Consider the following 144179-nt stretch of genomic DNA (forward strand, 5'->3'; position numbering starts at 1 on the left):
GAGAGAGGGGTAAGCAGGCTCCCTGCTGAGTAAAGAGCCCAATGTGGGTCTCAATCCCAGGACCCTGAGATCATGACCTGAGCAGAAAATAGAGGCTTAACCCACTGAATCCCCCAGGTGCCCCTGACTTTTTTTTTCCCCCTAAGAAGAGGAAGACACTCTAGGGATGCTCACATATAGGAAAAGCTATGTGAAGACACAGCAGGAAGATGGCCATCTACAAGTCAGAGAAAGAGAGAAAGACCTTAGGAGAAATCAAATTTGTGGATACCCTATTCTGAAATGTCTAGCCTCTAGGCTGCAAGACAATACATTTTTGTTGTTCAAGTCACCCTGTCTGTGCTATTTTGTTATGGCAGTTCTGGAACACTAATCCAGTAGGTTTGGGATGGGCTCAAGAATTTTCCTAACAAGTCCTCAGATGCTGCTGATGTTGCTGGTCTACACTTCGTGAACCACGGGGCTTGCAAATCTTTGAGAAATTAAAATAAACTAATATTAATATAGTACTTCCTGTCCTGAGTCAAACTGAGTGAACTAAGCTGCTTCTTAGTTTTTCCCTGCTCCCCTGTCCCCTTCTTTCTAAGGTTCTTGGTTTCTCTCCAAAAACCCCAAATCTAAATTGAGAGAAATACTTAGTAGTTAAAAAAAAAAAAAAAGCAAAAGTAAAACAGAATGAGTTGTTCACTTAGTGCAGGTGTCAAGTAGGGAGTGGGAAGAACATGAGACTGGGAGCCTAGAGAGTTAGAAGTCTGAAAGCTGAGGCTGTGTCTGGATTCTGCCCAAAGCTACCTACAGGACTGGGATAAACGTAAGAACAAAGGTTTCTATTTGTACAAAAATGGCATTCAGTTAAGTGGGCTTTAACGTTCCATACAGTTCCATTATTTTGTAATTTATCCAGTAGATGTTAATGAACTCCTGAGGAATGCTGGAATTCTAAATTCTGAATTCTCCAGAGTATGGAGGGGCACCTGGGAAGGGCACTCCTCTTCCCCATCAGACTTCTAAACTTGCTGAGAAATAAGAAAAATGAGAGAAGCAGAGTGTAAATATCACCTTGATTATAAGTAAGAGCCGCATTGGAAGATCTTCCCCCACCCAAACGTGACAATGCTGAACTAGGACAGGGTTCCCACACAAGATTTAAGGCACAGAAAAGCAGAACATATCTTTGCTCTCTGTGATTTTGGTGGTGATGCTTAGAGTTGAGTGTTGAATATGTATTCGTTCCAAATCTACTAATCAGAGTTTTCCTCAGAGGCAGAGCAAATAGAACATGGAGAGAGGTCAGGGCAGGTCTCTAGACCTGGAAGGAAACCCTCTGTGATGGATCAGCTCTATCTCCTAGGTCCCTACCATCCCATGAAACTGATTAGGTTTGTGATGGTGAACCACTTACCCAAGGTCAAACAGCTGAGGAGGGGCAGAGCCAAGCCTGGGGCCCAGTTCTGATTGCCTCCAGAATCAGCATTTCTAATGCCTCTGCCAGTTTTCTCTGCAGAGATGGAACTTGGCCGTGCAGGGTCAAATTCTCATACTGATAAATGAGGAAAGCTAGACCCAGGTTAAAAGCCTGGGCTTAACTGGGATAATCAACCATCATAACAGCTGTTTTCCTTGGATATCTGCTCATCCAATTTTAAAGGAAGAAATATATTCCCTGCTTTTCTGATTCCTGACCTCATTCCATTGTGCTAGGACTGGGGACGTTTCCGATTTCCTTGGTATATTCCTGTTACCAGAGAGCTGTAGTGGTTTTTGTTTTTTTCACAAATATAAGGCTATTATAACACTTTTTAAAAAAAACTCTGCGTAACTGGGCTAAACAGGCATATTGTTTCCCAGCATTCTTCTTTCTAGTTAAAATATATCCTATGCTCTTTAGAGTCTGGTGAAGACTACTGCCCTTTAAATCCCTCCAGAACTTTTGCATTTAAAAATTAGATGGACAAAGAAGCTTATGAAAGTAAAACTCATGTTCAATTCATATTCATATATACACAAAAATACTAGTAACAACAGATGCCTTTGCTTGCACGAACAGATTTATCCTAAATCTGGATACAATGAACTCCTTTTATTTCCTTAGAAAAGCAGATCTTTGGCCACATTTGGTAGAATATCTCTCTCTTGTGAGTTGACAAAATTATTTTCAGCCTATATTTTGATTATGTGAAATGATGGAGATCGAATTCTTCATCATTTTTTCTTTAGGTATTATTTGTACATAATATTCACTAGTGTCTAGCACAAGGCTGACATACAGTCCTATTCATGTGGTTACTCTTTCATTGATCCTGACTTGGTTCTTTAAAAATGTAATGTTCTAATACTTATATCACCAAATATCATAGAATTTCAGGTTTCAAGACAATCAGAGATTGATATAGTAAGCATTACTTTTAGGTTAATTAGCTTACTGATCATATAGTAGATAATAGGAGATTTTCATCTTCTCTCTGGTCATATCCCTGTCAATATACCATGCTAGATAATTTTTACAGGTATGAAAGTTTGTAAGAATGGGTAAAAATGGGGAAAAGTTGTGTTACTATATAGAGAACCCTTGATCTCTGACATATTCGTACATCTTATATACTTCCATTAAGGGAAGTTCGGGTATAATTTTCCAGAGAAATATTGGAAATAACTATATGCTATGCTAATTTGCTTCTACAGTCTACATACAATTTTTAAAAGGGCAATATTTTATTAAAAGTTGTAGCAAGTACTGAGTTGTTAGATTATCAGCTGTGCTATTTTTTCTAGCCATTGCTAATCCTTCCTATTATTGGGAAGGTCAGTCTAGGCTTTTCTCTCATCTTTTTTGTTTTGCCTTCCCAAAACTTTACTCAGTTCTTTAATTTTTAGATGTTTTCATATTCTGTTTTCAGTGATATACCATTTTTCATATACCATTTCAGTTCTGAACTTTAACAATCATACACCAACTAAATAAAGCCAAGTTTTCAGCTTTATTTATTTATTCTGACATGTACGTATCTGGTTATTAGAAGTTAACTTATAGAAGTTGATTCGTTTTGATGAAATTAATACATGAAATGGAGTCACTGATTCACTCATTTCACATACAGTTATTGAGTACCTATTCTGTGCAAAGGCACCATTGTAACTGCCACAGGAAGTACAGCAATGTAGTTCTTGATTATAAATCTCTAGGAGGTCAAAGACTATGTCTAGGACCATATCCCAGTTGTGTCCTCAGTACTTGCCATGATGGTTGGTACTGGTAGGTACTTAAGAACTAATAACTTGAATGAATGAATATCTGATATACCTTAATCTCATTTATCACTTAGTCTTCCACAAATTTTATTTTATTTTTTTTAAAGATTTTATTAATTTATTTGAGAGAGATACAGTGAGAGAGAGCATGAGTGAGGAGAAGGGCAGAGAGAGAAACAGACTCCCCGTGGAGCTGGGAGCCCAATGCGGGACTCGATCCCAGGACTCCGGGCAGTTGTCCAACCAACTGAGCCACCCAGGCGTCCCCATAAATTTATTTTTTTTAATTTTCTTTTCTTGTCATTTGTACTGTCTTCGCCATAAATTTTTAAACAGAAAATGTTTTCCATAATTATCAGTTTACTTAAATAAATTTTGGTTGATATGTTGATATGTAGAAGATCATGAAGATAATGAGACTATGCAGTATAAAATTTATAGTGTCTAAAGTCATTAATAACTGCATAGCAATATTATATGTGACAAAAGACCATTTCTATACAGTTCAAATTAATGAGAAATTTCTCATTAAGAACCTTTTTTTTGGAGTTTTTATGTGTTTATTTTTCAGTGTTCCAAAATTCATTGTTTATGCACCACATCCAGTTCAATAGCTTACTTCTAAAAAAAGCTCACCATTTTAAAAAATAATGCAAGCTGGCACTATCCCACCATTTAAAAAAATAATGCAAGCTGGTAAACACTGGAAAACAGCATGGAGGTTTCTCAGTAAGTTAAGAATAGAGCTACCCTATGATTCAGCAATTGTACTACAAGAGATTTACCCCAAATATACAAATGTAGTGATCCGAAGGGACATGTGCACCCCAATGTTTATAGCAACAATGTCCACAATAGCCAAACTGTGGAGGGAGCCAAGAAGTCCATCCACACATGAACGGATGAAGAAGATGTAGTGTACACACACATACACCCACACACACAAAAACACCCAAGGGAATATTACTCAGCCATTAAAAAGATGAAATCTTACCATTTACATTGATGGGCATGGAACTGGAGGGTATTACACTGAGTAGAAAATGAATCAGAGGACAATTATATGGTTTCACTCATACATGGAATACAAGAAACAGCAAAAAGGATCATAGGGGAAGGGAAGGAAAACTGAATGGGAAAAAAATCAGAGAAAGAGACAAACCATGAAAGACTTTGAGCTCTAGGAAACAAACAACGTTGCTGGAGGGGAACCAGATCAGGGGATGGGGTAACTGGGTGACAGGCATTAAGGAGGGCACATGATGTGTTGAGCGCTGGGTATTATATGCAACTGATGAATTACTGAACTCCACATGTGAAACTAATAATGTACTATATGTTGGTTAATCAAATTAATATAAAAATAAATAAATAAAAATAAAGAACAATAAAGTAATGGAGCCATGCCACAGAGATTTCCTAATTATGGTGCTTAGAAAGCATCAGTAGAAAATGAGGATGCCAGAGCTTATATTAGCAGTTAAGTTAGCAGCTTGTGGTTTACTGGAACTTTCTCTACATTCTCATGGGAGGCAGAGTGTGGTGGTGGTGAGGCATGCGTTCTCTTTGGGTGTATGCTTACAAATCTCCAATTAGTTTGAATATATGTGCATTGTTGAGATGGGGGAGATATAGGCAAGGAACATAGCTGGAGAATTTTGCCCCAGCTCTCTTCACTGTCCTTACAAGATGAGAGTAGAGTCATTTCCCCCTAAGAGTGGCCGCCAAGTTTTAAGTAGTAGTATGCTCATTTTCCGCAGTGCCTGATCTCCAATTGTCTGATTACATCTCCCATCATTTACCCCCTCACATGTCATCATGTCTTTGCTCAGGCTTGACAAGGTCTTTTCCTCCTTTAGTTTGCTGTTACTCTGCCTGGAATACTCTCCTCTGATCTCCCCATGGCGTCTTCCCTCTCATCTCCAGGTCCCTGCTCAAATATCACATCCTACCTGGTCTGACCATCCCCCCTATTATTTAAAACAGCTCCTCTGCTCCCTGCTCACCCTCCATTCTTGTGAAAGCCTGAGCTCTTTGACCTCAGATACCATCCTTGCGCATCTCCCACGGATGGTCGGACTTTGGCGCTGACTGCTGCAGGCTGTAATTGCCAGGCTGCCGTGTCAGCTGGCTTCCTGGAACATTTGATCAATGGTGGCACTGATGCAGACATGGAAGGAATTTGCCTCCCCCTCTGTCTGGAGCGGTGTCTCCAGCAACCTCTATTTTTTTCTCTGTCGTTCCAGCTTACTCCTTCAGGTGCCCTGTGGTTCCGGCTTCCTCCTGCTGACTGTAGCCTTTAGATTCTGGTTAACACAACCTCCTCTCTTTGGCCCTCCATTCTAGGAGTGATCGTGATGTCCTGCTGTTGCTAATCTCTGGAAAGTCTCATCCTCCTATTTCATTCTTCAGCTCTCCCACTAATTCATTACCTTTGTTTTAAAAAGAGCATTTCCTTGATTACAGACTAACAGAATCTTATTGCTCTGCCCAATTTTCTTTAAAATTTTTATTAGTAACTATGATTTTTTTTTTGCTACCTGTACTGCCTGAACTGCACTGCTGTTATTGTTTCACCTTAGCAGGATATAAAAGCCAAGAGGACAGATACTCTGTCTTATTTATCACTGTATTCTCAGTATCTAGCACAGTGCCTGGCATTGGTAGTTGCTCAATAAACATTTTTTAAGTAAGATGAAAGGCTAGACAAATTTCTGCAAGTTTCAAGGTCAGGACCAGTAGCAGCACACGGTGTTTTCGTACTAATTCCTTTGGGTTTTTGTTTTTGTTTTACAGACAAAGAGTAAGAGCAAGAGAGAGAGCTTCAGGGCATGTGTAAAGGGTGGGAGGGGCCAAGGGAGGGGGAGAGAGAGAATCTTTAGCAGACTCCACACCCAGCACACAGCCCCACAAGGGGCTTGATCTCATGACCCTCAGATCCTGACCTGAGCCGAAATCAAGAGTTGGACGCTTAACTGACTGAACTACTCAGGCACCCCACTAATTACTTCTTTAAACACCAAACTTAATGAAAAGATTATTTATTTTCTAATCCACATGAAAATAGGAGTGTTTTGATTTGCTTTAGACGAGGGTGAGAAAAAGCATCTAAGATGTTTGCTTGTATGAGATTTGGAGTTCTAAGCTGGATCAAGATTTTTATAAATCCAAATGGATTATTCCTATAAGGCTGTGGTGCCCCCATTCCTAACAAAATGGTCTTTTATATATGGGTGTGTATGTACTTTTAAATCATAATCCTAATAAGGGCTAATTGTTTGATTGACTTGACAATACCGTGATTCCTTTCAGTTTGGTTGGCATCAACAAAAATGCAGGGAACTTACTTTGCAGATAAAACTGACACACTGCTTTTTGTCCTAAACCATATCCTAATGAATATCAGACAAATTTTTTATTCTATTGGTGGCATCATTCTTAATGACTCTACTATTGAAGACTTTTCCAGTTTGCTAAAGACAATACTACTTTTGGATATTTGTATCAGCTTTTATGGAATAATCAAGATCCCAAGATATTAAAACTTAAATTACTGTTTGGTCAGGAGCTGTAGAAAAGCAAGTCTTAGCATACTATATTTATTTGTTTATTTATGAATCTACCTATGCACCTCTCTACTATTCATTCAGCAGTATGCATTTCTGCCCCATTCTCCACTTCAAAAAGCAGTTTCAAAGGTTACACTTATAGCAATACAGATTATATACAGGATAAAGAGAACAAATTAATAGCTGTAACGATTGGAACAAAAGTAAATAATAATTAGCAAGGGAAACTAGAGAGAAATTTAGTATACAGAAAGCATGCCATAAGATTTTTAATAGTTCCTAGAGGTAGGTTAATAGTTGGTTTTGAGTTTTCTAGCAATCAAAACAAGGAAAGAGTCTGGTGATTTAAAAGTTCATAGTATCGGGGCACCTGGGTGGCTCAGTGGGTTAAGCCTCTGCCTTCGGCTCAGGTCATGATCTCAGAGTCCTGGGATCGAGCAGCGCATCGAGCTCTCTGCTCAGCAGGGAGCCTGCTTCCTCCTCTCTCTCTGCCTGCCTCTCTGCCTACTTGTGATCTCTGTCAGTCAAATAAATAAATAAATAAAATCTTTAAAAAAAAAAAGTTCATAGTATTTATAGAGCTAACATATGAAAAGTTACTCAAAAGAAGCTAAGCCCTTCCAGGTACTAAAATCTGAAAGGATTTTCCACTGAATTCTCATAAAGGGGACACTGTGTATTCTTTAAAAAAAAAAAAAAAAAAAAAGAGTGAGAGACATTGCCTGCTCAAGACAGCACAAGAGAAATGTGAGAAATGATTTCATATGTGGTAGGGTGTCAGAAGTGGACAGATAGAGCCCGTCACTGTCCCAACACAGATGGGCTGAGTGCATGCCCCAGAGAGAAAGCCCGAGAGTTTTGTTATATATCATCTAGTGAAGTCCTCTAATTTCATAAGCGAGGCATCCGTGTTCAGGATGGATAAACAGCTTTCCAAAAGTCATGCAGTGTAGATGAAATGAAAGAGTTTGGATTCTAATGAATGTCTCTGACTCCACAGTCCGTGTTTTTCCAACACACTGGGTAAAAATAATGCAACCTGAATTTATTTCCCCAGTTTCATAAATCAGTTATAGATGGAAAAAGGCAGTTTATAGGTGTTGCCAAGGCTCTGAGTCAGCAAACTGGTAGGAAACGAAGAGCCTAGATGTGCAGGAGTTAAAAAGCAGTAGTCTGAGTGTTACTGCAAGGGAAGCAAATAGATGTTGAATCAGACAGAGCTGCTATGCATTCTGTCTCTGCCATCTACCAGCTGTATGACTTAGACAAGTTATTCATCATTTTAGAGATTCGATCTCCTTATCTACAAAATGGGAATAGTGGTACAAACACTGAAGGATGATTTCAAGAATGCACTAATGTGCATATAACAATCAGGAGACAGCAAGTACCCTGGGATGTTGGCCTTTACTATAATTACAAAGTCAAAGAAGTAATTAAGAAAGCAAGTAGTTCAAGGCATCTATAGAATTGGAAGGTCAGAACAGTAAAAGTAAACAGTAAAGTAAAATACCAAACTAGAAACAACAGTCACAATTATAAAGGCCAAATCCAAACTTAAGATCAAGAGGCCAAGGGTACAGAAGGCGGCAGAGGGAGGAGGACAGAGTAACAATCTGATTGTCTGGAATGGGAAAGGCTCAATTTGATGCATCATTATGTTTAATTCAGGAATTTTTCATTGGCTTCTCCTGGCACAGGAGCCTGTCCCAGCACTGGATCCATGGGGAGGGTAATGCTCCTTAAAAGGAAAATGGGAGCAGACCCTGACCCAACAAGGCAAAGAATGCTACTGTAAATCTCACCAAAGGAAACACACGTTCCCCACATGCTAATTTGAGTGCACATACGTCTGAACTCAGCCGTGGAAGCCGGTGGCAGACTGTCCAACCTCGGGTGTGCTGTTTCATCGAAGTCTAATTATTCATAAAATATCACAGGAAGAAAACAGTGACTGAGAAGAAACAGCACAAATGCAGCCCTATGTTCTATCACTCATCATTTTAAATTTAAATATTATATATTTTTTTTAGTCAACATGGATGATATCAAGATTTCTCATTGCATCTTCACTAGAAAAAAATTAGTGTATTGTATTCCCCGAATCAATTCAGTTAAGTTGGTACGGCACTGTTGTATTTATTTCTGAGATGAAGAAACAGAGCTACCTATAGGATCAAAAAACTTTATGATTAAGTTTCGTAAAAGAACATGCCAAAATTCTTAGTATGTCAGCCAGAACCTCCACAAGCAGTCCCTCATTTCCCTTCAGATTTATTTTTTTACTTCCATCTTCATAAATGGTGTATTCTGATCTAACCTAGTCCTCCAGAACTACTCCTTACACTTCCCTCCTTTTCTATATCTGTTCACATTTTCCTCAGCCAGCAGGGATGCGTCCCTTCCCTTCCCCCTTTGAATGTTGAAATCCTAGTAATCTCAATTTTTCTTGTGCTATGGAATCTTCCCAAGTCTCCCCAGATCAATTAATTCCACTTTATTTATACTTTCTTTTTGGCTGTTGAATCAAGTTTTTCATCCACTTCTCTACATACCTTCACAGTGCTAAGCACTGGCACTAAATTCCGAGTAATAGAAAAAGAAAAAAAAAAAATCCCCAAACAAACAGAAAAAAACATTCTTGCCTTCTTCTAACTTACAGTTAAGTGGGGGAGACAAATACGAAACAAATTAATATGAAGTAAATACATAATTGTACAATATAGCCAGTGTTATAAAGACAAGCAAAAGTATACTAGGAGACGGGCTAAGGGTTAACAAGGGACCTAGTTAGAGGTAGGGAGAGAGGGGTAGGAGAGCATTTCTGAGGTAATGTCTAAGCTAAGAGCTGAAGGTTGAGTATGTTTATTGCACGTATTTGCAATATTGGGGTATTTTCTTGCTACAGCTAAGTTTCCACATGGATACTGGTTTTTATTTCCTCTACAGGACCTCTAGGATATTGCTTCTTGGCTGGTTAAAAAAAAATAGTGCATGCATTAAAAGGGAGCTGCCCACTTAGTAAACACCTACCCTGGTAAATTCATCTTGATTCTGAAAAAATGTTTTAAGTTCTCTCTTGTCTTGAACAGGACACTTTGGACAGAGTTCTTGACAGATCAGGAGGTACCACAATGGGTGTAAGGGGAGAAAGCATGTTTGTTGCTGGGCAGATCTTCACCACAAGATGAAGCTCAGGAGATGTGAACTCCAACTCTTCTCATACGAGTTTTCAGTCTCTCAGGGAAGTGTTAGGAGGGCATTTCATGTGTAATCTTTGTCCTAGTAAAGGATGAAGGGATTTTCTCATCAAATTAGGAAAGATCAGTTTAAAATGTCAAAACAGAGACTGTTGTTACTAGAGCACATTTAATACTTCTTTCTTTTCTTTTAGTGGGAATGTCTGTATTCCAGTTTACCTATTTGGATTTTTAGTATTACTGTCGCCATGATAAATATATAAACTATGTGCTATTTAGCCATCCTCACCAAAACTGAATTTCTAATTAGATTCCTCTACTTGTCAAGCCTCCTTTGGCAAGAGAATAAGGTTGATTTCAGATTAGAGTTGCTAAATCCTATTGCACTGCATTTGGAGAAGACTAACAGGAGATACGAAGTCATTTGGCTACAACACGAAATGTGCACTGATTTCCAGGGTGGATCCCATTAGTCTGGCTGGGGAAGTGTGGATTTTCATCCTCTCCATTTGTCTTTGCTTCAGCTTAAATGTGACTTTCAGTATAAAGCATCCAGTGCTCCTCTTCTGGGACTGATGAAAACCCAAATGAGTAATCTGGGGAAGAACATGAATCTGGATCTTCACAGCAAGGCATAGCCTAGTGTATTGGCGAGTAAAACCCAGCCCTCTTCTTCCCAAAGAAAGTCCAACCCTCATTCTCCTTCCAGGCAGGGCAGACCTCAAGGCCTTTTGGGAAGAGTGGTAATTATTATCTTCAAGTAATTCAGTACAAGAATATGATAGTGTTAGGCTGGAAGTAAAAGAACTTTACAAAAGAAGACTCTTACCAAAATGGAGAAGGTTTCAGCATGACAGGATTTCTGCTTCAGCTAAAATATATTTCCCCACATTAAAAACACACTTAATAGTTTGTATAGACTGATGAGAAAATTAGCATTATTTTCTTTTATTCCTTTATGCCCAGAAAGCACAACTGAGTACTCTGTTGTTGCGACATATTGTGATCTTTCTTGAGACATTTTCCAATTAGTGGTATTGCCTCCTTAGGTGTGAGCTCCACAGTTTAAATGAGAGCCTCTGTTCAAAGACACATTTCATGCTGTGTCACTTTATCAGAAGAGCAATCTGCCATTTTCTGACAGCCAGGGACTTGTGGCTGGAATCAGTGATACCTTTAAAAAGAACTCATTATCAGTGCAGTGAACAAAATATGCATTTTAAAATAGTGTGGATTTTAATTTTCAAGGTCAGTGATTTTTGCCTGAGTGGGTGTGATGTGTGAGGGATCAGCTGAAGCATTTTCAAATATTTGATATTTCAGGAGATTAGCAAAGTTAGATGGTCAAGGATCACCTTCATTCTTCTTGGGATAAACCAGCTGTTCTTTTCTTATGAGTAGTGCTACTTTGAAGAAAGATTGAGAAAAAAGATGAAGACACGTTTCTATGACCGAGAAGTCATCTTTTGAGGGACAAGGGGGCGGTCATTAGTGGCCATGAAGTTATCTTCTATAAATATCATCAACAGACTTCGGTTAAGCATTAAAGATGAATGAAATATGGACTATGTTATATGGTCTTGACTAATTCTAAAAAGTTCTCTACAGTTCTGTGACATTGGAGTCAAATTCACATCCTGTGAGAAGTCAGCACATGGAAAAAAAACAAAGCAAAACAGAACCAGAATGGGAAGAGGTCAGAAGAGCAGCATCCTGCCAGCTGACCTAACGACATTTTTAGACAAACAGTTCTAATCACTGATGGCCTGCGGCAGATTACTTACACATCCCTAGTGTTGGTTATTGTATGGTTGCTTCGAATTATTTCAGCTATGGAAGGTGAAACTCTAAGGGTTCCACATTGAAACCTCATTTGAGAGAATCCCACATTCCACAATGACTAATGACTGAAAATTCAGGCTTGATGGGGGGGAAAGGGGGAGAGAAATGGAAGCACAAGGAAATAACACTGGACTCAGAATACTTGTTATTTTTTAGAAGGACACGTTGAAACTGATCACTTATATTTAAGCCCATACAGGCCTATCTAAGGCACTGTTATGGGATTTCAGGCCATCCATCTGGCCAAATACTATTTATAAACCTCTAATATATCCATCAGAAAGTGTTCTCACTCACAGTGAATTGAAAAGATTTTGGAAATACCAGGAGAAATTTTATGTTAAGACTCTGTCTTCTGACAGAATATGCAAAATTAAAAAAAAAATGAGCAAAATGAATCTATTTTCTCTGTCATTTCCCACCAAAATGCTTTTTCCTAACGTGGGTCTATGTCAATGTTGGCTCTTTTGGTGGTGGGAGGCAGTGCTGATTTATCTAAAAGGTTTTGGAGTCAAAGTGGCTTGTGTCGGAAATTCAACTTCTCCACTTGATTGGAATCCATTTAAAAGTTTACTATGGATAGTTATAAGTATCACTGCTCAAGTGGGGAACCTAGGCAGCAGTCTCAACCTCTCTACTTATACACTTTTTGAAACCACTTGGTTATCAAACCCCAAACATCTGATCTCTTAAGTAGTTCCCAATCATCACCTTCCCACCAAACATACCATCACGGTCCCTGCTACTGCCATAGACCTTTATCTTGGGCATCAGAGAGAACTTCTTCGGACTCCTTATCTCTTATCTTATTTCCTTGTAATTCTTTCTACACATTACCGAAAAATATAGTATTTTAAAAATGCCAATCTGATCTTGTTATACCACGTGTTAGGGTACTTCAGTGGCTTTCTTTAACTTCCAGCATAAAACTGTATGTAAGACTCCCTAGAAGGCTCCCCGACTGATCCTGTCCCTCCATCCTGTGCATGCATGAATGGACGCATGGGCTCGCACTCGCGCGCGCGCGCACACACACACCACACACACACACACACACACACACACCCAGCACTCTAACTCTCACTGGTCCTGACTATGCAACTGAAATGGAATTTCCTCTAGGAAATTTTTCCTTATTCACCATAATGAATTGCGTTTACATTCTTCATGTCTCCATAACACAAATCCACACCTCTTTCTTAAGCACCTAGACACTATTTTCCCTGTTAGCTTTCAGGAATGATTTTGTCATTAGAATGTAACCTCTTTGAGGTAGTATTTGTGTCTTCTATAGACACTCTTTGATGCCTGCCAAAGTGTCAGGCAACATCACTAACAAGCTATAAAAGTTTGTCATAAGGATGAATGTGTAAGACTGAAGTGTTATTAACTCTAGGGACATCTGTATCTTGAAAAAGACTAAATACTTACATTAAGGAAATGAGTCTCAAATTGTGGAATTACAGGCTTAGGCCAACTGCTGACTGAGGTGTGTATTTGTGTACAAGTACCGTGCTGTGCCAGTTTGTGTGTTGAGGTTAAGGATGGAGGTGATAAGGATGGCTCAAAGTGCTTTGAATAATATCAGGTGGTTGGCTATTCCATCAACTAGGCATATGGCTAATGTAACTAATTTGATTATTAGTCCTAGTGACTTAAATGCATTACAGATTATTCTTCACTTGTGGTGAGTAAGTGTGGAGGTAGATATTTGCTAGTTGAGTGGCTCAAAAATGTTAGGACAGACGTCTGTGATTCTCTTATTCTTTTTCATATGGTCCCCAAAGGGCTGTCAGAATTCTAGTCATATTCTGGATGGGAAGCAGGAGAAAATGTGGAAGGGCAGAAATGAGAGTGCCAAGGGAAAATGTAGATGAGGACTTCCCATGTCACTTTAGGGAGCTGTGTGGAACCACCCGATTAAATAACTGTTTCCTTATGTTTCTCCTTACTAAGTTTAAGGATGAACTTCTTGACCCTTTTGGAAAAATCAGTAAATATAGGCATATGAATTGTGTTCCAGATAAAAACTTATTGTTTAACTTATTGATCCATTTAATTGTGCATAATTTTATTCTATCCACACAATTCCATCAATAAAACCCTCAACTTGTCAGGATTATTTACCCAAAGTTATTGATTAAGTACTTACTCTGTGTCAGACACTCTGTTTATCTCTGAGGATGAAGAATATCTACTATCTGAATGCCACAAAGAATAGGTTAGAAGTGTGATGAGTTTAGGGTAAAATATGTGCTTGAGACTTCTGGGGATCAGCTTAATAGAAAGAGAAAATAGGCAGTGTGATAAACAATCTTGGAGCTTAAAAGTAAGATCTGGGATAAAAATATAGATGTAAACTTCTTCATCTATCCCACAAATATTGATCACATAATGACAGATGTTGGAAATATAATTACAAATCAGAAAAAAAATGCCTTACCTTTAAGAAGTTTCTATTGTAATCATGGAGACAGAGAAATAAAGGTTTTAAAGTGACTATAGGTGGCATTTACAACCAGGAAGCTAGATTGCTTCCAAACTGCAGAGAAAGTATGTCAGGCAAGAAGGGATGACTCATCCTGAGATCTGAAGCATCCCAACTTTTGAAGGAGAACGGTGGTAGGAAAAGAGGGATTCAAAACAGAAATCGAAACACTGCATCTGAAAAGGCATGAAGAAAATCAGAAAAGAGTGGTACCACAGCCCTTGAGAGAAGTGCGAGTTTGGCAATGGGAGTCAAAGGTCTCCCTGGTTAAAGTAAGGGCCAGGCCGCTCCAGAGTGAAGGTGCCCAACAGGCTGAGGAAGTTATGAGTGGTCTGGGCACGAGCAGTTCAACGAGTTGACAAGAAGCAGAAATATTTCAGTTTGAGGAGTAAATGGGAGGTGAGGAAGAGACAACAGGTGTCTCCTGCTCCTTTTAAGAAGTGTGGCTACGGTGGGAAGGAGAGAAATAGGGGAACGTAGACTTGAGAAAGGCCTTTTAATAACATTGGATTAAGAAAGAGTCCATACATTGGGGAGGGTATGTGCTATGGTGAGCGCTGTGAAGTGTGTAAACCTGGTGATTCACAGACTGTACCTCTGGGGCTTACGTTTATAAAAAAAATTTTTAAATTTAAAAAAAAAGAGTCCATAGACAGGATGAGTTTACATGTATGAAGAGATAATTTAAGGAACAACATCTTCAAGGAATTCAGAGAAAATGGGATCTGGAGAGAGGGTGAGAAGAATTAGCCAGTAGTTGGGTATTTCTTCTACTGAAACCAGAGAGAACATGAAGTTCCAGAATTTGGGTACAAATGTGTCAAGGCGAGGTGAGACAGTACCTAGCCAATGGCCTGTATCTTTCTTTGAAGGGGACCCAAGAAGCTTTAACTAAGACTTGAGATCTTCAAGAGAATGGTGAAGGTCTAAAATGCTGTTAGAGAGAGTTGGAGAGAGTTGCTTAAAGTCCCTCGAAGGAATGCCAGATGGTCTTGAGATCCTGTCTGAAGTTAAGAGACCATGATATTTTTCTTGGTTCCAGCTCCCATTATTGTCTAAGTCTTCTCCAGAGGAGCTAAGAATTTAAGTTTAGGAGCTGAGGGAGGCCAGAGTTTAATACATTGCTCTGGGACTGAGCGCAGTTTGGCTGGGAAAGTAAGGGAGTAGGAATTTGAGGGTATTAGCAGGAAAAAAAAAAAAAAAAAGGAAGAAGAATCCAAGTCAGGGCCTCTCAGATTTTTCCTCCTTAAAAATTGGCACTGTCTTCTACTGCTACCACACACTGATGTAGTGAGGCAAAGCTCTTAGTACTTCACAAGCTGGGCATGGCTGGGATAGGCAGAGATCTCAGGCTTGTTATCTCTAGCAGCCTCAAGCATTCATTGTATTAAGGCAAAAGCCAAATTTAATTAATAAAACTGTTATCTTTTTGTATTGTGTTATGCAAATCGTTGGGAAGTACTGGTTTAGGCAGTTTATGAGATTTTTGCAGGTTAGGCATGGCAGTGATGCCCCCAGAAATCTCTGACTTAGAGGAAATAGATGTTTCCAAGGGTCAAAACCCAAGAGTAAGGGCCATGACGGTCATTGGGAAAGGATGCTGCGACCAAAGAGAAGAGAGATGAAAATTTCAAAGACTTGGCTCAAGTGTAATTAGCTGGACTGGAATGGAAGAGAGGGGCAAAGATCAGGTTTGGGTAAGATTTTCCCCAGAGACATATCATATCACCTGGGATAATGCCAGTCAACACTGCCAAATCTCTTTTTATTCTCCTCATCCTGAGTTTTCTCCTTTTGTTCTGGTGAGATTTCATCAGAGATTTCATTTTAAGGATTCAGGGGGGATTGAAACTGAAAGATTATCAGACACCAGGGCAGCTCTCGGGATCAGAGCTAATTGTTCTCTTTTTGTCATTTGAACAAGTAGTTCCACAGCTAAAAGCAAGTTTGGGGGCCATGTATCAAAAGCAGTAGATCTCCTAAATATCCTTCAGGGAACCCCACATATATATATAACATCTATTCTAGTTATTTCAGTTGAGACTAAAGCTGTTGTAAATTCTGTTATCAAAAACATTTTTTTTTTCTAATTTAAATTCCCCTTTCCCCACCTCATAAACCACAAGAGTATAAATCTTATTTTAAGATCTGACTTTTCAGAGCATCTTTGTTGTGGGTGATATCATTGACTTTTAATGTCTACAGCTTTTCTATATTGATTTTCCTGTGCAAAATGACTCACATCAGCTAACTGGAATTTGTTTATTGGAAACTATCCAGAAATCATACTTTGTTGCATAGAGATCTCTTCAGACCATTCCAAGTCCATACTGTGCTCAATAAACACTTTTAATCCAGGTGAGGCTGCCTGTGATTCTGTGATTGGTCACAGAAATAGGTTCTATTCCTGTGGCCTCCACATTTTACTTCAAAGACATAGCTTAGAAGTATATTTGTATATAAGAGATTTTTGGTTTTTTGTTCTAAGTTAACTTCCGGGGACGCCTCCTTTGGAAATCCAGTGCTGTTCTTACACCATGAAGCCAGAAGAGAATTCCCTTATTTCTCCTCCTGCTCTTTTATTTTCTTATCATCCTTCCTTTCTTTCCCCTTTTTCCTTTCCTTTTTCTCTTTGTGCTGCAACTTGAGCTAATTCCTTAAAGGCTCTTTTAGAGGAATTGTGTCCTTAGTCAGATAACAACTAGGTTCTAGACTATGGCTAGTGTTACCCAAAATTCAAAAGCTATTACCTAAAGACATTATTTCAGAAAAATTAGCATTTTATGAAAAGCTACATTTTGTAGTTCCAGCAGGAGCAATGTGGTATCATATGTTACTAAATTGCTAGTAAAAGAGAATTTTCAGATTATGTAATTCTTTGGTGTATATACAAATATGTGTAGTCTTATTGCTTGCTGTTCCAACAAATTGCAGTCATTCAAAATGAAATGTAATAGGCTTCCTTAAAGGATTTCCGGGAATGATTTTCAAATTTGTATTTATGAAGGATGAACTGTTCAAACCTAAATATGGGAGCAATAACTTGGAAATCTGTTTATAGACATTTTGACTGAGCTTCTACAACAGGAGAGAAGTCAAATTAATTCATTCAAAATGTGCTCATGTTAAAGATAAGGTGGGGGGGGGAACATGCTTTCTGCTATTAGATCCAGTGTTAAAATGCAACCACAAGAGGAGAGATAGTTTCAGAATGCTCTGAAAGTAGCAAAAATGAAATGAAAATCTAAATGTGTGATAAAAAGTGAACTCTCAAGGGAAGAATGTTCAAAGGGACTTAACCTAAAATCTCTTTAGATGTTCAATCTGTAGTACGAACATTTAATCTCTTTTGCTCAGCTTTGAAATTGTACCCATCTAAATCTGCCTTGTGCCATTTTAGAATGGTCTATTCATTCGAGAAGGTGTCTCAGCCATTTTTCAAATTAATGCCAAAGGCAAGAGTTGAGGTCGTTGAATTTCTCTTACTGGGACAAAAATCGGAAGGTTTGGAGGTTGTAATTTGAGACACAAGGCAATGCATAAACACCAACCAGTTCCTGTGTCTTGCTTATGGATTGTTTGAATGAGATAATTTAGCTTGTGTTATTATTCTAGAGAACCTGAAATGACTGCTATGTATGTAATTTTAAATGACTTAATTCAGATTCTTATATATTGAGATGGTGAAAGATTCTCTCCCTGTCTTGTTCAGAAGTGTGAATTTTCAGAACTCTTCCTAATAATCTTGTGATATGCTTGGATTTTTCCCAAAGCATAAAAAAGGATGGAACAGGAATGTCCAAAGAGGAGGAAAGGTGAGAATTAACATAGCACATTCCCTAGCAATTGACACCTGTGTGGAAACTATTTCTTAGTATGCTTTTAAAATAGCTTAGAATTGTCTTTGTTTTACAATTTAGTGGTCCTTACCTCTACTTCTCTTGGAAGGATTATTTCTGGTGTAGAAAATTAAATATACACAAATGCCTTTAACATGGAGGGATATTTAAAAGTTATTATTTTTAAAGGTGGATTTTTTCCTTGCTAAAGTGAATAAAGTTTATAAGCTTATAAGCTATTTTTGTAAAGGTTTTATTTATTTATTTGAGAGAGAGCACGAGAAGGGAGAAGGTCAGAGGGAGAAGCAGACTCCCCATGGAGCAGGGAGCCTGATGCGGGACTCGATCCCAGGACTCTGGGATCATGACCTGAGCTGAAGACAGTCGCTTAACCAACTGAGCCACCCAGGCACCAGCCTATAAGCTATTAAACTAGATGTCTGTGTGATTTCTTTTTAAGATTTTATTCATTTGACACAGAGAGATAGAGAGAGAGAGAGAGAACACAAGTAGGCAAAATGTCAGGCAGAGGGAGAAGGAGAAGTAAGCTTCCCACCAAGCAGGGAGTCTGATGCAGGGCTTGATCCCAGGACTCTGGTATTATGACCTGAGTCAAAGGCAGGCACTTAACTGACTGAGCCACCCAGGAACCCCACATCTGTGTAATTATTTTCTGAACTAATAATGGAGCCTGATGAGGGTATTGTTTTGAGACCTGTTTTAACAAGCTGCCAATTACCTTACTTTTCTGGGTTTTATCCACCATATTCAGGGCAAATATATATGACATTTACTCTTGAAGTAAAATAATTTTATTCATTAATTTAATTAAGTCATTCAGGTATTTGCTGATTGTGTAAATACTCAGGAAATTACTCACTTATCTATTCATTAAAACAAATCAAAATGATATTGAACAACTATTCAGAATAATGTAAAGTTCTGGGTAATGGTGGGGGGTATTCATTAATGACTAGCACATGACTCTCCTTTGAATCGCTTGCAGTACACCAGAAAGTATATTTGTTCAGAAATAACTATAATAAAAAAAATAGTGCTTCGGAAAAAGAGGGCACTATTACTTAAGGTAGTTCAAAAAAGATGAAATTAGCTCCACACTAGTTTGGCATTTCATTTCCTTTAGCTTCTCTTATCTTGCAACTAGGAATCATGTGTAAAAGATAAAAGATGCGCATTTGGAAACTGATTAAAAGAGCTTTTGTTTATCCAGCATCTTTTGAATAATGACCTCCGGTACCTTTATCTGTTTCTAGGTATTGAAACTCAGATATTTGCCTATTTTCTTCTTTCAGTAGCCAGCTTCCTCTGCTGGGTGGTGGAGTAGGGGAAGAGAAGTCATTCAGTCTAGTGGGCTCTCTTAAGTCCTCTGTAGGATCGTATGTATCTTCCCAGCTGCTTCTTCTCAGTTACCACTCACACTGGGAAAATCCACACCTTTTATTTCACTGCACATATAAAACCATTCCAAAACACAATTATAAGGTAGGATAGGAAATATTTAAAAACTTGATCAATAGGATTTTCTCCCAGAGTACCAGAGACAAGGCACTTAAGTAATTTAGGCTCCTCCCAAGATGGTCTCATGAGTTTCCCAAGTCCTAGTTGATCCTACTTCCTTGAGATTCCTGCCTTCTCTCTAGAATCTTCTTCAGTTCTCTCTGATAATCCCCAACCACCTCTCTCATTAATTGCCATCCCATTTGCAGAAATGCTCTCATTCTCCAACTCCAGTTCCTTCTCTTGACATTTGTTCAGTCTGGGGTTTTCATCTGCACAATAACATCTAGAGTCCTTGGAGTGATCTAAGACGTGGTTGAAACCAACCCTGGTTTTCCTACCCTTTGGGCAGTTGAACCAATGTGAATGGCAGACCCATTTATTAAACTATAACATGCAAAGGGCGAACAAATGCTCTTCTCCCAAAGACAAACATTAATTTTCAGGAACAGCGAAGTCCAAACAAATACTGAGAAATGAAGTGTTTCATTAATAAACAAGTTTCATTTCCTTCCCCATGGAGTCAGTGTATCTATCCAGCGAGTTACCAACCATACCACACTTTAAGGCTTATCAAAGCAATTGCTCATTTAGCTTATGATTCTCTGTGTTGGTGATTTGGGCTGGGGTTATATGATTGCTTTGCTCCTGATTGTAGCTGATTTTGTCTTACTCCTGGGTCTGCTTTCAGCTGGTAACTCAACTGGGGCTCAGTTCATGATTCACGCATCAGGTGGTTGCCTGATTGTCAGCTAGGGTGACAGGACTGCTGGGGCTACACATCTCTCATCATCTAGAACGTCCACTCACATCACTTTGCACCTGCTCATATCATACAGCACACCTGCTCGTGTCATATACACACCTGCTCACATCATCCACCCATCTCATGTTATTCACACATCTGCTCACACCCACACCTGCTCACATCATGCGCACCCGTGCTCATGTTATTCAACAGACTTAGTGGGGCTTATTCACATGTAAGCAGAAGGGTTCCCACAGCAGCAAGAAGGCAAGTCCCAAAGTGAGGCGCACTTTCCATCCTCTGCTTGCATCACATTTGCTAAAGTGCCATTGAGCCACGCAAGTCACAGGACCAATCTAGATTTAAGGGGTAGAGAACTGTATTTGATTGATGAGAGGATCTACAAAGTTATGTGGCAAAGCTGTGGATAAGAACGGAAAGCATTTATGGCCATTTAAAAAATCCTTAAGAGCTATTTTTAGGCAGAGTAGAAGTTGGTTTTTCCTGCTTAGAGCCTAACAAACTAAGAGAGGAATTACATTACACTGCAATGACTTTTGGGTGTTCCTTACTTTTCAGCAAATCTTCTCATCGTGAGGAGGGGCAGAGGTTGGGGAAAAGTGAAGAGTTACTGAATTTTTCCTGCTGCCACTGGTATTGACAGAGACAGCTCCAGAGATGGTAAAAATGCAAAACCAAATAAAAGACACTGGTTTTGTGACGCTTTAAACAGTGGAGGTAGTGTACAGGAGAGTTCAAGTTATTAGTGAGCCATGGAAAACAACCACTTGAGGGTAGTTGGTGCTGCTCATCCAATTTTTAACTTGTTTTAAAATACCTAGACACATCATAGACCTTTAGCCAAACAGATACATCAGAAATACAGAAAACTGACACATCTGAAGGATTTCAAAAACCCCTTGGGTTAAGAAGGTATCCTCTAAAGTATCTATTAAAAGGCAATGTATTTCTGGAGAGTGGGGACTGAAGAAATAAAATATCTAGGCAGAAAACACACCTTTGATAAATGGAGCCCAGTGCAGACACATTTCATGAAGGAGGTAGGAGGAAAATACGATGACATATGACACTGAGGTGTCCTAAGAAGTGAGGAAGTAGTATGGAGGTGCGGGGTACAAAACAGTTTTCAGGAAGGGAGTGATGCTGAAAATACATATCATTAACTTCAAATTGTGCCCAGTAACTGTGCGCTCTCCTGTGATCAAACTCTACATGCACATTTTCTCCTAATTTCTTACCCAAGTTTTACCTTTTGAAATAATTTGTGACAATAATAGAGTAAAAAAATGTTGCCCACGAAATCCACATATAGAAGCCTCACTAATGAAAGAACACACTTTTTATCATGGTTTTCTCTTTTAAATAATAGAACTCACTGTGTTTGTCTCTCACATATTTATAAAAGGAAAATTTTGTAGAAAAATTGACGTGATATACTCTTATTGACTGACTGTCTCATAACACTTCTTGGGAAGAGCCATGGGGGATGGCTAGAATCTGCACTGTACATTTGTCCTTCCCTCCACTCGTGTCATTATACTAAAAATAAGAGAACATTTATTACATGATGACAGAAAATATACACGTTGAGCAAATGAGGTTTGTGGCAGATATTCTTGCAGTGTCTAATGTACCGGAGTTCACACAGCATAGCCCACAGACGTCTGACCAAGTAGATAACCAGAAACGTGAACACATGAAATCGGGAAGCTGTAAAGGAGTAATGCACTTAGTGCATGTTATGGGAGTCTCAGCGAGAACGTCGAATCCTATGTGCCTATTTAGACCGACTGGGATGGTCTTTCTAAAAGAGTGAAGGGTTATAGAAGAGAACATATTTCACGAAGTCTTTTTGTGAAAGAAGAGCAAGAGTTAGGTCATCTGACAGAGCACTCGAGGTTCCTTACTCTTCTGATTTTGTTGGTTGGAAAGTTTGAAAGTTGGTTTGAAAAGGCTTTCATCTTATGTTTTTTTAGCATAAATTTTTTTTTTCCAGTTTTACCGAGATACAATTGACACATACCTGAGTGTAAGTTTCAGGTAATAATGCTTTGGTTTAAGTATATACTATGAAATTATCACGAGGACAAGTGTAGGTCTTTTGTCTTAGTTTTGAATTAAATTAGTATTAAATTGAAAATAAGTGGATAATTAAATTGAAAATAAGTGTATAATTACCTAGTTGGAAAACACATAAATATTTATGATTGCAACTAATTTGGTGTGCATTTTCTTCCTTCTTCTGTCTTCTACAATACAAGTATACACAGATCTTTGACTCCTTCCTTGCCATTCGGGACTTTCTCAGTCTGAGAAGTCTCATTTTATAGAAAATGTCCAGACCACCGACCCGCTGAGGTGTTTTATGTTCTAGGATCTAGTTTCCTTGTACATCTGTAGGCAGCTCTTGCTTTTATCTTCTCAGCTAAATTAGTTCCTGCATGTTAAAAAGGGGAAGTGGTGAACCGCCCCCACGGAAGGCTTTATTTGGTTTTTAAAAGTGGGTTTGTTACGATCCTGCTGTGGTTATTATAGGAGACAATTTTAGCACTTTGAGCTGTGTGTTTTCCAGAGGAAGTGTTTAAAGAAGAATTTTGCAAAATGTTGAAGGTTAACATTTCAGCCTGCTAGTTGTTAAAGGTCAGGATATGTTTTGTGATTAAGTTTGAGAGAATTCTTGGGTAATATGAGTGACAGGAATTAATAAGGAAATATAACACAGGGCATGCATTTCCACACTTTCTTGTTTCTACAACTTACTACTCAGTGTACACTGAAAATTCCTTGCATTTCATTTTTCCTTCAATTGAATATTTTGTTGGAAACAACACAAAGGGTTTTTCCAATGTTAGTAGTGATACTTTCACATACAAATAATAGCACAGTGTTAAAATGGTGCCAGAGGACACTGATCAATGTCTGTGATCATTCTTAAATTATAGATCTTTCTTAAATTATGGGTGGAAAGAAAAAAAAATTATGGGTGGAAAGAACCTAAAAATGTCAATGATTCAGTTGTTTCTCCAAGGTCATCCAAAAAGAAACAAAGGGCACATTATCACACATATCATCTCTGTTTCAGAAATATTATTAAATGGGAAATAGGGTATTTGCCAAATGTCTTTTTTTAAGCAGGTAGGAAGAAATTCTCCTAATAGTAAATATATTACAATTAATAAGCTCTTGCTATTGGCCGGTGTGCTCTGTGACTTACAATTAGTATCTTAATCCTCACAGCAACTGGATGAGGTAGAAAATATTACCTCCTTTTCACAGATGAGGCAATTAGAACATAGGGCAATTAAATAACTTTCTTGTCTTTGAAGTCATACATGGAGAAGGCACGATTTGAACTCAGCCACTTTCTAACCTAAATGTTGTCATACACCCTAATGGATTGATTTTTGTGTTCTGGTAGAAAGCGCATGCTTAGTAGCTGCTGTCAACTTCATCGTGGATAAAGCATGTGCTCAGTCCTTTTCCTTTTTAACAAAATCCTATTTCTGTGCTAATTTGTACAACAGCTTGATTTTTGCTACTGTTGCTTTGTTCTCTGCAGCCTTCGGCCCTCCCTCCCACCAAGCCAATTGTATAGGTTAAAGAACAAAATTTTACCCACTTACGATTTATTTGAGAATTGTCCCAAGTGTAAAACTTTCTACAGCAACTCAAACAAGTGGCATTTCCCATTGGTATTTCCCAGTGTAATAAATTATTACATTTATTACTCTGTGTGTGTGTGTTTAGTAGAACACAGAGTGCCGACAAGCTCTCCATCCCCACAGAGAACAGGATTAGAGCAAACTCATCATAAATTCGTGATAAGGTTTATGTTAGAAAGCAGGAGAAGTATTACTTTCAGGTTGCCTCATGTTGCAAACCTCCCTCTAAGGCAGCCCGTGTTCTTGCCACTGAGTATCACTTTTACTTCTGCCCAGTCCCGCCCTGGCCCACATTCCCCACAGATCAGCAGATTCCTCTCTGGCTGGCTCCAAACTCAGTTCCTCCTCCTCTATCTCTAATCTCTCAACGCATAACTCAAGATTCAGCATCCTGCTCTCCAGTTGTGACATTTTAATCCACTGCCCCCACTTCCTGTGTTATTCCTTTATTTTAGGTTCTATCAGTGATAAAAATATCATTTATACGTTATCACAGTGTTCACAATGTTTTATTTGTGTTTGTTTCCTACGACAGCCTGCATTGTATTTTTGCCCAACTACAGCCAAAGCTCCTCAGGACTACATTTTTCTTTAGTGCTAAGATCAGTGTTAAGTGCCAATAGTTTTTGCTTTAAATTATATAGTAAATATGAAAAATAAATCAGAGTGCAACCCCCCTCCCTGCCCTTAACGCAGGGCCCCATTTCTCAGCCTCTCCACTTCTCTCAGTAGCTTTCCAGTAATACGTTACAGGCTTTCTATTTATAAAGGATTGCTGGAGTTATATTTGTCATCTTCTATATCCAGTCTGTCAGGGACATGGGTTTCCTCTTAATGTTCCTCAAATCCATCCTTTCTTTTCAAGTATCCCATTATTGGCAGACCTTTACAACAACATGCCTGGATTATGGGTTGAGCCTTGTCTCATATGCATGAATTAACTCACCTTTCTCTGAACTCAACCTGCACAGCTTCCTAAAACACCCCTTCCACTGTGTCACACCCCCACCCCCAACCCCACCCTGCTCATTACAGAAATTTATATTGTCCTTTTGACCTATCAATTTCAAGTTCTTTAGCCATATAGCCAAGGCTGGGACTTCATGACCTATACAAATTTTCCATTGTACCCTAATATATGCAATTTGTTTTGCCCACACTGATTTCATTCATCATCTCTCCACATACACTACACTCACTACTATCTCTCTTCTTTGATTAAGCTGTTTCTAGGGATTGAGGGTGTCTTGGCTATTCTCCTTTGCTTATGCCCCAATAAGATCTTCCTGTGTCCTTCATGAAATATTAGCTAGACATTCAATCCTATTTTAAAAAGTGCAACTATCTTTCCCAAATGCATGGGCAAGAATATTTATTTAGAAATTTAACTTTTCATTGTATGTAAATTACTGTTTCTTTGCTTTACCCAACATTTAGATTACAATGTCCCTAATGTTTATATTACATGTAATTTCCTTATTATTTAGATATAATTAAGAGTTCTAGAAGCATTCCCATTCAGAATTCCATCATGATCTTCATTATCAACATCAGCCTTCTACATTTTGAGAATAGGAAAAAAAGTGGTCATCTTCTAAAGAATTGGGTTTATCCTTGGTAAGTGACAAAGAGGTACTGAGCCGAATGCTGAATCTTTAAGTTGTTTTCCATTTTTTCTGCTTCTAACATTACAGTACTGTGAGCAGCAACTTACAGATTTTTCTGTTCATGTCAGAAAGTACTTTGTAAGATCAGATTCATGTTATTTTTTAAAAAAGCTTCAGCAAGTCAGAGACGATGTTCAAAAGGAGGAAGCCACTTTATTTTCATAGAGCGTAGCTCTAGGCAACTAGAATATATGGAGCAGTGGCTTAAAAGAAAGAACCTAATTTCAGTTCTGTTCTCATCACCTGTGCAGTATATTCTCACCATTGGGGGCACTGGTCTCCTGGCTTTGTTTCCTGCTCACTGGACTGCCTGGTTGATGGGCTTAGGGTGTGACTTTGCTCATTTCCTTTTTGTCACCTCACAAAGCCCTGGTTTGTTTATTTTATGTAAGACCTCTGTGCTACCTAGCTAAGCCCGGCTTCCTGTTCAATGCTGATCGCTCTGTCTCCATGGTCCTGGCTCAGCTGGAAGAAGATCAACTGAACATTTAAAAATCTACTGAGTTTTAATGACTTCCTCAAATTTCTTCTCACTTGTCCTTCAGCCTTGGCAACAGCCAGGTCAGAGGAGGAAGCATTAGGAGTAACTCAAATATTTAGGTTTTAGCACAATAAAAATGCCCCGGCTTTCTACTGGCTGAAACTGCACAGAAGAGGTGTAAATCTTAGGACAGATTGTGATTTACTATTATATGTGTGTGTTTGGGTTTAATAATACTCCCCACTCCCTTCGTTAGTAAGAAACATTAAAAGTTTGACATCCTTCATGGTAGCACTTATGGGAATCACTCCCACTTACTCTAAGGAGAAATTTGAGGGTTTTAGATTGGGGGTAAGCCAGAAGTCTGGATTTAGAGAGGACAGCTATGAGCCCATGGTCAATATTAGGAAGAGATGGAGCTTTAATAGGGAAAAATGAATAGCCTTCCGAAAGAAGGCAGGGAGGACCTACTTCCTATGTACCCTGAATAGAGATGTTTCTTTCCCAAACAAGTATAGACTCTGCGAGAGAGGATTCTTTAGAAATCAGTGGACCTGCTGAAGGATCATTCTATCAGGAAGGACTTTTCAACTGCCTTCTTTACAATTACATCTCTGAGAGGTGTGGATACAAATTCAAGACACATGGGTGAGGCCTATAGATACGGCAGAACAGGTTCATACCACTGGAGGGTGAATAGCCAACCCCCTGCAAACAGTCCGTACTACCCAAGAGCAAGCAGAAACCACTAGTGAGTAGCCCATGTTTGTGAATTCTCTGAGGTTTCCTGAAGACCTTGAAACGAAAGCTTAGGAGAGTCTCTATCAGTTTACATGTAAATTGTTGAAGTCACTATGGAAAATAGTACGGAGGCTCCTTAAAAAATTACAGAGAACTACCATATGATCCAGCAGTCTCACTTACGGGTATTATCCAAAGAAAATCACTATCTCAACAAGATGTATACACTCTTATGTTAATTTTAGCTTTCCTCACAATAGCAAGATATCAAAATAACTTAAGTATCCATTGACAGACGAAAAGAAAAAATGTGAGACATATATGGGTGTATAACACTATATACAATGGTATATTATTCAGCCATAAAAAAAGAAGGAAATCCTGCCATTCGTGACCACATGGATGGACCTTGAGGGCATAATGCTAAGTGAAGTCAGTCAGACAGAAGAAGACAAATACTGTATGATCTCACTTTTATGTGGACTCTAAAAAACAGTGAACTCTTAGAAAGGGACAGTAGAATGCTGGTTGTTGAAGGAGGACATGTGGGAAACATGAGGAGAGGTTGGTCAAAGTGTACAAGCTTTCTGTTATGAGTACATTCAAGGGATCTAATGTACAAAATGACTAGAGTTAACATACTATATTGTATGCCTGAAAGTTGTTATAAAAGTACAGCTTTAATTTTCTGCCACCACCACAATAACAATGGTAATTACATGAGGTAAGGATGTATTAACCAACCTTATTGTCGTAAACATTTCATAATACATATGTTTGTCAAATCATCACATTGTAGATCTTAAATTTACATTAATTTTATCACAATAAACCTGGGGAAAAAAAGCAAAAGGAATCTGGGTACCTTGACTGAAGTCAAAGGTATTAAATTGTGTTGCCTGTTTGTATTTTTGCTGTCACCACACATGCATACCACTACTACGTACTATGTTACATATGTAAATCATGCATAATCATGTATAGATGTATATGTGTATATAATTATTAGGTAGTGTTTTACTGCATAATCAAAAATGGGAAGTGATAGCTAAAACACATAAAATATGTCTTCTCCAGGGACACCTGGGTGGCTCAGTCGGTTAAGCCGCTGCCTTCAGCTCAGGTCATGATCCCAGGGTCCTGGGATCGAGTCCCGCATCAGGCTCCTTGCTTGGGTGGGGGGGAGCCTGCTTCTCTCTCTGCTTCTACCTGCCACTTTGCCTGCTTGTCCTCTCTCTCTCCCTCTGACAAATAAATAAATAAAATCTTAAAAAAAATATGTCTTCTCCAAAATGATGTTTTACCCTTAGAAAATACTTAATTAATAATAACCACAAGTTTTCCAAAATACTCCTCGTCCAGATTGGGTCCTTCAGAAATAATGGTGAAATATGTCAGGCAGAGAAGGACAAATACCACATGAGTGCACTCATATGTGGAAATTAAGAAACAAAACAAATGAACAAAGGAAAAAAAAAAGAGAAATGAAAAAAAACAGACTCAACTATAGAGAACAAACTGGTGGTTACTGGAGGGGAGGTGGGTGAGGGAGATGGGTGAAATAGGTGAAGGGGATTAAGAGTTCACTAATCTTAATGAGCACTGATGTGATGTATGGAATTATTCAATCACTATGTTATATACCTGAAACTAAAATAACACTGTATGTTAACTGTACTTGAATAACTAAAAAAAAAAAAAAAAAAGTATCCCATGAATTTTTCCAAATTAAAGAAAAAGTTTTTTAAAAATTAAAAAGCAAACCAACCAACCAGTGTTTATATGAAAATGTATCAGTATAGTGCCAATAGTGTAGAATTCGGTTTTACAATTAATGAAATATCTATAATCAGCTCTTCGAAGGGAAAGTTTTCTTATGGGACTACTTGGTGCTTGAAGGATCTGAACTTTGGAACAAATTTCCGAAGTTTAAGTTCTACGTCTGCCATTTACTGCCTGAATGACCTTGTGCAAGTTACAGACATGTGTGTGCCTCAGTTAACTCATCTCAAAAATAGGGATAAAATAGGATTTACCTAAGGGGTTGTTTGGTGGATGAAATGAGATTATGTAAGGCACATAGCCCTGGCACATCGGGGGTTTTGTGTAAAGCTTAGCTGTCATTAGGAAAGCACAGAAGTTACCAACTGGCTTCCTGAAGGCTGCTTACAACTTTTTTCTAATAATTAAGTATCCAAAGAATGATACGGGTTTTTAGCTTCTCTTGCCAAATAAAAGGAATCTGGCCACGGGTAGCAGAGTCGTGGCTATAACCACCTCCCACTTGGTGAGCTTGCTTCTCTCCTAGTCCAGGTGACATCCACCCTTCCAAGCCCTGGGTGGGAGAGACGGTGACTTCAAGGCCAAGAATCTTTATGGAGCAGGACCTGTGCTGATGTGGAACCCCAGGCCTGGGCATTCTTCCTCCTCACTCACCTCTTAACATTAACCAGTGGCTTTTCCCTTTAACACATAAAAATGCCAAAGTTGAAAGAAAAGTCAAGACTAAATCAAATTATTTTCATAAAATCTGTAATGAAATGTCTTGAGAATGTCTTTTTCTTTCTTTCTTGTTCCTTGGGCCATTCATTGAATTTCAACTGTCCTCGCCTTTGGCCCCATCCTGTGGTCATTCATTTGTGTGTACTATCTACGCTCTTCTGTGAGAACCAGGAAGATTCAGCCCTAAAAATTGCAGATGAGTTAAATAATACACAGTAGGCCCTGAGGAACATCCTTCCTCACCCATTTATCCATTTTTAATGTCTCCTTTATTTCTTTACCTTTGATGTACTTAATTAAAGTGAGTGTTGTTGTTGTTGTTGTTGTTGTTTCAGGGTTTTGTTTCTACAGGTAAGGCCCATAAGCCAGCTAGCTAGTCCAACAGGAAAAGAAATCCTTTCAGTGAATGCACCAATGTTAAAATATTTCATTTTCACACCATTACCAATGTTATTCTAGCCCATGATACTCTGAACATCTAGATCCTATAATGATAAGCACATCACTCATAGAGCTGACGTTATTTAATTTACCTGAACAAATAAGGCAATTTTCAGGCACCTTTCTTGTCATCTGACATAATGAAAGGAATAGTTCAAATATTTGTGCTTCCGTATGCATTAACACCCTGATGTTAAGGTGATAAAATTCTCAAATTTGTCTAAACTTATACTGTGTTTTTCTTTATTATATGTATTATAAGATCTTAACAGAGACAGCGTTTTCCTTTAAATCAGTGACAAAATGTCACTCAGACTCATAAGGCTGACTCATTTTCAAACTTACTTTAGAAATGTGTTACCGTGTTATGCATTAAATTACAGATTTAGATGATATTCTTTATGGTTTTTCTGAATTGCAAGAAATAGATATGATAATAAAACGTTATGCATTTCAGTATATTCTGCTTCGAGTTGTCAGTTGATCATTTAATGGCAAACTTGGTTTTTTTTTTCTTTATATGTGATATTCAGAATAATTCTGAAGTTGACATTTTTGCACTGCATGGAATATTTTCACTGCTTCAGCTTACCATAAATTATTTCACCTCTTCATAGTCTACTTTAGAAAAAACATTTTTAAATTTATAATATCTGTCCTGAAATATCTCGGGAAACTTCATTTGTTTTGACACATAAAAATAGCAGCATACTAGAACTTTTTTCAGGGGCTCACTTCCTCACCATGTTTCTGAAAAGTTTAACTTTTTAAACCCTGACAGAGATAGAAAGATAGTCAAAGGTATAGTCTTTACTCTTTGGCTTCTATTTTTTTTTTTTTTTAACTAACTAAATATTATTAGTTTAAGTAATTTTTTAAGGAAATTGATTTTTTTAAAAGATTTTATTTATTTGTTAGAGAGAGAGAGACAGAGCGCAAGCACAGGCAGACAGAGTGGCAGGCTAGAGGCAGAGGGAGAAGCAGGCTCCTTGCCGAGCAAGGAGCCCGATGTGGGACTCCATCCCAGGAAGCTGGGATCATGACCTGAGCCGAAAGCAGCCGCTTAACCAACTGAGCCACCCAGGCATCCCAAGGAAATTGATTTTTTAACTGTAATCCATTCAATAGGTAATAAAAATCATCGTTCAAAAGTGAGAACAAAAGCATGTAAGTATGTGTAGCCTGAAAAACCTGTCTTCTGTCGGTCTGCATTTCCCCTTTTCCTCCCCAACCTTATTCACACACTGATAACCACTATCATTAATTTTATATTTTTCCAGAGTTACTTTAGGCAAATAAAGCCAATAAAAGTATATATTCCTATCCTCCACTTCTTTACCCAAAAGTTTGCCTATTTTTTCACAACTTGCTTTGTTCAATTAATAATACATTTCACAGATGTGTATGTATAAACAATTCCCTCACTATTTTTATTTGTGCACAGATTGCTGCTGAACATTTTTTTTCTAATCCAATCCCTGTGAATGATAGAACATTCTAGTCCTTTCCTTTTGTAAACAATGTTGCAATGAATAATGTTTATTTTCACACATGCAAGTGTAAGATACATTCACAGAGGTGGAAATGCTTAGCAAAGGATTATATGTATTTGTAATTAAATTTTTTTTCCAAATTGCCTTCCATAAACATTGTGCCAGTTTACATTTCCACCAGCAATGACTGAGAATGTCTGTTTTCCCATTGTCTTGTCAGTAGACTGTGTAGTCAAAATTTTCAAGTTTTTGCTAACCTGCTAGATGAAAAATGGACTCATAGTTTATTGTAAGTTGGCACGTGTCTCATTGTGCAATTAAATTATACATTGTACTTGATACAATTAAATTGTACTTTGTATTTCATCTTCTATCAACTGCCTATTAATGCATTTTGTCAATTTTCTATTGTGTCACTCTATTTTCTAATAGTTTTCTAGGCACTCTTTTTATATTATGGAGCTTGGTCTGTGATGTGATTTACAAACTTGTCCTTGCCAGTTTTTCATTTGTTTTGCTTACGGTATGCTTTGCTGCAGAAATTTTTCAAAAGTTTTAAAAATATATTAATCCTAGTTTTTTTTTTATGACTAGAGATTTTGAGTCGTTTTTAGAAAAATCTTCCCATTTTAAAGTTATAAAGGAATTTTCTCATATTTTTCCCAGCACTTCTACCTATGCATTAGTTTTAAAAAATCAAGTATTTCCTCTTTTCTTCTTATCCTTCCTCTCTTTTTTCTCCTCTTTTTTTCCTTCTCCTTCTTCGTAAGAGAAGACGGGAGATATCCTTATGACCTTTAGGTCAGGAAGCCCTCTTCAAAGAATACATAAAGCAAAAATCTTAAGGAAAAGAATGACAATTTGACTCCATCAAAATAATAAACAGGTGCACATGAGAAGCCACATATAGAATTAAAAGATAAGCCCTAATATAGAGAAAATAATAAAGCAAGCAATACATTGTTTTCTAGGCAGTCAACAGAAACCCTAAAATAATCCATATGAAAAAGACAAACAACCAAATAAGAATAAGTGGATAAAAGATTCGAACAGGCAGTTTCACAGAACAGGAAATCCCGATAGCTAATAAACACAGAAGAAGCTGTTTAAACTGTAGTAATCAGGGAAATGCAGACTTAAAACAAGAAAATACCATGTCTCTACTCATTACATTTACAAATATCAAAAAGTTTGAAAATATCAAGTGGTGGGGAATCAAATACCCTCATAGACGGCTAGCAATGGGAGTATGAGTGATTATAGAGTTCCTTTAGCTGTGGATGGTAACATTTAAACCTTTGCTCTATTTGAAATTTATCTTGGTGTACAATGTGAAGTATGGATTTGACCTAAATTTTTTTCAAAATCTACCCAGCTGTACCCACACCATTTATTTAAACCATCTCTCCTCCTCACCCAGACTTGAGATGCCACTAGTGCCATATACCGGCGGATCTTGTTTTATTGCGATGCTCTTCATTGTACTTTGCAGATACTGCATTTTTTTTTTTTTTTTAACAAATTGAAGGTTTGAGGCAGCCCTGTTTTGAGTAAGTCTATCAACCTCATTTTTCAATAGCATTTGCTCACTTTGGGTCTCTGTGTCACATTTTGGTAATTCTACCAATATCACGAACTTTTTAATTATTATGGTACTTGTTATGGTGATCAGTGATCAGTGATCCTTACTGCTATTACTGTGATTGTTTTGGCGCACCATGAACCATGCCCATATAAGACAGTGAACTTAACTGGAAAATATCGTATGGGTTCTGACTGCTCAATCGACCAGCTGTTCCCTTTCTCTTTCCCTCTCCTCAGCCTTTCCTATTTCCTGATACCAGATGATACTAAAATTAGGCCAGTTAATAAGCTTACAATGGCCTCTAAATATTCAAGGGAAAGAGTTGCACAGCTTTCACTTTAAAACCAAAGCTAGAAATGATTAAGCTTACTGGGAGAGTCGTGTCAAAAGCCACAAAAGGCTGAAAGCCAGGCGACTTGAGCCAAATAGTTAGCCAAGTTGTGAGAGTAAAGATTGTTGAAGGAAATGAAAAGTGCTACTTCGGCGAACATATAAATGATAAGAAGGTGAAACAGTCTTACTGCTGATATAAAGTCAGCCTTAATGGTCTAGATGGAAGATCAAACCAACCACAATAGTCTCTTAAGCCAAAGCCTAATCCAGAGCAAGGTCCTGAGTCTTTTCAATTTTATGCAAGTTGAAAGAGGTAAGGAAGCTGCAGAAGGCAAATCTGAGGCTAGTTGGAGGGTTCATGAGGTTGAAGGAAAGAAGCTATCTCCGTTACAGAAAAGTGCAAGATAAGCAGCAAGTGCTGACAGAGAAGCTGCAGCAGGTTATCCAGAAGATCCAACCAAGATAATTGGAGAAGGTGGCTACACTCAACAACCAATTTTCAATGTAGAGGAGACTGTCTTCTCTGTATTTGAAGAAGAAGCCATCTAGGACTTCTGTGGCTAGAGAAGAGATGTTAATACCTGACTTCAAAGTTTCCAAGGACAGGCTGACTCTCTTATCGGTGACTTTAAATTAAAGCCGATGCTCATCTACCATTCTTGAAAATCCAAGGGCCCTTAAAAATTATGTTAACTCTACTCTGCCTGTGCTCTATGAGAGGAATAACAAAGCCTGAAGGACAGCATATCTATTTACGACATGTTTTACTGAATATTTGAAGCCCACTGTTGAGAACTACTAGTGAGGAAAAAAGACTCAAAGTATGCCTGCTCAGTACCCATGTTCCCAGCCACCTGAGAGCTCCGATGTAGATGGACAACAGCTGGCTAAACCAACAGGCATTCTGCAGCCCAGGGATCAGAGTAACTTCAACTTTCCAATCTTATTATTTAAGAAATTCACAAGGCCATAGATGCCCTAGAGAGTGATTCCTCTAATGGGTCTGGGCAAAGTAAGTTGAAAACCTTCTGGAAAGGATTCACCATGCTAGGTGCCATTAAGAACATTCATGATTCGTGGAAAGACCTCAAATGTCAACATGAACAGGAGTTTGGAAGAAGTTGTTTCCAGCCCTCATGGGTGGAAACTTTGAGGGGTTCAACACTTCAGTGGAGGAAGGAACTGGAGATGTGGTGGAAACAGTAAAAGAACTAGAATTAAAAGTGGAGCCTGAAGATGGGACTGAATTATTGCCACAATCTCCATCACACTTGAAGAGATGAGTTGCTTCCTTAAGGGTGAGGAAAGAAAGTGCTTTCTTGAGATGGAATCTGCTCCTGGTGAAAATGCTGTGGATATCACTGAAATGACAACAAAGAATTAAGAACATTACACAAACTTAGTTGATAAACAGTGATGGAGTTGAAGAGGACTGACGTCAATACTGAAAGAAGTTTTACTGTGGTTAAAATGCTATCAAACAGTATTGAATGCTACAGAGAAATCATTTGTGAAAGGAAGTGTCAATCCATGCGGCAATTTCACTGTGGTCCTATTTTGGGAAATTGCCACAGCCACCCTGACCTTCAGCAGCCACCATCCTGATCAGTCAGCAGCCATCTACACTGAGGGAAGACCCTCTACCAGCAAAAAGATTATAGCTCATCGAAAGCCTAGTTGATAGTATTTTTTAGCAACACACTATATACATTTTTTATTAGACATAATGCTGTTGCACAGTTATTGGACTGTAGTGTAAACATAACTTTTTTTTAAAAGAAGGGAAGAGATGAAATTTTGTATTTCTCTTCACTGAATGTGGTAGTTTTACAAAAGCTCTCATGATGGAATCTCCCTAGTTTTAAGAATTTCTTTAACTATGGTCCTTAGTTTGAACTTTGACCAAAAAGGGACAGATCACCTATTGCTCCAAGTGGCCTTATTTTAAAAGGTAACTGTTTCATAGACTCTTCAGAGTAGAAACATAATTCACACAGAGGAGTGTTAGGATAAGTACTCAAAGACTCGAGGGAAGGAGTAGGAGTTATATTCATCTTATAATCTCATTTTAGGTAACTTTTCTCTTTTTCATTAGCCTTTTGTAATGAATCTTTCAATGAAACTACTTTGGAATTCTTTAAGTTTAGCGACTTCTCCATGCCAGTTAAAATACATATTCCTTGCGCAGCCCAAGGGTCCTCTGACAGATGAATGGATAAAGAAGATGTGTGATACACACCCTCCCCCCCACTGGAATCTTATTGAGTCATAAAAAAACAAAGAGATCTGCCATTTCCAACATGTATATATCTAGAGAGTATAATGCTAAGTGAAATCAATCAGAGAAAGACAAATACCATATGATTTTACTCACAAAGAATTTAAGAAACAAAAGAATGAACAAAGGAAAAGAAGAGACAAACGGAAAAACAGACTCTTAATTATAGAGGACAAATAGATGGTTACCAGAGAGGAGGTGGTTGGGCAGATGGGTGAATTAGGTAAAGGGAATTAAGAGTACACCGACCTTGATAAGAACTAAGTAATATACAGAATTGTTGAATCACTACACTGTACACCGGAAACTATTTTAACGCTGTAGGTTAACTATGCTGACATTAATCAAATAAAATAAAAAACAAGGGGCGCCTGGGTGGCTCAGTGGGTTAAAGCCTCTGCCTTCGGCTCAGGTCATGATCCCAGGGTCATGGGATCGAGCCCCGCATCGGGCTCTCTGCTCAGCGGGTAGCCTGCTTCCTCATCTCTCTCTGCCTGCTTCTCTGCCTACTTGTGATCTCTGTCTGTCAAATAAATAAATAAAATCTTTAAAAAAAAAAAAAAAACTAGTATCTCATTTTGCTTAATTTGGGAATCCTTACTTCCAAGTCTACTTCTTAAAGGATCTTATCTATTTGGAATGCTCTCCTTAATGGCCATTGTAATTCCCCTGAGGGCTGGCAGATGTTTGGTGGAAGCCCAGCCACAGATGGAGTGAACCTGCATTTCTGTCTAGCCATTTGTAGCTGCAGATGAGGTTAACTCACATTCTGTCCAGCCTTATTGGGGGGCCCAGCATGATGGTCACCAAACCAAACTGCTCAGTACACAAAACAAGCTAGGTCAGGTTTCACCATTTTTTGCTATGTTTCTGCAACTTTCAGGACCATAGGTCTTAGATATAAAATAAGCAGGTGTGTCAAATGTGGCACGTTTGATTCTTAAGAATCTAAGTTTCCTATCAGCTAAGCCCTCGGGTTTCTTGGAAACGAACTAATACCTAAAAGGGATGTGCGATGCAGTTGGGGACTGTGTGTGGTTTCCAGTGAACCTCGTCTCACGGAAGTATTCTCGAGGTTGTCAGGTGACCTGGTGTCAATCTAACACATTCTGTGACCAACTGATCCTATCACGGGAGTCTTCTTGAGGTGATGAGTGCTTTAATAGCCTTTAAGTGCCCAGTCGGTGCCTACCAATTTTTATGGCTTCTTGGGTTCCAAGGTCCCTGCTAATAATAGCCTGGATCTATACAAAATAAGACAAGCGTGTATACTTGAACAGATGGGCAATACTGCATCCTGGCCATAAGAAGGCCCTGTGCTCACCAACGACAATTCCCCTGGAAGCTTGCTGAAGCTCCCCCCTCCCCCAGGGAATCGTAGTCTGAAAAGCCAGGGACTCAGCTTTGGGTAGACTCTTCTGCCAGCTCAGCTGAGCTCCAGGTAAATATGCCAGCTCCACAGGGCTTCAGGCAAATGTGCCAGCTCAATCGGGCGGGCTCCAGGCAGAACCATCTGCCAGCCCAAGCTGACTTGCCTTGTAAAGGAAAACCAATTAGATCCAGAGCTCAAATCCAAAAAAGAATGAACTCAGAACCAAGAGGAACCTACCGACACTCCTCCAAAACAGCAAGAAAGATGGTGAATTCCAAGGGCTTGTGGATGCCATGCCTGTGCTTTTCTGTTGTCCTTGAATGTTGTTGGAAGTTCAATTCAGATCCTGTCGCTGCCACCAAAACTGGTAACTAACAAAAATTCAACGGAGTCAATTCTAAAGATCCAAGTGGCTTTACTAAATGATTCATGAATCAGGCCGCATGCCATCTATCAAACAGAGGGCCACTCTCTAAACATAACTTTTATGCACTCAGGGAAGCCAAAAAACTCATTTGACTCACTGAATTGCAATATCCATTCTATTGTGGCGGTCGGCAACCAAATCTGAAATTTCTCTTAAGTAACCTGTACTAAACTCATGTGTGCATTTGGGTCTCTTTCTGAATTTATCAATCTGTTCCTTAATCTATGCATGTGCCATGAACACAGTCTTTTAACAATTAAGTATTCTTGTTGGTTACACGTTTCTAGTGAATCTTTTGATAACGTTTTTCTCTTGTACTGCGTTCGTATTGATTTTGTACTTGTTTCTTTTCTATGAATTTAGTTATTATTAAATGGGTTTGGGTATGCTAGAACAGCTATTTTCTCTAAGCTCCATTTCAGTTTAAGAGAAAGTGGTCACCACTTAGATAATTTCTCCTCGTTTGCTCCCAAAGCAGCAAGCAGACTGCTTCCTGCAAATATGGCTTGTCAGTGCCATGTCTTAGAGTCCCACATCTTCTGCTACTCTAAGTCAAATTGCTATCTGCATTGATCAACACAATCCCTGCACCCTGGCTGCAAAAAAAGGATTGTATTTTTGGGATTTCACAATCTTTCATTTTTTAGGAAGTTATATTTTTGCAGGAGCTTTTGGAGACCTAGTCCAACACCAGGCATGCCCCACTTTCTACTCATCATTAACTCCCATATTGCTTCTGCCCAGTCTAAATTTCTTTTGTCAGTTCATAGTTATATTCCGGGACCTGCAGATTATATGTTTCTCTGAGAATGTCTTTATTTTTTTATTTGCTATTCTTGTTGGTTTTGTGTACTTCCTGAAAAGACAGAGTGAGGGAGGATTCCTGACTATCACGGCCAGGTTCTCCCTCGAAGTGCTGATGTTTCCTTTTGCATCTGTCTCTTCTAGCTAACATAAATATGTTTGCAGTTCTGATCATGGAATGCCACCGCGCACAGTAAGCCATTTTGGGCTTTGTCCATGCCTGAAAAGTTTTTCTTAAAACCCCAGCACTGACTCCCCACTTTATCTTTTTAAGACTTTTTATTTATTCATTTGAGAGAGAGAGAGAGAGCAAAGGGGAGCATGTGCAGGGGGGAGGGTCTGGGGGAGAGGGAGAAGCAGACTCCCTGCTGAGCAGGGTGCCCAATGTGCAGCTCCACATGGGGCTCGAGATAGGGCTGGATCCCAGGACCCCGAGATCATGAGCCAAAGGCAGATGCTTAACCATCTGAGCCACTTAGGCGACCCTCCCCTCTTTTTATATAACTTATTTTTAGAAGCTTTCCCTCATACCCTCCACCCTTGAAAACTTCCTTTGTACATGTATCCTACCTTGTGATGCTACCAAGCTCTTAGTTCCTTAAACCACAATGATCCATTTACTAGGCTAGAAACTCTACAGAATATTTCACAAAATATTTTCATGCGATGCTTATTCTACAGGATGCATTGTGAAAACAGTGTCACAAGTAAGTTTGGGAAATAATCTTTATTACATTCTGAGTCTTGGAGAGTCACAATCCACATTCAAATATTAGAAATTACAAAAAGTCCCAAGGAAAATAAAGTATGTTATATTGATAGAACCCAGAGTGACCCTAAAGTATTTGTTTATGGAACCTCCATATATGTGAGACACATGTTAACACCTTCTGGACGTCTACACAAAAAGATCTGCCTTGGATATTGAGGGTACTTACGGCAGGATCTCCCCCCTCCCCCCTTTTTTTAAAAGATTTTATTTATTTATTTGACAGAGAGAGATCACAAGTAGGCAGAGAGGCAGGCGGGGCGGGGGAGCAGGCTCCCCGCTGAGCAGAGAGACTGATGCGGGGCTCGATCCCAGGACCCGGAGACCATGACCTGAGCAGAAGGCAGAGGCTTTAGCCCACTGAGGATTTCCCGTTTTGATCACACTGCCTGCAGTGGAGGAACTATTCAATATGCGCCTGTTGAATGACTTAATCTGATAAACTATCAAAGATGTTTAATTGTTTAGAGAAGCATTTTGTAAGATGGTTTTTCATCCAAGGTCTTATAATGGCATAAACTGGAGAGCTCTGTGGGCCAGCTTCAAATAAAGAGATTTGACTCCAATATTTGATACTAGTTTTGAGGCATAAGGGTAATTTGCCAAGGAAAGAGCACCCAGAGGAAAGTAAGCTGGTTGTTTAAGGGACTTAGAAAACTTGTATATGGGGAATAGTGAGGAATATGTTTAGTGGGGAATATGTTTAGTTTGGAGAAGAGAATGCTAGGAAGCAAATTCTATCTACAAATATTTGAACAGTGACTAAGATATCCTTTCTGCAGCCAAAAATTCCATAGTAGAGTGAAGAAAACACATTCTTGTTACACCAAAATGAAATATGGAGTCCTCTGGGTTAGAGCAAAGGGAGTGCCTGCTCTGGGATGAGGGGCGGGAGAAGGGTCTTCTGGGGGATTCCTCAAGGAGGCAACATGGGAGCGTATTTTCAAGGGGGAGCATGTGCAGAGTACGTCATTGTCATGACACAATGTACCTTCAAAGAAAGCTCTGGGAGAAAATCAAGAGTATTTCTATTTGATGGCACACTGTCATGTTTGGACAAAAGAGTTGTTTTTTTTTACTCGATCTATACCGGCTACTTCTGAGTTGCAGGAAAATGTAGCATGCCATGGCTGAATGTACAAAGTGTTTTTCAAATCGCTGACTTAAAAGTGAATCATTGGATCATATTTTTCTCTTTTAGGTTTAGCAACAATTCAGCTGATTCTGCTTATGATTATCTATTCTTGGTCATGAATTTTTTTTAAAAAGGTGAGAAATTCTGTGGCATATGTTGATATGGGGCACCTGGGTGGCTCAGTGGGTTAAAGCCTCTGCTTTCGGCTCAGGTCATGATCCCAGAGTCCTGGGATTGAGCCCTGATTCGGGCTCTCTTCTCAACAGGGAGCCTGCTTCCACCTCTCTCTCTCTCTGCCTACTTGTGATCTCTGTCAAATAAATAAATAAAATCCTAAAAAAAAAAAGTGTTGATATTAGGTAGCTTGGCCTAAATGTAAATACTTGTAGTTGGCACTGTGACATCTTGACTTTATTAGTGGATCATTCTGTGAGATAAGTGAATTCAAAATTTCTCTTTCTACTCACAGATTATGAGAGTTCAGTATCATCACAAAGGCTGAGCATATTCAGAAAATAGTTTGTTCCACAACTTTGGGGTAGAGATGATTTTATTTATTTATTTATTTATTTATTTATTTATTTATTATCTTTATTTGAGGGAGAAAGAGAGAGAGAATGAGCAGTGGGGAGGGATAGAAGGTGGGGGTAGAGACAGAGAGAAGCAGACACACTGTTTAGCAAAAAGACCAGTGAATACCCTGGGATCATGACCTGAGATGAAGGCAGACATTTAACCAACTGAGCCACCTAGGCATCCCGGATAATTACATTTAATAAGAATAAACATATAAATGATTTTGATTCGATTTTATAGTAAAAAAAAAGCTAAATGTTGTTTCATATTTCTAAGAAATATTTTTTATCTGTATGACTTTGTTTTATTTTTAGATTTCTAAGACATGAAGTCACCATTTTATTGTATACTGAACTGACAGGCTTCTCTTACTGTGTTGGAATTTTACTGTCGAAGTACTTAGTTAAAAATTAACATAAACTGGTTGCCAAGTGAAACTGTGAATTCCGCTAGTCTGAAAACATTTAAAAATACATTATCTAGGGGCACCTGAGTGGCTCAGTCTGGTTAAGCTTTTGACTTCACCTCCAGTCATGATCCCCAAGACTGGCTCCCTGCTCACTGGGGAGTCTGCTTGTCCCTTCCCTTCTTACCCGCAGCCATCCCTGCTACTCATGATCTCTCTCTCTCTCTCTCTCTCTTTCAAGTAAAAGCATAAAATCTTAAAAAAAAAAAAAAAAACCCATTATCCATCTGGGCAAGTTGAGAAATGGCCTACCTGCTTCTGGAGGTAAGTTAGTTAAACACTCATTCATTCACTCATCCGGGAAATATTTTTAAAGTGGCTATTACTCACAAAATACTGGAGGTTCTCATTATTTATAAGATGTTATATATACAAAAAAGGAGCTAGTTCTTTCAGCAGTTGTTAAATCATGTCAGAAGGCTGTGCAATTTAGGACAAAGGGCACAGGCTTTAGAGTCAGATTGATGTGAGTTTGTTACATTGCACCAGCTGTGTAATTTTTGGCAAGTTCTTCAATGTCTGGTTGTGAATATCAAACAAGATAAAACTTATAAGTACCTATAACAATGTCTAATACCAGTAGGCATTGGGCAGTTACCTTTATAGTCATGCAAACAGGTATGGCTGATAGGAACATGACCTGATTTGCCCTTAGTCTAGTAAAGACTACTCCCAGTCCATCTGGCTACTTCCAAGACTCTCTTGAAAGTATTATGAAACAATGACCAATAAACAATACCATAGAATGATGACCATTCGTAATTAATTGGGTTTAAACAGTTTGAGTAAACATTCATAATCATTTCACATATTAAAAAGGCTATTCTGGGTGGGAACAGAGAAGACTATTTCTGATATTAGGGAAATAAGCTGTTAATAGAATTAAATCCTATTTAAACTTGTATTTTTAAAAAATTTTATGTAGAGAAAACATTTCTAATTTTTATTTTCTGCTTATTTAGGTGAAAAAAATATATGAGTAAGTTTAAGAGATCCTTCTTACTTTCCTCAGTGTTTTCTATAACTCATAAAACCTCACCATTAAGAAAAACTCACCTCCTCATTAAACCTGACAACAATTGGGGGTGCCCAGGTGGCTCAGTCGGTTGGACATCTGACTCTTGGTTTCAACTCAGGCCCTCTCAGGGTCATACGACTGAGCACCCACATGGGTTTCTGCACTCAGCATGGAGTCTGCTAAAGATTATCCTCCTCCTCTCCTTCCCTCTCTGTTCCTCTCCCTGCTCACACTCTTTCTCCCTAAAATAAATAAATAAAATTAAAAAAAATATAAAAAAACACCTGACCACACTTTCTCATATGTGTTAGGAGTTCATTTCTTCATACTTACAAGATTTAAGTTCTTGACAATTTGAGTATCATTTTTTTGCCTTTAATCTTTGCCTTTGGTAACAACCTGGGTGGAAATAATATCTATAAAATATTGTCCTGTAGTCACAAATGTCCCCTTCTTCTTTTCTTATTGTTAATTGAGCTATAAAAAGGAAATAATTACTAGGTCGATATCCTTTGTCTGACAAGAGGCTACTACAGTATTGGACTAGGGTTTGAAGTGGTCTTAAAGACATCTTGCATCACCCAGGTCCTGTTCATTTTAGGACTACAGTCTGAGTCCTAGGTGGCTCAGTCAGTTGAGCAAGGGACTCTTGATTTGGGTTCAGGTCATGATCTCAAAGTCATGAGATAGAGCCCGGCCAGAGGCTCTGTGCTCTGTGTGGAGTCTGTTCCAGATTCTCTCTCTCTCTCCCTGTACCCCTCCCCCAGCTGTGTGTGTGTGTGTGTGTGTGTGTGTGTGTGTGTGAAAGGATGCTCTCTCTCTCTCTCTCAAATAAATAAATAAATAAAATCTTTTTAAAAAAGACTACAGAATTTAGTGTAAATTAGACAGATTTAACAATTGAAAATAAATTTGGGTTTCTTCTAATGTTGCCTTGGGCTCATTCCAGGGTTCTAACATCATCCTCAGTCTCTTTTTCAGAAAAGCCAATTCCCTAAGTATATATTCCTACACCTAATGTCATAATCTTTGTACTGAAGAATTATCTACATTTTCTTGTATTTCCAGAGACTTCTCCTGACAGAAGAATATCCTAGTCCCTATGAACCATTCACTGTGGTTTGGTGGGTAATTGTGGGGTGTTTCAGTTTTATACTTTCCATTGGTAACATCTGCTTTTCTCATATGCTTTAGTTATATAGAAAAGATCTCTAGAGGATGTCAAATGCCCTTATTCCTTTCCTGGATATTCTTTAAAGTATATTTTCAAACTTCCTCACTAATTAAATTCTTCCTTTTCCTTTTCCTGTTTAAAAACTTCATTGTGTTATGCAAAATAGAGGCCTTGATTTCAGGGAAATCTGCTACATTATCATTTACTCCTTGAATTGTCAAGATAGGAAGTGATTCCACCAAATAAGAACAGAAACATGCATAACATCTACACTCTTTTCGACAATGCAGTCAGTCAAGTTCAAGATGAGGGAGAGGCTGGGGTTTGTGAAAATGTGGAAAAGAGACCAGAACACACTAGCCTATTACATACGTGGATCTTCACCCATCAATTCTTAAATTATCTATGTTACCTGGGTTGAAGATGACAAGCTGTTTTCTTATCAGGTTTTTGGTCCATTCAATTCAATTCATTTACAGTATTTCAACTGTATACTGTACTATACTATACTATACCATACAGTTCAGTATAGAAAACCTCCTAAAACTTGGACCTGACCACATTTGTCTTGCACATTTGCATCTCGGTCGCTAACTTCTGTTCTGAACAGGTGTCCATAATCATCCAACTTTAGGTTATTTGTCCATAAATATTTCTCCAAATAGCCTATGGGTTCACCAGCACTGGTCTTAATGGTATCTCCTTACAACCTATATCAGTCATTTTCAAGGAAGATTAGTTATTAAAATGCCATTCCAAATTTTAAGACTTTGGGGATCTGAAAAATAATTTTTTACCTCACATTCGAAAAGACTATTCTTTAGAAAGAAATCAGCTACATGTCAGTCAAAATAAGCCTAAAAGGCAACATGCTTAAATTAACTTTGAATGAAACAGAACGGACATGATGTCAATTTAATAACAGACTGTATTTCAGCCCTAGTGATCACATAAAAAATTAGTAAATGCCAAGTGGAGTTTATTTTGATATATCATGCCTTAACCATCTCTTATATTGAAAATGCACTTCCTGGTTAGAAACTAGCTGAGTCTCTAACATGCATCACTCAAAATTATTCATAATAATAGTTTTTTCAGATATTCTTGTCCCAATGATTTGCTTCTAAATTATTTTGCTTTACTTTTTATTATTCTAAATTCTAATTTTTTTAACTTATTTTAAATGATCTCTATCATTTCCAGCAATAATCACAGAAAGTGCTTTTGAGAACTTATTTGCCAAACTGTGCTAATTTAAAATTTTACATGGATCGTCTAACTTAAACATCACCAAAATCCTATAACAAAGTAATTTTGTTATCTCCATTTTATAATTGAGAAAAACTGAAATACAGAGAAGTCAAGTTACACGAACAGTGGTGAGTTTCTAGTACTCAGACCCACATGAGTCTGACTCTAAGTCAGCATTCTTATCCACGATCCCATTATTTACTGACTAAGTGGCAGAGTGACCCAAAGTGACAGCCGACTCTGCTTCGTTGGCATGCCCCTTTGACTTTCCACCCTGCTGCCTCTGATGAGCTGCATGGTATACTGTGTTTCTCAACAACTAACTTCTGTCATGCATCTAGCTCTCTGAATTTTCACCTCTTTCTTAATTGAATTCCCAACTCGTTTTCTCCCCAGTCACTTACATCTTGTTACGACATCTGTTCTGGTGGCCTTTGGAGAAGGTGATGTGCTTCTTTCACTCACCCACAGGGACTGCTCCCTAATCTCAGCAAGGTGACTGAACACTAACTGGTTATGGATACACCTGTTTCTGTATTGCGTGTTTAGCCAATCCCATAAAAAACATGGAAAACTATAAAAGAACATATGAAATGGCACAATGCCCATCCTTGTACTGGTCTGACTGATACACTGGATTGGGAAGTGCTGGGCATGGTTTTGAAATAAATATGGCCTGAAGGTTATGATTCTACACTGCCCAAAGATTTAGAATTTTTCAGTTTATTCCTTAAGACTTAACACTTAGCCTGTTTTTAATTCTGACTCAGTTCCCTTATAGTTACTTTTGGGGCCTCCCTCTCCCTAATATTGTTTGATTTATTAGTTTTTATAAATTATAAATATAACATATAGTCTTTAGTACAGGTCAAAAAAAGAAAAGGCGAATAAAGAAAAGAGAAGTTTTCCACTTTTCTTGAGATAGCCAATCTTACCAGTTGGATGTGTATCGTACCAACATTTTTCTATGGTCTTATAAACATGTGCTTATTATTTATATAATCAATTGCATGTGTATGTGTGTGTATGTATATATATGTTACATTTTTCTGTTTTGTTTGTAATGAAAATGGTTGTCCTAGACACTATACAAGAATCATACAAGCAATAAGTAACAGTTTTTTAAAAAGATTTTATTTATTTATTTGACACAGAGAGAGAGAGATCACAAACAGGGAGAGTGGGGGAAGCAGGCTCTCTGATGGGCAGAGGGCCCAATGTGGGTCTTGATCCCAGGACCCTGAGATCATGACCTGAGCCAAAGGCAGAGGCTTAACCCACTGAGCCACCCAGGTGCCCCAAGTAACAGTTTTCTAACAGCTGCATGATATTCCACATAATCAAGCTTATCTAAATTATTGGCACCACAACCAAAGCATAGGACATTTTGGGCTAATGCTTTTAAATTTCAAGATGCACATGTGTAGCACCAAAAATGGCTGAATGTCATAAAAGGAAAGCCACAGTCTCAGGAAAAATATACAACAAATGGCTATAAAAAACGTTTTTCCTGTGATACTGTTCTTCCAATACTTATTTGTATTTCTACTCTGTTGATAACTTGATTCATTTATTAAAAACTAAAGTTTCATTAACAGTCCTTTTAAAATTATAAACTCAAGTTGCTTATTCCTTATCAACCGTTATTTATCAAAGGATGTTAGAAGACATTTCCAGGATTTGGTTCCTAACGACATCATGCTCAGAATGGCTTCAATAAATCTATTTTAAATTCCTTTTTAAAAAAATTTTTGTGATTTATTCCATGAATTACCTAGATATAGAAGTTATATTAATGCTACTAGTGGAGGAGAAAGAAAAGCCTGAAAAGAAATTGGATTTTCAGGGATGAAAATGTGGAACACTAAATAGTTCTGTAGCATTTAGCCTAAATTTTCCAGTTTTAAGTATCTCTTCATATTTCATTTCACCATATGACATGTACTCAAGATGGATGAATGTGGCAGATGCTGCCTTTATACTTCCTCCAAAATTACCCAGTAGCAATTTATAATTCAGTGGACTTCGTTATATTAGTAACTCTGTATTCTGTGTATGAACTAGCTTATCTTTCTAAGTGTCATGGCTTCTCTATGGCTGAGGTTCAGCCTATAGCTACCTTTTGTTTTCAACTGGTTATTTAATCAAAATTTAAGCTGTTGGTCATGATCTTCCATGGGTTGCTTCGGTGCTTGTAAATAATACACTTTTATCTTCTTCCTTTTTCTAATTATACCAATTCAAGGCACTTGGGCTTAAATTAAATTAAGGGAAGCATATTTGGACTGATATAAATGGACTAGACATTTATATGTGCAGATTGGCTAACTGTACTTCTAACATCCATTTATTTTTGTATTTAGCCAAGAATGTGGAAACAGATGTAGCAGTAATGATCCCAAATGTTTTAAAAAGTTGGATAATATTGGTACAGTATCTGACTAAATCTGAAGGAGAAAATGAAACTGACATTGACACTCCCTGCTTTGAAAATAATCGATGAATCTATTTAACACAAATGAAAAAAGAAACACGGTTTCAATCCCACAATTTTGTCAAGGATGCCCAAATCTATTATTGTAAATGTCTTTTAAAAATAAATGTTCTGGGGGTGCCCGGGTGGCTCAGTTGTTAAATGTCTGCTTTCAGCTCCAGTCATGATCCCAGGGTTCTGAGATTGAGCCCTGCATCTGCTCCCTGCTCAGCAGGAAGCCTACTTCTCCCTCTCGCACTCCCACTGCTTGTGTTTCCTCTCTAGCTGTATCTCTCTCTCTGTCAAATAAATAAATAAAATCTTTAAATAAATAAAAAAATGTTCTTTTGATAACTGAAGAAACAAGTATTATAAAACATGGCAATTTCACCTGTGGTTGAAACTCTAACAAGCAAAGTTTGGATATGGACTGGATTAATATCTTACTCAGAAATTTTTTTGAATAAAATTATGTTTGTTAAGCTTGACAGGGAGGCGGGGGAGGGCACAGAGCTCTGTAGAGCAAACAAATTAGCAAATCACTTAAAAAGTCATTATACCAACTATAAATTAAAAAAAATATCTAGTCATTGAAAGACCATAGATGGGTTTCCATAAATCTCAAACTTAATCCTCCACAACTTGAAGGTAACAGTATCGAATTTCTCAACAGTATTCTAAATTCTGCTACTTTTTCCAATATTTATTTGAAAATGTGATCTTTCAATATATAGCTGCTGTTTATAATCATCAAAAACCATTTATGAACATCTATTATGTGGTAAATACTGGATGCTATATGTTCGCACCACTCAAGCTAGATTTACTTTCTACTGTGAGGCAGTGAATGAAAAATTTCCATTCAAGATTAATCAAAGCCCAACAGAATATTCATGTATAATCTATCACTTTTCTACTCTCCCAGCAATCAGTTTCTATCTCGTTCAAATCTCACAATCTCTTTGACCTGCAGTTTCATCATGTACAAATTTTGGAACACTTAGAGTCAAAATGGCAGGCTGAGCTTATGTTGGAAAACATACCCCTTCATTACAAATATGTAGAATTACAGAAAAACTATTAAAATTATATAGCTGGATTTCAAAAGAAGAAAGTTAAATTTCCAGGTCCTAGAAACCAAAGCAGGAGCAAGCAGCGGTCGGTGGGAGTTGGAGCTCTGTGGGGCACAAAGCAAGGAGACTAACCATGTTAAGCCAGGCTGGGAAGGAATGAAGCCGCCCATCTGACACCCTTGTATCTTGCCAGGAGAAAAGGAGAATGGCAAAACCACTGCGGGAGACAGACTGGTGATCTCTTAGAAAATAAAAGAGATGCTTATCACCTTACCCAGCAATTTTATGCCTAGGTATTTTTCCATGAGAAATAGTATGTCTGCAGACACATGTAAAGATGAACATAGATGTTCACAGAAGGAAAAAGTGAAAAAATAAAAACAGTCAAGATATGCATCAACTAGTGAGTGGAGAAATGGATTACATTACATCCATACAATGAACTACTATCCAGTAATACGAGGAATAAACTATTGATAACACATAAAACATGGATGAATCTCAAAAGCATTACGCTGTGCAAATGAAGCCAGAAACAAAACAGTCCACACTGCATGGTTCTACCTATCTGAAATTCTAGAAAAAGACATAACTAGTTTGTAATGATAGAAAGGATATCAGTAGTTGCCTAGGGCTGGGGTGGGATAAATGACTGCAGATATTAAGAGAAAACTTGTCCGGGTCCTAGGAATGCTCCATACATTCAATGCACGCTACTTTTTACTGGATGGAAATTATATCTCAACAGTGCTGATGATGAAAATTGAAAAAAAGTCATTACGACAGAAGATGTGCTCACAGAAGAATGTTGCAAAGAACATGAAGAAATCAAGTGCTTCGGAAGATGTCAATAGACGCAGGATGCTGGATAAATCATATCCAAGCCCAAATAAAAGTAGGGACATGGACTGGGTATGTGTTCTACTACTGTGGAGTTACATATATGTATTATATATCTTACATATGGTCTATTCATGCCTTAACTATGTTCATAAATATATTCATGGCTTAAATTGATCTTCTTTTAAAAAATCTTTTGTCCATTTTGTTTGAGCAAATAGAGCAAATACACGCTAGAGTCTTTTAGATCTTACACTCCTCTGAAAAAAAATCTGCCTATGATATAAATTATATTATAGGGCTGTTTCACGCACGACTAATAATATGTTTACAAGACATCTGTGCATGCTGGCAAGTCAGGTGCTTGAACAAATACTATTTTTAGTAGTTAGATAGTATAAAATATTAGAATGTTTTATATGTAACATGTTCTAATCAGTAGTTGGAAAATCTATAATATTATATGGTTTCTGTTTTTTTTTGTGCAGAATGTGTAAGATGTCCACGTAGAGCTGAAGAGGTTAGAAAAAGGAGATAAGCTTTTCCCAGAGAGTAAGCCACGTTTCCTGATGGTTTTCTGAATGATTTTAGTTGTAACATGAATGAACTTCAAATCAAGGAAGTCATTTTTCATGCAATTCCCTTCTAATTCTCTGACAATTATGTCAAGGAGAAAGTCTAAATTTGGTGCCATCACACCTTCAATCCTCCCTAATATTTTCTAAGTTCGTTCTCTTTTTTATGAGAAAGCAGAATCAGAATCAGTACGTTTGGCAGCGATAAATACCTAGCAAACATTAAAAAATATATATTTACTTGCCATTTTATTCTCTTCATAGTTACTTTTTATTGGTATCAATAATTGTTTCCATTTAATGGATTTGTGTTTCATGTGTAAAATTTCTAGTATTTTCTACTTCCCCTTCCTTTATTCTATTCTGAAAATATTTGAGGACCCAAACCTAAGCAGGACAACAAAACCCAAACCAAAAAATCTGTTTTAGCAGTTTTAAAAACAGACATAATTTGCAAGACTTAAAATCTAAAACGTTAGCATTCTTCAAGCTTTCTGATACTATTTTTGTTAAAACGAAGCAAAATGGAACACACTCACTCACACATAACAGACAATTTTTCAACAAACAAAAACTTTTCCAACTTCTGCTTTAAAAATACTGACTAAACTGATTTGTGTCTGACTCATAGCTGATACTTTGAATTGAGGAAGTTGCACTCCTTTTGAAATAGTAGGAAAAGTTCAGTCAGTCTTTATCCTTGGGGGAGTCTGATGTCAGTAGAGTTAAATGTCCTAAAATTCAGTGTTTTAGAATTAAAGTTAACTAAAGTATAAGAAAAAGAAATAAATGGAACAGAGTAAATAATATTAAAAGGCCACAGGTTACTAAAATCTTTGCTAACTACTGAGAATAGGTTCCTTTTTAAAATGACTTACTTTTTAACCAAATAGAATGCCATTAGAATTGTGGTATTAATTTCACTTTTTTTCCTGGGAGACTGGATTTTAAAACCTAGAATACTATCATATTCTTAATAATGCCTAATAAATATCCTTGGTAAAAGAGTGAGATTATTTTAAAATATTGATGAAAAGTTTTAGGAAACTATACAATAGCTTTATATTTGTTCTCAGATTTATCTTAGTAACATTTATTAAATTAATCATCCGTATACTACTGACTAATGTTGTGTTCTACGATATATATGCTAAACCAGAAATTTGAAGTGTTTTCTATTAAATAGCTTAACTTTCAGTTACTATGTAAACTTGAGAAAAAAACTTCTGGTTTAATAACTTTAGTTATAGGGCACCTTGGTGGTTCAGTTGGCTAAGGGTCTGCTTTTAGCTCAGGTCATGATCCCACACTCCTGGGATCGAGCCCCATACGGGACTTTCGATCCGGAGCCTCTTTCTCCCTCTCCCCCTACCCTTGTGCTCTCTCTCACCCTCTGTCTCTCTTTCTCAAATAAATAAATAAATAAAATCTTAAAAAATTTTTTTTTTCAGTTAAGACAAACCTATTTTAATACTTTGGAAAAATCTTCCCCCTTCTGTTCTATTCTTATTCAGAAGACTTGCGGGGGAAGGAGGAAAATTTTTTTCTCTGCTCCATTCAGTGCAGTTTTACTAACTTCTAACTGTTCTCCTCTTTTTTTTTTTTTTTTTTTCCCCGTTCAATCTCTGTCCAGGAGAGATACTCCCTGTGTTTTAGCTACATTTTACAGCAATATTTTCTTGTAGAACTTTGTTCACAGATATAGCTGTATCCATTAATGTAGAGATTTTGATGTCCTAAGTCTCAAGAAGCAAAATAAGGCTTTTCCCTTCACATCTTTTTTTTTTTTTAAAGATTTTATTTATTTATTTGACAGAGATCACAAGTAGGCAGAGATAGAGAGAAAGGGAAGCAGGCTCCCTGCTGAGCAGAGAGCCCGATGGGGGACTTGATTCCAGGACCCTGAGATCATGACCTGAGCCAAAGGCAGCAGCTTAACCCACTGAGCCACCTAGGCACCCCTTCCCCTCACATCTTTAATCACATTTTATTTTAGTCTAAAAGAGAACTATTCTGGTTCAATTTACTTTTTAATTTTTATTTATTTATAGATTTTTATTTATTTATTTATTTGAAAGAGAGGGAGAATGAGAAGAGAGAGATCAGAGGGAGAAGCAGACTCCCTGCTGAGCAGGGAGCCTGATTTGGGGCTCAATCCGTGGACTCCAGGATTATGACCTGAGCCAAAGACAGTTGTTTAACTAACTGAGCCACCCAGGCACCCTATTCTGGTTCATTTTAGAAGAATCATTGATTATGTTGCCATGTGAAATACTGTATACTTCTAATTAGTCAAGGTATAAGACTGGATATTAAAGATTACTGAATAGGGAGGAGAAAGTCATGCTAGGTTTAGTCACAATTGTAAATTTCTAATTCTTGAAATTTACAATCATCATTGGGACAGATCTTCCCGTAAGATTTCAGTAACTGTTTTATCACTTAAGAGTGAAACTGTTTGAGATAAGAGAACTGGCTGATATTACATGGAATGTCTGAGTAGAAGGTTAATAACGACAAAACTTGCAAGGAGAAAAAACTATATAGTAATTAACATGATTTCAATGTGTTCATTCATTTTTCTTTGGGTAATTTTCTTATAGGAATAATTCTCTTGAGACTAGGTTGAAATGTATTTTGAAATCAGTTTTAGTGTAATTTTGATGAGACTGATTTTCCTTTTTTTTTTTTTAAGCCTTTTTATACAGTTTAAGCTTTCTGTACCTTTTTATTCCTACAAGCCAGATGGGTCTCAGCTAAAAGACAATGTATTTAATTAAGCTTCCCACCATCCAAGAAACCTTTGTCTGAAGCATTAAAGGTTTGATCATCACATTTTAGCAAGGTCACATTGCTATTTTAAATTGAAATAAAGTTTTAAAATATTTAACATAATAGATAACATAAATGTATTTATTAAGTTAAAATCAAATGTTAGTTTTTATTCAAACTTCTTACCACTTGTTTTTTTCACATGCTTGAGAAAGTTTTGTCACACCTATGAACAGGTGTTGTTTATTAGTATGTATTTAAGTGTGATATAGTAATCCTTACACAGTAGAGAAGGGAGCTGGCTTCCCTTCCTCTCTCTCTGCCTGCCTCTCTGCCTACTTGTGATCTCTCTCTGTCAAATAAATAAATAAAATCTTTAAAAAAAAAAAAAGATTTCATAGAACTAGGGAATCACTTTTTAATTTTCAACTGAAGGCAAATTCAGAGGAAACTTCATTAAATGGTTAAATGACAGAGTTGGGCTGGATATAAGAAAGAACACTTACCAGCAAGGATTTTAAAAATAAAAATGGTGAGCTATCTTTTTTTATCTTTATCTTTTTTTATCTTTATCTTTATCTTTCCTAAAGGTATTTAAATTTGTTTTCTTCTTTGAATATGAGAACAAACATTATATACACTTATAGGTTTCCTTCTAGTTTGACTTTTAATTTCATTATATTTTAATAATCTTCAGTGAACCTAGAAATATAAAGAAAGAGAAAAATAAATCTAAAATTTCCTAAAGTACAACAGTTGAACAAAAATGTAGTGTTATATATATATATATTTTTTTTCAAGATTTTTATTTATTTATCAGAGAGAGAGAGGGAGAGAGAGAGAGCACAGGCAGACAGAATGGCAGACAGAGGCAGAGGGAGAAGCAGGCTCCCTGCTGAGCAAGGAGCCGGATGTGGGACTTGATCCCAGGACGTTGGGATCATGACCTGAGCCGAAGGCAGAGGCTTTAACACACTGAGCCACCCAGGCGCCCCAGTTATATAAATTTTTAATGTATTAAACATATATGTATTCCTATATTAAAGCACATTTCAAAGCATTTTCATGGTGTTTGGACACCAAATTGAAACAAATTACTTTAAAAAATTAGCTTATGCTTTTGATCATTATGTTTTCAACTTTATAGTTTTGTTTTTCAGTGGCATATTTTAGGTTTAAAGGGGATTTTTTTTACATGAAAATAAGTAAAACTATGTAAAATATGTATGTATATATATAAATATTTAGTGAACAAAAATATTTAATTCTATAGAACCCACTTAGTGAATATTTATACATTCCAGTAAACATTACCCATAAGTTTCTGTAACATTATATTGTTAGAAAAATGTTTTTCTTATTCTGTATTATTAAGTGCAATGTTTAATTGTATAAAGAATCTTTAAATTCATTTTGGATTGAAACACCACATGGTGGCAGTGTTTCCTAAGAAACTGGTGAAGTATGGTCCCCTCACAAGGATTAGTGCTTTTTATAAACTGCTGTATTTTTTTGTGTCTGTCAAATTGGTCATGCATTTCAACTGTTAAAAATGTGTACTAGGTTCTTAAGGGCGAAAGCAGTAAATGCTTTTTATTCTATAAATTGTCTTATGTAGACAGAGGCTATGGCAGTGCCTCTCCTAAATACTGGAAAAGTTAGAAAAAAAAAAAAACCCATTGTATATGGTTTGCTGGTTTATACTGTGTACATTTGCTTACAGATAAAAAGCAACAGAAGAGTTGCACCTGGGTGGCTCAGTCAGTTAAGTGCCTGCCTTCAGCTCAGGTCATGATCTCGGGGTCCTGGATTGAGTCTTGCTTTGGGCTCCCCACTTAGTGGGGAGTCGCTTCTCCCTCTCTCCTACCCCCTGCTCATGCGGATGCTCCCTCTTGCTCTCTCTCAAATAAATAAATAAATCTTAAAAAAAAAAAAAAGGCACCAGAACAAACTGAATAATAATTATTATCTAGAGGTTAGAATTTCCCACCAATTGTATTTTTAATATACACAGCAGTGGTTGATTGAATAATGGTGGAGTGCTTTAAGATGAGAAAGCATTTAAGCTTTCACAGGCAGATTTATACCCTCAGGTCACTGAAAGCTGAAGGACAAGACTGAGAACTGCAGGAATTGAACCTCCCTCCTCTTTTCCTACTGCCACATCTCCTCTCTTTGCCCCAAATCCATCACGGAATATTTTCTATCCTGTTTAAATAATGAATTCAGCGACATTTGACCCTTGAACTATGGGGGGTTGGGGGCATTAACTTCTTCATAGTCAAAAATTGGCATATAACATTTGACTCCCCCTAAAACTTAACTACTTATAGCCTATTATTGACGGAAAGCCTTGCCAGGAACAAACAGTAGATTAGCACATACTTTGCATGCTATATGTATTCTATACCATATTCTTATAATAAAGTGTGCTAGAGAAGAAATATTATTAAGAAAGTCATAAGAAAAACACATTTACAGTACTATACTCTATATTTATCAAGAAAAATCCATGTATAAGTGGACGTGTACCATTCAAACCCATGTGTTCCCCACGGTCTGAGACCTTAAAATGTACATGTATTCGAAGAAACCTTCTTCATTTTCTACTTTGTTTTGTATGGTATAGCTCACACATCAATGGTGCACAGAGCTGTGGCTAAGTTGCGACGGGATTTTATGGTCCTTGGACACATAAGATGATGTAAAGAGTGTTCTTTTGCATTTATTTCATTTATGTATTTCATTAATCCATAAAACCAGTCATGGGAAGCTGGATGCATATTAACTTGAGAGAAAGGGAATTTCTGCCAATATTGGGAAATGATTCCCCTATAAAGGAATGAAAGCCTGATTCCCTGGTGGTTAATACATAAACCCCACCAGGTCAGGGTTCTTCATCCTCTGGGTTCACTGCTATATCCTTGCACCTACTGAGTGTCTGATGGGAAGCAGGTGGTCCATATGTATTTTGAATAAATGGAACAAATAAATCTTTGAACTTCTAACAAATAAAGCAAAAAGCCTTTTCTGTTAAGGAATATAGCAAAAGTTGGCATGACATTAGAATACGATCTGGAAGAATAAGTAAATAACTCATTTCATTTTAAAAATCTAGCGTTCCCAATTTCTGGATCTTCAATAAAGAGAACATGAAAATTTGTTTAAACATTTTTAAAATAGGGTACAGTAAAAGTTAGTTGGAATTACAATTTCATGATATTTGTATATAAAGTAGAGAGATACTGACCATATCCTTTATGAAGATACTTTACAAAGGGTATACAGTTATCTGGAAGATATTTTTTTTCCCCATAAAGAAATAAAGAACAATACAAGATCAGGTGTGGGGATAAAGAGCCAGTGAAAAACATTAATGTTACCTGAACTGTGAGATGCATGGGTGGCTTAGTGGGTTAAGCATCTGCCCTCAGCTCAGGTCATGATCCAAGGGTCCTGGGATCGAACCCCAAAGCGGGCTCTCTGCTCCGCAGGGAGCCTGCTTCCTCCTCTCTCTCTGTGCCTGCCTCTGCCTACTTGTGATCTATTTATTTATAAATAAATAAAATCTTCAAAAAGATTTTAAAAAAATCACCTGAATTGTACCTCTGCCTGGAGCTTAAAGATTTTGTTGCCCTGACCCAGGTATCATCGCAATGACGCCAATGATGAATGCTAGGATGATGGTTGAGGGTTATGGAAATATATATATATATAGATCTCTCTGATGAGAGATAGCAGGAAACCAAAACAATGGACCCCATTGTTTGTTACTGTTTGTTCCTGGCAAGGCTTTCCGTCAATAATAGGCTATAAGTAGTTAAGTTTTAGGGGGAGTCAAATGTTATATGCCAATTTTTGACTATGAAGAAGTTAATGCCCCCAACCCCCCATAGTTCAAGGGTCAAATGTCGCTGAATTCATTATTTAAACAGGATAGAAAATATTCCGTGATGGATTTGGGGCAAAGAGAGGAGATGTGGCAGTAGGAAAAGAGGAGGGAGTTTCAATTCCTGCAGTTCTCAGATATATATATATCTATATATCGATATATATATCTATATATATATATTAAATAATTTAAAAAAATTTTATTTATTTATTTGACAGAGATCACAAGTAGGCAGAGAGGCAAGCAGAGAGAGAGAGGAGGAAGCAGGCTCCCTGCTGAGCAGAGAGCCTGATGCGGGACTCGATCCCAGGACCCTGAGATCATGACCTGAGCTGAAGGCAGAGGCTTAACCCACTGAGCCACCCAGGCGCCCCGGTAATGGAAATATATTGATCATTTGCCTTTGAGCATTTATTCAGTTTTAGTTGCTACGGGGGCTTCCTGTTTGCTTTTTGCTTTTACTATATTTTTTCTTTCACCGATGATAAAAGTCCTCTCAATAATGAATCCCCTCTTACTGGGCTGAGCATTTGGAAGATTGTGCCAGCAAGTGGAGACAAGTTATACATAGCTCTCCAATCTCTGGCATGAGGATGGTGGGCAGGAAGGAGGCGCACACCTCACCCTGCTTTCCTTTCCTATCCTTGTCTATCTTCTTCTCACTTGGTGTGTGCTGACTTCCTGCTCTCTTCTACCACCTCAAGTTGGTTTTCACATTCTCTTTTCTTCTCAGTTATCAATGCCTGACCCCGGGGCAGCCTGGGGAAGGAGTTCCCAAAATAAAAAGAATAAATTCTTGTGAGAGACTCTGAGGCGATTGCTGAAGAATACAGACTGAGGCAGGTTTTTGGGACTGAAAATCCAACTCTACCCCTGCTAGTGGTGTGATTTTTAGGCAAATGACTTCACCTCTTTGTTCCTCGGTTTTGTCATGTGTAAAAGATTATTGACCCGCTGGGAAGATCGAATGAATGGGATAGATAAAGCTTTCTGGCAGAAGAGCTGGCACATTTGACTGCTAGCTTTATTAGGGGCAGATCTTTAGACCCCCGTGTGGAAGAGGCAAGTGTTGTGAGGACTTTGAGGACTGGAGCCTTTGTGACATTACGCCCTTCATAGGTCCCCTGCTTTACCGGAGAATAAGGCCTCCTGCAACTGGGACCTGGCTTGAATTCATTAACCTCTGTTCTTTCTGGATTTGAAGTTTAGAGGACAACACATTTTGACCAGAAAACTCCCCTTGAAACACAAACAGATGTTCCAAAAGTGTTTGAAGTTATAATATGCTGAAGCATTTTCTAATATGAGGAAATTAATCATATACTGTGCTTCAAAATATTTGTTTGTTTAATAAATTGTCACAGTTTGCTACCAAGAAGTGTACACCCATATGTGTTTCTGATATTTAAGCATAATGTTACAGGTCCTCCAGTACAAATATTGGTGATAAAATGTGAAATTTTTCTTTATGGGGAAAATTAATCCTTTATTCTTATGCATATCTTATTCCTAAATTTTTTTTAAAGATTTTATTTATTTATTTATAAATAAATATTTCTTCTCTAGCACACTTTATTTTATTTATTTATAAATATATTTTATTTATTTATTTTATTTAAGAGACAATATGAGCAGGGGGAGTGGGAGAGGGAGAAGCAGGCTTCCTGCTGAGCAGGGAGCCCGATGGAGGGCTCCATCCCAGGACCCTTGGATCATGACCTGAGCTGAAGGCAGATGCTTAACAGGTGCTCCATTTCCTAAGTTTTAAAAAAGGTAACTATTCTCAGTTGAGATTTACTTGGTCTTCCTATAAAATGCATTATTAAGACAATTTGGTATCAATATGAATATTCGTTTCAATTTTATAATAATATTAAAGCAATTTTATATCAATTGGCTCATTATAGGGTTGGTAAATCTGTGACTTTTTAAAAAAAAAAACTCCGGTATAGTTCACATACAGTGTGATCTTAGTTTCAGGAATCAAAAGTTGTGGGGCCTACTACAAAAATGAAAATATGGAGCCCTTTGTTTAAAAATTGTTGAGCGTTTCAAGGTGACAACATCAGAACACTAAGCCAACCACAGGTAACACATCCCCGAAGCTGGCCCTTGTTCTTGTACTGTGCCCAGGCAGTGTGGGAGGCTCTGAATTGCTCTTCCTTGCCTCTTCCCTTCAAGAGAAAAAAAATAATCCTCAGAAAAAAATGGGAATCTTTTTGAAATGAGTATCTATTATACGATGACTATTGCCAAGCTCTTGGTAGATACTGAAAGCCTAGTCTGTGATTACTTGGTTACGGTTTTAAACAATGTTCTTATGACTAAACGAACGGTACTTATTTATATCTTGGCAGAGTATGACAGCCATCCCCAAATATTAAGTGTCTACCATTTAAAAGAACCTTGGAAAACCATGAGTTTATTGTTTCTTTAACCAAGTCATTCATCTCTTTTAGTCACTAAAAGCTTGTAGATGACTTACTCTTTCATGCAAAACATAAGCATGGGCACCTGGGTAGCTCAGCGGGTTAAGCCGCTGCCTTCAGCTCAGGTCATGATCCCGGAGTCCTGGGATCGAGTCCAGCATCGGGCTCTCTGCTCAGCAGGGAGTCTGCTTCCCTCTCTCTCTCTCTCTCTGCCTGCCTCTCTGCCTTACTTGTGATCTCTCTCTGTCAAATAAATAAATAAAATCTTTAAAAAAAACAAAAACAAAAAACCATAAGCACTATGGCCAATACCCTAGATCACCAAGGTGGCCTTTTCTGATTGATAACAGGTTTGACAACTCATGTCAGTTTGATCAGTGCTCTCCGGCTCCAGACCAGGCTGTTAGCCACACATAGAGAAGCATATGTAAAACTTGGAATGTAGACTATTTTGGAATTCTCTTAGTACTACTTTTTCTTCCCATGGGAAACAATTTCTTTCTTGCTTTTCTGCCAAGTACAGAGTACATTATATGTAGTTTTTCTGATCAGATAATCTCTTCATGTAGCAACATATTGAGCTCATGAGCTTTGGAATTGTTTTCATTAATGCTGGATGAATATTGTTGGGATGGAAATATGTTAAAGACAGCAATATAATGTTGTACTGTCATAATTATTGGGATAAATGAAAGCCTTCATTCTATAGCTTCTCTTTCTACTATTTTCTCATCTTGCTTAGGTAATTTCCTGTCACGTGGGAAGATACAGGGTTTTTTTGTGTTGTACACATGTTATGCTTCTTAATTCATAGTAAACTCTCTACATAGGAGTTTTGAATTTAAATCCACACATCACTGTAGTAACTTTCAAATAATGATCTCTGACAGAGATTAGATGCCCTACTTAGACAGCATGTGTTCTGGATACAGTGAATGGGTTGGTTCTGGGCCAGTACCTGAGTCACGGCCAAGTGGCTCCTATGGATGTCCATTAAGACATCCAGGTAGGTAGTGTGAGATTTAGCCCATAGTTGAAATGAGTCACTAAATCACATATGTGATAAATTTTGGAAAATTAGAATTTGGTAAAAGTCACTAGGAAGCTGACTATAGCTTTTTCCTTTCAGTTTAGACAATGATTAGAGAAAGAATAATTAATGCATATAAACATATCCAAACCTACTCTCTCTATCCTGAATGGCTTAGGAGACTTTGCCTTTGTGATCTAATGTAGAATCCACAGAAACTTTATAACTAGTAACCTACACAACAGGTTCTATTAATTAAATTATCCATTAACATCTGTGTCATTACTAGAAATTGCACAATTAAGTTGAAATCAGCAATTTTTAATTGGGACCACATATAAAATATATCTGGATTTGTATTTAATAGGTAGGAGCAAGGAGAGTGGGGTATGCATAACACTATTAAACTGATAGTACAGCTATTAGGCTAAAGTGTAACAAAGCAGTTTATAATAAATAGTAGTTTGAGAAACTAGTTAAGGTTCAGCTCAAAATAAGGTAAGAGAAATGCTGAGTCAAAATCCAAGAGTAACACTACATTCTATATGGTTCACAGCAACCACAATAAGTATTTGTTGACCCTGAGAGGAGACATGATGTTTTCATTCACATTTTAAGGGTTAATCAGCAAACCATTCCTCTTCTCTGTTTTATGTTCCCACACCTACACCAATGTCCACTTTTCTGCTTTAATTCCATCAAATTCTAAATTCAATAATTCTGCATATGGATTTTGATTACACACATTTACAAGGGTTGAAATATAATTGAGTTTCTATTCCTATCATCAGTTGACAAAGTGATTTGAGAAGTCAATTCCTTTAGGAGCTCAAGCTGTTAGAAGGAAGGTTTTTGTGACCTTCATCAGAACACTTTACTCACTATTCACATCATTTTCTTAAATGATTATAATAGCATGAATTTCTAAACTTGTAAGAAGGTAAGCATTAAACTGAAAAGAAAGCATTTGGATATTATAAAAGCTTGAATCCAACATTTATTTCTAGATATCTGTCATCTTTCACCCGAAGTCAATACCTCTGCTAATTTATTTAACCATTTCTATTTTTTTCTAGAAACTAGCAACTCATATCTTCAAATATTTAGCATTTTTCAGAGTGACTGATATTTATTTATGGAAGAGAAAAAAAAAACGGTAAATACCCAAAACATATAAGGAACTTCTACACCTTAAGAGCAACAAAACAAAAAACCCACTCTTTGAAATGGGTGAAAAACCTGAATAGACTTTTCTTTATGAAAACATACAGATGGCCAACAGCTTTATGAAAAGGTGCCCAACATCACTGATCATCAGGAAAATGCAAACCAAAACTGTATGTAGGTATCACCTCAGATCTGTTAAAATGGCTATTCCCCAAAACTGAAAAGATAAGTATCTTTAAGACTATGGGGGAAAGGGAACACATACACTGTTAGTGGGAATATAAATTGGTACAGCACCATGGAAAACAGTATGCAGGCTCCTAAAAACGTAAAATTTAATCCAGCAATCCCATTCTTTGGTATATACTTAAATGAATATCAGTCAAGGACTCAAAGGAGATGACTGCACTCACATATTCATTGCAGCACTATTTAGAATTATAAAGACTTGGAATCAACCTAAATGTCCATCGACAGATGAGTGGACAAAGAAAATGTGGTCTACACATATAATGGGATATTATATGGCCTTTAGAAGGAAAGAATCCAGTCATTTGGGACAACATGGATGAACCTGGAGGACACTATGCTAAGCAAGTGAAACAAGCCAGATATAGAAGAACAACTACTTCATGACACCACTGATAACAGGAATCTACGTCAAACTTAAAGAAGCAGAGAGCAAAATCTTGCTTACTAGGGGATACCTGGGGAGGAGGAATTGGAACTGTTTGTCAAAGGGTACAAAGTCTCAGTTTTACAAGATGAATAAATCCTAGAGATCTACTGTACAGCAGCACAGGACATATAGGGAGTACTAAATGTTATACTTAAACATTTGTTAAGAGGGTAGATCTTACATTAAAATGTTATCACCAAAAAAACACCTGGGATTGAGAAAACATTTAAAGACAATAAGCTTATGACACTGTCTATGGTGAGAGTTTTACAGATGCATACTTATCTCCAAACTCATTAAGATGTACACATTTAATATGTACAGGTTTTTGGACATAGTATTTCAAAATTTCAAAAATTTTTAAAAGCCCGATTTAAAAAACTTCCACAGAGACTTAAAAACTAGCCCAGAAGTAAATAATAAAACAACATAAAAGTTCCCCTTTACTTTAATTTTTAATGCCAGTTAAAAATTGTGGATTAGCTAACACTGTCCAATCTCCCCTACAAAACAGGAGCCAGTAGACTGCTTCTTTGATTGCCCCTATTTTCTGCTGGCCCTAGTAGAGTTGTGTGCTGAAATGTAGGTCAGTTGCATTTACTATTATAATTATGTAATTTAGTTAAACAACTTATGAATCAAGAAATACATGCCAAAAAAAAAAAGCTTTTATTTCTCTAGAAATAATCCAAATACTTTGGGAAACAACCAATAAAAATTGACTGAAAATTTGGTATTGATTTATACATAGCAAAAACAACTGGAAGATGGGGGAAAGATCTAGAAATCTAGAGTTAAGCATTTCGTTTGCAACTTTTTTTAAATTTTCTTTTAAAGAAATGGGATAAGAGGGCCTCTGTATCACGGATGTGAAAAATACAAGAAAGATGTTGCAAAATTATAATCAGTGGGCATATCCTCTGAGGAAAGCTGCCCTAGACCAAAAGATTGGCAAAAGAATGTATGTTTACATGTTTTAGTTAAAATTTTAGCAGTTGCAGAATACAAGTAAATGAAAATCTAAATACATTACTTGCTTTACTTAAAATCACTCCTGGGTTCTCTGCACTTTAAGTTCTAGCCCATTGAAGCTACTTCTAGTAGAGACTGCTGGTTGTCCAAATATGTATTATTTCTGTTCCTACTAACAGATTCTTGATTTTATCCAAGGTAACAATGTACCCTATTAAGAGTCCCAGGCTCTTTTACTCTTGTGGTGATCATGTGATGAGTTGTTGCCAATGAGACATAAGAGGAAACTACTCAGTACATTAAATGGGCTTGATCCCATGCTGCATGGCTCTTTTCACTCTTTGTTCTTCCCTTTTAACCTGCTTGAAATGCCAGCCTGATGCTTGGAGCTGTGGCTGCCCTCGTGAGAGCATGAGGATGAGGGTCTTCTGTAGGAATGCTGAATCAGAATGTTAAAAAGAACACAGTTTGTGATGACAAGTAAAGTTACCCTACTTTACTACATTCCTACTTTGCTTGCCTCTGGACTTCCTTTACATTTGATAGAAAAAACCAACCAACAAACAAAAAACACCCTCAAATTCCTAGTTTAAGTCCCTGCTTTTTGTTTAGTTTTTGATGATTTCTACCTGATGGCTGCATATTATATGATGATTTCTACCTGATGGCTGACTCCAGCAAATGATGTGCTGATAGGGAGGGAGTGTGGGTTCTTGGGTCAGAGTGCTAGGCTAGACATCTGGCTCACTCACTCTCTGTATGACTCAGAGAGCTTTCTTAATTCTTGGTACCTCAGTTTCCTCAACTGCAAAATGGGGTTAAAAATAATCATTCTCATAGAATTTTTGGATCAAGCAAATGGGATAATCCATGTAAATTGCTTAACACTCATCTGTAGTAAGTGCTCAGTAAATGCTAGGTTAACAAGGTCAAAAATGACCTCTGAATTTATAAACCTAGTAAATTTTCAGTATTTACCTGAATTTGGAAATTTTTTCTTACTAAAGTAAGTTTCTTCCTTCTTGGGACTTTCAGGCTGCATATAATTGGGTCTAAATATGCCTCTCTTTAGAATATAGGCAAAATTATAGGACATAATAAAGTCATGAACAATGGTTTCAGGGTAGAAAATCTTGTAAAACTGTGGTGTAACAAGTAGAATTCCACAAGCCATAAATACCAGCATGTAAAATGTAACTTAATTTTTTTTCTATTTCATTTCTGCTTCTGTAACTCCCTTCTGCTTGATGTGGAAAAAATAATCCAAATACACACTTGTAAATTCAGTGAAATTCAACTGATATCTCTGTTACTTCAGTTTGAAAAAGTGAGACTTAGGACGGTTACTTCTGTGTCCATCCGCTCTTTCCTGGGGTTGATTTCCTCTCCATTGGCAGTGTTTGTACTGGAAGGGGGTCTCTCACAATCATTAATAAGGCATCAGCTAGGAGGGGATATTCTTCAGTCTTGGTTCTGCACCAGCATCCTTTGAAAAGTAACTCATTTCACTGTCCCTCAATCATGTTCTTCCTCGTGTCATGAAATCAAATATTTCTTCTTTACATGGTCCACCATTCATCTTTCACTTTGGAACGATGCAAGTGTTTTTTTTGTTTTTTTTTCTCCTCAGAGAGATCCCTGTAGACTGGATGATTTCTGTTCTTTCCCAGCCAATTCCACCCCCCCCACCATAGCTACAGGTCACTCTCCCACAAATCTCTGAGATTCCAAGATTCCCAGCTCTTCAGGGTCCTTTCATTCCCTTACTGAAACCCCCCTCCCCCAACTGCTGCACCTGCCTCATTTCTCTGGCTTTCATGTCACATGAAAGAAGCCTTGGTACCTAGGCCATATGATCTGTCAGTCCTGTGATATTAGGGCACTTGTGGTAAGCAAGATGCTGCGTGGGACCGATGGCTAGCTCAAGTAGGATAACTGCAATGTAGACCCCTAAGGTTTCTGGAATAAGGCCATTGTATCTGAGCATTTGAAAAATAGTTTCTATTCTGTTTACCAGACCTTAGTAGAGACCAAGCTCCAGGTGACCTTGTGGCCAGAACTTTCCATCATAATGGGCTTCTGTCAGACCCAGTAAATCAGACCAGTGCATCAAAAGATGGAAATGGTATATCTGGGATCAGTCGTGAGCCGGGCAAGAGAACACAGTGAGCTATGTGGATAGGTGGCCCAATCTTCTACAAAATCCCCTGCTGTTCCCTGAGTTCCCCTCGATTAACCACTATAGGTGCTGTGAGGGGTAAAGGGTTTGTGAATACTGACAAAGGAGGAAAAAAGTAAAGCCTCGTTCATGGATGAGTTGACTCATTTTTCTGTGCAAGGCAGTAATGTATTCCTAGCACACTACAAACCCACTTGGGCGAACCCAGAAAAACAGTTGGCTAGTAGGAAATCCTCCCAATAGACAAAGTTGTAGGCCTGAGATAAAAATACATATGGACCTATGGATAATGGAAATGGCTTGGTTGGTTGGTCTGGGACATGAAGAAGAATGACTGGATGAGGTTTTGAAGTGGAAGCATGTGGATGATTTAGAAGACCTATGACCATAAACTGTAAAGATCTCTGTATCAAATGTTGACACTCATTGTCCACCACAGAGGAAGCACTAAACAATCAAGTAGATAAATCAGTTTCTGTCACTGACCAACCATGGGCTAGCACAATGTAGTGCACTAATAGCATAACCCATGGCAGCAGGGGTGGAGGCTATGCATGGGCTCAAGGGCATAGGCTCCCACTTACTGAGACTGATATAGCTCCTGCTATTGTTCCATGTTCAACCTGTTAGCAACAGAAACCAATGATGAGTCCTTGATATGGCACCATCTTCTTAGAACACCTATTAGCCACTTTGTAGTAATTAATACACCAGACCCCTTCTATACCGGAAGGGGAGAGAATAATCTTGACAGAAAGACACATATTCTTGTTTATCTTTTCTGTGTGTTGGGCATCAACTGGGATCACTATCTGAGAGTGAACAGAGTACTTGATCCAAAACAGAGGATCTGGCATAATATTCAAGGAATGCACTTCATAAACAAGGAGTGTGGTGGTGAGAATGGTGAACATGGAATTCACTGGATAGACATCACATAACATGCCAGGGAGAAGCTTATAACCAGATAAAGTCATAGAATTGCCTTAAAAAAAGCTGGATTGAGATATGATTTATATACCATTAAATTCACTCATTTTTAAGTATACAATTCGATTACTTTCAGAATATTTAGAGATTGTATCCATGACCCCAATCTAATTTAGAACACTTTTATCTCCCCCCCCCCCAAAACCCTCATCTATACTTCTAGTCACTGACCATTCCCATCCCTCAAATGTCTTTAACATGCTTTTTGGCACATTCATTGCATCATCTTAGAAATGATAACTTGCAAAAAGATAAGGTGCCATCCTCTTAGAGGCAGGATAGATCCTAAATGAATGGCCACAGGTCCCCAGTGGGTGGAATACATGGCTCTTGGGACCAGTTGATAGAAGAAGTAGATCACATTATTCCAGTGATGCACTTGGGAAATTTGTGCTTTCTGTGACTGCAACTCAAGATTATGTAGTTCTAGAGATTTTGATTCCCAGAGAAAGAATGCTTTCCCCAGGAAACACAACAAAAGTCTCATTAAATGTTTAACTATGGCTATTACCCAGCCACTTTAGGTATCTTTATTCAAGATTGGGGGGGAAGGGCATTGACTTGTTCATTAGGAAAAGTTATGGCTGTTGTTACATTAGAGTCAGGAAAAAGAAGATTTGGACCAATGTGATCACCTGGGGTGCCTATTGGTTGTCCTCTGTCAAATTTTAACAGTAAGTGGACATGTTCTGCAGCCATGACCCGAGAAGGGCAAAGTTTCCAAAAATTCAGGTCCCTCAGAACAGAAAGTCTCAATTACACTACTAAATTAGTCACCTAGACCAGAGGTAGTTGCTGAAGATGTAATTAACCTGGAACTGATCACACAGGAAGAAAAGGATATTAGCCCCCAAACTAGTTGCAACCATGTAGCTTGTGCCACCATCCTTTTTCTTTCTGTTCTCCCAGAAAATGAGACCAGTCAGAATCCTAGAGGATCTGTTTCTGAAGTGAACATATATAAAGCAAGTGGATCCAAAAGGTGCAATACTGAACTGTAGTGAGTGCTGTAGTTTATCACCCAGAGTCCATCTGGGATGATGTATTCATCTCCTTACCTGCTAGGAGTGTTGCCTGCTGATGGCGGAGTTGCATCCCCACCCTGAAATTTCCCTCAACCAAGAGAACTGCTTGGGCCATGGCTACCTACGCTCCCCCTCTAGGAGCATTCCACATACGGTCATTGGTCTATGCACAAGTACAAAGGCCAGGATCCTTCTATTAATTGAAGCTTTCTCTGAAGTACCATTTCAGGTTCACAGCTCCCAGTGGGAGTGACTGAGACCTCAGATCACAGGATATGTGTTCCCTTTGCCTAAACCCGCCTCCCTCACTGCACTGAAGGAGCTGCTCCCAAGGTTCTAGGTAGAACCTGACCACATTAAACATTCTAATCTGACTTTTTAAATGCCAGGGTATACCCTAGATCTACCAAAAAAACTAAAGTGGGCAAATGATAATTTATTTATTAAATATAATTATATGGGTAATTCACCCTCACTACTCCCTCCTCTATGTTTCTGCTTAAGCAAGATTCCTTTCTTGATTTATTTTAAAAATTGATTCAATTTTCTCAATCCTAACCTACAAAAGAGTGCCCTTTCAAACTGTCTTTTAAACTGCCAATCTCATGAATTTTATCTTATTTCATTATGAGAATTGGCAGGGAACTTGGTAGAACATGGAATCATTAATGGATTTCAGTATTTTATATATTGTTGCAAGTTAAATCTTTTCCATCACGGCTAGCTGTATAATCAGTCACATGACCACTTGTTTTTATTTGGTAGAGTTATGGCTCGATGTGTTGTAAGGGACAAATCCTTCTCACTTCATCAATTAACCAGATAAGAAGTATGCCCTGCATTGTGTTAGAAAAAACTTAACCATAGTTAGCCTTACTATTATTAATCTATTACATCATATATTTGCAATGTTTGTATGTGGAAGTCCCATACTCAAGCTACTTTCTCCCTCTTAAATATACGTTATTATTTTCCTAAAGATTTTATTTATTTGTTTATTTGAGAGACAGGGTAGGAGAGAGGGAGAGAGAAAGATTGATTAAGAGAGAGCAGGAGTGGAGGGGAGGGGTAGAGGGAGAGGGCGAGGGACAAGCAGACTCCCTGCTGAGCATGGAGCCTGATTCAGGGCTTGATCCCAGGACCCTGAAATCATCACCTGAGCTGAAGGCAGACACTTAACTAACTGAGCCATTCAAGCATTCTTTTTTTTTTTTTTTTTAAAGATTTTATTTATCTACTTGACAGATGAAGATCACAAGTAGGCAGAGAAGCAGGCAGAGGAGGAAGCAGGCTCTCCGCAGAGCAGAGAACCCGATGCGGGGCTTGATCCCAGGACCCTGGGATCATGACCTGAGCCGAAGGCAGAGGTTTGAACCCACTGAGCCACCCAGGTGCCCCACACTCAGGCATTCTTAAATATACTTTTAAAAAAATTTAAAACCATGTGATCTGGCACCTTGATTAGTCCATAATTAAGTAAGTAGTACATAATTAAAAAATAAAACCCATATACCTCTGTGAAACACACACAGACCTCTGTGAAACACACATACACACACAGATACCCCCCTCAACACATTCATATCTACCATAGAATTCCTTAAACACACCAATATCATAACCATGGAAAAACACTTAACAGTATACTTATAATACATAACTAAGACTTTGGTAATTTTGGTCCAGGGATTTCCTACAGAGATAATTTTGGTGCAGGGATAATCTACAAATAGAACACAATAAAGAGTATATAACCAAAGTGTCAATCGATTATGGAATAGGAGAGCTAACACACAGAGCCGTAACTAAATAGAAATGTGATGGGGTTATCTACACCTTCAGCAACAAAATAGGTAACTTTTACAAACATAGCATCAAGAGAAAGAAGCTTGTAAAAGAATACTTATCATATGTTTCCATTTATATCAAGTAAGAAGTCCAGAAAAATTAATTTATTCTTTTAAAGGTCAGAATACTGTTTTGCCTTAATGGTATAGTGATTGGGAGGCAGAACAATGAGGGCCATCAGTGTTTGTTTGCTTTTTGGTCTGGGAGCTGGTTATACAGATTAGTACTCTATGCCTGTGCACTGAGGGATATGCTTAAGTCTGCTCATCTATATGTGTGTTTATGTCAGTACAAACAAGAAATAACATCTTTCATCTTTTGTAGGAAAAAAAAACAACAAAAAACCTAGGTATGTATCAGTGTCCCTTTGACTTTTGGTGATATCAATTATCTTTTGCTTACCTGTATTCTTATCACCACACTGTAGAATATGTCTTACCTTTTGTCACTAGTAGGTATTTCTGGCATTTCACATCCATTATTTCTGGAAAACAGGACATCAAAATCTTTGTTACTCTTCTCAGTCCTCACACTCTGTTCTAAGCAAGGGATATGCAGACCCATGTGTCATCAGATTCATCTCTGCATAGTTGGACTCAGTTGGTCTGGGTCTGAGTTGTAGCCTCCCAGTGTCTCTGGTATATCTGCGAGGGGGCCAGGAGCATGCTAAAGACAGCATTCGCATATTTTTGTAGCTGTCTTGACAGCAGAAAGGTTAGGGATTTGAACTTTAAAAGTTGTATCAGGCCATCTGCTCCAGAATTACTTCCTGGCTCCCCACCCCCCTTGATTCATTGCTCCTGAGTGCAGGAGGGGAGGTCAGGAATCTCAAGATTTTTTTAACAAGCATCCCAGATACTCTGTATATTCATTAAAATTTGAGAAACATTGTTCGTATATCTGTAAATTTCTTTCTTTCTAAAGAGGAAAGAAAAATTATTATACCACAAAAAGTGCCATGCTACTATTCCAAAAAAACTTTGTCCCAACTTTCCAGCATCTCATTTTTTAAAAAAGATTTTATTTATTTATTTGACACAGAGAGATCACAAGTAGGCAGAGAGGCAGGCAGAGAGAGAGAGAGAGAGAGAGGAGGAAGCAGGATCCCCACTGAGCGGAGAGCCCGATGCGATGCTGGGATCCATCCCAAGACCCTGGGATCATGACCTGAGCCGAAGGTAGAGGCTTTAACCCACTGAGCCACCCAGGTGGCCCAGCATCTCATTTTTTAATAAGCTAAGTATCATTGCTGAAATGTAACAAGTATAAAACTGAGACTTAAAAGAGCTAACCAGGTGTCCCTTAGCAATTTATAATTCATGCAAATTACTTTTGACCAGCTTTTTTCAGTAGAAAGAAATAAAAAGGTATTTGTCTGTCTTACCAGAAAATGTAACAAGGTTTTAAAACAGAGACAGAAAATGGCTGCAGCACATACCCACAGTTGTTCTAGAGAGAGTAAGAACATATTACTCAACTCCTGTTGGAATGGCAATTCACTTAAACTTTTGTGTGTGTTTGTGGGTTAATAATTCCTGACAGATGACACAAGCTAAAAGAGGATGCTTTTTCCTTCCTTTTTATCAATGCTATTCTCAATAAAATAACTTGGTAATTTTTCATAGTCACAATAGAACTAAGTAATTTAACTTCCGTGTAGATAGATAACTTCCATATTAAAGGAATCCTGGTAGTATTTAATAAATGTTTCCAAAACAGGCTATACATAGCATTCATTAACAAAATGTCCAGTAATCACTTCTAAAGAAATCAGGCTAGAACTTCAGTTTCATTCTGTTGAACCCAAACATTCTGGCTAATAAGGGGCTACATGTCTTTTAAGGGGGTTTGCAACACAAATGACAACGCTCTGCTCCGTTTCGTGATTTCTAGGGCTTACAGCAAGCCATTACCTTTCACTTTTTCCTGTGTGCTTATGTAATAAAAAGAAAGCTGATGGAAGCTTAAAAAGAAAGCTGCTGTAATCATCTTCCCTAATGAGAAGATAAGTAAAACTGAACACCGGTTTCCTGAATAAAAATTATTGATGCTGAAAACTATCTAACTGACTTTGATCTGAGGCCAGCTGTTAAATCCATAAAACAAATCACCTTCAAAACAATTCAAGTTTCAAGCTTTATAAACATTTTTGGGGGGGACAAGATGTGTAAGGTATGCTGTCCAAAGACAACTGGGTATTTTATTTTTATCATTTTATCATAATATTCTTCACTTATGTAAGTAATAATACAAAGAGAGGTTGCATATGGGCTCTTTGGGCCACAAGTATATATCTCTGAAAATATCTAAGATTGACCAATTGGAAACAAAACTATCCTTCAAGGAGTACCATGAAAACCACAAACACAAACTCTTTAATACAGTATTTATAACTGATGACATTCTATTTTATTTCATTTCTCTAATGGAAGCGGGTTCTCTCTTCCTCTCGCTGCACATACGAAGAAATTGTTTGTGGCTACATGATTTGGGAAGAAAAGTAGAAGAAAAACTTCATGAATGAAATATTGTAGTAAGACATTCTCAAAGAAGCAGGCCAGAGCTAAAAATCACTTCATTTATGAGAGGGGAAACTAATTCTAAGCTACATTCTGCAGGAGACCAAGAAATAGCAGCATAGAATTACATTGCTACAATAACCAATACTCAGATCTTTTCCCTTTGTGAAACTATGTTAGTCACAGCAGATGAAAAGATTGGAAGCTTGTGTGCAGAATACATGATGCTCTCTCTCTCTCTCTCTCTTTTTAAACCATGTGCTCTAATGATGGAGACCGAGGTATCATCTGACAGATGGTTTAATACAGACAACTTAATAACATTTGAGAAGTTATGTATGCTTGTTGGAAACATTAACACATTTAAAGCAAGTTCTAATATACATTTTGTTGCTGTGTGGTCACTTTCCTTCATTATATTAGTTTTATCTAGGTTAACAAAGAACAGAGTAGGATCCTTTATACCACCATCATGAGATTAAGAAATATTTCTTCTTTTAAGAAAATAATAAGCCATTTGGGGGACAGATTAGCTTCCTACTTTTTAATAAACCAACTTGAAGTATTGGCTAGGATTGTCTAAGTCAGGAAGTTACAACTTTAATTTTTTAAAGAAGGAGGAATTAAACTGCTTCCTAAGAGTCTTTGTAGAAACAAAGAAACAAACAAACAAAAGAAAACCAGCTGAGATATGATGGGAACATTATAACAACCTTGGGATTCTGGGTCCTTATCAGTAACAAGCGATGGTTAATCAAGGTTTCCTCCGCATTTTGAGTGTACACTTAGGGGGCTATATATAAATAGAATGTAGGATCTTTTACTTGGTCTGTGTGTGGGAAAGACATAATAAATAAGTAAAGGTACAATTAATCTGGGGAGTTTGCTACTTTGGAAATTTTTTTTGCCAAACCTGAAAGAATCCATTTCTGTGTCCTTAATACAGAAGGTGACTGAAGCCCAGGAAACCTAACAGAATCATTGTGACTCAGTGATAAGGAACTAAAACAATGTCTCCTAGATTAGAGGCTGAGTTTTTCAGACAAGTGAAAATAAAGAAATTTATATATGTTCATATTAGGTTACTTCCAGGAGATTTTAAATGTCATACTGGCACCATCTATAGATATTTGAGGTGAAGTACACCCACAATTACTTTATAATTCATCCCTCCCTTGCATTTAAGTCCAGTATTACTAATTTCAATTAACCAGCAGAGCTCCTGAACCACACTGAAATGTATACCACAACTAGCCTTTGTCTAGTTGAACTACAAACCATTCAGGCAAACACGATTCTTTCTTTTGCCAACTTACATCCTGGACACATAATGTCTATGCTTTTAGACTATTTTTTAGAATTCCCACAACTTTTGTAAAATGTTAAAGTTTCAATTTTAATGATGAGTAGCAAGTCATTTTAATATTTAAATCATCCTTTAAAGTTTCATTTTAATGATGAGTTCCACCAAGGATATTTTAGAGTTTTGAATGGAGAATTGTTGTTGTTGTTGCTGTTTTAAGCACCTTTCAAATGCGAAAGTTAACCCATAATGAAAGACATGGTCTACATGGATATCATGAAGCAAAAAGAAAAAGAAAGTAATTTGCTTTCTTTTGCTACCTTACTGATAATGTAGGGAAAAAAGTATATAGTTGAGCCTTTGTTTTGTGGGATTAGGTTGCCTAGTAATCTAATTTTCTAGGCACAGTGACTGCATGAATCAGAATGTGTGACAAAGACAGTATATTTGTCAAAAAGTTTTGAAGAACAGGAGCGGGGAAGCACTTTAAATTGAATTAAAGAAATTCAAAGAAGAATCTGTCTGAAATAATTTCTGTTGGAGGAAAGAGGGGAAAAAAACCCTGCATTTTTCAATGCACTTTCAGGAACTGTTTGTTAAATCTGGCTCCATGACCAAGAACTATAGCAAATCGGGGATGCCTGGGTCGCTCAGTTGTTCAGTGTCTGCCTTTGGCTCAGGTCATGATCCAGGGTCCTGGGATGGAGCTGCGAGCCTCACATCTGGCATTCTGCTCGTCGAGAAGCCTCCTTCTCCCTCTCCTACTCCCCCTGCTTGTGTTCCCTCTCTCCCTGTGTGCCTCTCTCTCAAATAAATAAATAAAATGTTAAAAAAAAAAACAAACCTGTAGCAAATGGAATAATAACAACTTGGCATAAACTGAATCTGAGGAATCAAATTGATGACTTTCATAAACAAAAGCAAAATCTCTGAACTCACTCTTCTTGCTACTTACTGTTGGGTCCATGGTCAAAGGAACGAGACTGATACAAAGCAAAGGTCAAGCAAAGCTTTATTTTTGCGCCAAGCATCGAGAATCAAACTGACCAGCCAGGGCTGTCTCTTACCAAGAGGCGACCCTCCCCTGCCTCACAGACTAACTTTTATAGAGCAAAGGCCATGTGGTTGAGCCTGGCTACACACAGGTGGCCAATGAGATTACAATTTACGCTAGCAGATATTTGAACTAGCCTATCACCTTGGTCAGAATTGGTGCTCAAAAGGCAGGGACTACTCTCCCTGGTAGCTAGGGAGACAGTATGCGCGCTCCACTGATTGGATGTCTCCACCTGGCCTGACCTGCCCTTGTATCTGGGCTTTGCAAGTAAGTTCCTTTGGGAGCGGCAGGGTCAATCTAAGTTTACTGCTTAGGGTCAATCTAAGTTTACTGCATAAACAACAAAATGGCTCCCTCTGGTTAAGTAGGCCCTTACATTACTAACCCTGTCTTTCATTGCTTTACCTGTTTGGAACGGCTACTTCAGCAGAAAAACAATAAGTGACACACAAGCTCTACAGATAAGTTTCCTCATCCTGTTTTAGGTTCTGTTAAATAGTAAACCAGCAAAGATTTTGAGTTTTATTTCCCCTACAGCAACATTTCAGCATTCATCAGCTATAAAAAAAACTCTTATCTCTGGATATGGCCTAAATATTTCTAAATACTTCCAATTAATAAAGGAAAGTATAAAAAGGAATTCAAATGAATAGGGGATATGGTAATCATATCATATTAGACAAACTGGGCCATCAGAAGAGGACTGACAATAGAGGTATTCCGATAAGTTATGTTTTTCTGCTTATCTGAAGCCTTAATTTCCAAATATTTCTTGTTCTTACTTTTACTAAAAATAAAATTTGTTGGTTCATTTTCACTAAGTATTCTATTTAGTTATAGAAGTAGGTGTAGATACTAACTACTAACTATATACTAATATTAAACTATATATATAATATATATACCCATACTAATGTCTGGGTATATTCCATTCATTTCTATTTATTCATAATCCTAAAATATGAGCTCATCTTTCAATGCTTTGCTTGTCTTTTCTCAAAGTTACAGGTTCATTATAATTGTAGCTAAAATCTGAAATTAAGTGTCACGGATACTTTCATTTATAAATAATAATGATTTGCAATTGTTTTGCATTTTTAAAAAAGATTTTATTTATTTATTTGACAGACGGAGATCACAAGTAGGCAGAGAGGCAGGCAGAGAGAGAGGGGGGAAGCAGTTTCCCCGCTGAAGAGGGAACCTGATTCAGGGCTCGATCTCAGGACCCTGAGATCATGACCTGAGCTGAAGGCAAAGGCTTTATCCACTGAGCCACCCAGCACCCCAATTGTTTTGCATTTATAATGGTATTTTTTTTTTTTAAATACAAGAGATGCTTGGAAGTATTTTCTTAAATATTATATATATTCTGTAACTCCATTTGAACTATTACCAAATAGACTCTTGAAAATGTGAAACCAACTTTAGAACTTTGAAATAATGTATCTTGGAAAACACATTTATAGGCACACAGTCATGGTACGTTTCAACTTAGTTCTTTTGAAACTATCACAGACTCTGAAGTTTAGGATTCTTTACACATTAATGTTAACTCATTACCCCTCTCCAGAGCTTCCTGGGTGTAATCTGAAACTGGCTGGAAGCAAGCAAAGGTCACTCCGGAGTGGTAGGTGGCAGGTTTTAATAAGCAAAGAGAAGTTACATATAAGGCTTATCTTGAGCTATAGCAAGAGGAGTGGATACCCACATCTGCCCACCACAGTCTACATGTTCATATAGAGGCCTTAACTGAGTTCAGTCACGCATGCTGTGCATGTGTTCTCAACACAACACCACTACCAAAAGGCTATGTCCTTGGAGCAGCATTAGGGAGCAGGAAAGGCAAGTGGAACCTGCATCCTGAGGAAAGGATGGGGTAAGGAGCCAGCCATTGTCCAATCTAGCTAACACGTGAACCAGTAGTCTCATCTTCTCAGTGATCTCTTCCAACAAGAAAGCTTTCCTATTCTATTGCTTTTATTAATCTATTTCTTTATATGGGATCATTTATGGAATATTCCACTTCTTTTGAATGCTTCTGGAAAAAATGCTTTTGAGAGCGGCCCTTTAAAATACAGCCTCCACTGGGGTGCCTGGGTGGCTCAGTTGGTTAAGTGTCTGACTCTTGATTTTGGCTCAGATCATGATCTCAGGGTGGAGAGATGAGCACCCAGTCAGGCTCTGTGCTGGGGATGGAGCCTACTTAAAATTCTCTCTCTCCTTCTCCTTCTGCGTGTACCCCTCCTATCCCATCCCCTCACGAGCACATGCACACACACTCCCTCTAAAAATAAAACAAAACAAAACAAAAAACCCTCACTACTCAAATAAGAGGAGAAATTCCTCAGCATTCTCCTAGAAGCATGATTCTACCTGGGAATGTCCAGGTAGGTTTCTGTGAGGTGGGGAGAAAGCCTGGAAGCTAGCCTGGCAGCCCCTGAATTTGATAATCTGTAGAAGCCAGTGTTCTTCAGGGCTGATCAGCACTATCGCTGGGAGCCGTGTTAAACCCATCAGGATGAAGAGCTCTCTTTCCTCTCCATTGTTCTTCGTCACCACATCTCTTTCGTTTTTTCTTAACATATACTTAGTTATTGCCTAATATCATGTTTTTCTGGATAATGTGATATTTTCTGCAAATGGACATCAAGCTCAGACCAATGACAATGTCCAAATAACCCCCTGGAATGGGCTTCCTAGTAGGATCCCCACACTTAGCTCTTCTGTCATGTATTTGTGCTGTACCAGGAAAAATGAGTCAGATAATTTGACGAGTAAAGGTATTATGGAGACATACAATGGAGAATTAGTTTTCAAATTTATATGACAAAACTTTAAAACATTTTCATTAAAAATTTAAATTTATTTGCCCCACCTTAGGAACCATTTTCTTCTCCATCCTTTTAAACATTCACATGTCTCTGAACTGTCATTATTATAATTACCTTTTATATGCCATTCTGTTAATTATTGTTTTCTGAATAATATTTAGAATTAAGAACTTCTGAATTATTTTTTATAACATAAAAAAGCTGACATTTGCTGAGCACTTACTGTATTATGGGTACTAAGCTAAATGTATCACAGATTTTCTTATTCACACAAAATAGGTGAGAGGTGGTTATTACTATGCTCTATACTGAAGATTGGAACAGTTAAGCAATTCATTCAACATCATACAGGTAACTAATGATAGATCAAGGATTTATAACCAGATGGTCTGACCTTAGAACTTATGTCCTTAATTAATATGATCTATTGCTTCTCACAACTAAAAATGTATGTTAAAGAAATAAAGACTAGATAATGTCAAAGGTTGAAGAATAATAATCACATAAAGTTTATGCTAGGGATCTAAATTAATAAATTCTTAACTCCTTTACAATGTTACTTCCTCTCTCTCTCTCCTCTCTACCCCAAAACAAGATAGCAATGGAATGTACCTTGGTATTCTAGAGGTTCTAGACTATTCTTGCCTCTGTGTTTCAGGACGTATAAGAAAGGGAGTAAACCAGAATTAGTTTACATAAGACCAGGGATCAGGGAAGGAAACAAGAATATCTGTGGGTGAATTTCTATAAGAGGAATTAAAACGTGTTTAAGTTCATCAAGCTAAATAAATCCACCCACATGGTTAATCAATTTTACAAAAGAAACTACTGACAGCTGTGGGTGTTAGTTATGAATATAGAAAGGGATTTTTTAAGTAGCAACAATTACCTGTTTTAAAAAACCTGAAAATTATTTGAAAACACATTTTTGGAAGATCTCTTTGGCCTTAAGGAAAAGACAGATTTATTTTTTAACTTTTTAAAAAGATTTTATTTTTAAGTAATCTCTATACCCAATGAATTTACAACCCGAGATCAAGGGTTGCATGCTCAAATGACTGAGTCAGTCAGGTGCCTCAAAACAGCTTTTGTTTTTGAGAGGAATTATATTATATTTAGGGGAGTGTCTGATCTGAAAATCTTTGGAGCACTAGGAGCACTACTAGTAGCTCTACTTGTTGAGCCGACCTGGCAGGAACTATGACTGGGTTCACGATTCCATTTATGATATAAGCTCCTGTGCCCTCTTTACTTCCATCTGTAAAGACAGTAGAGGCTTCTTTTAGTGGTGTCGATCTACTAATTTTTGGTAGTATGAATTCAATACCCTTTGTGAATTCTACAAGTGGGTGTGAAGGATAATGATTATCAAATTCTATTGAGTAAGAGGTGGTCAGTATCGCCCAATCATCTAGGGTAGCACATAGTAGGCGAATCTGTTCCTTAGTATATGGCATGATGCAATTGTCAGGTATGATTCCAAGAGTAGAAATACAAACAGTGTTCAATTTGTTAGCTAGCATGGCTCCTGCAACTGGATATGTTGTGATTATCCGAGGAAGAGTGTTTGGGAGGTACAGCCATTGTAAGGGCCCACCTTGCCATAGCACTCCAGTAGGTGAAGAAGGGGATGGAATCACTATGGCTTGGACTATCTGGTTAGGATCACATCTGTCTGCTGAAGTCAAGGCAAGCCTGTCCTCCACAATTTTCAAAGCCTGTTTCGCCTCCAGAGTAAGGCTCCTAGGAGAGTCTAGACGGCATCACCCTTCAGAATATCAAACAATGGTTGTAATTCTCCTGTAGTTATTTTCAGGTAGGGTCGGATCCAATTTATGTCCCCCAATAACTTTTGGAAATCATTGAGTGTTTGTAATTTGTCAGTTCTAATGGAGGCTTTTGAAGGTTTTACCATGGTATTGTATAGTTTCATGCCTAAATAGTCTTTGATGTTGGAAGCCTGTATCTTTTCGGGGGCTATAATTAACCCCCATGAATTTAGCTCCTTTTGTAACATTACTAAGGCTTCCGAAACTGTAGTAGAGTCAGATCCACACAACAATATGTCATCCATGTAATGGTAACACATTAAATCAGGCTAAGTCTCTCTAATAGGCTGTATGGCTTTAGAAACATATAATTGACACATAGTGGGGCTATTAGCCATGCCCTGAGGGAGGACAGTCCACTCATATCTTTGGTTACGCTCTGCATGATTAATAGAGGGTAGGGTAAAGGCAAATTTAATTGTATCCTCAGGATGCAGAGGGATAGAGAAAAAGCAATCTTTTATGTCAACCACTATTGATGGCCAGTTTCTCAGTAAGGTGGTTATCATGGTAATCCCAGCTGTATTGGTCCCATGTTCTGCATTTGCCTATTAATTGCTCTAAGATCATGTAAAAATCTCCATTTACCAGATTTATTTTTAATAACAAATATAGGTGTATTCCAAGGTGAGGTAGAAGGTTTCATATGGCCCGCCTCTAACTGTTCCTGTACCAGGGCTTTAGCAGCTGATAGTTTTTCGTTAGTAAGGGGCTACTGAGGCACCCAGCAGGGTGTATCTGTCTTCCACGTTATTTTCATTGCCTCAGTGGCCCTTACCGAAAACCCAGGCCTTGCCCCTTATATTCTGAGGTGAAAGGGATGGTGTCTATTTTACCTTGCTCCTGTTTCCCTAACCCTTTTCCTGGTATGTATCCCATTTTTTGCATCATAGCTATTGATCGGGGGCTGTATATAGTTTCAGTTGTCAGGTTTTTATCCTTTGTTTTGTTGATGTGGTGTATCATGTTGATTAATTTATGTATATTAAGGCTTCTTGCATCGCTGGAATAAATCCCACTTGATTTTGGTGAATGTTTCTTTTTTCTTGTCTCTAGAAGTAGGTCTGTATCATTGTATGCTTCCTTCTTACAAATGCTTTTGCTGTGTCCCAATGACTTTAGACCACTGTGTTTTCATTTTCATTTGTCTCCATGTATTTTTTTTACTTCTCCTTTAATTTCTTTGTTGACCCATCAAAATAAAAATCTTTTGTATGGCAAAGGAAACCATCAACAAAACAAAAAGGCAACCTACTGAATTGGAGAAAATATTACCAAAAGATATATAAGGGATTAATATTCAAAGTATAAAAAGAACTTATACAACTCAATACCAAATAAAAACCCCAAACCCATTAAAAAATGGGCAAAGGACCTGAAGAGACATTTTACCCAAAGACATACACTTGGCCAAGAGACACATGAAAAGATGCTCAAAATCACTCATCATCAAAGAAATGCAAACCAAACCAATGAGATACCATCTTACACCTGTCAGAATGGCTGAAGTGAAAAAGACAAGAAATAACAAGTGTTGGTGAAGATGTGGAGAAAAAGGAACTTTCATACATTCTTGGTGGGAATGTAAATTGGTACAGCCACTGTGGAAAACAGTATGGAGGTTCCTGAAATGATTTAAAGGAGAAATAATCTAAGATCCAATAATTCTACTACTGGGAATTTCCTCAAAGAGAACAAAAACACTAAGTTAAGATATATGTATCCCTATGTTTATTGCATCATTATTTGTAATCGAGATCTGGAAGTAACCTAAACATTTCTTCATAGATGAACCCAGACTTTGTTGTTCCATTTGTAGATCACAAAGAGAACAGAGTGACCATAATTCTTAGGGGCCCTAGGATTTTCAGATTCGTATGAGCATTGGCTTCAACGTAAAGTCACCAGCCACACTAGCCCCTAAAAAGAGCATCAGCTTGTCATTTGAAGACAGGCATTGACTTCTCCACTCTAGCTATGAAAGATGGCATCTTCTTCCAATATAAGCAAGGCTGTTTCCTCTACATGGGAAATCTGTTATTGATTATAACTATCTTATGAATTATCTTAATTAGGTCTTCTGGATATAAGTTGCCGCAACTTTTACATTAACACTTACTGCTTCATCTTGCACTTTTATGTCAGAGAGAGCTTCATTCCTTAAATCTCATGAACCAACTTCTGCTAGCTTCAAACTTTTCTGCTGCAGTTTCCTTACCTCTCTCAGACTTCACAGAATTGAAGAGAGTTAGGGTCTTGCTTTCATTAGGCTTTGGCTTAAAGAAATGTCATGGCTAGTTTGATCTATCCAGGCCACTAAAACTTGTTCCAAATCACCAAGAGCCCATTTAGTTTTCTTACCATTTGTGTGTTCACTGGAGTGGCACTTTTCATTTTCTCTAAGAACCTTCCCTTTGCATTTACAACTTGGCTAAATGTTTGGTGCAAGAGGCCTAGCTTTTGCCCATGATGGCTTTTAACATGCCTTCCTCCCTAAATTTAACCATATCTAGCTTTTGACTTAAAGTGAAAGTCATTCAACTCTCCCTTTCACTTGAATACTTAGAGATCATTTTAGAGTTAGTGGCCTAGTTTCAAAATTGTTGTGTTTCAAGGAATAGGAGACCCAAGAAGAGGGAAAGAGAGTGAAATATCTGGTTGATGGAGCAGTCAGAACGCACACATTTATCAGTTAAGTTTCCTGAACTATATTGGTTTGTTTGTGGGACCCTAAAACACTTAAAATGTTAATATCAAAGATTCATGATCACCAAACACCATGACAAATAAAAAAGTTGGAAATACTGCAAAAATTATGAAAATGTGACATAGAGATAGCAAATGAGCAAATACTATTGGAAAAATGGCACTTAAATTCAGACTTGTTCCACACAGGTTTGCCATGAACCTTCAATTTATTAAAAAAAAAAATAATATCTGGGGGCACATAGGTGGCTCAGTCAGTTAATAGTCTAACTTTGGGATGGGTTGTGATCTTAGAGTCCTGGGATCAAGCCCCATGTTGGGCTCTGCACTCAGAGGGGATTCTCTCTGTCCCTTCCCCCACTCATGCTCTTTCTCTCTCTCTCTCAAATAAACAAAATCTTTAAAAAATAAAATGAAATCTGTGACGTGCAATAAAGTGAAGCACAATAAAAGAAGGTACGCCACAAATTTCAATCACTTCATCAGAGGAAGAGCAGTCATATTGCCAAAAAACATGCAAGATGGGAAGCATTGTCATGAGAAACAAGCTACCATAGACATTTTTTAAATAAAATATTTTTGTTTTTGTTTTAAATCTGGATATGGTATCTTCATTTGTATTACTGACTCATTCTCTGCTAATACTAGGCTTGTATCTCTCTTTGTCCATCCAAATATTCCCTTATTCCTACACATAGAATCCTTTTCCTCCACATGTAAAACAACTGCATCCCTCATGGAGACATCCATAGAATTCCCTCTAGCTCCTGCCTTTAAGGACAAGATCTCTGGGTGATGCTCAATCATTTCCCCAGAGTCCAAAGGACTCCCTGTTGTCTGATGACCTATAAACTGAAGGGCAAGTTACATTTCTTTCCTCACATGCATTATATAATGGTGAAGTAGGAACAGTCTAATCACAATGGAAACTTCCATTCAAAAAAGGGAGAACTGGAAAACATATGGCAGCTGTGAAAGAGAACCATCAGGGCAAGATAAAAATTTTTGGTTAGCTCAGTTGGAATTCCAGATTCTACTCCTCGAGAGAACCACCTTGTCCATGTTTCTCCATGGCCCTTCCTCTTTTTCCTTATCAATTATTTTTCTATAGGTAGACAATGGATTATGTACCACTGTTGGGGATCATACAGCCCTTAGAGTCTCCTTTTTGATGATACAAGGGGATTTGGGTTCTAGATTTTTAAAAAGTCATGAAAAGTTTATTGTTGAAGAGATTCCAGGGCCAGTGTGCTGTCACTTAATTTCCTTAAAAATATAGTGGTCTAGTGGTATTTGCTTCTGATCATTTCCACGTAGCCATGTAGAAGAAACCATAACCAAATATTTAGACAGGTTTACAGTCTGGGAAGTCTGGACTTTTATTTACTGGCCGCTGTTCTCTATCTTCCCTGCTTTAATTTAAATAAATTAAATTTGAGAGGATCTACTATGAGTTTCAGGTTGGGTTGCAATGATCTTAATCTGATCTTTGCTGCTGAAGTATTCAGCATGCTTTGAGCATCATACATGGGCTTTATAGAAGAATTGAGAGTGTAGGTTAATCTCATGTATTGGTTGAGAAGTTGGTTTAAGAAGATTGGTTAAGAAATTTTCTATTGTAGAATACATTAAAAATAAAAGTGAGATTCAGATATTAACTTCCAAATCTCCCTCATCATTATTTGGTAAAATCCTTACCTCAGAGTGGCTAAGACAACTGTCCCTGTTATGACTGGCTCCAGATATATATTTTGTTCTTTCTCAAGCATCTACTATTCCTCTTATTTTTATTTCATTTCACTCTGCATATAGTGAGTCAAAGTCTAGAGTTTAAAAGTAGAATTTTAAACAAGTATATTAAAGAGAAATGTTTTGGGACGCCTGGGTGGCTCGGTTGGTTGGACGACTGCCTTCGGCTCAGGTCATGATCCCGGAGTCCCGGGATCGAGTCCCGCATCAGGCTCCCGGCTCCATGGGGAGTCTGCTTCTCCCTCTGACCTTCTGCTTGCTCATGCTCTCTCTCACTGTCTCTCTCTCAAATAAATAAATAAAAAATCTTAAAAAAAAAAAAAGAGAGAAATGTTTTTACTTCTAATCTCTTCCTATACGTGCTTCAAAATGGTTGATCTTGTCTTGCCTTTCTGCTCTATATCTGTGTTTCTATTATTTAACTTATCTTTTTCTTTCAAGATTTTCCATTTACATGGTTTTTCTAAATAGTATTGTCCCATAGATATATGACACAAGCTACATATATAATTACCAAGTGTTCTAGTATTACCAAAAAGCATAAAAATAGGTTAAACTAGCTTTAATATATTTTAACTCAACATAAAAACTATTATCTCAGCAGGTAGCCAGTATAAAAATTAAGATAGTTTATATTCCTTTTTTCCACACAAAATCTTTAAAATTTGATGTGTATTTTATATTTTAAAACATGTAAATTTGGATTAGCAGGTTTTAGATGCTCAGTAGGGTGCAGCCCTAAAACCCTGTAATAATCTAGGATCTGAGTAGGACACAGTAGTTCTTACCTACCACATGAATGCACTTTTCTAGACATTGTGAGGGATATCAGTTGTGTCTTTTCAAGAAACCTGCTATCTAGTGAATGAAATAAGGGATATATACTAATAATGATAGTACTATTTCTCAACTAGTAAAGTTCTAAAAGCATGGTGCTTGGGTGGCTCAGTTGGTTAAGGATTTGCCTTCAGCTCAGGTCATGATCCCAAGGTTCTGGGATGGAGTCCTGTGTTGGGCTCCCTGCTGGGTGCGGAGCCTGCTTCTCCTTCTGCCCTCCCTCTCCGTCTCTTATGAATAAATAAACAATCATAAAAAACAAACAAACAAACAAACAAACTGTGACTTTTAGAAAGGCTCATCCCTATTTTTAAAAATAAAAAAAATTGAAAATTAACAAGCACAAATTTGAGTCATTTTTGTGAGTGATAACTACATCCTTTTGTATATTCTTTTTTCTCTAAACAGAGGAGCAGTGTAAGGTTAAATACATTCAGAGAAGAGTCTCATAACTTTCTAAGACTTTGTACATACTTTATAAGTATCATCTTCCATCTTTTGCAAAAAAAGAGCTTTGATAAGCCTGAGAGGGAATGTTAATATCTTTGATGTGAAATTATCTTGGGAAAGACTAAATGTTAGTTAGATTACTCTCAGGGGAGAAAAAAAAAGCTTCTCATGTTGTTAAATTTTGCCCTTCGTTTACTATCCCCAAGTAAAGCACTTAAGTTTCTGGAGATATACCCCTAAAAGCCAATATCCCAAGATAACACAAAGCATTTATTTGATCATTATGATTCAGGTAAGCAAAATATTGACCACTTGAGACTCACCAAGGCATCCAGGTTCCTGAGGTCATCTTTTATTCTAACCCATAAATAAAACGGCTCAAATCTCTTTCTATAAAATAACATTACCTAGCTTCCTCCTTCTTTTGGGGGCCAACTTGGTCTAAAACATTTGAAGAAAATGAGGGTTGTTTTGAGTTTGCTTCTCTGTTTTCATTTCCAGGACTCATAATCATGACTTCTTGCCCAAACTCAGGCGTCCATTAATTTGTGGGCTGGTTTCCACCTACAACTTTGGAACATCCCTTCCCTTTCTCCATTCCCCAAAGTACCACTAACATTATGTGACTGGAATTCTATGTAAAACAAATTTCTACTTTAGATTTGGGAGAAAAAGAAGATAATTTCCACACAGTCAGAAAATAATTCTACCATTGAATGCCTTTCCCCAAATATGTCTGAGAATCCTGTCTATACCAGTACTGCCCAACAAAATTTCTGTCCTGTTCAAACCAGTAGCCACTAGCCATGTGTGGCTCTTAAGCACCTAAAATGTAGCTAGTGTGACTAAGGAACTAAATTTTTACTGTTATATAAGTTTAAATATTTATATGTGGTTAATGGTTACTATGTTGGACAGTGCACATCTAGAAATTTGATTCCATTTATTTTTCCAAGGGTTCACTCCCATTTATATTAGTAGATAACTATAGCAGTACATAGCTATGAAATCCCTGTTATTTTATTTCACAGAAAGAGATTTCACTTATTTTTTTTCTCTAAGTCTTATCTATCCAGATTATTCTGGGAGCCCTACCATGTACAATAAAAACTGTTCAATGTGGCCCATCAAAATCTCTTTCTAGATCCAAAGAACCATTTACTTTGGTAAATGTCTATACCTAGGAAGACTTAAGTAGCGGCAAATGTTATATTCTCAAAACTAATATTTTCATTAGGTTACAACATTTCTTTTTTTTTTATCTTAATTTTTAAAAAAGATTTTATTTATTCATTTGACAGACAGAGATCACAAGTAGGCAGAGAGACTGGCAGAGAGAGAGGAAGGGAAGCAGCCTCCCTGCTGAGCAGAGAGCCTGATGAGGGGCTCGATCCCAGGACCCTGGGATCATGACCTGAGCCAAAGGCAGAGGCTTTAACCCACTGATCCACCCAGGTGCCCCAGGTTACAACATTTCTTTAGCAAAATCTTTGTAATACCTGGAAAGGAAGTTTGCCTACAAACTCTTTCCATAGGTAATGTTTCGGGAAAGATAAAAACATATTGTCTGGTGTCCAATAGAAATGTCACAGGTTACTTAATCTATATGATTTGTAGCCCCAGCATGAGAAACGATTACAGGCATACTTCTCCCAAACCAGAAGAAATATCTTAAAATTTTTATGTAATTTAAGTGGAGAATGAAAATGAGTAGGTGTCTCTTGAGAATGAGAGAATGAGTGTGATCAGAATGTAAAGCTGATTCTCTATCCTGAGGCTTCCGTTTCTGACTTGCAGCCTTGAAGAGTCAGGGCCCATCCCTAAGTTTTTGCCCCTAAGCGGATCGTAGACTCTTGTTATTAATATATTTTCCTTTTCCCATCTCTGCTTTCCACTATGGGATCCAGAGAATGGTTAAGCCGAACGTTCTACCAAATTCCTTTTTGCGTCATGTTCTGCTTGTGTTTGACATGAAGCTCTTCCTCTTAGGGATTTTCCTGTTTCCCATGCCCATACATAAAAGAGGAAAAATACAGTAAACTAAGCCTATATGCTCAGATGATCTAGAAAATTTCATTCCTCTGTAACTTCTACCTCCTGCCTTTCCTGACACTTGTTGCCAGAAACTTCCATCAAACTTGGCTTCTTGGCATGTTTAGTGCTTGCTAAATGCCCCTTCTTCTCAAAGTGACAGTAAGAGGGTGACATTTCCATTTCATTGAATCTCAAGTCTCAAATTTGGAAATTACCACAACCCTAAGCATTTCAGTACCTCTGTAATGGCTGGTAGCCACCCCAGTCAGTTGTTAGACATTGATGAGAAGTCCTTCATCTCAGGTGGCATTGATCCCTATAGTATTATGCTTTTCCTCAATTTGCTTCATATAGACTGCAGGTTTTTAGCAGATGAGGTCAAATACACCTGGTTTGTGCTCATCTGTCCCAAACTGGTAGCAGAATAGTGGTTTTATTGTCATGCACCCAGAGTCCACTACCCAGAAGGGAAAATATCACCTTCTCCTATTCCCTGGAGCCTTGAATAATGCAATTTTGAGACCACATTTCTGCTGACAACAGCTTCTATTGTTCGTATCTGAGCTGGTGCTTCTGGTCTAGCTTTGTCACAAGAAGTGTTTTCTATTGGTTTCCAGTGTCACTTAGCTTTCTCCCTCCTGGCAAGTTTACCCTGGTTTTAACAAGTGCTTCTCTTTGAAATAATTTTCCTAACTTCATTTGATTAATGAATGCATTTATGCTGTAAATATTTATTGGGAACACACTACGCGAAGATACAGTTTTGTTGCAGGAATTTTCTGCCTTCAGTGCCCCACAGTTCTTTGTCATGCCACTTTGAAGAATGAAGGGGTAGACTGGACAAAGAGTGGTGGGCAGCAAAGCAAAGTTTATTGAGCAAGAGTATAAAGCTCCCTGGGAGGAGGGAACCCACAAGGGTTGCCCTTAGAGTTTCTAAGTTTAGGGGGTTTTATGAGCTCTTTTGAAGAACTATCTTAAACAGTCAGGGTATGCTGAGTCATGTCAATTAGGATTTTGGTCATGTCTCTCTCTTTCTATTAGCTTAATGTCTACATGCTGATGGTCTTTTTTTGATGACATCTGGGGACTTATGTCTTAACTGCCCCTTACCCATGATGGTGACAAATCGTTTGTGGTTATTTGTTTTATTTTAGGACATTTTGCAGAAGTCATTTCTGTAAAGGCTGCAAAACAGAATGCTAGTGTGGTCCTGTCTAAGCTGCCAAGCAGGATGTTAGTGCTGTTTTATTTTAGCTGTCCTGACTACCTAACTGTCCAACCAATTCCTAACAGTTTTAGATGCTGGGTACAGAGCAGTGAGCAAACTTACACAAATCCCTGCTCTCATGGGATTTACATTCTAGGTGATGAAAACGAAAAATAAAGAGATGGTTATAAATTCTGTAAAGAACTTCTCCTTTCTGAATGTTGAAGACAACATGAGAATAGGAGGGTATGTGAACCAGACGAACAGAGTGTTGAACAAATACGTCATGATGACTATTCTATGACCTGAAACATTTCTGGGTGCAACCTTCCTCCCCAGCATTTTTTCTCTTTGTTTAACCACACCCTTAAGTACAGCCTCGGGATACATCCTCCTTCATCTGCCCTGCAGATATGACTATGATACACACCTATTCTGAAGCAGTCTTCCCTTGGGTGGTCCCTCCCTAGCCTCTAGGGCTATAAAAGCAGGTCTTAAGTGAGATGAGGTTACAGAGCTCTACTTGTATTGCATCTGCCCAAGACATGCTTCTGTCCAGTAGATTCCCTTTCTTGTCAAGCTTGACTTGTCAGCCTTTTTCTTTTGTTTTATGGCTCCTCCAGTCTTTGGAGGAGCTTGTGCCTATACCTCCCTTTCATGGAATTGAGGGAGGTACCTGGGGGTGCTGGTGGGGGTTGTTACTATTTTAGGTAAGATAGACAGGGAACAACTCACTATAGACATGTGACTTAAAGGTAGTGAGGGAATAAGCCATGTAGAGATCTAGCGAAGAGTGTTGCATAAAGATGGGAATGGCATGTACATGTCTTGACATGTACAAGAAAGAGCAAGATGGTCAACATAGCCAGAGTCAATCTGGAAAGGAGAGCCATAGAAGCTGAAGTCACTGAAAGAGTGGAGCATTTGACTACAGAGAGCCTTGTAGATATATGCATTTTGGCTTTTACTCTGAATGAGATGCTATTGGTGCATGTGGGGGCAGAAGAGCAATTCATACAAATAAAGATTTATTTTCTTTCTTCTTTGTGATGCATATTTAAAAATGAAATGTCACACTAGTGGCTACTCCACAAACTTGTCGAGCCCTGCTCTGGTTTTCTACACATATCTGCGGAGGCATGGGAATAGGACAGACCATTAAAATTTCCTTCCACATGGGTATCTCAGTGGATTGAGCATCCGGTCCTTGGTTTCGGCTCAAGTCATGACCTCGGGATCCTGGGATAGATCCCCACGTCAGGCCCCCCACACAGCAGGAAGTCTGCTTAAGATTCTCTCTCTTCCTCTCCCTCCCATACTCTCTCTACTGAATAAATAAAGTAATAAATCTTAAAAAGAAGATAAAAGGAAAGAAAGGAAAGGAAAGAAAAGAAAAAAGAATTTCCTTTCTTATATTCATAAGCAACCCCAAAAAGTGAGGTTTGGGATACAATTTTCATTATTTCAGATGAGTCACCAATTTCCGGACAAGGAAATCTAAAATGGTGGAATAATTACTGAAGAAAGATCTTACCAGTCCACATAAATGGACAGAAAAGCAGAGACATTTGAATTCTGACATGCCAGTTAATCTCCTTGGAGGGAAAGAATCTAAACCATACTCATAGGATGATAAGCCTGGGGGTTAAAAATCCACCAGATCTGTAGGTATGACAATTGTGCTTTCAACTACTTCTCAGAATATGAATATTAATGGTATATAATTAACTAAAACAAATTTAGTTGCAATTTGGCCTGACAGACTGTTGCTATTACCACACCCCCACTGAAACCCCCACACATCTGCGGGTCATCATTATGATCACCCTTTTCCAAGAACATTAAGCAATTTGTCAGAGGACAGACATCTGGAAATAAACTGATGCTAGTTTGAGCATGGTCTTTTGGTTCTATGAACCATACTGTCTCTCTCCAAAAATGATGATTCCAGCCCAATTCCTGTATTCTTTGGAAAAAAAACATCGACAATATGAACTCCAAGTTTCAAGTGAAAAACTAAATTCACTATGGTAAAGAGGACTACTTTTGAAGACACATTTATCTTATGTAGCAATATTTAATTTTAGCACATTGGCAATAAAATAAAAATAAGACATATACTTACTGTGCTTTTTAGCTTTTTACAAAGAGAGCAATGAAGTTTGAAATCTTTTAAATATGAAATTTAAATACACACAATATATATTTATTGAGTTAATTCCATCATAATCATAGTGCCCAAAGTCAGCCATCATTGAAACTTAGGCATATTTCCCTTCTGTCAAAACGTTTTGTGTCAATTTTCTTTTTGACAATGATGGAAACATCATATTTATAATTTATATGTGTATGTAATTTTACCTTGCTGTTTTACTTAACATGATATGAAAGCATTTGCCTGTTGTTTCACAAACTCATCAAAATATAATTTTAATGTAACTTTTCTAAAATATTACATGATCATGAACTTCACCATCTAAAATTCCTTACTAGCTCCCCACTGCCTTCCGTATGAAGTCTCAAATTCCTTAGTGAAGAATATTGGGCTTTTCAGAAGTTCCCTCTGACTCTCTGGGTTTTGTATTTTTCTTTAATTTCCCAAATATATGTTGGCAGCCTGACCAGCTGTTCGAGCCTGACCTTTACCTGCTAAACTTCTTCTCCTTATCATCCAAAGGGATCTGTATTCTCTTTTAAGTTCCAGTTTTTTCTAATCTTTGTTTTACAAAATCCATGCCCAGGTTAATTCAGCAGTCTGTTTCATGATCCCACTAAAAATCATTTTTTTTTTTCTTTTTCTGCTATTCAGACATTAGGGTCCTCTTAGGTTTATGGCCAACTGGTTATAGATATTCTGCATCAAAAATAGGAAAGAGCCTCTTGCTTAATCAGTTATGTAGTTATTTATCTACCCATACATGGAGGGCCGGGTATGTACATATTTACCAACAGCATCACCTAACATTTGAATACTGCTAATTAACTTATAAATATCTTCCCATGACCATCAAATCTCCACTTGTAGCATTGAGAAGATGTGTATGAAAAAGAGTTTGAAGAACTCTGTGAAGAATGATTTGCACATGAATTCTATGTATGTTGGTATATTTTCATTGCAGTAGTCTTAACACTGAAAAAATAATAAAATTTTGAACATTTACAATGAAGAAATTACTGTTTGATGTACTTAGAATAAGGTAAAGATAAATATTATTTTTTCTCCTCAAATTGCTTATGGTCTAATGGGGAAAATAGATATATGCATGTAGAACTATACTATCATTTCATTTTAATCTCTTTTAGGCTTCTAAATAAGAACAACTCAGTAAGTATAACTGTATTTCAATTTTTAGATTTTTTAAAGGTCAAAATGCCAAATACTTTTACTTATTATGGAATGTAAACAGCTTTAAATTATCAAAATAAATCTTGCTATGAGGTAGTGAAAGTAAAAGGATGGGGTAAGGCTGCTATTTATAAGAATTATTGGGACCTTTGTTGTAATCCTACCAAATTTATGGAGTTAAATATAGGTGTGAACTGAGTTTTTTTGAGGTTTGATTATCTGGGTGACAGAATATGCTAATAATGGAGCTAATTTAAGCCTCCCTTAGTTCTTAATTATAAACATGTGTGATACAATGGTTTCACAGAATAGTTTGTAAATTTAGCTTTATAAACTATCTTTCATAGTCTCTCCATTTTAAAATTACCATGTGGAAACTTCTTCAAGTTTAAGAATTAGTGTGCCTCTACAACTTAGAGTTGGATTCCAGTTGGAACATAGATCTATCCATTGACATGCCATGTCATTATAGCTTTCATGGTGGTTATGCTTCCTGGTAAAAAAGATATGGGAATAGGTTTTTTTTAACATGTCCCCAAAGTATACAAAATATCACATTAAAAATTCTTGATCAGATATGTTAACATTTTAGATATCAGAAAACATCTATCCCCAGAACTCAGTGGGAGTTCACTCCCGCTTCATTACCTATCTGTTACTTTAGTTAATCAGGGAGGCAAGAGCTCTGCAGTGGTAGGAAGGATAGAGTCTCTCGTGGTAGGAAGGATGGATGCTAGAGGGAGAGGTCGCAAGGTGATTGGCTTATTGGAGATAGGGGATCAGAGGCACATGAAAAAGTTTATACTCTGTCTCCTAGCCTTCTTTGGTGTTTCTTTCTGCTGATCGAATAAAGACTCAAATGCCTGGAGAAAATCCCAGCCCTTTTCCTCATCAAAACCAAGAGAGAAGTGGTGGTGGCAGAAAGTAATGGAAAAAACAGTGGAGAAGGAGTAGTATTAAACATGATGAAATCAGGGCACCTGGGTGGCTCAGTTGTTAAGTGTCTGTCTTCAGCTTGGGTCATGATCCCAGGGTCTTGGGATCAAGCCCCACATTAGGCTTTCTGCTCAGCGGGAAGCCTGCTTCTCCCTCTCCCACTCTCCCTGCTTGTGTTCCCTTTCTCGCTATGCTTCTCTCTGTGAAATAAATAAAATCTTTTTAAAAAAATTATGAAATCAATTTGGAAAGGTATGTTCTGAGAAATCTCACAATAAAAGCATTCCTGATACTCCCTGAAAACTAAATAGAGCTAAGTATCCCATTTGACCAGACTTTCATGCCTGCTGTTCTCTGTGAAATTTTTAGTCACATGAGCTTCTTTCCTCAAAAAGAGGACATGCAGATTCTACATTTTGAAGTTCTAAGAGTAAGGTAAGATTAATTTGCTATGCACAGACCCAACCAGATCCCTGAACAACTTTTTTTTTTTTTTTTTTTTAACTGAAAGGAGAGGGAAAGAATCTCAAGCAGACTCCCCACTGAGCCCAGAGCCTGATGCAGGGCTTGATCTCATGAAGCATGAGATAATGACCTGAGCTGAAATCAAGAGTCAGAGGCTCACTTGACTGAGCCAGCCAGGTGCCCCTGAAATTCTTTTTTTCCATTCTTTTATCCTCACATGAGGAAGTACCTGGAAGACGTTTCACGTCTGCGGGGTCTGTCAGAAGAGCATGGTTATGAGCATGGTTTTGGAGGCACAAGACCTGCTTCCCACCAGGAATGTGAATCATTCTAAGCAAACTTTCATAAGCCTCGTCCTCCTCATCTGCACTACTTCATAAAGTCATTGTGAAAATGAAGTGTGATAACATATGGAAAGAGCCAAGGGGAGAACCTAGTATAAGATAAAAGCTTAATGTGTAGATCAATACATTGTCTTTACTAGGATCTTCCCCTTCCTTTCCCCTTTTCAGCACCTCTTCTTCCCTCTTCCTCTTTCTTCGACACCACTACTGGTCCTGCAGTCAACACAGACTTTGCTGGTGATGAGCCAGGCTGTGGGGTGAGGAAAGTCTATACATGGGTGATATACCAGGTTTCATAGCAGGGTTTGTGACAATGAATTCCATTCACGAAAACCAGAGCTGCCTTGTGTGTCCAAATAAACAGCCATTAGCAAAGGATGGGTAGGTCCCCTTGCAGCTGTGTTTTTCCATTTCAGCTTTTGATCAACTTCCACTCCAAGTGGACGATTTACCAGAGTGGTTTGTAGTTATAAATAGGAGAGAACTCTTCTAACACTTTTCCTTTTATGAAACTGACTATGGCTTGAATTTGCCTAAAAGAATGAACTGAGCTTGTCAAATAACACATTTTTGTTTTAAATATTTAATTCAAACCCATGTATAGTGGAATGCCTTATTTTCAGGAACTATAGAGCAGCTGTCCCTTTTATTTTTGTGGCTTGTAATATGTAGTTTTTTCCGTCTTGAGGTATAATGGACAAAATGAGAAGATTTTAAAAGAGTACAAAATGATTTATATATGTATACACTGTGAAAGGATTCCTGCCATTATTAACACATCCATTACTTCACATAGCTACCCTTTGTGTGTGTGTGTGTGTGTGTGTGTGTGTGTGAGAGAGAGAGAGAGAGAGAGGCAGAGAGAGATGGAGGAAGGGAGTAGAGAGAGAACATTTAAGTTCCATTATCTTATTAAATTTCACTTACACAATCCAGAATTATCAATGATAGTCCCCACATCATATATTAGATCCTCAGACTTTTTTCATTGTATAACTGAATTTTGTATCTTTTAACCAGTTTCTTCCTATTTCTACTACCTCCTAGCCCGTGGCAACCACTTCTCCCTTCCTAGTTTTTTTTAAATTCCACATATCATGATACCATACAGTATTTGCCTTCCTCTGTCTTATTTCATCTAGCGTAATGCCCTTGAGTTCCATCCATGTTGTCATGAATGACAAGATTCCCCCCCCCCCAATTTTTAAGGCCAAATAATATTCCAACGTGTGTGTGTGTGTGTGTACCACATTTCCTCATTCATTCATTTGTTGACAGACAGTTACGTTGTTTCCATACGCTGGCTATTGTGAACAGTGCTACAGTGAACCTGGGACTACAGATAACTCTTCAAGAAATTGGTTTTGTGGGATTGCTGGATCCTATGGTAGTTCTACTATCACCATCTTGAGGAATCTCTCTACTGTAGCTGCACCAATTTACATTCCCCCCAAGATGTGTGAAGGTTCTCCTTTTTCCACATCCACATCCACACCAGCACCTGTCATCTCTTATCTTTTTGATAATGGCCATCCTAAAAGTGGGGAGGTGATGTCTCACTGTGATTTTGAATTGTATTTCCCTTATGATTAGTTTATATATCCATTGCCATCTGTATGTCTTCTTTGGAAAAATGACTATTCAGGTCTTTGCCCACTCATTTTTCGGTGGGGAACTGTTTTGCTTTGTTGTTTTTGCTTCTCAGTTGTAGTTCCTTTTATATGTCTTGTATATTTTGGATGTTAATCCTGGATGTAGCTATCTCTTTTGAGATAAGAAAAGGATTTAAAATTAAATTTAAATTTTTAAATAAAAATGAAAGTTTTGAATTTGTGTTACCTGATAGCTTAAACTTGTGTTACCTGATAGCTTAAACTCAAAATGGAATGCTATTTTGATTCAAAGAATAATTGTTTGGGCTCCTGGGTGGCTCAGTTGGTTAAGCAAATGCCTTTGGCTGAGGTCATGATCCTGGAGTCCCAGGATGGAGTCCCACATCTGGCACCCTGCTCAGCGGGGGGTCTGCTTTTCCCTCTGACCTCTCCCCTCTCTCTCTCTCATTTTCTCTCTCTCTCTCTCTCTCAAATAAATACATAAAATCTTAAAACAAAACCAAAACAAAACATTCTCAGTGGAGCTTAATATTCCCCTATATGAATGTACAATAATTTACCCATTTCTGTAAATGGGGGCACTTACCCTCTTGTTAGTTGGACATTTACTTTGCTTCTAGTCTTACAATAATATAAAGTGATGTTGAAACTTCTTATACCTAAATATTTATCCTTATATGGAAAGGATGACGCCAATGATTTTTAAAGTAATTTTGATTGTATTCTTCAATTTTAATTGTGGGATTCAAAGAAAAAACATGTGTGTTCTGAAATAAAAATGGAAGGATCTGCAGAAGAAAAGATGGCTAATACTGTAGCAACCTCACCATAACTTTAATAAAAATTGGACCAGAGATTTAGCTAGGGCAGAAAGTGAAACAAAGATATAGGAAGAAATGACAGTATTACTATTTGAAAGATGGAAAAGACAAGTAGGAATCAGGCTGTCTTTAAGGTTCTAAGTCAGGATTTCAGAAGCAACGATGTTAAAGGTTTTTACAAGAAGGAAAAACAAGAAACAGTTTTCTTGTAGTTTAAAGAAATGATTAGATATTCAGATACATAGAGTTGTATGAGTGATACCAAATTCTAGTAAGAACTTCTAAGAAAATTAGTGAAAAACCATCATTATGTAAGTGACCGTTAAAATAGTGAGACAAAGAAAGATGCCTTTTAACTTCGTCCACACGGCGCCTACTATATAGAAAGGGATGCTAGGTGCTCAAGGGAATATAAGAAGGAACCCCAAGAGCAAGTGATGAGATGACAGGTCAATGTAAACAGCTCTGCCAGAGAAATGACTATACTTAAACTATACTTTAGACATGGTTATAAAGTAAAATAAACCAGAACAGAAAATCCGGTATTGTCAGTCATCCCTTGTAATAATTAAAGAAACAGAATGACCACGAGGTGGTGCTGTTCAACAAGGAATCAGATGCCACTGAGCTGGAAGAACTTTCCTGTTTCTTTTGGCATGCTGATTCTCTGAAAAGGCACACTGAAACTGTTAAATCGTAAGGAAACAAACGCGAGGCATTTAAAGGGACAAATTACTAACTGCTCCATCTACCTCATTTTCTAAGGCCATTTTATTTTTGAAACATACTACAAATAAATGAATTTGTGGTTTTCTAGAATGGGGGACGCTAGCAAAGCTTGAAGACCCTCATCAGAAGTTTGGGTCAGGGACTGTGGAGCATCCCTGACAGGCTGAAAGGCCAGAGCCCTGGGAACTGAAGGACAGGGGCCCTTCTGTTTTCCTGGTTCGACCTGTGTCAGTTTCTCCAGAGGGCAAGGCGCCTCCGTGTGTTTGGCAGAGAATGGTTTTGAGCTGAGCAGTATGGAATATTCTGTGAAACAGGCATTGGCTGATTTATAGTAATGTAAAAGCAAGTGTTTCAAAAACCATAAAGTGTGACAGTGACACGGGGGAAAAAAAGAATAGTTCTGCTTTGGTAACTCAAACTCCTTTCAGTTCCTTTGAACCATTTGAAAATAAACACTGAATAGTTATATATTAAAACGCAGACGTTTACATTTTTTCCCGTAAACCACAGTTATAAATAGGATTAATTTTATATCTTTCAGGAGACTTCTAAGACTGTGTGCTAACCTAGTGTTTAAATTCTACCTTCTTTCTCCTCGATAATTCTTACTTTTTTCCCCCCAAATCCATGTAGTCTGTAGAGTTAAACTACCTGGTCCTTTAAAAGGAGATACATTCGGAAAAGGGGATCAGATGAGGAAAGACCAACAAGAAGTTTCTCATCTCAATAAAAAAATGTTTATAACATCATTTGGGATTTTCAAAACATTTAGGAAATACCTCAAAGAAGAAAGAGACAAAGAAAAAGAAAGGCTGAGAAAACCAGTTGACAATAAAGATATCCACAGGCAAAAATAAGTCAAAATAAGAAAAATAAAAGTAGTTTAGATTTTCTGTGTATTTGAGTGAAGGATTCTATAACATGCAGTGGCTCTCTTGAATCAAAGAGGGATACTGGTATTTGGGTGTAATGGGGCAAAAGCACATAATTTCCTTGGCAGCTAGTACATCTATTTCCTCTCCGTCCTTAAACTTACAAATCTGTCCCAACTCCTGGGTATGGCCATTGCTGGTGGCATCTCAATCTTTCTTTTTCTTTCTTTCTTTTTTAAAATTTTAATTTAATTTCTTTTCAGTGTTCCAGAATTCATTGTTTATGCACCACACCGAGTGTTCCATGCAATACGTGCCCTCCATAATACCCACCACCAGGCTCATCCAACCCCCCCCCCCCGCCAGCTTGTTTTCCAGAGTCCACAGATTCTCATGTTTCGACCCCCCCCCCCACAAGATCTCAATCTTTCTTATCTAGACCAGATGGGAAAGTAAAGGAGCAGGAGATGAAGAACTCTCACAAGCAGGGGTTGAATCTGAAAACCTATAAGGCAGTCAAGAAAGAGGAAAAATAAAAAAGGGAGTTAGCATCAGGGGAGATTTAGGCCCTCTCTGGTCCCTGAGTTGGGACAGAAAACTGAATTTACCCAGAGAGAGAATATTTTCTTCATTTTGTCATCTTCTCAAACACCAAACCCCATCTTGAACTTTCTTTTCACTGTTAAGTGCCAGGAATGCACCAATGTTCTTTTACCATTTTCCCCCCATATTCTATAATCTGTTTTCTCAGTTTGAAACACTATATGATATCACCATATTCTTCCAGATTGTCTAGTGGAATGGATTTTTTTTTTTTTTTCAGTCATCTTATTTGATACCTGACTTAATTCCCCATTGACATTTGGCTTCCTTTGGCTTCTGTTAGGAGACGTCCTATTGTCTCCCCACCCGATTCCCTAGATACAGTTCTCTCTTTCCTCTTCAACTCTTGTTCCTCAGATATTGACATTCCTGGCATACACTCCAGGCTTCTTTCCTCCAGTGCTGTCCACTTGCATGGGGGATCTTCTTCCCCCTGCCTCATCTTCTAATTCTTGGCTGATAAATTGTGAATCCATGCTCGGTACCAGCAACTCCCAGAGCTGAAAGTCTCCTTATTTCACTGTCCAAAGAGTATCTCCATAAAATGTCTACAGGGACCTCAAACTCAGCAGGCCCCTGAACTGATGGCCAGTCTTCCCTGCTGAATCGTTCCTCTCTTGTTTTTCTCCATAAAGACAGCACTCTCTATTCCCTTGCCAGAAACCTTAGAGTCATCCCTGAGACTTCTCTGTCCTATGTCCTCCCCTTATATTCAGCAGTAAGTCATTGTTATGTGTTTTATAGATTTTAATACATTATGTCATATATATGTGGGGTATTTTTGCTTTACATGTTTAAACACAAACATTTGTATCTATTATCCATTTCTTTGTCCAGATTTTTAGGGTTTTTTTTCCCCGATTGTTCCGGTAACTCATAACCTGATTCTCTTGTTTCTTTATTCAAACTAGTGCCAGATCTAACTTTTCCAGAAGATGAATCTGGTCTAACATATTTCCATTCTTACAAACTTTTTCTGGCTTCCCAGGACCCACTGATTAAAATCCAAACTTCCTAACACAACATTCAAAATTATTCATGATCAGCCCTAACGTATCTTTCCGGCCTCACCTCATCCCTTTTATATTTCAGTCACTCCAAAAGACTTGTCTTCACTAATACGCCTTTGCAAATTCTAATGTCTCTGTCTCAAAGGTCCCTTCCTCACTTTCCACATCATATTGATCAAGACTCAGGTCGAACATCAAATCTTCTATGACACGGATTCATATTTTTCTGCCACCTACGACACAATAAGAATTCTATAAATGTTTTACTTTTCTAAAATTATAAAATGATTTCAAACCATTCATTAAATAAAGCATTTTGCATCAACTTTTCTGAATAATTAATTTGTGTCAACTACCATGCTGGGCCATAGGAAGACAAAAGATGAATTAACTCTTCTCCTTAAAGGACTTACTGTGTCTTAGGTAACAAAGACAGAGAAATGCATCATAATGCAATGAAGCAGCCCTTTGCTTCCATGGATGACTGAGATATTATTTCCTTTCCAATGCCAAATGTGAGGGGTGGGTAACCAAAAGGGTTTCCCTTCTGCTAGACCTCAGGCATGTATCTCAGACTCAGTCAACTCCTAGTGCTCTTTACTATTTCATATCATGATCAGGGCTTACAAGATAAACTTCTCTCTCCTCTAAGGCTGCCTTACCACCATCTGATTTTCTTGGGCTTTCCTACTTTCCTATAAGGAAAAGCAAACAGGCTCACTCTTTTTCTTTCTTCCTTCCTTTCTTTCTTTCTTTCTTTCCTTCCTTCCTTCCTTCCTTCAAAGATTTTTAAAATTTGTTTGACAGAGAGAGATCACAAGTAGGCAGAGAGAGAAAGAGGGGGAAGCAGGCTCCCCATTGAGCAGAGAGCCTAAATGCGGGGCTCGATCCCAGGACCCTGAGATCATGACCCGAGCCGAAGGCAGAGGCTTAACCCACTGAGCCACCCAGGTGCCCCAAGTTACTTTTATTAGACTGTTTTTACCACTGTATGATCATGACTGGGAAACAGCATAGAAAAGAAATAATACATGGGGAATTCACCAAATTTAAGAGGATCTTTCAAAATTAACTTTATGTGTCCTGGGATATTTTCTGGTTTTCTGCTTTGAGCTTTTATTCCAGAATATAAATTTACTGTTCTCTCTCCTCTTTTCTAGCTCCTGCTCATGGGCTTGCTTATCCCATTTTCTTTGATGATCTCTTTCCCACCAAGGAGGCGATAAATGTCTATCAGAATAGCATAGAGGAATTCAGCTATCAGTGACTTGGGTGCCCCTTTAAATTAAGCGGGGCAATTCACATCCCCGCAGACCTTCAGATCTGAGGATATCTAGGTCAGTTTGACCCCTGCCTCTTACAGGAAGGTTCGTCTTTGGTCTTTACCCTATAGAAATTTATGTTAGTGGTACAATTTACACTATTTCTGCTCTAACTTCTCTTACAGCTTCCCTGGAAATGGACAGCAGCCCCTTTCATTTACTGGTATTCTACTTTACATACCTGAAAGTTTGCTAATAAGTAGTCCTGCATTTTAAGGTCAAAGAAGCACAAGACTCGCTGAACAGTAAACTCTAGAGGACAGTAATTTTTGTGTCTACTTATTTTGTTGACTTGCCATTGGTACCCAGAATACTGACTGGCAATTGACAAGCAAACATTGTTTTGAAAAAATAAAGACACTATGCTTTAGTGTACTAATTGTGATAGCCTCAAATTAATCAAAAAGAATAATGCATGTAATTAATTTTTTTAAGTCCCATGAATAATGATGAGTGCTAATACAACTGAGACATTTTGACTTTTTTGGATATAGTTAAGAAAACTATCTGGAAATTTAGCTTTTTCAGTGCAGATGATACCATCAGAACAACTTCTTCTATGTTGTCAGTTGTAGTTATTTTGTAGCAATGATTTAACCTAATAATTTCTGTATCAAATTATACATTGTCCATATTAAATTTTGAAATACTTTTAAAAAAAAATTTATTTGACAAAGAGAGACATCACAAGCAAGCAGAGAGGCAGGCAGAGGGTGGGGGGAAGCAGGCTCCCTGCTGAGCACAGAGCCCGATGCAGGGTCTTGATCCCAGGACCTTGAGACCATGACCTGAGCCAAAGGCACAGACTTAACCCACTGAGCACCCAGGCGCCCCTTGAAATAGTTTGATAAGAAAACCTTATCTAGTGAGTTGTTGGGTAGAAGAGAATATTTTTAATTAATTGAGATGAAATTAGCACAACTGTTTTTGAGTACTTCACAGATCACAAAGACAAAACCAAAACAACATAAATCCAATGTCACCAGTTCGTTCTTGCATCTGTCTTCTAGGAAACATATTCTCAAACACTACATGCCCAAGACTCAAGTGGAATTCTTCATAAAGTATGAGGTGGGGCTCTAGAACCTGAGTTTTCATAAATACCCAGGTGAATCTGGTACAGGCTGTGAGCAGGTTATAATTTGAGTACCTTGTTCCCAGAGTCAGACTTGCCACATATATAATGTGAGAATAATATAGTCATTATATTTAGAAAGGAGTTCTGTACTTAAATTTTTGAATACTTATTCAGTTTGTTGTACTATATTATCAAATATGTTATTACATTGAAGATTCAGTTATCAATATTCAGTTAGTTAATTCTAGTTTAATATATGTTGTTATTTAGAGTGTGAGCTCTGTCTGCAAACTGGGTTGATCCAAATCTTCATTCTGTGTTTTATGACTTTCTGACTCTAATGAAGATTGCCTTGGTTTTTTTTTTTTTTTTCCACTGTATGGATTTAAAACCATTTTTTGTAACTATTTTTTTTTATTATACACACAGATATGAGTATATACACCCTAAGGTTTGCACAGAATAGTTCTAATTTAGACCTACTATCCAGTAATTCTTTCTGGTTTGACATTCATCATCTGCAAAATTTTCATGGTTTGACAATATATTATTTGGCCACCTTTAAGTGCGTAAATTCAGTTGTATGTTTTGAGAGCACAGAATTCATACCTAAATGACCAATTATATAATCAAATATTTTTCTTTCTCTCTTTACAAATAAATTTTGGAATTTTTGTAGGTATAGTGTATTGTGGACTGTAAAGTGTGCTAAACTGGACCCATGAACTCTTTTCATTTCTACAAGTATCTGAACTAAGCCAAGCTTCTCAGCAGTGACTCCACTGAGAAGTAGATGAATCTGCCAGTTATCTAATGCCAACACTTGAGCACAAGATTAGTTTTGTGAATCAATGTTCATGACATTATTTGCTGTATCAGTGGGATCTTTGGCATCTCTCACCCAGAGCCAATTCTGTCAAACATGTTTGTTTGAAAAAGTAGGCATCCCTAGCCTTTCATTCTCTCTTTTAATATCCTGGAAACAAGTTAAATATCTCCATCTCCTGTTTACCTCATCTAATTGTATCTGCTTTCTAAAATAAGCATACATTAGAATACATTATCTGAACCTAATCACAGAGCAGATACTGTGACCAAAAATTGGTAATTGGCTCTTAAATTCCTGGTGCAAAGTAGTACTACAAATCCATTCAAATGTAGAAGAGTTTGAAGAAATAGAACTACTCCCATTCTCCTAGCTTTTGGCTAAATTGCATCTCTCTCTGTTTCCTGGGAGACCAAGTTGAAGTTCCAACTGATGGTTACTCCTGGAGTGGATGTCGTAATATCTGTCAGAGAGCAAATACAGGTTTTTCTGCTTGACCCAAAAACATCATAGCATGTCATGCAACATCAAACAGCTTGACTCTGCAAAGACAGTACACAATATTCTTTTGCCCTCAGAACATGTATATACAACCTGAAATATTTCCTTTATAGAAAAAAATAATTGTAGATATTTAGCATATGCCAAGTGAAACTGATCTATAATTATAACAAGCTGTTCAGGGAACTAAGCTATGATTTTAAGAGGGGTTATGTAGATATACCCAAACACAAGCACATATAAGTGGGCCAAAACAAGTTTTGGAAACCCCGTAGTCCTCTTTTTTTGAAGGAAAACTGAATCTAGCATCTCAAATCAGTGAATGTCTATGCTTATGTTTAAGCTCTCAAAAAACTTAGGGTTTTGTAAAGCATAGGGGATATAGTAAATAATATGAAACAACTTTGTATGGTGACAGATGGTAGCTAGATTTATCGTGATGATCACTTTGTAATGTATATAAATGTTTGAATCGCCATGTTGCATACCTGAAACTAACATAATATCATATGTCAACTACAATTAAACAACAGCAGCAAAAAATTCATGATTTTATTTCTTTCCCACACCTTCTTTTGTGGTTGTCATGATGCTTTCCAGACAGTATAAGCTACTTCATGTCTAACTCAAATCTGAGAATGCACCCAAGTTACAGTTGACAGATAAAATATAGGACACCTAGTTAAATTTGAATTTCAGAATAACAAATAATTTTTAGTATATCATGAAGTATTTAGAACATATACTAAAAGTTATTCAATGCAACATAAATTTGTAGATAAACTTTTTTAAGTGTATATATGTGTATATAAACACTAGATATCATATGGGTTATACTAAAAAAAATTGTTATTTTGAAATTCAAATTTAACTTGGCATTCTGTATTTTTATTTGCTAAATCTGACAACCATAACCCAAATCTACCTGTCAATTGGATTCTTAAACTTAGAAAGGAGGTAGCTATGATTTAGCACATGCAGCCCCAATGGATAGAAAAGTATGATATCTGGCTGGTTAAAATAAGGCAGTAGGACTTGTGACTCCTTCATATAAGCAATATGGAACCCAGTGTAACAGATTTCTAATATAATGAGCAAGTGTGAGCACCCCTTTAGAATTCATCATGATGGGATCTAAGAATAATATGCTGACGATTATTAGCAGTTGGACATCAGGTAGGATGTGAGCAGAACAGATGAAAAGAAATCTACACAATCTGGTCTTTCGAGAGTCATTTGATAAGAGAGCTTTTGGTACCTGAATGAAAATTATGATCATTAAATGTACTTTTGTCACCAGTCTGAGTGAGTGGTTGAGAAGAAATAAGAGTATGAACGATAATATCAGAATTTAGAATACAATGGCAAGTTGAAAAATAATGTATATAATAAATAGGGCATAGTTGAAAATAAAGGATGTAAGCTAATTCTGTTAGAAGAATACAACAATTTCTAAATATACAGGATGTATGCAGGCAGGCAAATGTACCTAGAGAAGATCTCAGAACTAGAAATATACTGACCAGTAATGTACATTTATTTAAGGAGCAAAGGAGAGGTTTGCAAAAAAAAAAAAAAAAATGGTGAAACATGGATAAAGATAAATCCTATCTTAATCAGCTCTGGTTGGAGTCAGGGTAAGCCTAGATGCTGAAGACCGTAAATTAAGAAAACTTATAGAAAATTTAATAGAGAGACAACAGTATAAATGAGATGGAAAACTGACCAGGAGGGGAGCACAAAGAGATGGGGATGGTCTAGATAGCAAAAGGAAAGGTTGCAATGAGATTTATTTACCAAAAAAGATTAAGAAAATAGAGATGACCATCAAATAGCTTTACTTTACTTGTTTTCTCTAAAATATCAGGGGAAAGCTCTATGATACTTGTTCCTGAGGTTATTTGCTGCTAACTTTGTAGGGAAGAGGAACTGAAATTCACATGCCTTGCTGGCTTCTACTTCCTATGAACTACTCAACAGAAAGTAATAGTTACATGATTTTTGGTGGTGGTTGGGGGCTGGCTATCACTACTCACATAGCTGTTCAGCCCTTACCTATTACACAATACATTCATTTTACTAAAGATGTACTGAATATTATGCTGGGCACTGGAAACATACAAATGAGTAAGTCACATAATCTTTGACCTTACAGAGTTTACAGCCCTTTGTTTGTGTTTGTGTGTGTGCATGTGTGCGCATACACACATTTCAGGAGTGATTAAAATTAATCTGACATTTCTGAACTGTAAATTTCACAGTGAGGATACTTAAATAAAATATAGGAATGAAAAAATGCATATTTATTAGAACTTGATATGAAGTCATTAATATTCATACAAAATATATAAGCAGAGAGAACAATATTATGTTAGATGATAGCCCAGAACCTAAAAAGTTTGTTGCCCCCATTATCTTAGTAACTTACTTGCACAGAGTACTTCCAAATTCTGTGTTCTATGCATATGTGTGTATGCTGTGTGTGTGTGTGTGTGTGTGTAGTGGGCAGGGTTGACTGACAAAGTCAGTGCTAAAGAATGGGGAGGGAACTAGGAATGTTCATATGGAAATCTTTAGGCTTTTGGAAGACTGTCCTATTTAGGCACTCATAAATGCATTCTTAGGGATTTTTCATCTTAACTTTTTGTCTGATAATATTTGCCTCTCATTCTACTTATTGGAAATGCACTTCCTGCCTTTAGTTTGTTCTCACTGAGTCTACCATTAGGGTCATAAACTGGTATTTCATTTAAGTCTCAAAGAGAAGTCACTCCCATAAAATCCATGGAGAGAGACAAGGCCAGGCAAAGAGAGATTTCAGTTCCAAATTTCAAGTTCTAGGGAGCAAGGCCCGCACCATGAGACTGCATTAGGGGTTTCTAGTACCCTGCCTCTAGGCTCATCACTTACAGAGATACTGTGAGGTTTAGAATACACAATGCAAAGACAACTAGAACAAGGACAGAAGGATAATGAGTTTTTTTTCCTCAAGCCTGTGTGTCAAGTAGACATGTTCCTCAAGACCATGTGTCCAATAGAGCCTCTCCCCCTGGGAATTATTGCTGCATCTATCTCATGAAAGAAGAAAGAGAAATATAAACATCTTCGAGGAAAGAGGAATCCAAGAAGGGCAGCTATCCCTCTTCATGGCCCTGTAAGTGTCCCTTAGCCTTCACCCATCAATTTTAATTCCCTTCCTCTTTGGAAATGAAATAAGAGGACAGGTAGGAAAGAATATGGATGTTCCTTAATAACAAAATCAAAGGGCTTCTGAGTACTTTATAATTCTTATGCCAAATCATTAGGGCATTTATGCATTATTTTTTATAGAGACCATGCTTCATGTCAGAAATTGTTCTAGTCACTCTCATGGAGCTTATATTCCAGACCCAGCATTGTCTTATGTTCATGTCTTCAGTAATACCAGCCAGCTGAGGAATATTGAAGACCCTATAGGCTCTGATGTTCTATATTTAACTTCAGTACCTATACCTACTCATCCTCACCAACACATAGGAAAGGTCCTGGCTAAATCTTTGCTGTGTCCTACTAGAAACTTTGTGTCAGTATTCAGCTCAGTTGTCTAGATTTTCAATAGTAGAATCCCAATTATTTTTTTCTTGATGAACTCCTACTCATCATTAAAACCTTTACTGAAGTCTTTCCCCAAACCCTCTCCTCCAACAAAATGGAATCTATAAGAAAAAAAAGCCACTTGTTCCATCATGGGTTCAAGTTAACAATGAAAAACAATAAATGGAAAATGAAAGAAGAAATCTCTAGATATTAAAGATATTATAAACAACAAACAACAGTAAAGTATTATATTGCAAAATGGACATATTCCTACATAGAAGGGATATTCATTACTGTCAAAACAATTGTTGAATACAAAAGTCCTGAAGGAATGACCCTTAAGTAGAATGATTTTGTGAGTGAATGAGTGCAGAAGCCTGTTAGGTTATGCTATGGCTACTGTGTGTCTATTGTTGTGAAATAGTGGCAAAATAAGGTCAGCATAGTTCTTTCTAAATGCTGAGTAACTGCATAAAGTATTGACTTGAGGTATTGTTATGCATCGTTAACTGTAGCATATGACAATTTCCAGTCAAAGAAATGCTTAAGTCAGAATCCCAATGAAGTACTCAACAGGACAAGGGCTAATATGAAAGGTTTTAATGTATTTATGAGGATTATAAAATTAGCTTGAATATTGACCAGAATATTTCAAGGAAGAGAAATATTCTGCAAATGTCTTTTAAAATACACATCAAGTATATTGAAAATGGAATATAAAGTTTATAGTTGGCCTACAAAACCCTCAAGTGATTTATAATATGGATTGGTTGGTTGCATATTGTAACAGAATTACTACCCATATAAACGTCTTAATGCCAAATATAGATCTGAATACTTGTAATAAATATGAAACTTTTTAACTTTCTATTATAGAAAATTCGTTCTGCTTGTATATCAGAGTAGTGACACATAAGGAAGTCAATAATGCTTCACACATCTTGGCATCATCACTAGTCCCTATGTCTCCAATCTAACCCTGAAATAACTCTTAGGTCCAGGTGAGATGGGTATCGTATAATATACCAAGTGGAAAGAATTTGGCAGCCCGACCTCCTCATTTTTTCACTCAGTGACCTTGAGAAAATTACTGAACCTTTATGAACCTACATTTTCTCTCCTGTGAAGTAGGGACCATAGCACTGTTGTGGAAAAAATAAATAAGTAAAAGCACACATATACAGTGTTGAGCCCAGTACCAGTTCATAGAATGCATTAGGCAAATGTGAATTCTTTTCTTTTGCTTATTGCTCAAACTTGGATTGGAAGCAGAAGGAAGGACGGGAAAGTAGATGCATGTTACGTAACTGATGCTTGAACGTCTTCACACGGCCTGCCTGTCCTGCAGAGAAACAGTCCAAAGCAAACACCAAAGGATGAAAATGAACGGAGCTGGAAAGTAGGAAATACAGCAATTTTGGCTGGGATTACTGTTAAAAAAGAGAACATCCTCTTTTTGGCTGAACCCTCCAGGGGGACAGCCTGCATAGACCTCATCTGTGGGAAACCCGACCAAGTACTCAAGGAACTACAGTAATGAATTCAGATTTTGAATTCTAAGTACCTTTTTATATAAGTTCATTAACTTCATACAAAAATTTAATAGTAAACATGGATGACTGGAAGGCATTATTGTTTTTAAATGCATCCCTTTTCTCCTGGGAAGTGTGCGCAAGAGGCCATTTACAGAACAGTTTGTCACTTCGACAGTTAGGATCTGAGGTAGATTTTGACATCAGAAAAGGCAAAACTAAGCACACAGTTGTCCCTGATTTATATAACGCAATTCACTAATTGGGGCCTGTGTTCTGCTGTTAAGAAATTGAAGAGGATATTTTTTTCTCTTTAGGTAAATACGATTTCCTATAACTCTAGCAAGTGCTTGAGTGGTCACTTTATACCACGTTTTACATTTAAAAAATAAATCCTGGCAGTGCTTCAAAAAATTAAAGCAAACATCACAGCAGCAATGAGAGACAGGGCAGAAGCAAGTAAAAATGATACAGTTTACTAAGTCTCAATTTTGATCAGAAAAAGAAGCAAGGCAGCAAAATGTGTCACTTTATGTAACCCAATTCAATCATTGTCAAACATCTTGAGGTCCCTGTCAATTTTATAGCAAAACCTTCTCTCTCAGTCAATATTTTCTTACTTTTTCAACTTATCAAACATCTTCTGACTTTTATCACTTTATAACATTTTGAAAATTCCCTTTTCTTTTGAAAAAGATGTCACTGATAAGTTGGTGGCAGAACTCACCCTCTGAAATGTATGTCCCAGTCTGTTCTTCTCCTCTGATTACCTGATGCTCTTTGCAAATACTGATTATAAATGTCATGAGCTTTGGTGGCTCACCTTCAGTTTCTAATGCTTAAGGAATGGATCATTAACTCATTTAAAAAATTTCCTAAAAAAGATTGGTTCTACCCACTTGTCCTTCATTTAATTACCAGCCTGCAAAATAGAAGAAACAGAAGCCATACTAAATGACATCTTGGACCAGAAGAAAGAATAAGGTTGCCAGCAGAGCATATTTAAAAGAATGATTAATCTCTCTAAATTTGATAGTCAAAACATTTTGACACTAACTGGAAGTTTTAATGATCACTGTAATTTAGCTGATGGGTTCATTAATAAAACTCCAGCACTACTTTATAACATTTAACACTGAGATCACTACAGTTAAGGTTACAGAGAAAAGGGAGGAATTCCTTAGGACCTCTATAGCGTGATCTCAGTAACCTGGGCAGGAGAGTATGCACAATGATTTTTGGCAAACAAGGAACCATGAAACCTATCTTGTCTGCCAGTAGTCCTTGTCCTGTCCTATTGGTGAAGTGTCCCAGAGTTCTTCCAAATGATTCACCTGCCAAAAGCGCACCTATAGATGTTAGCTCCTGGCAGAGGAAGTAAAAAAACAGAAGCATTATCAAATCAACAAAATATAATAGTTTTTACAACCTCACTAAAAATATGAGGACTTCTTAATGTTGCTTCTGGCACAGTAATTTGGAATAATGTGGTCAGTGATCTGGGGAGTAAAGTTCAAAACCCCTTTTGTGAAACGCCAAGAGTCCTCCATGAGGCCTTGAGATTTAAGAGGTTATAGCTGAGTTCAGCTCTCACAGGAAAAAGTAAGGTAACAATACTAAATAACTTCAATTGTATCTACTAGTACTTCAGTAACTCTTCCATGATATTGGATGACCCCAACAGTATCGGGGCCATTAGAAATTCAGTCATTATTTTAACAGCTTCGGAGTATATATAGTTCAGGTAGTAGTCAAGGCCCGGTAGAGGCTTTAATATCTAATACTCTAATACTCTTAACATATAAGTGGAGAGTTATTTAGGTAGAAGTATCCATTTTGTCTGGATATGGGAGAACTGACAAATGATATCAAAGTGGAGAGTAAAAATAATAAATATTCACGGAGTGATCTTAGTGTACTAATTACCTCATACAATATTTTGGATAAGACCTGAAACACAAAGAGACAAACCAAAAATCTATCAATCCATATGCATTCTTCCCTCGTGCTATGGCAACAGAATTTTGGCTGGAAATAGACCAAAACAAAGACATCATGTCCTAGTCTTGTGGCCACAGAATTAAGCTATCAGAGTCAGGCAGAAGTGCTGTATAACATCTGGGAGTTTTCTTTAGGAAATAATGTGCATATCATCTTCCTTCTATACTTCTTTGCTCCTTCTTCTATTCTTGTTGGAATATACATATGCTGTTTTGGAGCATGAAGCTGAAGCTACATGTAACAGAGCAACAAGATGAAGGGGGACATGTTCTCGGACACTGTGAAGTGTTGTTCAGCCTGGACTTTTATGACAGAAAGGACTAGACTTTAAAATTACTTATACCACAACTAGTATGATTTCCTATCATTGGTGAGGAAATCTAATCCCAAACCTATCAAAAACAGACAGAGGTCAATTCCAAATCTGTGTGATTAATAACCTCTTATCCTGTTTGAAACATCATCAATAAATAGGCAGGTTCTATTTAAAATTTTTACTTTTAACTTCTGTAAAAAATATTTTACTCAATGCTTTCTCTCCTCTTTTCTGGTCTTCTCTCTCCATCCAAAGATTGGAAAGGAAATCTCCAGCCTTCCAAAGGCTACTTTGTTTAAACATCTAAACACCTAAACACATACACACACACCCACACGTGTGCACATGCGCGCGCACACACACACACACACACACACACACACACTCTGCAGAGGCACTCTCTTATTCAATAATATTCAATAAATACTTATTCAACATCTACTATTTTTCCAGCTCTTTTGCTATATACCGAGATTATCAAGATAAATGACACTGCAAACTTATAATGCATTCTGATAGATACTTTAATGTAAGCATATCATTGGGGCAATGGTATAACAAAGAGGTGACTAACTCTGCCCAGAAGTCTTGTGGGTTTCACTTATTATTTGAACTAAATCTTAAATGTTGAGTAAAAGAAGACAGGCTCTTTTAAACAAGATGGCCCATGGGATGAAGTTGCATTATGAAAAGCTACTGACATATTTTTGAAAATGAAGTTTAGCCTGTAGAGAAGTGGCAGAAAATGATCCTAGCTGTGTGTCATAGTAAGGTCCTTAGACTACCTCTTTTAGACACTGTGAGGGACATTTAGATATGAAATGGCATGATCATTTTTGCGCTCCAGAAATATGATTACAGATTAAGTGAAGGGGGGAGTGAAATGAGAAGAAAGGCACAATTAGGTAATATTGGAGTCGTTAGCCAATGAAAGTGAGTTTGAGAAGAGGACAAGGATTCCAAGACTTGGTGAGAGACTTAGTGGTTCTTACAGGATAGGGCCAGGGAATAGAAATCTGCGAAAGAGAAATAATTTTTTTTTTTTAAATCCTCAGCATAAAGATAAAAGTTGAAGTCATGAGGTGTGTTGACTCCCTCAGGGAGAGGGTATAAAGGGCTGAAGACAAAACCCTAGAAAATAGGCAGAGGAGAAAAAGAGCCCATGAAGGAGTTTTTAGGATAGAAGAGAAATCAAGGGAGAATAATCAGGAAAGCCAAGGAGAGAGAGGAGGTGGGACAGGCTAAAGTGATATTTTTTGATGATTTGATTAATGTCTGTCTTCTCTACCAGACTGAAGGCATCAGAATGTTCTGTTCGTCATCCTATTTTCAACTTATAACTAAAATTCAGTGACTAATGTATTTTAGTTGCTTATTAAGTGTGTGTTGAATGAATAAGTACCCAATCCAGAGATTAACTGAGGCCTAGAAGGGACTCAAAGTTAATTCCAGAGAGATCATACCAAGCACGACCCAGTGTTAAACACAATGTAAACAACCAACAAATCTACCAACCAACCAACCAAAGACTTTAGTCTAACATCCATATCCTACTTCTGGTTTATGAAAAGAGTAGATCAAGTGCAGTAGAGGCTTCCCTCTAGAGGTACTGGGGGCTTTATGTCATTTATCAGAATCTTTATTTGTTAAGTTAAGCATAGTAATTCTTAGGCTGGAAACCATGATAATCTGTTTCATCTATAGGGGCAGATTACTAATAGATTCAGACTTACCTGGCTACTTTACTAAGGGAGAATACCTTGATGAAGAAACTGGAAAGGAGCACCATACTTAATATATAAAACTCTGTTGACTGGCGCCTGGCTCAGGCGTTAAGCGTCTGCCTTCGGCTCAGGTCATGATCCCAGAGTCCTGGGATGGAGTCCTGCATCGGGCTCCTTGTTCAGCGGGAAGCCTGCTTCTCCCTCTCCCATTCCCCTTGCTTGTGTTCCCTCTCTTGCTGTGTCTCTCTCTGTGGGACAGCTCAGACTTTGTATTTAAAAGATAAAAAGGACAAACAAAAATTTAAAGCGTTAAAAAAAAACCCCAACTCTGTTGAAACAACAGGAAATTGTAAATATATGAAAAATCAACAAAAAGACAAAATCAAAACATTGTATCTGAGTGGAGAATTGCATTTTAAAAAAGTAGAATTATGCCCTGGAGTCCAGACATACAGCCCCCAGCAAAAAGTACCAAGAACAGATAGAGAACTCAGGAAGGGAATATTAACAGAAACCCATACAGAGACAGCACAGAAAACACAAAAAGAATTAAGATTATAAATATCAGATTTAATGTTCCTGGGATCCTTGCTGGAAAACTCATTCTAAACTAAAATATAAAAATAAAAGTTAAGCGATTTTAGGGTTATAAAGGCCTAAAAATTAAATTGCTAGGTATGGAATGCAGAATATTTTCATTTAGTTTTTAATTTCTTTTGCATGGGCGGTACTCAGATCCAGAGAGGTTTTGGAATAAACAAAGCAATGTGTTATTATTAAATAAAGTTAGAGAGATTACTATTTTGTGCAATTTTATTTCTATTCTGATTAGCTTAAACACATGGAAAGAACAAAACTATGTTCAATTTAACCTTTATAGTTAGGTTCATAAAAGTAATGAAATTTCAAAATAAAACTTTTGTAGAAAATCTTTTACTTTTAATGTTTAACAGGGATAGTATACACTACCTTTAAATCCTACCCAGTTATCAATGCTGAGGCTCTCCTTTTTCATGATTACTATCTCTCTGTGTTGAAGGCCCTCATCTCCCAATTCAGGAGGCCCATGAATGTCATTCCAGATGGGGTCTAGCAAATTCTTGGGTCAGTGGTATGACTATTTAAGCTAGACATTCCATGGGCAAAGGGTAGGTGTCTGTACCCACACCACTACGAGAGACATCTTGCTCTGCCCAGGTGACAAGTAGTCTCTATGTATTGACTTGTCTTCCATAAGACTCTCTGCTACTGGCCACTAAAAGGTGATGGACAGTCCATGAGAACACTATTTTACTTCTGTCCCCAAGGTTATTCATATGCGCTGGGTCTACCCCCCCCCCCTCCCTGACTTGCTATAAGGGTATGTCCCACATTAGCTCCTCTTTCCCATTTCTCTCTGCCTTCCTCCCTCACCCAGATAAACTTATATTCTCTGGGTGTGTGTATGTATGTGAGGTGGTCTGTTTCTTCACTATTCTTTATTCTGTTCCAATGCTACAACATAAAGTCTACACCCTGCTTTCTCCAGGCATCTCTTCTACATTGACTATTTTTCACCATTTTCATTCTTATTGTAAAAAATCATACCTTTCTTTGAGGAAATGTGGGTACCTCTGACTCACTGGTCAAAAGATCTCATACACAAAAGTGGGAAAAACCAAACACAAAGGTCAGTATTTAACAGGACACAATGAAAAATAATAACCTCAATGCTGCTGATATTTCATATAAGACAGGTCCTAATCTGGATTTGGGATCTAAATCAGCATATAAATTTAATGTAAGAAGTAAACATTGTATATAGTAAATATGTCTCTCTCTCTCTCTCTCTCTCTCTTTCCACACATACCTATCTGTTTCTATCTGCTAAAAGTCTCAGACCATTTTTTCACCATTTCAAACTCTTGAAAGGGAAATCTGGTCTAACTTCTGTTTTTAAGACACACCATAGAAGTCGTATTTACCAGCTAGTTGTGGATGAGTTACCTTGGATCAGATTCCCACCCTGCTTCACTTAAGTTGTGGAGTGACATGGTATAAAATGTGGCCACATCAGGAGGGGCTGTTGGCCTGGTAATAACCAATATCTGTGGTGTAATTCTCTTATGTTTAGCTATATCTTTATATTTTAGCTATCCCCAGACCAACCTAAGACTTGTCTCTGCCCTTCATTATCACCATAGCTTATCAACTGGCCTTCCTGTTTTCCAGTCACAGTCTGCTTCATCAACTATTACGTCTCCTTGAGATTTTATCTTCCTAAACTCAATGCCTTTGTTGTCTTTCTCAGCCTAAACAATCAGCTGTGACTCACCATTGCTTATGTTCTCCTAGTACATTTTACAAGACGAAATGACATTTTACTTATACACACATACACACAATATTTTGTCTTTAAGATTGGTCAAAGATTATTTAACAAATTCTCACTCATTGTATTTTCTCAGCATCCCCTAGAGATGTTACTATCCTTATATGTATTCTCAGTGTTTTTGAAGGAGGATAACATATGCGGTATTTCCCCAACTTATTTAAATATACCTTTTTTAAATAGATTGCTAAGTCTCTATGGAATATCTTTCGGCAAAACACTGGCCAACAGCTTAAGTTCATTATCTGCTATATTTAGATCTTCTACAATCTATATTCTCAAACTTATGTGCCATAAATGAACTTTGTGGTTAGCTACATAAAAGGACATTTCAGCCTTATTGTTTTGCATTTTTTTTTTTTTTTTTTTTTTTTACTCTGTCATACATTTCTGGGCCTAAGGGGCCATAAGACAAAATCACTGTAACCTTTCTGTCTCTCATTACTCTTCTTATGCTTCTCTTTCTAGATCTCCCCTTTTCTGTCTTATTTTCCCACGCCTTTTCCCGCTCTTCTTTCCATCACCATGTCCCTTTGCTTCTCTTCTCTACCTTTCTCACAAAATTGGTCACTTTTTCTGATAAACTGATGAGCAAAAATCATAATGATAAAGCCATAATCTATAAGTTTGGTATAGATAAAAAAATAATTCATCAAAATTTCCCAGAAAACTTAAAAAAAATTAGCAGTTCCAGTTAAAATATTTTTTAAAAAGAAAAAAAAATAACTGTGGTAAGAATAATGACCAAAAAACTTAAAAGACTTAGAAAAGTTCATTGAGGATTTTTTTCATGAGAAGTTTTCAATATTTTCATAATTATGATTAACATGCTTGTATTTAGAATATCTTTTAAACCAAACTATGTTCTGGGCCAGTGGAGCCATCATATGTGTAGGGTGGAAATATCAGGAGTAAGAAAAAAGACTTTCCTACTTACTCACTCTCATTCCTTTTAATTCACTAGCACATGGTTATAACCTATTCACATGGTAGAGATAGTTTCCTTCTGCTTTACACTCCTGAGTCTAAGTGTTCTTCCCCCTCCTTTCTATTGACCTATTTTCTACCCATTCCTTAAGAATCCTTTCTCGTGAAACATTCTGTGACTACCTTAGTCTACGTTAAAATTCTTAAAGAATAATTATGTCAATGGGAGATTTTTGTCTATTACATATAGTAACAGCTTGTCTTGAGAGTAGTTTGGTGTGCATGTGTGTGTGTGTGTGTGTATGTGTGTCAATGGTATTCAATTACTGTTATAGGCTATTAGATGGACAATACAACAAGATTTGACTCTACCAATGAAAAATTGAAAGTAACAGGAAAATAGAACCATTGACATAGATAATTTTTATGTGACTTTTTGAACTAAAAAATTATTGTCTAGTTGAAATAATGGTCAAAATTAATTCTGCTAAAGCAAGGAGAATACTTCAATCAACAGGCAATTCTCACACAATATTTAATAGACTAATTAGAAGAAACAAATGTCACAAAATGTTCATTACCTATTAAAGATATGATATCAAATTCTTAATTTGAATTCCAAGAAGCAAAGGAAGCATGACAACTGAGAGTTTAATTAGCTTAAGCTGATAAGCTGCATCTTAAAAATAAAGATTGTATACCACCCAAATGAATCCTTTCATATAAGCTTAAAATTTATTAGTGAGGGAAGCCTTCACAGACTAATTATAAAAGTTATTGGGTTATGAATATAAAAGGAAGGAAAATAGTAAATTCATATATCTTGTCAAAGACATTTTAATTCCTCTTATGCCCCAGTCTCTGGAGCATATGAAAAGGACACAGAACGTCAGGAAAGAGGGTGTTTATTAGCGTTACCTACTTTTGTATTTCTCTAACAGAAGTTGTCACCTCGTCTTCCAAAGAACTTTCTCCCAAATTAGATAGCAGTTTAGTTCCTCCAGAAAAGACTTTCGGTTAACCATGTGTTCCTTTAGCTCTCTCTTTTATTAGGTTCTATGTTGTTTGGATATTGATGATGAAATCTTAGAGAAAGTTAGAAGGAAATAAATACATAGTGTAATACACTATGTAAAAATACACTATGTATTTTTTTTATATTTATAGATGATTATTATTTAAATGCTGAATGTTTATCCCTAATGATTACAGATTTTCATGACTAAAACAAAAAATATATTTTTATAACTGTTATTTTCTTGAGAAAAATATGTGTTTTTAAAAGTATTACTTTTGTCTTTCAAGTTAATTTAGTTTGAATGACGTTCCAACAAAGAATCATGTTTCATGGTCCTCATTGCATTTTAAGTGTGCACCGCTTTTTTAAAAATGGAAATGATCAAATTTAACTCTACTTCTTCAATCTCCATTGAACATCTTATCTTGTCTGACATATTTCCATTTCTTTACAGCTTTTCTTTAATAGACCAAAGTCATCATTAATGATGAACCCCTCAGATAGTATAAGGCTCTGTAGCAAGTGCCTTAATTTTCTGTAGGCAGGGAAAGGCTGGGAAATCTATCTAGTTACAAAAAGAGTAATTTCTTATGGAAATATTACTGTGAACTTAGAGTAGAGAACCAAAAACCTTGGAGAATCATTTCTTGGGAACCAGATTATGCCCCATTCAAGTCAGAGATAATACATATCCCACAAGAGTTCAAAATCGCAACGAACTAGTGACTACTCTGTGCTCACCATTCTATATATATTATATATATATATATATATATATAATATATATATATATATATATGGTGTTTTTGTTTGTTTTTTGTTTTGTTTTGTTTTTGTTTTTTTGTATGGGAGGGTTTACTGTGGCTATTCTGTTTCTGTTTCTGCATTTTATGTTGGGTATGTATGTGTAGGAGAAGATTCATAGACCTACCCATACCCAAAGATTTAAAGGAACCATAATGGAAACCAACCAAGATGCCATATGTGGACTGAACCTCATTTAGATAATAATGACCTAGATTTATAACTGAACATGATGAGGCAAATCACTTATTTTCTGGACCTTAGTTTCTTCATCAGTAAAATGAGAGGAATTAAATCAGATTATTTCTAAGTTCTCCTCTCATTCTTTTTATGATTATATCATCTTCATTTTTCTATTACTTATATCACTTCACTATTTGGGCTGAATCAACGGTGACTACATGATCCTACTGGATACTGTATGCTTGTATTGGGTCTTTTCAGGCAAGAGATTCCCAGTCAGCAAGAAGTATTCCTCCCTTTATGCTCTAAAATCTCCACAGTGCTTATTTTAGAGCCAAGTATGCATTAGATACTTAATAAATATTAAATGATGACTGGGACCATGTTAATTTGTAGCGTCCTAGGCTTATGGCACTATTGCTGCTGACATTTCTTTTGCTTATTAAAACCATTAATGTGAGTATGTGCTTTCTGCTACTATAACATGACAGGTGAAGGAACTTACAGCAGTGACCTATTTCAGGACTTCCTAAGTGACTGGAAATTGATTTCTAACTTCATAATGGAATGAAGACTAATTTACACAGAGTGAACTGTCCTTGGGAGATATATTTTTTTTAATCAGGTCATTGCCACAAAAGAGGTTGTCTTTCATGGGTTATTTGGGATATACTTTGACAAGATGATCTTTGTTTCAAAGGAATACTTTAATAAGGAGCAAAGAGACCACTGATCAGTCAAATGAAATTCTTAAGAGACCTAAAACCCAGGTTTCATACCTGAGGAAGGCTTGGTGAACTATTTGGGGTGAGCCTGTGCTATGATGTATATTTCAGAACTGGGTTTTCACCATTCACAATCCCACCCAATGAAGGCAGAAAGCTTCTAAAGTCACTTTAAATAGAAACGTCTTCTTTTTTTTTTAAAGATTTATTTTAGAGAGAGAGGGAGCATGAGGAGGGGGAGGGGCAGAGGGAGAGAATCCTCAAGCCCACTCCCTGCTGAGTGCAGAGCCCAGCAGAGGGCACAAGTTTAGGACCCATGAGATCATGGCCTGAGCTGAAACCAGGAGCTGGATGTTTAACCAACTGAGCCACCCTTGCCCCCAGGGTGATTTATGAACTCTCCTGAGACACCTCCACATAGATTATACTTCCACATGAAAGGGCCATTTGGTCTTGAGAGACTGGGAAAGCATCAGGGCCTTGAGAGACCGCTAAAACACCCCGTTACCATCCTCCATTGCCTGTCACCATAAAAACTCACTCCTAACCCTGTCGGGTGCTCAGTCTTTGGGGAATGATCCCACTGAACCCACTGGCGTTAATAAAGCTGTGTTCTCCCATCTCTCCATGTGCCGTTTGGGTTTCCTCAGTCACCTCAGATTTTTCACAACATTCCAACTTGCAGCTTCTATGTGGACTATAGTAAATGATAAAAAGATAGAAAACTCTCAAATTCTTTATTGAAATCCTTTTAACCTCTTCAAGTGTTTTCTAATCGGCATTAGTACCTGCCTCTTGACCCTTTCACCTCTACTTATTATTTGGAGATTTGAGTGTTGAGTTTACTGATCAAAGGAAAACCAACCCTTGAGACTTCTTTCAAAAATATGCCTAGAAAAAGAAAAAAGATCCACAGGAATATTCACAACTGAAGCAGTTTTTCCTCAGTAGGTGTCACAGAAATAGTGATTATATGGCATAAGAAAGATCAGTCTATTGTCTGGTTAATATAATCAATATAATCAGCTAAAGGGAAGAAATCTGACATTTTTTAGATATAGTTCCTGTTATTGTTGCTTGAGTGAATTGTGCAGACCTAGTCTGTAAAACTAAAGGACTTATTTGCAGTATATAAAGAAGAGTCCAAAGGATCAAAAGCCATTATAATTTCTGTCTCTCTCTTCCTTCATGCACACATAATCATATGTATATATAATTAAGGCATAAGGGGATTTTGAGACCCAGAGCCAAGTTATTTCTTACAGAAAGGACTACTTTGCCAGTATTATTACTTCTATCATTATTACCTGTAATTTCGAAATTTTTAGAGGAAAAAGGACTTTTCTTGACATACTTTGATTCTTTACTTTTAGTTTTAGTGTTATCTTTTAGCAAGAATAATTGAAATTCCAAGATCATGCTTAAAGGAAAGACTTGATCTTTTGTGGTCCATTGAATTTGCAAAGCTTACAATGGGAAGGATAGTACACTTATAAAACTGAAACCTCTGCATTTTATCTGACTTAGCAGATTTCTGCTAGATTGCTGAGCCAAGGAAAGCCAGGCTAGTACATTGGTAGCAGTAGGTCAGAGAAGTGCTTCTTGCCCTCAAAAACTGCCTATGGTGGTATCCTTGGTGGAATCTGTTCTAAACTCTGTGCCTGTAGGGAAGTGCCCCAGGAAGGAATAAAACTCCAGGGATGGCCCTGACCTCTGGTAGGAATCTGTGTCAGACTGATGAATGAAGTCTCTTTGAGATAATTATTCTGAGGCTTTGAGAATTCCTTCCATTTCCTTTGTAATGTTAAAGAGCTCATAAGGGCCACAGGGCCCATTTGCTTCTGCTATTTTGATCACTTCTAGTCCTGCCTCCCCTGGCTGCTGGGCACAAGTCACACCCAAGTTGTTCTGACTAGGGCTTGGATTTCCTCCTTGCCGATGGGAAAGTTAAAGAAGGGAATCAAGTCAAGCTCGGGACATTTCCATCAGAAGACTGTTTTAAGCAAGGAGATGATTTTCACTTAATACTCATAAGTAACAACAGTAAAATCATCTCTTTCCAAAGTAACATCAAAATGAATAATATATGAATTCTTGGTTGAATTTATAATAATACACTTCCACTAATGTTTCTGGCCCTTAGCCCAAGCAAGTCAAGAAATCAAGCATTTTCCACAGGGCATAGACTTGTTGTTTTCCTGTTTTTTTCTCTAAACCCTCTCATTTACCGATAATGAAATTGGTTTTGAGTGAGTCTTCTTGAGAATGCGCATGTGACATTTCTTAGCTTTTTATCTTCAAAATCTACCCACATCTATTGGCAGGGGGCAAGATACCCAGCATTGCTAGATTAGGAGTGGGAGGAGGATACACATGTGGTGTGGATGCTGTTTAAACCTAGAGAAAAAAAATCATTGTTTCATTTGTACTTATGTTTTCTCAAGTAGTCGTTATTTTTTAAAACCACATTGGTGTTCTCCTGTCAACACACAATAAATCATGGGTTTGGGAATCACATCAACCTGGGTTAGATACTGGTTCTGTCACATTTTAAATCCTTAAAATTTTAGGTAAATTATACTGCATATCAGGTAGTCCAGAAATGTTGGCTTCTTTTCTTGATTTTTCTTGGTTTGCTTTTCACATCGCTTATTTCCCATTAGAAATACACTTCTTTCTTTTCATTTTGAAGTCCACTTTCTTATGCATGTAAGATAACATGCCTGCTATGCAGCTGCTCCAAATACAGTACATGTGAGTATTACTTTACACACACGTGCGCGCACACGCACACACACACACACACACCTCTGCACACACCATTTCCAGAGCTGTATTTCTCGATCAGTAACAATTGAATCTCTTGGAGACATTTGCAAATATGTGAAAATGTTTGGGTTTACTATGATGAGAGAGGAGCATTTCTGGCATTTAGTAAGGGGGGCCAGAGATGCTAAAATCCTGCAATATATAGGACAGTCCTGTACATTTAAGAACTTTTAATATCAACATTTAAGAACTTTGAATATCAATATTGATAAACATTGCTCTAGATGAAACTCTATTAAAAATTATTAATATATAATTTTTAAAATACCTCTTCCTATCACTAGTTTCTATCAAGGTCTCCTATAAACATGAGGGTTGATCTGGAAAGATGCTCTCTCTCTATTTCTAGCCACGAATTATTTCCCTGATTGGGGTATTTGCTTCTCTTCTTCCACCCCACCCCGCTCAGTTATTCATTATCTGTTTCCACTTAGCCTATCTGTTCTCTTGAATTTCTCTGAATTTTCCCTTTTCCTTCTATGAGACTTCTGGAAATAACTCATCAAGCAAGAACCTTTTGCTTCTAAGAAGCTAGAAGAAGGAATGAGAGAATTTGAGCCCTCGAATGTGACCATTTCCCAGAGCTGACATTGTAACTAGACCCCAAAGTGGTTTAGTGTCATTAGGAATCTGAGCATCTTTCTTCTGAATTGGGATCATATATAGATAGTAAATAGATTGTATTTTCTACTTCAGTAATGTCTTTAACTGCAAACGTAAATGTTAACATTTATGCAAAGTTTTGTAAAACTTCAAACTTTAAAGTTTTCAAATTTTACATACAAACATGTATGGAAAATATGTTCTCAAAGTCTAAAATATTTAACAAAATAGGGGCATATAGTTATGAAATAAAATTTATCTTTGAATATGAATAAGCTCATAACAATGTTATAAATTATTAAAGAGTTTTTATTTTATAAAGTCAATGGTTGAAGGAAAGAAGTTCAAGTGAGCATGTAGCATATTCTAGTTGATAACAAGAATCTTTGCAATTGCATATCTCAATATGGTACTTAAATTGTTCTCTGAACCTATACACTGACCAAATAAGAACTTTATGTTTCAAGAGAATTGCCAAAGGAAGAAATTATCCTCATGTTGGTCTATCTTGTCTGTCTTTGGCTATGCAGATAAATTATAACTTGAAGGGGGGCATACATCATTTATGTTAAGGCAAGTTCAAAAAGTTAGAAACACCACCCAAACATCCATATCTTTCATTTAAAAACTTCTGTGGCTTAGGGGGTGCCTGGATGTCTCAGTCAGTTAAACATCTGACTCTTGATTTTGGCTCAGGTAATGATCTCAGGGTCTTGGTATCAGCTCATGATCTCAGGGTCATGGGATCAAGCCCCGCATTGCGCTCTGTGCTCCACTCAGAGTCTGCTTGTCTCTCTCCCACCCTCTGCTTGTGCCCACTCTCTTTCTCAAAAATAAATACATAAAATCTAAAAGAAATAAAAAACACTAAAAACTTTTATGGCTCAGAAATTCAACCTTAAAAATCATAGCTTACATTGGAAAGAAAATGAAAATTGTTTTATGGATAGGCATGTTAGAATAACCTAAGAAATATCATAAATATATCACATTCTTATTTTCTTTTTGTTCCCTATGCTTTCTTGTAAGAGTAATTCAAATGAAAAGAGAATAGAAATGACAGTCATACAATAGAAAGAAAAATCTATGAAGAATGAAGAAACTCTATTAAATTTTGGAAAATTAGATAGCATCTTGGGTTTTAAATTTACTGTTTCACCAAACAGCATTTCCAAAGTGGGAAAAGATGCCTTTAGTTTGGTAAAAACTAACATTGAATTTTAACTTTAAAGGGAGTGCTTGTGAAAGTCCACTGGAATATAGCTGTACTTGGATAGCTAATGTTCAAAGCCAGTTATTGATTGAAGGATGGTAATGAGAATTCAGTAGTGGCAGGTCAAGAATAACAGTCCATTCAGGTATTATTAAAAGCACAGGTATTTTAAAAAGGTATTTTGATGAAAAGGGATCTTTGCACCACTTACTCTATCTGGTCAGCATGCCTTCACCAAGACTGCATTACTAAATAATACAGTGCTTAAATATTCTGTAATCCTATTTCTTTGCATAAAATTGAAATAAGGCAAACATTCAGTCCATGATGGTGAACTTATTTATAATGTTTTGTTGGCATTATGTGATGATTCAAACATTCAGTCCATGATGGTGAACTTATTTATAATGTTTTGTTGGCATTAAAAGTGATGATTCTATCATCTTCCTTACCACTGAGTCCAAGAGTAATATCATATTGCTGCCTCTTGACGTTGCTGGATGGGAAATTATTTTAAAGCCCTAGGTATAAATGGAAAGACTATGGTGCAGATAGATTGGATTGAGTACTTGATCATCCTGGGAAAAGCAAAAGTTTAGGAAATGTTACACTTGATTTTAAGGCCTCATTTAAGCTTTTTTGCAAGTCACTGAACTCTGGTAGTCCTCATTTCTGAAATGGGGATGATGCATTACTTTGTTTCCAGCTTTAAGGGATAGTTGTAAACAGCACTTAGAAATCTTCTGTGCAACATCACCACACTCGGTCTGTAATACCTTGCAAATCATTACGTTGTGGCACTTGAACTTTAAAAGGGAATTTTTAAGTTGTATGTCAATTCTTTATTAATCTGTAAGATGAAGGTAAATGGCCCAGGTCTTATTAATCTTTTTGGTCAGAGCACCTATGCAAAAACACTGACACCCAGTGGGCATTCAGAAACTCATTCACTGCATAAATAAAACATTTTCAAACCATAAAGACTATTTATTAGTAGTACTCAAAATTGAATTTTTTCATCTTCATGTCATCTTTTCTGATTGCATTGTGTTTTTCTCTTTGCCAATGTTATTACCTTGGTTCAAGATTCTTCCCTGAAATGGTTTCATATTAGTATAAATATTTATCTGTCCATGTTGAGTAGAAAAGAAAGTGATCTAATTAGATTAATATCCCTTTTTAACTGATACATTTCACTGATACTGTCAACATATCTAGAACCTCTTACAATTAATTTCTAGTATAAGAATATAAAACATATATATTAGTTAATTTTTTCTCTGGTAACATAAAGTATTTAAGTATCATGGTGTGCCTTTGGGCCATAGGGAGAAAAAAAGACAAAGAAGGGGTCAAAGAGAAAAACTAATTTTTTTTCTAGGCCTCCATGTGCTGAGTGTGTTATCTTTAGTTTTAGAGAAGAGAAAACTGAGATTCAGGAAGACTAAGTAACTTGCTTAATAAGGTCACTTATCTGATTGGTAGCAGAGCTACTCATGTGTTTATAAAATCTTGCCATCTTTCCACTAAACTATTTTATAGTAGTCTAAAAATATAGTTACCTGGTGCTAGATAATTTAAACTCTGCTGAAAAATTACTATGAGTTAAGCCAAAAACACATTTTTCTATAACCATATATTTTAATAATAAGTAATAATAAAACCATGTTGCAGCCAAAACTCTTCTACTCTGCCTCTTCTTGGGTAGAGGATCTACCTTCATTCTGAAACTTATGAGACTTTAGTAGTCTTATCTGACTTAATGGATTCTGTTCTGTGGTTTTCTGACACACTTTTTATTGAAAAAAGCACCTGGTATTTGGCTGCCAAATTAAGGTGATAATTCATGCTCTTGGTTTTTTAGCCCAGGGTTTATGAGTCCAGTAATGTTCTGCGATTTAGTCAGTCAAGCTCTTGGGGACATATTTATATATAAAGTTTACAAAATATTCTGTTTATTTGATCTTTCTAACTGAATTAGAGTAGTAGTATTTAAATCAATTTCATTCAAAAGAAAAATTTAGAGCAGACCGATATGGATTCATAGATTGCCCTTTTTTTCCAAAAAATAATTACAAATATTCCTGTTATTCCTTATGAATTGTGTGATGTTTTATTTTTCCACTCAATTCTAATCCTTGATAAATTATTGAAGAGATTTCTTTGGAAAATACTAACATTTGAGAAAACAGCCTCTGAAATGAATTGTCCCAAACATATTGATTTTATTTTAATTAACATAATTTATAAACCCCAACCTGCTACTTTACTAAGGGACTCCTCAGAAACTTGATGTGCACTGTGGTTCTCTAGGAAGAAGATAAGGTGAAACATATTCTGAATTATTTATTGTTGTTACTTGCACTAATGATAGTGACACACTACATGTTCAGAATGTCAGCTTTGGGAATGTGGCTGTTACTATGTAACTTGGAGGGTAAGCTTGTGTGTACACTTATATATACACAACACAAAACAAACAACCTCTCCTGTGAAATAAACTATTATGTATTTATGACAAATGTCAAAGTAAGATTGCATGGTGGGCATAGTTATAAAAACCTACCAAGTACAGAAAATCATGTTATATCATCATCCTTTACCAAGAGTATCACTGTATATGAAATGTTGTGCTGGTCATTTTAGAAGATACAATGAGTTATAATATCTAGTCTCTGACTTTAGAGGTTTATGCTACATGGAAAGACAGAGCATATACACATTCACAAGTAAGTACAATGAAAAGTCAGTATATATGTAATAAATAGTCAAATAGTAATAAATAGAATCAGAATCAGAGAGGGGGTAGCGAAATCCTTCTGAGTTTGGGTAGTCATTAAAGCTTTATAGAGATGCAAGACACAAACTGGACTTTGAACTATATGTAGGAATTACATAGGTGGAGATGGGAATGGGATGTTCTAAGATGGGGGAGGGCACATGCTTCACGAGAAAGTGAAGGTGTGAAAATCTGTTTGGGAGATGGATGTGGCTAGAGTAGAAGATCTCTGTGCAAAAGTAGACATGAAGTGGGAAAGACAGTTGTGAAAACTGAAAACACCAATTAAGCATTTAGACCTCTTCCTATCTGGGCAATGTTTGAATGATATTTTAGGAAGATTAATCTGCAAGCTGCACACAGTATTATTTGAAATGTGTTGAGATGGGGAGGAAAAAGGGGGACAAAGACAAGTGGAGTGAGGTCAACAAGGCCACCACGTGCATGTATGCTGGTTGTGCCTTGAACATTTCTGGGGTACTACTATATAAACTTACACACCTATGTTCAGGGACTTTGCAGATAAAAGGGAAATAAGGAATAAATGGTATCAAAATGGAGGACAAAGAGAAAAGAAATGTAGGCAAAGAAAGTTTTAAATTAATGCAGCGAGGTAGGGCCCTGATTAGCAAGGTCAAATTATTTTTCAAAAAAAGTGAAAAATCTGTGCCTGTGTGAAGTTCAAAGAAAAGGAGGCAATGGCAGAGTGATTAAAGAGAGATGTACTTAAAAGAACTGGTTTCTGAAAAGGTTGAGATAGAGAGCCCAGATAGAAGATCTGGTCTTTGATAACATTTGGATACTTTTATTTTTGACCCTAGAAGGAAAGAAGCAAAGATAGTTACAGATCATTCCATCATTATTTCCTCAAAGAACTACTACAAACAGATACAGGTGGACTAACACACCTATGGAATAAGTTAGAGAAAAGTCTGATGATTCTGACACACCAAATGTCTCTATTCATGTACCTGGGAAGGTTGAGAAAGGATTTTCTTATGATCCTAGGACTAAATGGTTGTATCTGTTACAATGATGAATTTTAATATATTCTATTTTAGAACCAAAAAATAAGCCCAAGTGTGCCTTCCAGCATATATAGCCATCTAACAATATATTCAGAGGGACAAGGGAGGTGAGATAACTATTTTACTCATTAGTCAATAAATTTGTTCTTAATGTCATATTAACCTTATGTTGCTAGGTCACTTAACTCCATAATCATACAACTTTATCAATTAATTATGTATGTAATCAACCAATGAGTATTTACTAACATTTTATAATGATTAAAATATTGGGCTGGCATTTAGGGGCTACATAGACTTATAATATTTGGTCATTATCCTTAAGAAGTATACTATATAGTTGGAAAGTCTACACACACACAGGTAGGTACAATAAAAGCCAGTGTAAAATATCCAATGGCTGGGGTGGCTGAGTGACTCATTCAGTTAAACATCTGCCTTTGGTTCAGGTCACAATCTCAGGGTCCTGGGATAGAGCTCTCTCTGCTCAGGGGGAGTCTGCTCTTCCCCTCTCTCTTCATGATCTTGCTCATGTGCTCTCTCTCATCAATCAATGAATCAAGCAATCTTTAAAAAACATACCAAATGGTTGGTAAAGCTAACGAGTATTGTGGGAATTCAGAGGTGAGACTAAGTGATTATTAAGGGACAAAGCTTTGTAGAAAAGTGTGGGTGTCCTGTACCCTGAAAACTAAATAATGTTACCTGTTATACAGAGTAATTAATTTGTTTATTTTTAAAGATTTTATTTATTTATTTCACAGAGAGAGAGAGAGATCACAAGTAGGCAGGGAGGTAGGCAGAGAGAGAGAGAGGGGGAAGCAGGTTCCCTGCTGAGCTGAGAGTTTGACATGGAGCTCAATCCCAGGACCCTGAGACCATGACCTGAGCCAAAGGCAGAGGCTTAACCCACTGAGCCACACAGGCACCCTTATACAGTTTAATTTAAATGTGTGTTCTTGTTTAAAACCAAAGGGATATAATAATCCCAGATATGTTTACTATAATTTGTAGTGCATATTATATTTGCGAGTTCTATTTTATTTATAACTAAATTACCATTTTGGACTATTAGAGTCTTTAATAATAGACATTTACTTTTCCCCTAAAAGTAATACATGGTTATGATGGGAATCCTAGAAAATATAAAGAGGTACATATAATATTACATAATTAAGTGTAGATAAAACATGATCCCACCAGAGATAAATACTATTAGCATACTGCCATGTGTTTTCCTATGGCAGGTTTGAATATTTTAATGTGGCTCTTATCTGAGTCTGTCTTGTACTTCTTTTTTTTTTTTTTTAAGTTTTTTTTAACATTTATTTATTTGACAGAGAAAGAGAGATCACAAGCAGGCAGGCAGAGAGAGAGAGGGGGAAGCAGGCTCCCCACTGAACAGAGAGCCTGATGCGGGGCTCCATCCCAGGACCCTGAGATCACAACCTGAGTCAAAGGCAGAGCCTTAACCCACTGAGCCACCCAGGCACCCCTGTCTTGTACTTCTTGACTCAATTCTTCCATTAGAGTGTCTGCTCCTTGAGTTCAGTAAAAGGAGATTTATCTATGTAGTTCTTTTTTGCATAAATCACAATTTTCCCCATGTGTGTAGCAAGAAGTAGGAACCACTGTTTGCTTTTTACAGTGGATCAGTAAATTCCTCCCTTTTAAATTTAAATTTTCTGTAAATAAGTTTGCCACTCACAACTTGTTTTCAAACCTAAATCTGCAGAACACTCTTACATGTATCTTATCGTAATTACAAGAGGCCTCTTTGGTATGAATTCCCTGTTTTTATTATAAGTGATGCTTAAAGAGGAAGCCTTTTTTCTCGGTTATAGTTTATAAGATCTAAGTTCCTGTCCCACCCCAGCTCTCTAGGCTATGTATGAGATGTCCTTTTTCAGAATCTTTTAGGTTTACGAGACACTGATTCATTCTGCAATCATTATGTGCTCTGGAGTGGGATGAAATTCTGAGAAATTTTTGGCCCCTGATTTCTATGGAAGGAAGTTCTTAACCTTGTTAAGCACAGAACAAACTGTTCTAGAACAACTGTCTGTGACTTTTGTCCTACATTATTGCTTCTCTGAAGGTTTATGTGAACTGATAGAGATTGTTTCTTTGATCATGTTGAAGAATTACGAAGAATTTGAATAGAGGTAGACTTCCCAATAAAAGAATATTTGCTCTGTTGCCAAAAGTCAACATATTTTGTTTTTTAAGTTTAGGACAAAGAAACTAAAAAATAAGTAACATACCACAGGAAACTTTGCTCAATGGCTTATACTTAGGGGAGGGAGCTTGCTAGATCTATTAATGGAGGTAGCTCATATCTCCACAAAGCTCATATCTACATATAGTTTTAAATTAACTTAAAAAATATGATTTGCAAATGACATGTCAGGTAAAGGGCTAGTATCCAAAATCTATAAAGAACTTCTCTCAAAAAAAAAAAAAAAAAAAGAACTTCTCAAACTCAACACCCAAAGAACAAATAATCCAATCAAGAAATGGGCAGAGGACAGGAACAGACATTTCTGCAAAGAAGACATTCAAACGGCCAACAGACACATGAAAAAGTGCTCAACATCACTCACCAAAAGGGAAATCCAAATCAAAACTACAGTGAGATACCACCTCACACCAGTCAGAATGGCTAAAATTAACCAGTCAGGAAATGACAGGTGTTGGCAAGGATATGAAGAAAGGGAACCCTCCTACACCATAGGCCAAATGCAAGCTGGTACAGCCACTCTGGAGAATAGTATGGAGGTTCCTCAAAAGGTTGAAAATAGAACTACCCTATGACTCAGTAATTGCACTACTGGATATTTACCCTAAAGATACAAATGTAGTGATCTGAAGAGGCATGTGCACCCCAGTGTTTATAGCAGTAATGTCCACAATAGCCAAACTATGGAAAGAGCCTAGAGACCATCAACAGATGACTGGATAAAGAAGATGTGGTATAGATATACAATGGAATTTTATGCAGCCACAAAGAAGACAAATGATATCTTGCTATTTATAATGATGTGGATAGAACTACAGGGTATTATGCTAAGTGATGTAAGTCAGTCAGAGAAAGACAATTACCACATGATCTCAGTGATATGGGGAATTTGAGAAACAAGACAGAGGATCTTAGAGAAGGGAGGGGAAAATGAAACAAGATAAAACCAGAGAGGGAGACAAAATATAAGAGATTCTTCATCTCAGGAAACAAACTGAGGGTTGCTGGAGGGTAGGGGCTTGGGAGGGATGCGGTAGTTGAGTGATAGACATTGGGGAGGGTATGTGCTATGGTGGTGCTATAAATTGTGTTAAGACTGGTGAACAGACCTGTACCCCTGAAATAAATACTACATTATATGTTAATAAAAAAAATATATATATATACTTTTAGACAGCATTTTTATTGAAAAGCAACATATAAAGATGGTAAGAAATTCTAACAGTTCCATAGACCTTCTTTCTAAAATAATTACCAGTTGTGTGTAATCTTCTAGGAATACTTTTTGTATATACAAACATATTGTATCTATTTTTTCCATAGGTGGAAATACAGTGCCCTACATTATTTTGCAACATACTTGTCTTTTATGTCTTCCATCTTTAAAAATTATCTTAATAGTATTTCTTGGGAATTATCTTGTATCAGCATATGTCAATGTATTTGCATTTTATTTTTTATTTTTTTAAATAGAGAGACTACAATTTATTGTCCTACAGATGAATATGCAAATTGTTTCTGGCATTTTTATATTTCAAGCAGTCTTCCAAAGAATATTCTTGTATATCCTTGTCTTTTCATGTATGTGAAATAATGCCTAGGATAATTCTGGTACATGCTACACAGAAGACTAAGAGACAAATTCTTGACTCTTTGATTTGATGCCAAAATGTAAAGTCTTGGAAGTTTATTCCAAGACTGTAGAAAACTGAGTTTAGCAAAATCATTATCACTTGAATGATCAGAAAACTTTGCTTGAAGGGAAATGGCAGGTCAGCTCCTTGGGTTGTAGGGTAAAATGCTTAGGGAAAGAAGCCTTGGATGTAGTTCAAATACTTAATAGCCTTTGGGAGCTATCCAGGGTACTGAAGAGCTCCCACAGGAAGCTGTCTGTTCCAATAGACCAGAGACCTCAGTCTTCCCTCCCTTGGATCTTGCCCTTGAGATTCTGAACACTTCTAACTCAGCAATCACCCCTTAGCTTCTTCTTTTTCTGTTTTTAACTCACCCCTTCTCCATCTGCCTCAATCCAAGTCTATTATGCCTGTTTTCCCAACCAACACCAGCCGTGACCCAGTCAGAATTTGATGTCAAGATTCCAAGATAAATAAGCTAACAATGCACCACTAATGTCACTTGAATTTGGCTGATTCCTGATAATTGTCTCAGTTTATATAACTATGCACAAATCAGTTTAAAGCTACATCAGAAGTATTTTCTATTCTTGAGTTTTGTTTTTCTTCCTAATATAATGAACATCATAGTATAACAGAATGACTTATTTATTCATGTAAGTCAAAATTGCTTGTGAATTTATTCTGAAGCAAAGAATTTTTTTTCTTCCTGCTGAAGGAATGACAATGGATAACTCCAAATCCATGTATTCTGTTCTGTTACTTAGTTTTGAGATCCAGACCCCTAAATATATTTGCTATTTGTAAGGGAATATCAGAATTCCTAGAGCATTTCAGCTGGAAAAACATAGGGAAGTTATTTTTCTATAATCTTGGCTTACATATTCTTGGAAATGCTCTCTCTAAAGGACTCAAACTACAGGGGATAGGACAAAGGCAATGTCTGGTTGCCTAGTTCTGTCATCTAGACTATATGAAAGGGGTGGTGGGGAAGAGAATCCTTGATTATAAGTATGAAGACACATAGTCAAAATTGGCTTAAACAAAATAAAGTTATCAGTTAATGTGCCTGAACTGTATAGTAATGCACCTTGATTCACAGGCCTCAGATACCCACAATCACCTAGGTTCTCTATTTTTAGTTTTGCTTCATCTGTGTTGACTTCCATTTCAAATATGTGGTCTCTGGATGGTATTATGGAAAGCTTCAGCCCTACATCCTCCCAGATTCAAGTTCAATGAATCCCTTTCCCTATTCTAGCAAAAGTCTAAGGCAAACTATTACTGTTCTGATTTTATTTGTTTTTAGTCACATTGTCTATCCTCAAATAATCACAGTAGATGGGACATGGAATTTATTACCTATTTATTGATGGATCTCTTCTACCCTGGATCTAGTGAGAAAGTTGATTATCCCACTTATAAAAATTCAGTGATTCTTATCAAAAGAATATATAATGGCCAATAATAAAAACAAAGATAAAAATAAAATATATACTTCATAATGGTAAGTAGAAAATACACTAAAGGGGAAAACTAAGGAGTAGTAGTTATTTAATAATATATTGAAAACTAGTATTTATTAAAGGTTTTATTTGTATTATACTAATTGTTCCCTGGTAGGTTCTTACTAGGTAGGTAATAGTTTTATGATTTTTAATAATCATATATAATTATAAAAATGAATAAATTATATTTTAAAAACAAGATATAAATTAGTTTTTTATGAATGAGAAAGGTATATCTCACTCCAATTATCTTTCTCATTTCTTGAATTAAAGGACTCATTTAAATGGTCGAAACCTGTTCACAGAAATTTGTAAAACTTTAGTATGGGGACTGACATTATATTTGCTAAAAAAAGATATGAACACTTTGCTTCCTCCAAAGTTATCCTATGTTTTGAAAGTGCATAGCATATAAACAGTGACCCTTTTTGACCTAGAGTACCTCTTAAACACTCTCTTCCACAAATGGCATGCATGGATATGATATAAGTAAAATTGACTCATTATATTATCCACATAAATCCATCTACGATGGTACTTGATTTTTAAGGATCAGACCTATATAGGTTGTTTGTGTTGTTGAAAATTGTATTGCTTCCAAAGGCATCTTTTCCTTCAAATTGCCACTGGAACACAGAATTAGTCAGTCCCTGCACTTGGCTCTTTGGATGTCCAGGAAACAGTATTACTTTATACTACTTGTCTGTTGTCCATTTTCATTTATTTGTTCCTACTCTCCCATACTCATTCTGTTTTTCATACAACTGCTAACAATTCTCTTCTTCTTAACTTAGTTTTGTACCATATCCAATACTTAGGTATGATGCTTCAGCAAATTCTTATCCTGGCTTCATATCACAGTGGTAATATTTTTGAGGTTGGTGGTTGTCCACAATTTCCTTAATTTGTTTTTTCCATTTTTTATAGTATAGTAATACTTAACATGTATTTAGCATCTACACTCACCAATTTCTTATTTTATATGGCATCTTTCAAATTAAATAACTATTTTATCACCAAAAAACTCAAACATTGATTTGGGTTCCTTGAAAAAAAAATGAAAAAATAAATCCCAAAACTAGTGATTAATACATAGAATTCTCATCTCTTTTCTTTGAGTTATATTCTTAAACAATAGAATATATATAGAGGACTGCTAGTACATGCATGTACTGCCCTTTAGAAGTATATTTTTGATACATCTCATGCAAAGGAGATCCTCAGAGACTTTTAAAAAATTATAGCTTAAACATAAGTAAAAGGATAATGTGAATTTCTCAGTAATTCAAACTAAAGTAATGTTGGAAATATAAGAATGAATAAGGAATTAATAAGGCTGGAAGAGTAGAAAGGTAATAAATTTTATGGATGAGTAATCAGAGAATTAAGGCAAGCTTATATGCATCTTATTGTTCTTTATTTCAAAAATGCCAATCTTTTATCCTCTTCACTACATTGCATTTTCTTATCCTATTCTTGCATATTCTTATTTTCTTTCTGATACATACATGTATCAAGATAATAGAATTTGTCCTTTGAAATCCTACATCTTTCAATGAGGAGATCAAATTTAGTGGGTTTTGAATATTGACACTAGGCAGATAGCCAATCCAATTGAATGGAATATATCTATATATGGCCACCACTGGAAACCACATAACAATCTCATCCACAGCCACTTAAATTATTTATATTACTGGGACAGGATAACATTTATTAACATCCTCCCTTATCTGAATCATCATAGGGAATCCTGTATTTTGTGATGAATCTTCAGAGAGGAGGAATGGGCTAGGGAGGCAGCAGAAAAGACTGGTTATTCACCTGGGCCCTGGTACCAGACTTCCTGACATAGGGTCTGGATCTGCTATGGACTAGATGTGGGAACTTGGACAGTTTACTCAACTTCTCCATAACTTTAACTAGGGATTATAATGGAATTTATCCTATAGTGTTGTTTTAAGAACTAAATGGGTTAATAGAGTCAAGTTAATAGAAAAGAGACTACAGCATACTAAATATTAAATAAGGATAAGTAATGATTATAAGTAAGGAGAAGAATAAAGACTTAGCAAGTAAGTTAACATAATGTACAAAAAAAAAAGAGAGAAAGAAAAAGAGGCAGAGGGAGTGGGAACTGGAAAGGACAGGATAAGGAAGGGGAGCATTTGGTGAAACATTTTGGGGAATGATCAAATGTGAAGAAGGTGGGGTTCTGCAGAGCAAGAAAGGAGATAAAAGAAAAAAGAGGTAGAAAGTGTTGCCAGGATTGATCATGAATTGCATTTTCTTTAATATTCTCTGAGAGCCATGAATAAAGAATGGGACGGCTTTTTAGATTTATTGCAGGGAAGGGAGAGGATTTGTGTAAATTGGATACTATTTTAGAACTTAGCCATATAAATCCTCTCTTTTACAGGTTTTATTTATATGTTCCTTGGTTCTCTGTCTTTTCTGTCCAGTCCCTTTAGTTATGGAGTGTAAGCTATAGCCCTAGGAAAATATGAGTGAGAACAGTAATTCAGAGCTTATACTCCTAGGTTCATGGTAGAGAGACAGCATGAAAACAAAGAGCCTCTTAGTCCCCTCATGAGTTCATAGTCGAGCCAAGGAAACTGACAGGCACACTTTACCGTGATAATTTTCATTAGACGAATTCAAGTTTATCTGAATCTGAAGATGCCTCCAGCTGCTTTTTCTTTTATTGTTAAACTTTTCTTCACCCATTTATTCTTTAAAAACATTTTATTTATTTATTTATTTATTATTTTAAATTTAATTTATTTATTTATCTGTCAGAGGCAGAGAGAGAGAGAGAGAGAGTGAGCATACAAGCAGGCAGAGTGTCAGGTAGACATGGAGAGAAAAGCAGGCTCCCTGCCAAGCAAGGAGCCTGATGAAGAACTCGATCCCAGTACTCTGGGATCATGACCTGAGCCAAAGGCAGCGCTTAACTGACTGAGCCACCCAGGCATTCCTCCAGCTGCTTTTTCAATTGTTTATGTGTAATACTCAATACCATAGTACAGAAAACCAGTTTGAGAAAGCAGTGTAACTCTGATTCAATGCTTATAAGGAAGTGGGTTTTAATGGCTTTTCGGAAAGTAAAATAATATATACATTAAAATTAAAAATCCAGATAAACTTTGTTCCATTGATTTAATATCTTGACATAGTTCTAGAAAAATAAAAGCATAATATGTAAGAATATGAATATACATACACACAAATAATTTAGAAGTATGTGTGGATGAAGTGAGAAAAGTTAACAGGCACATGTATGATCCCAGTGGGTGTATGTGGGTGGAGAGATAAACTGAAACTTGTATCAAAATATAAGAATATGAGCAGAATAATATTAAAACAAAATGTGGAAAATAAAATACAACCTATAAGTTTACTGTTAATTCATTAAAAATGAATATGCAGGGATTACTGTCTAAGTGTCCGGCTTCTGATTTTGACTCAGGTCATAATCTCAGGGTTGTGAAGTGGAGCCCCACCTCAGTCTCTGTGCTGAGTGTGGAGTCTGCTTGACATTCTCTCCCCTTCTCGCTTTGCCCATTCCCCCTGCTCACCCTCACGGGCACATGCACACTCTTTCTCTCTCTCCTTCAAATAAATAAAAATCTTTTTAAAAAGTGACTATGCATTTGAATAAATGATCAAGAAAATGAAAAGGAAACCTTTGGAATTGGGGGGAAACTGTAAAGTACATGTCTGTTAAGATGTTAATATCCAGGGGGGGTAGGTAGTTGGGTGAACCTCATGGTGGGGATTAAGGAGGGCATGTATTGCATGGAGCACTGGGTGTGATGCATAAACAGTGAATCTTGGAACACTGGAAAAATAAAATAAAGTTTAAAGAAAAGATGTTAATATCCAAAATATATAAAGGGTTCATACAACTCAATAGCAAAAGAAAAGAAAACAAACAAACAAAAAAATCCAATTTAAAAGCAGACGAAGGACCTGAATAGACATTTTTCCAAAGAAGATATTCAAATGACCAACAGGTACATGAAAAGATGCTCAACGTCATTAATCATTAGGGAAAAGCAAATCAAAGCCACAGTGTGATATCATCCCACATCTATTAGAATGACTATTTTTTAAAAAGAATTATTTATTTATTTGTCAGAAAGAGAGAGAAAGAGAGAGAGAGAGTGCACAAGCAAGGGGAAGTGGCAGGCAGAGGGAGAAGCAAGCTCCTCGTTGAACAAGGAGCCCAATGCAGGACTCCATCCCAGGACTTTGAGATCATGACCTGAGCTGAAGGCAGACGATCAACCAACTGAGCCACTCAGGCTTTCCTAGAATGACTATGATCAAAAAGAAAAGAGATAAATTTTGGTGAGGATATAGAGAAAAGGGAATCCTTACAGACTGTTGGTTGGAATGTGTATTAGTATAGCCATTATGAAAAACAGTATGGAGATCCCTCAAAAAAATAAAAAGAGCACTGCCATATGATCCAGCAATTCCAGTTCTGGGCGTATATTAAAAAGAAATGAGATCACTACCTGAAAGGCAGATCTGTACCCCCATGTTTGCTGCAGCATTATTTATAATAACTAAGACATGAAAACAACCTAAATGTCCATCAACAGATGAACGGATGCATACACACATACACTGGGATACTGTTCAGTCATAAAAGGAAGAAAGTCCTGCCATTTATGACAACACTGACAGAGGGCATTATGAAAAGTATAATAAGAAAGAGAAATACATGTACGGCATGATTTCACTTATACGTGGAATCTAAAAACAAAAACCAAAGTCATAGAAAAAGAGATTAGGTTTGTGGTTACCAAAAATAGGGGGTGGTGGTCGTGGGGTAATCAAAAGGTCCAAACTTCCAGTTATAAGATAAATAAATACTGGGGATATAACATACAGTATCATGACTATAGTTAGCAACTTTCAAATATACCATATGGTAGTATGAAAAGAGTAGAACCTAAAAGTTCTCATCACAAGAAAGAAACTTCTTTGTAACTATATGAGGTGCTGTGTGTTAGTTAAACATATTGTGGTGGTCCTTTCACAATATATGTAAGTCAAATCATTATGCTATGCACTTTGAACTTACACAGTGGGATACATGCACTCCTGTGTCTACAGCAGAATTATCTGCAATAGCCAAATTATGGAAACAGACTGAGTGTTCATCAACTGATGAATGGATAAGGAAGAAGTGGTATATCTATATCTATATCTATATCTATATCTATATCTAGAATCTATATCTGTATCTATATATACACTATACACACACACAATCCAAGGTCACTCAGCCATCAAAAAGAATTAAAATTGCCATTTTCAATGACATGATAGAACTAGAGTATTATACTAAGTGAAAGATGTTCATCAGAATATCCGTCAGAAAGATGAACACCATATGATTTCATTCACGTGTAGAATTTAAAAAACAGAACAAACAAGCAGAGAGAAAAAGGCAAACCAAGAAAGAGACTCTTAACTATACAGAACATACTGATGGGTACGAGAGGGGACGTGAATGAGGGGATGGGTTAAATGAGTGATGGGGATGAAGGATACAGTTGTTGTAAGGGGCACAGGATGATGTATGGAATTGCTGAGTCACTATACCGTACATGATACTAATATTACACTGTATGTTAACTAACTGGAATTTAGATAAAAACTTAGAAAAATGTATTAAAAAAACTTACAGAGTGCTATATCAGATATATACAGAGATATAGCAGTTATATCTCAATAAAACTGGAAAAAGTGACAATAGAAATCAACTTTCAAAATTTAGAGATGTACATTAACATAAGGTGAAAGTTTATGAAGAATAATACAGATAACACAAGCTATAAAACGGAGGTGTTGTTTATAATTATGGAGGGATGTTGCAAGTTGGGACTCTCCTGAGCAAAGAACAGAGAGTTATCCTACTTATAATTCATGAACACTGAACACTGCATGAACACTGAAACCCCAAATGGTTGTCATGATTTTTAGCTTCCTCAGTCTTTCAGATGATTAAAAAATGTGAAAATTCCTAAAGAGCTTGGAGATATCTAGTTGAGCTACCTAAATTTATAGAAGAAAAATTTGAAGGTCACATAAGAAAAATGACTTGTGTTAGGTCACACAATTCTTGGCACTAAAGTCATTTAAAGAACCCAGGATTTTGATACCCAGTGTAATATTCTACTATGACAATTCCATAAATAATACAAATACCATAAAAGTACTAGTATGTTTATTACCTGCGTGGCTCAGTCGGTTGAGTGGCTCTTAATTTCAGCTCTGGTCATGATCCCGGCATTGTGGGATTGAGCCCCTCATGGGGCTCTGTGCTCAGCGCAGAGTCTGCTAAGATTCTCTCTCTCTCTTCCTCTGCCCCTCCCTCCTCAAATAAATAAAGAAAATCTTTTTAAAAAAAGTATTAGCATGTTCTTATCCAAAGTCAAGATTTCTTGCTTTGGGGTTGATGGTGTTTCCATATCAGGTATCAAAAATGTAATGATTTCATTAGTAAGTTATTAAGATCAACCTAGAACAGAGTTTGTATATCTGAGCATAGGACACCTGATTTTTTTTTAATCATAAGTCACCCATCCTTTTATGAGGTTTACATTACACCATTTGTGCATGAAGATTAACTTCTCGTTCAACAGTCCAAACTAAATAGTGCCACTAACAGATTCACATGGTTCCCAGAGAGACAGATAATACGCTTATAGTCCAAAAGTATCACAAGAATATACAAGCCAGATTTCATGGAGACCTGCAACTCTGCTGAAGACAGTGTAACTCACTTAGGATTGGCCTAGAAGTTTTCAATGAGAAGGTTGAGGCTTGAGGTGCCCAGAATGTAAATGATTCACTCAGGGTTCTAAAGGGTCCGAGTAAGCAATCAAAAATTTTGGTGGTCAGGAGGGCAGCAGTTTGAAGTGGGTTAATCAGTGCAGACCTTTTGAGAAAGTGATACTGTGGCAGGATGGGATAAAGCACACACATGAAGGAGAGGATAGTGGATGCAGGGAATCCCCTATGTCCTGTTATTTGATTCTGGGGGTGAGGGTATGTGTTTCAGAACCAAACTGGCTGGATCAGAACTCTGAACCCACCACTTCAAAAAAGTGACTTAATCTTTGATGCCTGGTTGTCCTAATCCCTGAAGTGGGGGAAATGAATTGGCCTTACAAGTTGTTGTATAAATGAGATAACTACTTATGAGTAGCCTGCTTGGAACAGGACCTAACGTGCAGTCTGCAGAGATTGGATATTAGCCGCACTGCCTGTAGGGACAGCCTCAGGACTAGCAATGTGCCAGGGACCGGCACTGCAAAGGCTGGCATTGGGCTGCTCTCTCAACCTAATGGCCTTCAATGCCATAACACCTTCCTCATTATTTTGCAGCAGGAACACACTGCAGCAAAAAGATCAAAGCCTGTTTTCCCTTCCTTCTAAACTTCTGATGGGTTCCTAAAGTGAGAGAGACAAAAGTCTTTCCTCTGTATTTGCCAACCGTTACCCAAAAGAGAAGAGTATTTGTTTATACCAAGGATATTCTTGCAATGTGACTTTTCTCAGAGTTGCCAAACTCCTTGGTGCTTGAATCCAGACATCTCGGTATTTGTACAGCATCTAGAAGAATTCCTTGCTCAAAGTTGCAGATTAATATATATAAATATGCCACATATAAATATATAAATGTTTGACCATGGAATCCTTGAAAGATTACAAAGATAGGAAGAAGGCTGAAATCGAAAGAATAAACCTGCATAGGGAATAAAGCTTGCAAAGCCTGATTTGGTTAATTTAAAAAATACAGTGAGACAAATGGAAATTATCAGCAAGAGGATGTGGAACCATCTGGAAAAAAGAAACTGAGAGACATTAGCCTAAAACAAGAAGGATGCCTGCGGTGAGAAGGGAATGAAGCAGAGTATATACAGAGAAAAAGAATAGAAAGTGGCAAGAAAGATAGGAAGATGGAAAACAGGTATGAGAAGCAGTCATAGCGTTTTATAGGAAGATAAAAACTCTGGATTGTAACAACTGGGTTTTTGGCAACCAGAAAAAAAAAAATAGCGGGCGTGACAAGCAGGAAGCTGCACTGAATGTCTGTTCACAGACTATTTGTGACTCACTGATGCAGCTATTTCACAAGAGATTTTCAAAACTATTTGAGAGAAAATTGAGGATATTGTACACACAGGACTTTTTTTTATGGTTTCTCGTGATTATTTACTTTTTTGTTATAACATATAAAACTATTCTAAACTATGGCAATGATCTTCCTTCAAAATTTTTGTAAATTGTTTTATTCTAAAAAGAAGCACATCAGATTGGAAATGTGTGGAAGGGATGCTTCTCAGCATTCAGTTTTATATCCCTGAAGCTAATTCCGCTTCCGTGCCAAGTAGATGTTGGAAATTTTCCGTTGACTATTACACAAATTTCAAAAAGCCAAGCCATTGAGTCAGAGGATAGTTTATGGCCCATTAACAATACATTTGCTTCTCAGAACTGTAAACACGGCCTTATGGATCTTAATGTAATTGTTTAGGACGAGTGTGTTGGCAAGAACTGTTGGAGTCTGTTGACACAGTCTGGAAAGCAATGTGTTTTAAGCAAATCTGCAAAATGTTACCAACTCATTAAGCTAAGAGCTTTATGCCTCAATGTTCTCAAGCAATTTTGTAAGATACATCCGAACAAGGCTGTATATCCATTTCTGGTTCTGCCATGATGGATGTGTATATAAAAGGGGCTGACTATATTTCTCATTGCATTATGCTGATGGTGTTTCGTCATTATTGTTGCTTTTTTTCCCCCTTAAACATTCTTCTTTCATTCTGTTTTATAACTAAAAGAATGCAGAGAAGCATTTACATACATTCTATGGGATAAGTTTTGCTGTATTGAAATATGCCAGAGGGAGTACAAAGGTGTTTCCAAAATTATATTCCATAGATGCAGTATTAATGCAAATAAATTCCTACACTCCTCTATGTTCCTTTAAAATTGAGTCTTCTGTAGATACTTGAAACTAGAAGGGACTTTAGACATCAGACAGTCCAACCTTGTCCTCACTGAAGCAACATTTTCAAGAGCATCTCTGTTGGAGACACTAAAATTCAGCACATTTCAAACTATTGGGACTTCATCAAGATAAAAAAGCTTCTGCACAGCAAAGGAAACAGTCCACAAAACCAAAAGATAGCTGACAGAATGGGAGAAGATATTTGCAAATGACGTATCAGATAAAGGGCTAGTATCCTAAATCTATAAAGAACTTATTAAACTCAACACCCAAAGAACAAATAATCCAATCAAGAAATGGGCAGAGGACATGAACAGACATTTCTGCAAAAAATTCATTCATGTGGTCAACAGACACATGAAAAAGTGCTCAACATCACTCAGCATCAGGGAAATCCAAATCAAAACCACAGTGAGATACCACTTCACACCAGTCAGAATGGCTAAAATTAACCAGTCAGGAAATGACAGGTGTTGGCAAGGATACGAAGAGACGGGAATCCTCCTACACAGTTGGTGGGAATGCAAGCTGGTACAGCCACTCTGGAAAACAGTATGGAGATTCCTCAAAAGGTTGAAAATAGAGCTACCCTATGACCAGCAATTGCACTACTGGGTATTTACCTTAAAGATACAAATACAGTGATCCGAAGGGACATGTGCACCCCAGTGTTTATAGCAGTAATGTCCACAATAGCCAAACTATGGAAAGAGCCTAGATGTCCATCAACAGATGACTGGATAAAGAAAATGTGATATAGATATACAATGGAATATTATGCAGCCACAAAGAAGACAAATGAAATCTTGCTATTTGTAATGACGTGAATAGAACTAGAGGGTATTATGCTAAGCGACATAAGTCAGTCAGAGAAGGACAATTACCACATGATCTCAGTGATATGACTAATTTGAGAAACAAGACAGAGGATCCTAGAGAAGGGAGGGAAAAATGAAACAAGATAAAACCAGAGAGGGAGACAAAATATAAGAGATTCTTCATCTCAGGAAACAAAGTGAGGGTTGCTGGAGGGCAGAGGGGTGGGAGGGATGGGGTAGCTGGGTGATGGACATTGGGGAGGGTACGTGCTAAATGGTGAGTGTTGTGAATTGTGTAAGACTGATGAATCACAGACCTGTACCCCTGAAACAAATAATATATTATATGTTAATTTTTAAAAATGCAGACACTTCAAATAAGGCAGTCTTGATTCAGTTAAAGTATTTCCAAGAGCAAATGGAAGAAACATAGCTCAAACAAGGAGAATTGGTTCCTAAAACTGAAAATTTCATCACTGTTTCTCATTTGCAAGCATGGGTAGTGTGAAGGTCTCAAAGTATATTGCCATCTCTCTTCACCTCTTAATCCTGCTTTTTTTCCCACATGAATTTCCTTTCTCTTTGAGGTACCACTCAGGGGTCCAGTATTACATCTTAATATCTCCATGGTCAGCACAAAGGGAAATTCTGTTTCTAACAGCTCAAGTCAAAGTTCTGTATTTGAGTGTAACAGAATGACCTGCACTAGAAACCCACCTCTAAACCAAACACTGGACCAGGGGAAGAATGGTCAATTCAGGTCATGTACTCACATACAGGGTGATTTGTTAATGTATCTGATCTGCCCTAGATTATTTTCAATTGTTTTCTTTCTTCATTCTTACATACGCAGAGAGGCACAATTCTTTCTTTTACCTCAATAGTCAATTCCTTCCTTTCTACTGATACTGATACTGCCTGAATTCAAATTGTCATTGAGGCTTTCCCTGGGACTATAGTTAGAGATATCTCTTTGTCTCTAGTCTTCTCCCCTCTCAACTGTTTATATTTTTGCCAGAGTGATTTACTTTAGATTTACATTTCTCTACTGCCCCACACCAATCCACACACCATCCCCTTTAAGATCTATTCTTCTTTTTCTTTCTCAAATTCTACCTTAAGTTGAGATAGGTATTTCTCTCTTCTACTATCCCATAATTTTCTCTAACTTCATTTATGTTGGGTCTTAGATTCTAGTGTTCTCCAGTAGATTATGAGTAGTTAGAAGGCACAAACCATATCTTACTCATTTTTATAGCTACTAAAATACTGAGCCTGAAGTCTTACCCAAAGTCTTTCAGTAAATGCATGCCAAATTTAGTGAAATGCCAAACAGTCCAATTTAACAATAAGTGTTTTAAGAATGCAATCTAGGCTTGGGGCGCCTGGGTGGCTCAGTGGGTTAAAGTCGCTGCCTTCAGCTCGGGTCATGATCCCAGGGTCCTGGGATCAAGCCCTGCATCGGGCTCTCTGCTCAGCAGGGAGCCTGCTTCCTCCGCTCTCTCTGCCTGCCTCTCTGCCTACTTGTGATCTCTGTCAAATAAATAAATAAAATCTTAAAAAAAAAAAAAGAATGCAATCTGGGCCAAAGTTCTCAAGAAAAGGCAGACACATTGGTATGTAAGATTTTACAGCCTTTTTAAAAAGTGAGAGCCAAAGATAGGTTTCAGTGTCTGGCCAACATGAGGAAGTATTTTTCCATGGATCTCTTATATTTTTATAAATCTTGCAAGTGCAATACTGACAGCTTCATTCTTATCTACATTTTCAAAGATGTTTTTATTGAAAAGGTAGAGTCATTGAAAGCAGAGCTAGTATGCTCCTCTACAGCCAAACAAGTGCTTGTGATTCATTATAAAAGGTTCAGGTTTCCTTAGGGTTTCGGTCCTATACACAACCCATTGCATGTGCATGTGGCCCTGAGTTGGTCCTCTTCACAGCATGCTGTGGGCACTGGGATTCAGGAAACTCATACATGGAAATGGTGATTCTGTGGCTACTGCTGCTGTGGAGAATGACAAAGCCTTTGCCTCAAACTCAGCTTTCTTATATCTTCTGTCGGCATTCACGAATCTCTGGCAGGCTAACTTGTTCATTTGTGAGTATGCAAAATCTCAGGACCTTCACTGTCCTGACCAGTTTGTGCCATAACCATGCTCTAGAAATTCTTATTTACATAGGACACCTTGATTGTGGCAGTGGTATACCAATGATATACCACCAATGGCATGCCACTGCCAGAATGCTAGTTGTGGTCTTGTATGACCTCAATGGATAGTTTAAATATCTAGGATTAGGCCAAAAATTTGCTTATAAAATCCCTAAAGGATGGCAAGAACAAGCAGCAAATGCGAATATTATAGCTACAGTTACTTGATAGACCTACTGTCCTCTTGTTTTCGCTTCCATTTTTTCAGGAACATGGAATCAGTAAAGTGAAATCCATCTACATCAAATTAAAATACATATTATCTGGAGCACCTGGTGGCTTAGTTAAGTGTCTGTCTTCTGCTCAGGTCATAATTTTAGGGTCCTGGGATTGACCCCAAGTAAGGCTCTCCACTCAACAGAAGTCTGCTTTTCCCTCTGCCCCTCTCCCATTCATGCCCCCCCCCAATGAATAAACAAAATATTTTTTAAAAAATACATGATCTGTAGCTATATATGTATTCAAAATAGATGTATAAAGCTTGGAGATAAAAGGATAAACTAAATCTTATGTCCTGGAAAAACTTTATTAAATTTTAAAGAAAGTATTTTGCATGAGGGAGGGTGTATATTTACTAAACTTAGGTCAGAGAGAAAACAGTCTTTTTCTTTTTATATATGTTCTTGGAATTGTAAAAATTGCCTCATGGCATAAAATATATTGACTTTGGCAGCTTGCATACACCTAGCCTTGCCAATACAGTTATTTGGAATTAAACTGACTTTCTCTGAAATGTTTAATTAGAATCCTTAAATTGCTCAGCAGACTCATAGCCCAATTGATTGCCTGTCTCCCAAAGGGCACCTCTTGACCACAAACCTCCAAAGTGCTAATTGCTTTACTGCCCAAAGCTCTAAGGACCAAAAGGTTGTGAATTGACTAGACGCCTGACTCAGTTATTCATTTACAATATATTTACATCACACATTATTCCACAACAATCACAGAGGCCCTGGTGTTCAGTTCAGAATGTCTGCCTTAATTAGCCCCAATATTTATTTTAATGTGAAATGACTTGCCCCTTTGCAAAGACCTTGAAATCTGGAAAGCAAGGGTGATGGTGGTCAATAGTGATATATGTTGAGCATAAGCCCTAGAAGCAATGCTGATAAATAAAGTTTTTGAATAAAATTTCAGAGATGTTTGCATTTCTTTCACTTCTAGATTTCCTTCTGTCCTTCTAGATATTGTGGACAGGGCAGAAGTGCAATCCATACTCATTTTTAAACATTGACCAAGCTATCCTGAGTCTTAAAACAAGAAGTTGATTTTTGGATCATTGAAAAGTTATTTTAAATGTATTTGTTTATTGAAAGTGGATAGAATGAAGGGTATATAACCACTATGACAATTTCTAATTAAAAGAAGTATCTCACAGAAGAAAAAAAATGCAGGAGAAGTAGGCTGGTAGTGGATTTTTCAATTATCTCAATCACAAGTAATTTTTTCTTCTTCTCTTAAAGAAAAAGATGGGTCAAACCCGTCTTTACCTTTATCCTGCCATCTACTAATGCCGAAAGAAGC

Source organism: Mustela putorius, unplaced genomic scaffold, assembly GCF_011764305.1.
Source record: "Mustela putorius furo isolate JIRA1106 unplaced genomic scaffold, ASM1176430v1.1 tig00537350_pilon_pilon_pilon, whole genome shotgun sequence".
NCBI lineage: Eukaryota > Metazoa > Chordata > Mammalia > Carnivora > Mustelidae > Mustela > Mustela putorius.